Raw genomic sequence first — 122649 nt, 5'->3', positions numbered from 1 at the left:
GACGCTGCCGGACCAGGAGCTGCGATCATCGAGCGAGGCGAAGGTCTGTGCAGGCGAAGCCACACAGATCGGAGATGCCAAGATCCCCCGAGACTCTTCTGGGGGTGTTCGCAACTCCTCGGTGACGGGAGAGGCGGTAGAAACAGAAGTTAGAGAGGTAGGATGTTCAATATCAGGTGCGATCGCGCCATTCTCTTCGGGGAAGCTGTCGCGAGAAGTCCCGGTAGGGAAGGCTCGTCGGTCTCGCTGTCTCCTAAGGCTAGAGCTGAGTCCCATCTGTCTTCCATCGTTGTCAGCATCGTCTTCTTGAGGCAGAGAGTTCCTCAAGCTCGAACTCTTGGCCTGGAACCTTTGAGACCGGTTCCGGGCGTCTCCTCTCGACAAAGGATCCTCTAGCGGCCGACGTCGGCCAGAGTCGAGGACAGCGGTGGAGTCGAAGCTGATGGAAGGGCGGCGCTCTTGAAGAAAGCTGTCAAGCGGAGAGGATGCTTGCACGTCCTCGGGCTTGTGAGGAAAGCTGACGTTTTGCTTGGGATAGTCATCATGACGGGGTACCGAGATGGGAGGTGTCGCTGAGTGCAGACCACTCAAAGCACTGTTGTCTTCATCAGTACCGCAACGGGGCGCGTGATAATCGTGAAAGATGTTTGTACGATCGCCCTCGATACCATCTCGCTCATCCGACGCTCCCCTGCCTCCATCGTCACCCCGCCACCGAGGTCGAGGTGTATGCTGAAAGGATGTCTCAAGCTTCAACCCAGCCAACCCGTTGTTTCTCACAGTCTGAGCCATGCCCTCGGAGAGAGCCGCGTAGTATCCACAATGTGAATTTGCAGACCGCCACGATCTAGATCTAGTGGTGTTTGCGGATGACGGGACACTGGTACATGAAAGGAAGGAGGAGGAGGAAGTAGTGGGCGGGAGAGGCCCGTTTGTATCTTATCGACTCCGTAATACTTATCGGAGGGTCCCGATATGGAGCTAAACCCAAACGGACAGTGAGTCAAGGCAAACTAAAATAGAATCACGGACTAGTGGTGTGTAGAGTGGGCAAGATCGGAAGCACGAAGGAATTAGGCAGACGAAATACTACACAGCAGACACTAGGCAGGTGTGGATGGGAAGAAAGAGAAGAAATCGTCAGACTAGGGGACGAAAATGGCCAACGACGGGCATATCGGGTGATGACGGAACCCGATTTCAGTGGTTCCATTGAAGGGTCGGAGCAGCAGCGGGGGGGAGAGCGGTGGGGGCGGCCTGGGACCTATCGCCGCTGCATGTGAGGTAGCACACGGCGTCGGTCATGACGGAGAGATCGACCGATCACCGCCAGTCAGAGGCCGTGGTGAGTCAACCACCCAGTCATCGTGCTGCCTTTTTACGCCAGCACGCCCCATCACCTGATACATCGACCCTGACCCTATGCCCTGAGCCCTACCGGAAAGGTCTTACCTCAGCCATTCCAGACCGTTTCGGGTTAGTGGCATGGACAGTCAGCTGCAGGTCCAGGCACGGGCCTTGCCCGGCTTTAATTGGTAAGGTGTGGACAAGCGCGCGCAAGGGGCGCTTGTTTGGAGGAACGGCTTGGAGACCTCCTTTTTTCGGGTGTGTCTCAAAAGTCCGGGGAACTCGCTGGGCCTTGGTTCACTGACACGGTTCTGGGCACCAGCTTCTCTTCTTCCAAAACATCGGCGTTTTTGGCTATCTTTTTCCTTGCTTCGCTTTTGCTTTCTTTGAAACGCTCTGGCAGTCTTTCTTTCGTCCGCGTTGCCCGAACCATCCTCGCCTGGGCGGACGTCAAGTACCCACCCCGCCGGTGCTGTTCGTGACGCTTCCTTCGCTCGTTCGCGTCTATACATCCATCGCAGGTTGAATTTCTGCGGACTTCACTCATTTCGCCTCCCCATCCCTTCCACTCCTTACCGTTCCCACCCGGACGTCGGGCAGCGGCGAGTTGCGTTTACCACGTGGTACCAATGCCCGTGGTTCCATGAGTCGTTCCTTCGTGCAGAAAATTGAGCAACGTTCCTTCGATTCATAGTTCTGATAGCTTAAATCGTAGCAATCATGACGAGGCCACGGATTGTGCGGGCTGGTATGTATCATCTCGGCGGATGGTGGCGGAATCCTTATAGCTTTGCTGCCCTGGCTGACCTGAGTTCCAATGTGATAGATACCCTTGACCTCCAAGATCACAACGCTCCTTCGGCCAAAGACCACTCACGGCAGCCTACCAGCTCGACCGGTGTTGCCCCTCACCAGGAGCAAACTCTTCGCCATGTGAACAAAGATTCCAAGTCGGAGCTCATGCACGGCCCTGGTGCCGATGAAGGCCGCCCGGATGCGGAGTACGGCGACGGTATCGATATATACGATGACGACGACGATATCGAGGATGTCGATGAATTGGGCCACGATCAACACAGGGGGGACTTAGGGGGCTCGGAAGAAGGTGACCTTGCGGATGGGGAAAGTGATGATATGATGGATGATGATATGATGGACAAGATCTCCAGCTCACCATCTATCGACGACGGTGCGTCAGCCTCTTCTACCTCCCACTGGGGAGACTCATCCCCATGTGACACAAGCCGTCTGATTCGAAAGCTCTCATTTGCCTCGCGTCGAGCTTGGACCACTGGCTGACCCGGACTAGAAGATATTGATTTCGAATTCGTTTATGCCCTTCATAATTTTGTCGCGACCGTTGACGGACAGGCCAATGCGGCGAAGGGCGATACTATGGTTCTGCTGGACGATAGCAACAGCTACTGGTGGCTTGTTAGGATCGTGAAAGATGGCAGTATTGGTAGGATCTTGGAGGTTCCGTGGAAGTTACACAGCATGGGCTAATTTGGGCAGGATACTTGCCAGCCGAGCACATTGAGACGCCCACGGAGAGGCTGGCCCGATTGAATAAACACAGGAACGTGGATGTAGGTGTTGTCATCCTAATCTATGGTGCCTGCTAACGGAATCAGTTGTCTGCGACTATGCTGGGAGACAATTCTGAAAAATCCAAGAATCCGCTGAAGAAAGCTATGCGCCGCAGAAATGCCAAGACCGTTACTTTCACCAGCCCGACCTATATCGAAGCATCGGATATTGATTTCTCGACCGACGAGGAACTGGATGACGATGCTTCGTTCAATGACGAAGATGTTTCCCGTGGGGACGCAGATAACCTACACGATGGTGAAAATGATGACATTGTCGTCGAGCCTCTGAGACCCAAGTCGAAGGGGGTCGATGAAGACAGCATTCAGGAAGCGCAAGAACCCGACAGCGCCAGTTCCGACAGGCAGCGGTCCAGTCAGGAGATGTTTGAAACTGAAGGTGAGTATACTATCTGGTCGAATTGTGAGGATGCTAACCCTTGTAGTCGACAATATGGTCAGCAGATCCAGAAATGGCACTGTGCGGAATACAGACTCCTTTTTCAAGGATGATACTGTGGAGACTAAAAAGATCTCTCTGACACCGAACCTCCTTCGCGATGAGGTAGGCAGCGGTAGCGGTGTTTCATCCAGCGAGGCGAAAGAAGTAAGCATGTTGAGCGAATCATCACGTTCCTGGGACTAATTAGTTAGCAGGGCCGTGGCAGCATGGAAGCAATCGACAAAGCGCTTAGTGCTATTGACAAGAGCAAGGATGATAAGAAGCGCAAAGACAAAAAGCCCGGCATGCTTAGTGGTCTGTTCAAGAGAAAGGACAAAAAGACCAGGTCGAACGACGACGACACCGATGAAGCGGAAAAGACTTCGGCAGAGCTGTCTCGGACATCTCCCCAACCAAAGACATCGTCGGATTCATTGTCTTCCCCCGAGTCGGCGCGGTCGCCTAAGCCTTTGGTGGTGCAGAGGCAGACCAAGTTGCAGAAGCAACCACCAGTGGTCATGTCTCCAGCTGGACAGAATATACTTCAAGGACCTGCTAATCAGAGTCCGGTTCAGAAAGAGGAGCCAAAGCCAGTCATGAGCCCGAAGCTGGATCAGACCATCCGACAAGTGACTTCTGAAGAGGCAGACGATATCCCGTCGTCTCCTTCCGAAGGGCCTTTTGACGACAGCCAGGAAATTATCTCGTCTGTCCGAGGATTAAGTCCTTCGAAGAAACCGACGCCAGCTCCACTTGAACCTCAAGAAGAACAGTTGACCTCGCCTGTTGAGCCTCCGAATGATTGGCAAGATGTGTCGGAGAACATGTATTCTCAGCGTTCGGTGGCATCTCCACCCCAGCGATTCCAACCAAAGCCACTGAACTACCAGCATCAGCGGCTAGACTCGCCACTTGGTGTGTCTCCGCAGGAAGCCCCCGTATCGCCTCTTACGCCAGGATTAATGGGAGGCCTTCCATCGCCTGGCCGGCATTCCGCCTCATCGGTATCCCCGCCTTTGTCTCCTGTTGGTGGTGCTGGCGACCACAGGAGCCTCGACGCCACCCCGGCGTTGTTCGAGACGGCGTCCGCGGGAACGCCAACGTGGAGCGATGCCAGCTTGCGGTCCTACTTGGATGACGAGAATGACATCCGTGATCTATTTATCATTGTCCATGACAACTCCAACATCCCCCCTGCCGGGCCTGATCACCCGATTACTGGCTGCCTCTTCAAGGAAGAGAGCAAGAGGCTGAGAGAGATGACTAGCCAGCTGGATAGCATGCTGGCTGATTGGGTGGGCCGGAGGACGCGGAATGCGGCGAGCAAATGAGCAGGTCTTAGGTCTCGGGTACTTGGTGTACACTGGACTGGTCACATCTGCACTCCGGCTTGTCGCGGGAATTGAAGGACTGGTCCCTCCATTGGCCGGGGCTAACAATGTGCTGGACGCATGAACTCGGTTGGCCCGTCTGTTTATCCCTCTTTCAATCTGTCTCTCGTTTGGGATCAACCGAGTGCCCGGCTCTGTCAGCGTTATAATTCTGAACTCAACATGGGTCGGGATAGATCAGGTCTTGATAGTGTTTGATTTACTTTGTTCGTTTTGTTGCAAGCTATCTCCTTCTTGCTTGTTGTTCTGCTTTGCTTTGAAGCACACTTTCTACAGTTGCTGGGATACCCCAAACCACCTTGACTACCCCGTACTCTTCCCTCGACTTTTCATGAAGTGATGTTAGATTAAATGTTCGCAATACATTCCTCGATCGATTACTACATCCATACACATTCCTCCAACTAGTCAGCCTACATGATCTAGATCCGCAAGACCGGTACACGCGCCCCTGGCGCCAAGTCCAGGTCATCAGTTGATGTGCCTGCGAGGCTGTCGCGCGGCGAGGTCACCTGCACCAACCCGTCACCAGCTGCAAGGCCGGCTGATCAGCTTACGATCAAACATAGCATGAATAAATGTTCCCCTCACCAGCCCTCACCAGCCGTGCCTATCCATCATCCACCACCACCATCGATCCATCCATTGATCCAAAATGTCCGACCCCTACCCCCGACACCCGTCCTACCCTCCTGCCTCTGCCTCTGCCTCTGCCCCTGGCACCAGCAACGAGGCAACCAGCCCCTACTACTCACCCCCCGACGGAGTCTACCAACATCCTCCCTACGACTACGACCCACAGCAATTCTACAACCAGCATCATGTCCCTCCTAACCAAGACCCCGCCTATAGCTCCCAGTACGACGTGAGCCAGATCCCGCGCTCCTATCCGGCACAATGGGTCCAGCCCGATGCGCCTCTCCAGCAGCCATATGATGCCGATCGTCTGGCTCCGCAGTATGAACCCCCGGTTCGGAGGGGAAGTAATGCGGATTATTAGTCTGAGCCCTCCCTCCCTTTTCTTTAGTTGATCTGGTGGATTGGATAGGATCTAATGCTTCTGTCTGGATAGTAATCAGTCTGCAGTCGACCTGGCCCAGGTCGCAGAACCCACAAACGAACAAGACCCTAATGCTCCCAAAGGAGAAGGCGAAGACGAAGGTGAACGCAGTCTCGGCGGCGCGGTCCTAGGCGGCGCAACGGGGTATTACCTCGGCCATAAGAAAGAGCATGGGTTGTTAGGTGCGGTGGGGGGTGCGCTATTGGGGAACTTTATCGGGGATAAGTTGAAGGATCGAAAAGAAAAAGAGAGTGATGATGAGGTGGAGGTGGAGGATGATGATCGGGAGACAGAGTATAGTTATCATAGTCGGAGGACGAGGACGTCGAGTAGTCATAGTCATGGGCATGGGCATGGGCATCATCATCACCATCATCACCATCATCATGGACATCATCATGAACATGGGCATAGGAGTCGGTCGAGGCATAGTGGGTTTGAGGAGGAGTATTAGGGGTCATAGTTTAAGGTGAGGGGGGGAGATAGAGATGGAGATGGAGATTGGGGTTGGCGATTTCGGGGTATGTTCTTGATGACTTGTGTGATGATTTTCGACATGATGTTATGATACGTGATGATTGTAGATACCCTTTGTTTGCTAGTTAGGTAGTTAGATTAGAATTAAATCATCTCCTCTATGCATACTCTATTCACATGTAAGAATAATACTTATAATACCAACCCATGGCCTAATTCTCAATCCATCTAACCCACCCAGCTCAACACCGAGTATTCATATCAAGTCATCTAATCTCTCCTTAGGCTAATCCAACCTATCACCACCCCCACATCTAATCCCCTCTTATCTTACATCTTAGACTAAAAATCCTCCTGATTCTCCCATCAACCCAGGAACCAATCATACCCCTAGCCTATCCCGGATGTCAAAGGAATCGCGAAAGTCCACTACCGTTACATGACCAATGAAAGAGATGCTTGAAGACGCGTTGGACGCGATGGTGGGGGATAAAAGAAGAGGAATCTGGATGGGGTTGCAGTAAGGGAGTGAGTAAATGGGCAGGGATTGAATAGCTTGGTGTCCCGGAGATATGTCATGGTTGTTGTTCAGAATGGAGTCATACTCCATATTCTCAGAATGACGAATGATGGTGTAACCTGATGTCATTGTGCGAGGGCTTACACAGTACACTTCTCGGGTTGTCTTCTCCCTCTGGCGTAAGCCGATGGGGCTGGGTATAAGAGGCGCATTATAGACTTCACCTAACAGTACTCATTCTTAATACCTGCAGACTATCATACTATGTAGAAAGCTATGACGAAAACTACACTAATAAGCCAATGAAACCTGTTAATTTGCTGATGAAATCAGAACGATCCATTCCTCACGATTGAAAATCCAAAGCACCGATGACGCCAGTTCAGGGTCCTATCACCACAGACATCCGTCCCCCCCTGTACCTGCATGTGTTAGTGTCATCACAGATCCTGGTTACGCGCCTCGATCGTGAGATCTAGAATAGGCGGTGAGATTTTTTCTTTTTGGGCAATTGAGTAAGTGATCGCGTGTGCTTTTATCAGAGAGATGGTGAAATTTTGGCGGTTACCACTTTGATTGTCTTACTGATACTGTGGATGGGTTTAAGTAGTAGTTGTTAGGTGCTTGTAGATTAAGTGCAAACTCATAGAGATAGCGTTCTGGAAATCAGTTGAGATAAGCGTTTAACAAGTTATCAAGGGACAATTGATATTTTTCTACGGAGCGATTATCAGGATTTTCTATGTTCCTATAGTTCTCTGTCTTTATCTTACTGATAAAGATACTGATAACGGTCTACTGACAGTGGAGGTACTTATCGTAGAATGTAGACAGTCCTAAACGGAATAGTCTCCTGATCTCTCAACGAAGCATGACGCAACCAGATAGACAGATACCCCCCGATCACTGACCTAGCTATGGACCATGTACCATCTCCAGGCTCCAGCAAAGGGGCTTGTGAGCCTGGATAGGGTTGCGGCCGAGATGCTCTGTGCTGGCCTAATTTTAACCTTGATCCCTCCCGGAGTGGGTCAGGACTCCGGGGAACCGTGAGTGTCCGTGGGAATCCACGGGCTGACCTGGGTAATGCCGTCTTTGCCTTGCAAAGACTTCGTCCCAACCCATGGATGGAGGGCGATTATGATTCGAAAAAAGTTTAACCAGGGCCAACACGATCATCCGGTATCGTCCGTGCTACCCCAGGCGCACTCAGACGGATCTCGTATCTCGGGGGGTTTGGAGATGAATGCGGCGGGAATGTGAGCAGCCGACCGAAGCGCAGGAAAGGAGATACAGGAGAATCCCGGGGACAGACGGACAGACGGATAGGAGGGTCAGTCTGCCAGAAGGAGAAGAGGGAGACAGTGGAGCAGGGCATCCATTCTGCATGAGACCCAAGCCCGGCTGAAGATCAGCAACGAACATCCCATCTGGAGCCCCGAGGATTATTGATTGGAGTTAGTCAAAGACTTCCGAACGGAGTCCGCTCCATTCCGAGTCCCTTTGCCCCCGTCGCGGTCCAATCAGCTGGGCCCGATAGGGAGTGGATGGGCTATCATCCTCTCTGCCTCCGTCACGCGTGACCCGATCTCGAGGCTGCCAGTGTGACTCCTTCATCCTCCTCCATTCTCTCTCTCTCTCCCCCCTTCCCTTTCATTCATTCATCCATTCATTCTCTCTGCTCTCCCATCCCTCTCCCCTCCCGTCTCTCATCGTGCCATCCAGTAGTCACCCTCCTGCTGGCTCATCCGTCTCAAACAACTATATCCTCTCCGTCCCGCCCTTTGTCTCCTTATCGCCGTGTCTTATCCGGGGTCCCCTTCCCACCGCTACGAGAGTCTCTATACTCCATTCGAGAAAGATTCAAGCTTCACTACATCACAGTCACATAGTGTCCGGCACAGCCAACGAGAATGCCTCCCCCGATTTTACACCATATCCAGGCGGTGCTCCCGCAACACTGCGAACCGACAACACCCTTCCTCGCGGCCGTATCCTCATACCTCCACATCTGTCTCCCCACACCGTTAGCGTTGATCTCCTCCGTGCTGGGCACTCTCAGTATCGTGTCGTGGCTATTCGCTCAGCTTCCACAAATCTACAAGAATTTCCAAATACAGTCGACAGCCGGCTTGTCACTGTTCTTCCTCGTGGAGTGGTGTTTGGGTGATACCAGCAACCTTATCGGTGCCCTGCTGACCCGGCAAGCCGGCTGGCAGGTCATCGTGGCTGGCTATTATGTGTGTGTCGACGTGACTCTTGTCTTCCAGTACTTCTGGTACACACACTACAAGAGGCGGTACGACGGCTACGGCGCCCTCTCTCATACCGACTACGACCATGCACCGGGAAGTGTCTTGGAAGGGGTCTCCTTCTCCGAGAATGACTCGTTCGGCCAGGCCCCACGCTCTACAGAGTTTCCCACTCCGTCGAATCCCAAGGATATGAAGGATATCAAGGAGCCTGCGGTGACGACCTCAAACGGTCAATCACCATCCTACTCCAATGAGAAACTGAGCTCCTCCAAGCGCTCAATTACCCGATCCGGCAGTGGCCCTAGTCTCCCAATGGGTTCCCCACGCACGCTGTTGCTGGCATCTATGCTCTGCGCTGTCGTGGCCAATGCCGCCCCGACAGAGCAGCAAGCAGCCTCAGACTCCTCACAACAGACCCTCGAAATCCTCGGCCGGATCATCTCCTGGATGTCGACATTCCTCTACCTTGGCTCCCGGCCCCCCCAACTCTACAAGAACTACTGCCGGAAGAGCACCTCCGGCCTCTCCCCCTTGCTCTTCATGGCTGCCTTTTGCGGAAACCTCTTCTACTCCGCCTCCCTTCTGACCAACCCCAACGCCTGGTACGACTTCCCTCCCTATGGAGGCGGCGGCTGGGCCGATGCAGGCGGCAACAACCGCATCGAATGGGTGACCCTAGCCACTCCTTTCTTCCTGGGAGCCTTCGGTGTGCTAGCCTTTGACGGTATGATGGGCGTGCAGTTTCTCATGTACGGGTCGCGCGACGACGAGTCCATCATGCAGGTCGAAGACCCCAAAGACGGACGTGGTCGTTGGACTCGCGTCCGGGGCTGGATGAGGGGCTGGATCCCTTCTGTGTCCCCCGAGCGAGGATTCCCCTCCGACGCCACTGTCCCTCCCCAGGAGAACCAATCTCTCCTGCAGAACGAGCGTGAGAGATATGGTACAGTTTGATTTTGTCTCATGCTGTCTTACTATACCCCTTTTCGCTATTTTTGTTTTCTGCATATCGGTACTGCATCCCAAGGCAGGTATCTGCATACAACAGGCGAACATGATCATTCACGACGTTATGGCTATCCAACCTATCTCCTTATCACAGGAATAGACTTTATTGCTTTTGGCTCTCGATATTTCCCTGCTTTCTGCATTATCACTTTATTTCTTGGAGTTCTCCTCATCCGAGGAAGGGTGGGTGACTAGGTACCTAGAATGTCTTCATACCGAAGACTCGGGGCATACATAGCATTGCTTTCAGATCTAATTGGCGCTTTTGGTTGGGTTTTTCTCGGTCTTGCTTGGGTATCTGATACAGTGGACTTTTATTCCATTCTCTAGTCCATACTAGATGAATACATACGGCAACAGATTATGTGAATTGCTTGCTCGAGATGCAGAGCTAGCTCGCTTTATGATCTTCTATTTCTATCATTGTTTTCCTGGCTTAGTATCTATACATTGGCTAGACTGGACTGCATTCAACACCAGTAGATTACAAGATAACCAATAACAACAAAGAAATTGACAGGCCCTCGCCTAATCCTACCAGAATGAACACAGTAAATGCGAAGTAGATTCAATTTTCATGGAAAGAATATTAACAGTCATCTAATTATAATCGCTAAGTGGCGGCGCGCCGCAACCGCAAATCGCCGGGTCCAGTCCGTCCGTCCATTCGTTCCCACCCTCTCATCAGTTTCATTATGTAGGTACAGTTGCATAGCCCCATGTTTAAACAATAAGCGGCTCTCTCTGGTCCCAGCCCTCCAGCACTTGGTGAGGGGAACCGAGTCAGCAGTAATATCTATAGGGTAACAATGAAAGAAGGGGCAAGAAGAAAAAAGGGCGCAGGAAGAGGAAGAATGTGAAGGAGAAAAAGAAATCAAATAAAGACAAACGCACGCAAGTCGTGGCCAATTGGTTGTTGAACAGCTGGGTGATGTGACTGGCGGGCTTAAACAATGTGCATCACAGAAGAAAAGCCACCAAGCATTCACCTGGCATCAGGGGTTCATGATCCTTTCAGGTTTTTCGTTGGGGTACGTGTAAGACAAAGTCAACATAAGCGGGACGACCGGCGGGCCGTCTAATGATACACAGGAAGCGGGTGGAATGCCACGAATCGACCAGCGACGCGGCATGACTGGCATCGGCACAAACGAGTCCAGTTAATGTGCTGAGGAACTCCGAACATATATGCAACAGCATCGTCACGGCGTCATCAGACAGGGCTCAGTGAGGGCAATAAGCGACGGACAATCTAGTACAGAGGTGATTTGACGTCCTGAACGCCTCGTCTGATAACATCCTCGATCTGCCACCTGGGAGGAACGATCTTGGTGTTTCGCTTGCGGCGCCACTCCTTCTCCATCTCCGGAGGGGGGGTTGCATCCTCACTCGTAGGCAAGGCACCACCCGCGATGCCCGTGGAAAACTTGAGCTGCAAGACATTGCCAATTTCATCACAAGCAGTCAGAATACGGTCAAGATCCTCCTTGGTGTGTGAGGCAGAGACGCAGAACCGGGCGCGGGAAGACACCAGCGGCGTAGCAGGGTAACCCACGACGACAACGGAGATCTTCCGTTTCAGCATCTCGTGAGAAAACGCCGGCATCTTCGCAGGGTTGAAGAGGAGAACAGGGATAATCGGCGAATCGTCGTGACCGTACACTATAAAGCCAAGACGCTTCAACCCCAGGCGGAGGTACCGAGAGTTGAAGGCCAAACGCTGCAGTCGCTCTTCGCCCTGGCCCGGAACAAGTTCGCCGTTAATGATCCGCAATGCCGACATAATTTGCGCCAAAACAGCGGGAGCGGGAGCCTCGCCATAGACGACACCGGAGTTGGTAGCTCGAAGTTTATCAATCATTTCCTTGTCTGCGGCGACATAACCACCATTGGCACCGAAGGATTTTGTCAGCGTTCCCATGAGGATGTCGACTTCGTTCGTATCAATTCCAAAGTAGTCACAGACACCACGCCCCCTAGGACCCACAGCACCGACAGAATGGGCTTCATCGATGAACAGGTGGAACTTGTAGCGCCTCTTCAGCATGATCAATCCGGGGAGGTTGCACATGGAGCCCTCCATGGAGTAGAGTCCTTCAACGACAACCAGGATCTTCTTCCAGGGTCGGTGAGTACGGGGCTGGCCTTGGCTGATAGCTTCGCGGAGTTTTGCCTCCAGGTCCCGCATGTCATTGTGCTTAAACATGGCAATAGACGCCCCAGAGAGACGCGCACCGAAACGAATCGAGGCATGGTTCAGTTCATCGGAGATAATCAGACAGCCCTTGTTGACCAAAGCCGGGAAGATGTTTGCGTTGGTACCAAAGCCCATAGAGAAAACCATCGAAGCTTCTTTACCCACAAACTTGGCAACCAAATCTTCCACCTCTACATGGAGATCCTGCGATCCAACCTCGGCGCGAGTACTCGCGGAAGTAATGCCATACTTCCTGATGGTTTCCTCAGAGATGTCTGCGCAAGGACCTTCAGACTGAGCGAACCCAAGGTAATTATACGAACTCAAGTTCAGGGTATCGGTGGTCGTTCCGGTGAGGTAGAAGTGCTTGTTGTGATCATCCGTGGCCCGGTCGATCAATGTGATGTAACGACCAGGGACTCCAGTCACAGGGCGTTCAAAGCAGTCGTTAATACGCAACTTGAGGCGACGCACGTAAAAGTTATCGAAGTCGCTGTTCAGGGCGCCGTATCCATTTTGAGGCTTCAAGTGCCGATAGTTCTCCTCGCGGAAGCGTTTCCCGAAGAAGTCTCGTACATGACCAAAGGCGATCAGGATAAGGTAACTGATATATGTTGTGAGGAGATAATAATACGGCGGTTCGTCCATCACAGGCTCCGGAAATGGGCCGCCGGGGTGTCGACTGGTATACCGGTGGCTATGGTGACCGATGGGGCCAAACTGGGCATGTTGCTTAGCCAGGCGACGAGCCTCTTCGGGCGAAGGCGGCTGAAAGAGTGTGGTCGGCGGTTCGTCCATGTTTGGGTTACCTGCAGTGGCAGTGGAGAGAGAGATCGTAGGAAGCGACAGAGAGGCCGAACTGATCGGTGGGGTGGCAGTGCTAGAGTTCAAAATCCCACTGGCCGATTGGACAGCGGCCTGCGCAGTCTGAGGTTCGGCCTTGGACTTAGGAGAGGTCGAAAAGAACTGGCTTAGGCGGTTAGGTATAACGGCGGGCGCCTTAATGGCAATACCACCCTTGGCGGAGGCGGGTGAGGAAGAGGGCGCGTTGGAGGGGTCGTTGGCGGAAGAACTGGCAGCGCGACGAGGCATCGCAAGGAAACAGCCAGAGAGCAACAAGCAAGATTGTGCAGCACCGAGAGAATGAAGGAACTTCTACCGCGGTTCTCAAACGGTTGAGTACGGCAAGTACCACCTAATAGGCAGCAGGCGGACCGGACTGTAGGAAGCGTGCTCCTTTGATCTGACCTCCTTTATACTTCTCTCCGAACCGACAGGGAGTGACACTCGATCAATGTCACCTGGATGAGGACAGAGCCACAGTCAGTCACCATCACACAAAACCGGGGGGAACGAAAACAGGATGGCTAAGCGACCGACGAATTGCGCGTCGCGGGCAAAGAGAAGAGCCCAAGTGATGAGAAAAAGAAGCGAGGAGGGGTTTAAGGGGAAAGGAGAGAGGCGTTTTGTCGAGAGACTCCGGAGAATCCGGCTTGATCAGTCACGTACCTTCGCACGTGGAGGAACAGTACTAGTAGAGGGCACGGAGCCCTTCGACGGCGGGATCTGTCGGATCCCTAAGCCAAAGGGAATCAATCAGCAGGATTGACCGTTTGGAGAGACAGGGCGTGGCACTGGAGACGGCGAGCAATGGGAGTAGGTCGGTGCTGGACGAGGTCGAAAGGGAAGACGAAGAAGAGGACGACTGGACGGACTGGGCCCTCAACACAAGTTCGAGCAACGGGAAGAAGACAGATTGGGTGAATAATCGGCTTTGTGACACGAATAAAAAAAACCCAAAGAGATTATGAATAATGAGAGTAATGGGAATAAACAAGGTACGAGGCTAGAACCCACTAGCCTTCCGTACTCGTACTGTGTACGCCGTAAGGGTATGGAGTAGGGTTTGGTTGGGGGAGCGAAAAGCGCATTTTTCGCTGGCGAGATTGCAAATGACGATGGGGTTACGGGTGGAAACCAGACCCATCTGGGCGTCACAGGGCGGTATCGTTGCCTGCCCGTGCGCCATCCGAGTACCTGGCCGGCCGGTAATCTGACGGTAACCATACCCGCCGCCCCTGGACCCTTCCAAGTCCCACGATTTCATCCGTTGCGTTGCGCATTTTGAGTTTCCACCGAAAGAAAGGGGCAATGCAAGGTGATGGCCCCCGGGAGGCACCCTGAAACTGCCATCCATTCCTTGTAGTTTGTTTGACAGCTAGCTGTAAATTCACCGCTACTCCCCCAGTGTGTCTGCTACAAATTGGCATGAATCTCGCTGCAGTTGCATACCACAGGATGCAGATTGCACCCTGCAGCCAGAGTCCTTGTTGCTGCCTCAGGCCAGTGGTCGGGTCCGGCTTGGGGTTCCGAACCGACGGCGATGACTCGAAGTACGTGGCGGGGGGCAGTTGAATGACTTGGTCGATTTGATGATTCTCTTCGTCTTATCAGCAAATGGGTTCTGGAAGAGCGCGGAACGATGCCTAAAAGACCTTACACTACAGTATACTCCAGGCTCCAGCCGGTTGTCTGCTCATCGCGGAAATCCCCTTGCGTATTCCGTCCTTCGACTAGATTCCGCCCCGAGGTACGGAGTAGACTCGCTCGCTCATCCTGGTACAACGTAAACGGCCTTGATTGCAATCAATTCCTCCTAGGTCAAGACCAGGGCCCGTCTACAACCAAATCAGGGTCGTGTGGCTAACAGGTCTCGAATATTGGACGAACGACGAGCCACAAAGGCTTGAACTCTATCAGGGCGGAAGGAAGGTCCTCGGCTCAGTTGAATGCGCCATCTATCACTCCGTACTACTTTCTACTGCACCTACAGCTAAACCGACACGGCTGCAACAGTCCTTTTCTTGTGATTGGAGAATCAGAAATCTTTTATGATGACCAGATCCACCAGCGAAGCCAGTTCCAAGGAACTATGGCGACACTCGAGCCCTCACACCACCCAGATATTTGACTTCATTCAAACGTCCAATGCCAAGCATGGTCTGTCTATGACCACTTACAATGACCTCTGGCAGTGGAGTGTGTCCGAACCTGCCAAGTTCTGGGAAGATGTCTGGGATTATACCTCCATTCGAGCTCACAGGCCATATGACCGGGTGAGTAGACTTGTTGCTTGATTCCATTTGCATATGGCTGCCATCGGCGTCTTTCTTCTCTGTGAACGAGATCGCTGACCATTTATAGGTTCTGAGTTCAGACCAGCTTCTTTTCCCCCGACCCAACTTTTTCGAGGGAACTAAGCTCAATTTTGCTGAGAATCTTCTCTATCCAGCCACGTCCCCGGACGAGAACGCAATCGCGATGATAGCTGCTACGGAAGCGGATCGGGAGTTCGTATCATGGAAGGAACTGCGGGATCGAGTTCGTAGATGTGCCAACTCACTGAAAGACTCGGGTCTGCGGGCAGGGGATCGGGTTGCAGGATTCCTAGGCAATCATACCAACACGGTTGTGGCGATGCTGGCAACGACATCAATCGGTGCCTTCTGGACAGGCGTGTCGCCTGATACCGGTGTGCATGCCGTGCTAGAACGTCTCCAGCAAATAGGACCGAAGATCTTGTTCGCCGATAATGCATCCCTATACAATGGAAAGGTACACGGCGCAGATGCTAAATTGCGTCAAATTGTCCCAGGGCTGCCGAACCTGGAGCTTTTGGTCATATTCGACACAATCCGATCTTATGGATTCGACCTTCAAGAAGTGATGCCACATCGTGGAAAGGTTTTTTCTTACAAGTCCTTTCTTTCTACAGCCAACAATCCCTCTGCCGCTCTTGAATTTGCAAGCCTGGGGCCCGAACATCCTGTCTACATATTATATTCCTCTGGCACTACAGGGGCACCAAAGCCGATTGTTCATGGCGCGCTGGGAACGCTGCTGCAGCATAAAAAGGAACATGTGCTTCATTGTGACCTCCGCCCCGGCGACCGCCTGTTCTATTTCACAACAACTACATGGATGATGTGGCACTGGCTCGTCTCCGGGCTTGCCAGCGGCGCTACCATTGTGCTCTACGATGGCTCTCCTTTCCGACCATTTGACCCGGAAGGTGGAAATGGGGAAATGGCAATGCCACGTCTGATCGATGAACTGCAGATAACACACTTTGGAACCTCTGCCAAGTATTTGTCCATCTTGGAACAGGCTTCGCTACATCCTACAAGTCACCCAAATCGGCCAGCAAACCTGAAGACTTTGAAGGCCATCTTTAGCACGGGCTCTCCGTTGGCACCATCTACGTTCGAGTATGTGTACTCGTCCATCAAAGCGGACATTATGCTGGGCTCTATTACCGGTGGAACCGATATTTTGTCGCTCTTCTGCGGCAGCTGTCCAATCCTGCCCGTCTACAAGGGGGAGATTCAGTGCCGCTGTTTGGGAATGGCTGTCTCTGCTTACGACTATGCCGGCAACGACGTTTCGGTTTCCGGCGAACCCGGCGATCTGGTGTGTACCAAGCCTTTTCCTGCGCAGCCCGTTATGTTCTGGCCTCCCGGTGCAGCTGGGGCAGAGAAGTACCGCAAAAGCTACTTTGATGTCTTCGGACCGACAATTTGGCATCATGGTGATTTCGTGCGCCTGGATCCTCATACTGGGGGCGTGGTCATGTTGGGCCGCAGTGACGGTGTCCTGAAGCCAGCTGGGGTTCGGTTCGGCAGCGCAGAGATATACAACATTCTTCTGAAACACTTTGCGGATGAAGTTGAGGATTCCCTGTGCATTGGGCGGCGACGGGATGGGATCGATACGGATGAAACAGTGGTTCTCTTTGTGAAGTTGGCAGGGGGTGCGCCCACAGTCATACCCCCCGGTCTTGCATCTCGTATCCAGGCGACGATTCGCAAAGAACTCAGCCCTCGTCATGTCCCCGGCATTGTGGACGTCTGTCCGGAAATACCAGTGACGTCCAACGGAAAGAAGGTCGAAAATGCTGTGAAGCAGATCCTGTGCGGTCTGAACATCAAGATTGGGGCAAGTGTGGCCAACGCCTCGTGCCTTGACTGGTATCGCGCCTGGGCCACTGCGCACCCATAGTTTCCCAGCATGGCGTTTTTCGATAGGCCGGTCAGTCACGTAAAAGTTCAAGGATTGGAGTTGGGTGCATGGTATATAATGCCGTCCGCTTGTTGCCTGCCAATTGGAAGGATAGAATGCTTATTCGTCGCACGAGAATGCCATGGCAACTTTCTGCTGCATTACTCAACTGGGAATCTAGAACTTATATTACTAACCATCTCAAAGGACTCAAAAAGCCTTTTTGATATTGAACCGTGACTAGGCTCTGGTAGAACCTAGAAAGTGGATCCCCAGTCGTAAATATAAAACCACTTTATCGATCTGGATCAAGAAGGAGACGTTGACCCCCATAGTGCTCAAATCCAAGATATTCTGCCTGCCTGAACTCTGACGTACGCGGAGTGCCTGGGTGATTAGATAAGCGATCTGAATCCAAATCCTTGCGGCGCCGGCGTGACGACGACATCTCCGGAACGCAGCTTTCACGCCGTCCGGGAAGTGAGCAGTCCGAATTTGAGTTCTCTCGGCCATTTGACCACCAATATATTTCAATATGCGCCGCTCTGTTCTGCGGGCCGTTGAGTCCGCAAAGCCTCTCGCTCGCGTGCCTCGCTCAGCATCGAGAAGCTTCGCTACCGTCAATGACGGCTCCAAGGTAAGGAACCCGGTGCATGATCCCCGGGTTGGGGTTTTGTTTGAACTCTTGATTAATATTTTCGTTTGTCTCAACATTATAGGACCCCGCCGAGCTAGAACAAATCACAACTCTGCCAAACGGTATCCGTGTCGCTACTGAATCCCTGCCCGGGCCCTTTTCTGGTGTCGGAGTTTACGTCGATGCCGGTTCTCGCTATGAAGATGAGAGTCTACGGGGTGTGAGCCACATTATGGATCGACTGGCTTTCAAATCAACCAAAAACCGTTCCAGCGATGAAATGCTCGAGGTTTTGGAGAGCCTGGGAGGAAACATCCAGTGTGCTTCTTCCCGTGAGTCCTTGATGTACCAGTCCGCCAGTTTTAACTCGGCTGTCCCGACGACCCTGGGGCTGTTGGCGGAAACTATCCGGGATCCGCTTATCACCGAGGAGGAGGTTCTGCAGCAGTTGGCGACAGCCGAATATGAGATTGGGGAGATCTGGTCCAAGCCGGAGCTCATCTTGCCCGAGCTGGTCCATACGGCGGCTTACAAGGATAACACATTGGGAAACCCTCTGCTTTGCCCTCGAGAGAGACTAGGGGAAATCAACAAAGCCGTTGTTGACAAATACCGCGAGGTCTTATTCAATCCGGAGCGCATGGTTGTTGCCTTTGCCGGTGTGCCGCACAACGTGGCAGTTAAGCTTACAGAGCAGTACTTTGGTGACATGCGGACACACAAGCAGACAGGTGGCCCTGCTCTTTCCGGTGCGGGAATTGAGACTACTCTATCTCACTCGGAGTCGGCCGCTGAGGAAGGCCAGGTGCCAACCATTCCCCAGTTCACGCCCTCGTCAACGGTATCCACCACAGCATCCTCTCCCAAGTCAGGGTTCCTTTCGAAATTACCTTTCTTGAAGAAGCTTTCTACTGGATCGCAGGGTGACTCCGTGTCGCCACTTGACCCATCTTTGGTGCAGTCGTCGAGTTTGGACCTCACCCGGGCCTCCCACTACACTGGTGGTTTCCTGTCTCTTCCCCCGATTCCTCCCCCGGCAAACCCCATGCTGCCTCGACTAAGCCATATCCACCTTGCCTTCGAGGCACTTCCGATCTCGAACCCTGATATCTACGCCTTGGCTACCCTCCAGACCCTGCTCGGAGGTGGCGGTTCCTTCTCGGCAGGCGGTCCCGGTAAGGGCATGTATTCGCGCCTCTACACCAACGTTCTGAACCAGCACGGTTGGGTTGAGAGCTGCATCGCATTCAACCACAGCTACACGGATAGCGGAATCTTCGGAATCTCCGCTTCTTGCAGCCCGACGCGGACGGCCGAGATGTTGGAGGTCATGTGCCGCGAGTTCCAGGCTCTCACTCTCGATACAGGATACCAAGCCCTGCAGCCACAGGAGGTCAACCGTGCGAAGAACCAGCTTCGTTCATCGCTCCTGATGAACCTGGAGTCTCGTATGGTCGAATTGGAGGATCTTGGACGTCAAGTTCAGGTCCACGGCCGCAAGGTTGGTGTGAAGGAGATGTGCGCGCACATTGAGGCTTTGACTGTGGAGGACCTGCGTCGGGTCGCCAGGCAGGTCTTTGGTGGTCTTGTCGAGAACAAGGGACAAGGCACCGGCAAGCCCACCGTTGTGCTGCAGGAAGGCGAGCTAGAAGGCTACAGGCTCCGCCCCTTCCCCTGGGAGGAGATCCAAGAACGGATCGCCAGATGGAAGCTGGGAAGGAGATAATTTGCTAGACGATTGATGCAGATATGATAGGGGTCCTGCAAAGCAGGTATGCCCCGACAGCGTCCGATCGGTGCTGTCCAGCGTTCTATATGTATCGGATAGAGAGGGATGTATCGGGTTCCGTTTTTCTTCACTCCATGTAATTAGAGATAGCCATGTATACACTTATGTACAATATATATCACCCCGAGTTGCGCTATCTCACCAAAGAATAATGAATGACCGTATGAGGGACAGGTTGTCGCGAGGATGCATCGGCTGAAGAGGTCGAAGCTCCTTACCGCATTGAGTTCGTTCGTTTCCGCCCGGGAAAAAAGTTGGAACGGAAGGTCGAATCCGCCGGCCTCCATCAATCTCCGTCCGTCCTCAACACTTTCCATCACCTCGAACTTCGCCCGTGCTCCTCACGAACCACTCCTCCGCCTATCTATCCTTTTATCTCTCTTCACCTCACCACCGTCACAATGGTCAAGCTTACCGAAGTCGAGGATGAGCACTTCTCCCAGGAGAAGCCTCAGCCCAGCAAGCACAACGTCCTTCTTACCTCGGACGACGAGGATGAGGACGACTACACTGACACCGGTTAGTATCTTGACATTCTCAATGAAGAGCAGAGATCCAATGCAGCATCCAATACACGCGAGCAATCGCACCCCTACCTCCATCCTCCGCGCAACAACATCCGCCCGTCTCATCCATCCATACCGGAGTGATCTATCCATCTATCGGCGCAGCCATCCAAGACGCATAAAATCCATCTTCTAACATGCCATTCACACAGAATCTGAAATCTCTGTTGAGTCCGACCTTGAGCTCGACACCGAGACCTTCTACGACCGTCTCTATGCCTTGAAGGACATGGTTCCTCCCTCCACCCGCCGCCAGTTCACCAGCACTGTCGACGCCGTCACCTCCTTTACAAAGTCCAGCGTTCTGTTTAGCGGTAAGGCGCTGTGGATCATCAGCACCAGCGCCTTCCTCCTCGGTGTCCCATGGGCTCTGGCCTACGCCGAAGAGGAGCAGTACATTCAGATGGAGCGCGAGCAGGGTATGATCAAGGGTGCTAACGAGGTATGTAATCAACACGTTCTTATCGTTCTTGATTTCGATCGACCCAAAATTTTGTCGCCTGGCTGGCGCTGGGTTTTGTGTTGCTATGCTGTCGCGTCCGGGGCAGTCGGCGATGACGTGAAAACTCTTTTCCGCTGTTATTCAGTGCCAAGAAAGGACAGACAGACGTCATCAAGATCGTTCATGCGTGTTTTGGTACTTTTGAACGATCTCAGAGCAACGGCTAACCAGATTACTTTGCAACAGATGCTTACGCCCGGCCTCCCGGCTGCTGAAGAGAAGCCTGCTCAACCCTCCCTGTAAATGAATCTCGCCGCCAAAGATGAAGATCGCAACAGGTGGAAATAGATGATACGCCATGGCCTGTCGAACCGCCCTAACACCGTTCTAAAGCCTGTCCGAAGCCGCCTGTTGTTGTTAGACCTACGATTTATTAAGAGTTGCATCGATCTGCCTGTGGCGGAATGTCGATGACAAAATTACCCTGGACGAAATCTGTCGATTTACATCTTTCACAAGCGAGTCGGAGCATACTGATTCAGCAATGCATGATCCCGTATTTGTTGGGTTAAAAGCAATTGTACAAAATCGGGGATACGGAACAATCTGAGGGACCACAGGCAAAACTTCAACCTGCTCACTCACGAATACATCCTATTCTTTTTAATCGTTGATCTGGGCTAGCGCGGCAAAAAGCAAACAAGGGATGGCGTGGTTCCCATCTGGACATGGATTATCTTGCTCACCTGTTACTGTTCGGAGTCTCTGGCTTTACCCTTTTTCTCCTCTCTCAACCTTTGATTCCAGAACTCCTGGTTTGGGCGACGTGTGTATTTCTATACTGGTTTATTTTCCCATTTTCTTTGTTCGTTTCGCTTATGTCTATTTTCACTATTTTGGACTCATGTTTCTAGAGATGAAATGTGAATGATCTTCAGACTGATTGGTTCTGACCTTAAGACTAATGCACGGGCCAACTTGATACCTTTCTGTCATAAGAAAAAATAAAGGGAAAGAGGGATCAAGAGGAACAGTGGAAAGGAGTAGGGTATCATAGCATCACAGAAACATCCCCTTGAATGGCAAGAATCAATATGAACAATAGAAATGGTGTAAAGGCGCTTGCGGTGAAGTAACAAGGCTAAAGCACAGCGGGCTGTTCAAGAATCCGTAGAATATGTGCAACTAACATGTACAAGCAAAGTACTGGAACCACTACCCAAGGGTCTATAACGAAATCAGCGGATGTCCACCTAAACAATCACCTCAACGATCAAACATACCGTGGTTTCTCTGGCAGTCCGTAAGTTGATGTGGAAGTCACGCCAGAGCTTCTTTACTTCGCCGGTTTGGACCATCGAATTGAAGACTCTGACAGCATTCTTGATCTGCCGCTTTTGGCTCCAGTTGTTGCGTCGAACGACTGCCGTATCGGATAAATGGCCCTGGTGTTCGAGGTAGCCTGTGACCCATTCGTTGAGGTGGAATCGCCAGTGGGTTAGTGTGTGGGCTAATGTGGCTTTGTTCTTGCAGTGGCTGGTTCAAGAGAATGAGTTGTCAGTTATACGATGTCTGGAGTTGATGAAAAGGAGCAGAGTTCTTACCGTCCGAGGAAGAAGCGGGTGTTCTCGTCTGGTAGAATATGACCATCTCGATCTCTTTCCTGATCATCGTCGTCCTCGTCACGTTCCTCGTCGCTGTCGTCGGAGGAAAAGGGTTCGAGTGTCTCTAATGAGTAAGCTCGTCCGTACAGTTTGATGTCAAACGAAGCCGGATGTTTTGAACGGTTGCAGGCATCACATGGGTGGTCCTCAATCGTTGGGAATGTCGTGATCTCAATCTGGGGTCGGGCTAAGAGAGCTCTCCGGAAGTTGGCGTTCCAGACCGATGAGACGAGCTGCGATCCCGTACGACCCTTTACTTCGTCTTCAAGTTTGTTGAAGGCCACTTCGTAGACAGGGTCGGAACGAGGAAAAGCTGGGTTGAGCTGATTGTGCACCATCCATTCGACCGCATCTTGGAAATAATCCTTGAGTTGCTTGTAAGCGTGTCTGGAGAACTCTATGGGGATGTCTTCTAGTCCTGTAGGCGCCCCCAGGGTGTCATCGTCGTCTTCTAGCACGAAGTCGTCCTCGTAACGGTCCAGGTCATCGTTGCTTGCGATCGCCGATTCAACATCGCTGTCTTCTAACCGCTCACGCAACCGAGGTTGCGGGTCGGGTGTCCCCTCTTCGCTTTCGGCTTCACCCTCATCCTCACTCTCACTTTCGCTCGACCCTGGTGCTTCAGAGTCATCCTTAGATTGTTCTGTATCCGATCCCGTCTTTCCTGCCCTCCGGCGACGTAGGGCTTCCAGGTGTTGTTGCCTTTGGGCCCGTGCTGAGTTCGCGAGTCGACCTCGAGTTCGGGTATCCTTGACCACTATAGCGAGGCCTGTCAGTGACAAGAACAAATGAGGGCTGTCTGTAATGTCGGCTATGCGATCATACCTGAGTCCTGTAGATCCTCAAGATCCTCCTCTATATCTAGTTCGTCCTGGCCTAGTTTCCGACGCGGAGTTTGGGGAACATCAGAGCTCACATTGCGTCTCCTGCGTTTGATGGGAGAAGAGAGAACCGGCTCTTCTTCCGACCCATCATCGTCAACCACAATAGCAGGCTGGGGAGCCATACCACGTCTCAGCTTTCGCCGAGACATGGGGACAACCTCATCTGCATCGCTCTCTTCAGCAACAGCGGCATTCTGGGGTGTCGGGGAAGGAGAGTCGGAACTAGGAATGTCCTTTCTCTTGCGCTTCAGGGATCCTCTCTGCGGAGTTTTGCGCACACTGCGAACGATCTCTATATCGCTTTCACTGTCCTCGGCCGGTTTTGAACGCTTTTCCGGGGTAGGTTTCGGCGAGGGTTTTTCTGACCATGTCCCACTACGTTAGCATCGTGATTATCATGCGGAGCGTTTGGTAAAACTCACTGTTAGGCTGGGATCGACCTCGCCGGAGGACTGGCATGGAAGGATGCGCATATCGCAAGTTCGCCCGACGATCCGTCTCACCATCTGAGTCTTGCTCACTTTTCGGTGGCGGGGAGCCTACCGGAGCAAAGGCAAGCCGCGTCTGCTTTTTCTTGCCATATGTGCGGGGCATCGGTGGTGGCGTAAGGATCTGCGATGCGTAGACTTAGAAATGTGGTAATGAACAGAATTAAGTATGCTGCTTCCGTATGAGATACAGGCGATAAAATCAAGATGAGTGGCTGCAATAGAGACTGTTATGGTTAATTTGAATATGAGATCTGGTGTCTTCAATGACCGCGACAGAGTCGCGTCGGAGTGTCACGAGAGCACGTGATGGTGACTGCTAGTAATCATCGCCCAAAGAGGTCAATGACGCTCGCATTCAGTGACTGGTAGAAGTCGCATGATATGCATACAGTGAAAGTTGAGGTATACTAAAATTATAACAGAGCTACTATCGAGTGCTGGATTCTCATTCTAGCTGTGTGTTCAATTCCCTTAGAGTCTTCTATATTTTCAGCACTTTTCGCTTTGCAAGTTCCCGAATCATGAAACGAATTGGATTCAGAAAGAGAATTAAAGCATTAATGTCCGAATTCCACTCCGCTCTCCGCAAGTGTGAAGTGTAGGAGCAAGCCTGAGGTTTCTATCATGGAATGTAGGCGAAGAAAAGGATAAGCGGATTCCGTCGAATCAACACAACAGGCTTCTATTCTCTCCTATATAGAGCATTTTACCTACTCTTGCGTGAAGATTTCCCTAATGGGTTGCGGCTTCCTCAATGATTAGGGCCTCCCCAGGGCGTGGCTTCCTCTCCGTTCACTGGAGCCCCGCGCATACTCTCATTCTTTCCAACTTAAAACCTCATCAACAGCATTTTAGCCAGACCTTTCTCGCATCTAATTCCATCCTACTTTGCGGTTCTATATTTCTTCCGATGTATTGTCAACAGCGCCTTGTTGCATTTCTCTATGCGGTGTTAGGGGCTATCTCCAATACTACCCAAGAAAGCCCACCTGAAACCCCATACAACGCAACAAGTGGCCATGCTTATCTAGCTTCGTGCTCCAGTATCTTGACCGATACTTCAGAACACTTGTCGATAAACCCAACCCACGGCCCGGAGGGGCCAGGCTGTGCGGTATCATTGTCTTCTTCCGTGTGCTGGAAAGCAATACCAGGGGCCTACACACAGAGAGAAAACAGGACTAACCATGCTCATGATACTCATACAGCTAAGCCGACTTTCAGACTCAGCTTGACTATTGCAAGTTCTGGAGAAGGGCCAATAGATCTACATCAATGCGAGACTATGATGGAACAGCTCATCTTCGAAAGCCCAAAGTATAGCATTCATAATTCGATTGCCAATGCCCGCTTTTTGGTGCCTCCTCAACTTGAGGAAGCTGCCCTCCAAGTATACCGCATGAGAAGGAGACTGTGGCAAAGGAAGCCACAAAGCGAGAATGATAAAGTTGAAGCTGAGAAGGTCCCGCAAGAAAATCCTCCGACGCAAGGATACCGTGGGATTTTGGAATATATCATCTCGAAAATGGGGCATGGCATGAGTCGACTCAAAAGGAGCGAGCAGAATACGTCCAGCGCTCTGCTTCCTCTGGCCCCGAGTAAGAGACAGCTGCCTGTCCAACGGGACCTGTACAGCCTTGGGCCTACTTGCGAGGATAAAATCTGCGAGGAGAATGATTGGGAGAATATATGTATCCCAGGTGCTATTCCAGCAACTAAGAAGGACCAGTGTCTTATGTGTTACCCGCGAAAGCATATGGCGCTTGTACAGGACTATTGTCAACAGCAAAAGTATAGAGAGCTCGACATATTCTATAAGACATGCGCACTCTTGGGTGCATCGATAATGGGGGCTACACTACTATACCTGCTCCGTGAGATATACAGGCGGCTTCGAATGCGATACCAATTTCTTCAGAGCATGTGTCGTCGCAGCCAACTATCGGGGAGCACTACCACGAAACCCGGGCTTTCATCTTTGATCCCTGGGGTCCCCAAAGCGTGGAGAGAACCACGACATGTATCAAATGGCACTGCTGACAACACTGGAAGCTTTGCAGCTAGCGATACGATTATCCAGCAGAGGTTTAGGAGACTTGGTCCATTCACAAAAGAAACTCGCAAGAGGGTCCAGGACATCTTTGACCTGGAATCATTTGAGGGATATCAGCATGAGCCAGAATTGGGAACTAAGATACCAGTGCTACCGCGAGCTCGTAATGCCAGTCTACGGAAGCATGCCACGGGCTCAAGATCACGCACGAATCTTTACTCCGATGGAAATGGCGGGCCCGGGGGTAATGGGGTGGAGGACACTAGGACTTTCTCAAAGCCTACACCTCAACAGAGTTATTTTGGGTGTGGCTAGTGGACACTTTATCTGATTATGATCCAAATTGTTATCGAGAAATGTATGTGCTAGTCGCTATGACAGTATACAAATACCAGATCAGTCGCAAGATGTGTATTACGCACTGATGGCTGCTCTAGCCCTACGCAGGAGCATGGCGCTTCGGGACGGCCACGCAAGTTCACGCCCAACAGCCAAAGGGCGCTAGTTCTCGTTCAAAAGTACCAGCGGCACTTGCGCTTAGACCAAGTCCATTTCCTTTTGCAGTCCGCGCATCCTGTCAGTCGAGAGGCATTGATTTCAAGCGCGGTGTTTCTCTGGTATGCTATGTCTGCCACGACTGTGGGATACGGGGAGGACAAGAAGGGCCGTGAATCACAAGCGTGCGGATGGAAGGAGAAATGGCATGAATACGAGAGCTGGCTGGAGATCAGTTGGGGGGATTAATTTCAGGGGGATCAGGGCTCTGTCTCGTGACCGAGCCCGTTGCCATCGCCAGGCCAGCCCGCTCCATTTCCCCGTTCCTCCTCTCCACTCCTGCGACTTTCCCAATTCCTCCTCGCCTCCATGTGACAGTTCCAAGATATTAAGCACTAAGCCTATCAATCCCCTCATTTTCTTCCATTGGTGGACCCTCTTCGACGCCCTTCCCAGTCTTCTGGCTGCTGATTCGTGGAAAGCCCCCTCAATCTCTGCCGCGTCTGGCTCAGAAATTCCTCGAATCTCATCCCCGGATTTCTCCACATTACGACCACCCCAACATCCGATGTCTGGGGGAAGCAGCCAGCAGCTCCCCCGTTTGGCCCACCCCCCACATACCCCGCCACCGACAAAATCCTGGAGTCGAATGGTCGAATGTTGTGCCCTACCCACCGCTTGATCCAGGATGCTAGGGCCCCGGAGCCCAGCTCCCCAGGAATGTCTCTGCGTTAGCGTGCATCCGAATCCTGGATCCAGTATTATAGCGCCTTATGGCTTGGTATAGCGCTTGCCACCTGGCTGCTGGCACGCGGCATGGCAGCTTATCTAGCTGCATGCCCGGTGCACCTCCGCCGCCTGGGATATATATACCCAGGGCCGTAGTTCGCAGCCGCTCTTCACCTTTTTTCCCAATACACACTGTCGCCAGCCTTATTGAGCAGTCTTTGTTGGCTAGCCCAAGCAGCTGTCAGGACCGTTGAACATCTAGTAGACATCTCGGTCTGCTCTTGGGGCGCACTCACCTCGCTACGCAGTCTTCACTGCCGCCATGGTGGCCTTCAATCTATTCCGCTCAAAAAGAGCGTACAATTGGTTCGCATACCTCGTCCTTTATTAGCTGACAGTACAGTGTGCTAACGTCTGTTCAGGTTCATCTCCCTCGTCGCAGCAGCATGCATGGTCCTTTATGGCTACGATGCGTCCGTCTATAACTCTGTCCAAGGCTCAGACAACTGGGTTGCCTACTTCAATAACCCTGGGGAGAACATGATTGGTGGTGTCAACACGGCCTACACTGTGGGTGCGATCGTTGGTGGTTTCTTCCTGGGTGGTCCCATTGCCGACTTCCTGGGTCGCAAGATCGGGATGGCAATCGGTTGTGTCCTGGTCATTGCGGCCACCTTCATGCAGTGCTGGGCGCCTCGTGGTGACATTGCATGTTTCCTTGCCGGGCGATGCATCATTGGTATCGGCCAGGGTATTGCACTGAGTAAGTTGGGTCGTCCATTCGCGTGAAAGAAGCCCTCGCTGACTTCATATCGCACAGCTGCGGGTCCCATCTACATTGGTGAATTAGCACCCTCAGAAATCCGCGGAAAGATCATGACCATGTGGCAAATGTTCTACTCTGTTGGTTCGTTCATCTGCTTCTGGGTGAACTACGGATGCACGGAACACTCCAAGCACCTGGGAGAGTGGGACTGGAAATTGGTTGTCGTCTTTCAGCTTCTAGTACCCGTGATCATTCTCGCCATCTTGCCTACTATCCCCGGTTCGCCTAGATGGTAAGTTTTCGCCATGCATCACACACTGCATCAAGTATAATAACAGCGCTAGGTTCATTCAACGCGGCAACAACATTGAAAAGGCCCGGGCGGCTCTCCGCAGAGTCCGAGAAACCGAGGACGAGGTCGAAGACGAGCTGCTCCGGATCCGTGAGGCCATCGAGTACGAGAAGGAAGCCATCTCCGGCAGTTACGCCGCTCTCTGGAAAGACAAGTCCCTCCGCAAGCGCATGGTCTTGGCTCTGATCATCAACGCCGGACAACAAGTCAGCGGACAGGGCACACTAAACACTTACTCCACGAAGATCTACGAGAAGGTGTTCAAGAGCGCCAGTCAGATCGCACTCATCAACGCTCTCAACGCCACCTTCGGTATTCTCTTCACGCTAAACGCCGTCTGGATCATCGACCGATTCGGACGCAAGTTCCTTCTCATCGTCGGTGGCATCGGCATGGGTATCTGCATGATCATCGTTGCAGCCGTCGAGACTGAAACTCCCTCTCCAGGAGGAGCAAAAACCGAACCCGTCGGCATATCAATCGTCTTCCTATTCTTCCTCTTCATTTTCTTCTGTAAGCCCCCCTCCCAACCTTCCCTCACCCAACCCCCACTAACCCAATCTACCTACAGACAAACCCTCCTGGGGCGCCACCATCTGGATCTGGACGTCCGAAGTCTTCTCGATGAACGTCCGCGCCCAAGCCGTCGGCATGGCCTCCCAGACCCAAAACGTCGCCAACGCCATCGTCCAACAATTCTTCCCCACCTTCATCAACAACTGCGGCTTCTACGCCTTCTACATGTTCGCAGGTATCTGCTTCCTCCTCGCTCTGTTCGTGTATTTCTTCATCCCGGAGACGAAGCAGGTCCCGCTCGAGGAGATCGATGCGCTCTTCGGTGGTGCCAACCATGTCACTCAGGGTGAGGATCTGCTGTCTTCGGAGAAGCAGATGCGTGTGTTGCAGGAGGATGCGGGGGTGGAGAAGCCCAGTGCGGTTACGGTTGAGGATGCACGGCGTTAATTAATGAGTTGTCTTTGTTTTGTTATGTAGTTTATATAGCCTATGGATGATGGATGACATGGTGGATTATGTGAATGAGGAATCCAACTTAGGGCTTCTTTCTTCTACTGGTACTAATATTTATGTATTAGCTAACCAAAATCTTTCTCATCACATCTACAACAACCCACACCGGTAGTAGATCGATACATAGATAGATACCATGACACACCCACTAACTCACCGGGTATACACCGTCCTACTAACCACCACACCACCACCACCACCCCCCACCCTCTCCCTCAACAAACACACCCACTCCACAACCGACACCCCCTCCAAAACAAAAACATATTCATACCGCGGCTCAAACGCCCTCTCCCTCTGAATCGGTATTCCCCCCGCCGTCGCACGAACCACATACCTCCCCATCCCCACCTCCGCCTTCTCGTCTTTTTCCTCCGCCAATCCAACAATCACACCATGCGAGAACGACCCCGCATGATAAGGATCCATATCCACGTTCCAGATCAAGATCTGGCCGTTCGTTTTTGACCAGGTCCCTTCTACGAGACGGTAGATGGATCGGGTTTTGGATTTGAGGGATTCGGTGGGGATTTCGTCGTAGACGTATTCCTTTTCGTAGCCGGGGCTGGAGGTGCGGCGGGGGTGGAAGGTTGCGTGGCCGGTGGTGGTGGTGGTGGAGGAGGGGGATGTGGGGTGAGGGGTGGTGGGGAAGATGGAGGTGGTAGAGGAGGAGGACATGGTCGTGGTGGTGATGGTGCGGGTGTATTTCCATGCGCCGTGGAGGGCTCGGAAGATGGTATTGCCCATGCCTAGGTTGTAGTTGCTCGGGCCCGGGATGATGGTGTTTTGGAGGGATTGGAGGGTGGAGGTGCGTTGGCGGTCGACGAGGGTGGAGAGGCGGTCTTCGGGGTTGTGGGTGAGGAAGGGGGAGGGGATGTAGCGGGAGGGGATGACGGGGCTGGGGTTGGGGTTGGAGTCGGGGTCGTTGGTTGATATTGGGGCTCGGGGGATGTTTAGGTCCCGGGCGAGGGATTCCATGAGGCCGATGTAGTCGCCCATGGGGAATTGGCTGCGGTGGGAGCCCTGGTTGTTTGATCGGAGGGAGCGGAGGAAGTCTCGTTCGGTGGATCTTTGGAGGAGTTGTTCGTGGGAGAAGTAGGGGCCGGAGTCTCTGGCCCATGTGCTGGCTAGGCTGCGGGCTTGCATTTCCATCGCGCCCCAGTAGGGTCCGCGGTAGAAGCCGACGAAGCCGAGGTCGGGGATGTCGGCGTGTGAGGTGCCTTTTCCGTCGAGGATGAGGGGGAGGAAGGGGTCTTTGGTGGAGTATTCGAGGGTTGAGAGGACGGAGGGTGAGAGGAAGCTGAGGGCGGAGAAGGGTGTATAGCCGGTGGCTGTTATGATGGCGGTGATGTCGGATATGGTCTGTTGTTCGCTGTTGGGGAGAGTGATGGTGAGTGTTGATGAGCTGTCAATGCTGGAGACTCGGCCTATGGTAACTTTGATGAAGCCAGAGCGGACGTACTCTGCGTAGTCGTCGCCTATGGCTATCCAAGGTGGCTGTGGATCGTCGTTCTCATTGCTATCAATCCCGAAACTGCCAATTTTCGCATAGTCGTCTCCAAGAAGGGAACGGAAATATGCATTCGATTTGCGTATCTGTTGTGTGGAGAGTGGTGTGAGATTATATTCGACTGGGCCAGGAGGACGTCGAGCTAGGTCGTAGAACACGAAGTCCAGGGGCAGAAATTGCGTAATTTGTGAATCTTTGGTATCCTGGAAGCCTGTATGAGGAAGATAGGTAGGCACCGTCCAGAAGGGTCGTGAGCAGATATGGTGTACTTCGAACTCTCTTCCGGATTGAACCACAGGTGGTCTGAAGTCCATCGTGGACAGGTTGAGCGCTACTGTCGAAGCAGCTTCCACACCCGACATACTCCCCCCAATGACCACCACCTTGCCTCCCTTGGACCCCGTCCTCTCCAGCAGCTGTTGCACACCGTTCGTAGTCTGCACTTCGGAGCTATGAACGACCTTATCAGCAACACTCGCCAGACCAGGTATATCCGGGAAGTGTGCTTTGGCGAAGTAACCCGACGTGACGACGAGATAGTCAAACTGTTCCGATTCCACCTCGGAACCCTCACACAGCACCCCATCACCATCAACCCTATAAACCAAATCAGCCCCTACCCCCCAGCAAGTACACACCCACATACCAACCTCTTCGAAACCCACTGCACCGTCCACCTCCCCCCCACCCCATCCACCTCCCTCACCGTCCGCACAACCTCCTTCCCCAACCTCAACACCCCCTTCGGAATATACAACCCCGCATATTTCTCCAAATACATACCCACCTGTCTCGCCTGCGGAAACATCGACAATTCCTCCTCCCCCACCACCGACTCCCACGCCAGATCGGAAAACGCAACCGTGAACCGACTCAGATTCGTCCGGATCCATGGGTTGATCTGTGGCTGGTCTCCTCCGTGACTGCTGATGCCGGCGGGCCAGAGCCCGCCGATGCGGTGGTTCTTTTCGAATACGCTTGGGATGAATGTTCCTTCGGGGAAGCTGTGCAGGAGCGTTTTGGCGGTTACGAGGCCGGAGGGGCCGGCGCCTTGGGGGGATTGTTAGTTAGGGCGGTAGTGGGAGGGGGGTTATTGTTGGAGTTGGGGTACGGACCTATGATTGCGACCTTCTTGGGTGGGACCATTATATATGTATAATAGTTGACTTGGTCCGGTGAAGGTTGATGGAATGGATGGGTGGGGGAATGGTTGTTGATGGGGCGGTTGGCAGAGAGATTATGTTCCCCTCAGCTGCGAGTTCATTACCCCTCATCGCTGTGCCGCTAGGGAACGCCTTGTCACACCAGGTTGGGGCTATGCAGGGGCATCGAAGCAGGCACAACTGCGGTTACTTGCTGCATCGCTGCTTTTGCTGTGTGGTAGTGGCTGGTGTTAAGAATTGGCGGGAATATATCAATATATTTCGGTGCCTGACAACTGACATGGTTCTAAATGTGTTAAGCTACTCAACCTTAACTGTCTGGTATCATGTCAGGCAAGAGTCCGTCAACAAAAGTCATGTAATTAGCTAATCAATCTGAAGCAACAAGTCGATAGAAATCTAGACAGAAAGCCCCTCTAAACCCAGAATGTCCCAGCACCTCGCTAAAAGACCCAGCTAACTACCAATATCCATCCCTCATTACATTATGGATTAATTGTATCGGGATTCGAGTCACCATAGGTGTTGATAAGAAATATCACAAATGCTCTGAATATCAGGCAAACAGGGAAGATTGATCTTGACAATCATGACAAAAGAAATCCATCATCAAAGAGAGGAAGGAAGTAAGTAGGAAGGAGGAAGGAGAGGGAAGGCGATCGGACTGGATGACGATGCAGTCAATATAGAAAGAAAAAAGGCAAAAAAGAACGGCCCGAGCCGCGGATCGAACGCGGGACCTCTCGCAGATATGCTTGGGTTTGTAGGCGAGATGCCTTCCCTAAGCGAGAATCATACCACTAGACCACCCGGGCGTAATTGTTGAAGACCTTATTACTTTCTTGCATCATAAGAAGGGCAAAAGATGGTATTCCCATTTCAGCAACGCCTCGCGTCTGGCGTCGACACCTGCATACTTGGCGGCAGCGTGCAGTGCATGACGTTGATGCCAAGGAAGGGGCCCCACGGCGAGTCAACGACACCAGTCCAGTTCCTATACGCTTGATGATAGGATCCGACCGGCCCGCGCGCTGCGACGTCGACAAAACCCGCCGATCAGCGAGCCTAATTTCCCTTCCAAGCCGTTGCCGAGCGTCTTGGTTCAAAGGTGGTGGGGGGGATGTACGTGGGCGAAGAATGAAAGTCGGTCTCTTCCCAAAAAATATCTCCGCGGGGTGAAGTAAGGATGGTGCGTATCAGTAGGACAGTCGCTCCAACCATGCAGAGATCTGCAACTCTCGGCTGTGTTTGCCCGGATAGCAAGCGTCGGTGAACCGCTGCTCCGTGAGAAGCGCGTCGACATTCCGCTCGGTCAAGGGGATCTTGTAGCGATTCTTTTGCTTGAGAAGTTCCTTTTCCGCACGTGCCGAGGATGATAATTTCTGAAGGGTATTGCGTATGCGTCGGATTCCTCGGCCTGGGAAATGGGGGATGCGGGGTGGTCCGAAGGGCGTGTCGACCTTCCAGGGGTCCTCGGAGGCGATGGATCGGGCGTTCTTCTTGCGCTGTTGGGAACGGAATTTGTTGGACATGGTGAGGTCTCGCCAGGGTCGAGAGGTGATACGGTAGGGGCCATAGAATGAAGGGTGGTGGATGGAAGGGGTGCGGATGGGGGAGATGGCTGTGGTGTGAAGGGAATATATAGTTTGCTATGCTGTGTATCTGCTATCTACCACCGTCCACGAACCACGATATACTTCAAGGAGGCCCACGGGAAAGGGTCACCGGGGCAGACGTGGATAACACGGCAGGGCAGTGCGGGGCCACTAACCAACGCAAACCCACACTAGCCTGAGCCTGTCTGAACGTGAAGGAGGGCTTCGACGACATGGGGGGGGGGGGGGGGGTCTGAAAAATTCCGCAAGCATCACTGCATCGATCTGCATGCCAGTCTGATCGCAAACGAGGCAAGTAGATTTCCCACTGCCGTGGTACAGCCTCCCCTCTACACGCAAGCAGCTGCAGGGAGAAAGAAAGGAAAATCAGAGTTTACAGGACAACGTCATTGGAGACTTGGCTAGTTTCTGTCCGAAGTGCGAACCAGACCCTAAGCTAGTGGATCGACCTCCCACTTGTAGATCTTATCCCACATCGTCTTTGAAGTTTGAACCCAATCCGTCGTTTACAGAGCCAAGGCTTAGGGTAGCTTCATTCTGCCTTGGCAATCGATGCCGTGCGAGCATTGTGTGTTAGGCGCAAAAGCAATATCGGCCCAGACGATGCCAAACTCTAGTAGCCACCTTTCTATCCAGTCTCATAAGCTGCACCTTAACACTATGCACACCCTCCGCTGTCATTGAATGCTTATCTTGTTGCCTTCAATTGGGACGGGGATTGCCTGTTCGCACTTGAACCAACCCCTACCCTGCATCTGGGATCCTGAAGGATTCATGCATGTCTGGGGCTTGGCAGAAAAGTATGGGTGAACTACCATCCAGGTGGAGGTACCACCTAGTGAGACACGGAGGAGTCTTCTGCCACGAGAAAATTTGAACAATCTGAGGCGAGCAGATAGAACTGGTCACTGGGACACCACGGGTGAAAAGTGATGCGGGCCTTCAAGACTAGAACGACACCAACCAACTCCAGCCAAGGACAAAAGCAACAGCCCTTACCTCCCGATCACTCCCTCCCACAAGTGATCCGCTATATCCCAATCGCTCACAGGATCCCCAAGTATGTATGGAAGGGCTCAAGAATCTCGACCAAGTGCGGGGTAAGGGACCAACAGCCGCATCTAGACAACTCCTCCTCCCACAACCCTCCACCTTGGAGAAAGCCGAGAACCGCAGGTTCGCCGATCCCTGTTGGATATCGGAAGCCCGGCAAGTTTTCTGACTGGCTCGTGGCTTCTCATCTCGGAGGCCGCACGGAGTCAAGTGATTGTTGCTGACATGAGGGGCGCGGACGGGCTGTCACCGTCTTCCAGAACCTGGGATCGTCGCGCTTGGGTTGGTCGTACGGCTCGTCTACCGTGGGAATCGTCCGGCTGAAAAGGTACGACCTGGTTGCTTGGCCGCGCTTGGCTTGACTACTGTCGTGACCATGGATTTGGTGGTGGTTGTCGTAAGCAGAGGACTATTCTTGGGAAGTTTATTAAACCTTATTAGAACACCGTCATCAAATTCAAATGGGAGGGGTGGTTGGCAACAAGGGATAGCCTCTCGCTGCTACCTCATATAAGCACCATCGCCCTCTCCGTCGGGATCAGATGATTTGGGCGGAGGTGTCATTTGCTTGCTCTCGTTGGGACGGGGAGAAGTCTTAGGTATCCCGGAAAGGGAGGTAACGACAATCTTTGTGAGACGATCACCTTCTAGTCTCAATTAATATGGCAGGTTTGTCATCGTGACAGTTGAGAATTCTTTCAGAATATGTTGCTCGAAAACCTGACATGTTTAAAGGCAGGACCTCATCACGAGAGCCATATTTGAACATAACATTATTTGCATTGGACCAGCCTGCATACCTAGGACAAACACCTCGAAAACAAAGCAAGAACGCCGGCCCAACCGTTCGTTACCCATCCATGTGAAAGTTACCCTGCACGCCAATTCATACCGATGACTCGCTATTGGACATCATGAAAACTTGAGAGATAAGGGAAAGCCAACCCGACAATGAAAACGGAGAGGTCCACTAGGAGATAAGCAGATCCTTGACACTCATCCCGATCTTCCTTTGTGGGTCCTGGGGGTGGGGTTTTCCAAGCTCCCGCAACCGGGAAAGGGAATCGGCGGGCACGTCATGAGCCGAGCCTACGGATCCCCGGCAGTCTCGATTCAGCATCAGCAGGGCAGCGGACGCTTCATGATCAACGTCAGCCGAAGACGCGATGGAGTACCGGGGTTGGATCACTGGGGAGGCGCTGGAGGAAGACACAGCCCATGTGCACTGCCCCGAATGGGTTGGATTTTGAGATGGGTGGGTTGGGCCCAGTGCAGGGCTCGGCGTGATTGATGATGCAAAGTCGGTTACTGTCCCGGTAGGCCCACGACTTCGAGGAGAAAAGAGGGGGGAAATTGCGTCCGTTGTGGCATCAGTCGGAGGCAGTTCTGGGGACACAGAGGGCGAGGATGAAAGACCCGATTCTTCTGCCAGAGCTTCAGGTGATGTTGGCGAAGGAGGAGCCGGCGGCATTCTTGGAGAGACCTGTGTATGTCGATTGCCGGCAGTTTTGAGATCAGATATACACTGCTCTAGATAGTTGACGTAGTCAATGCTTGCCTGGAGCATGAGATACGATTAGCAAGTCATTCATGGCTAAGAGGGTCCCGAAGAAAAGGTCGACTAACCTGTAAGATCGCGAGTTTGTGCATGTCTTGTCCTTTGCAAGCCGGGATCATGTCCTTCAGGGTAGCGAATTCCTCATTCATCTTCGACCTCCGCCGCCGTTCAATCAAGCTATGAGCCGTCTTCCTGGCAATCTTTCGGCCAGCTGCACTAGTTGCGCTGGGTTGCTTCTTTTTGGAGTTGGCCGAGGCGGCATTGTTGGACGGAGTCTTGTTGTCCTTCGCGGAGGCTTTGTTGGCCGTTGCGGTCGGCTTGGGTGGGGCTTGAGTTTTGGGTTTCATCTGGATGATTTTGCGAGTGCGTGTGGGGGGTGGTGGGAGATCAAAGTCCTCGAGGGGTCTCTTGACACCGGTTTGACGAGGGGAGTTTGCCATGATGCCCAGTGCAAGATCCGGTGATGCTGGAGATGCTGGGAAGCAAGCGGACGATCGCCTGCTAGCACTTTCCATCTTAGACGGACTGATAGCAGCCGGAGGCAATGTGAATGAGTCGGAGGCATCCACCGATGCATTGTCTTTGATGATGAACTCCCCCGACATGGCAGGGGTCGGCGGCAGGCGTGTGCGTGACATGATCTATTCGGGAGTGAAACAACGTTTTGATGTCAACCTAGATTATTTTCCCATCCGACGGGCTAATGGAAATGCGTTGGCCAAGATAAAAGTAAAACCGGACCAATGGTCGAGCAATATTGGCTGACAACCCGTTGAGCGTCGTACAGTCGGTGCGGTAGAAGAGGTAGGAGATGAGAGGGATTGGATCGGTGGAGAGGGGGAGCTGAAGAAAGACCGCGGACGGCAAGGACAGCAACAGCTATTATGTTGAAGAAGAAAAGAGAAAAAAGCAATATGATCAGACGAGAGAAGAAGCACTGCAGTGTCCCGAAGGATGGTACCTAGGCCGGTAGTTTATATGAGAGAGGGGGAAGGATGGTACGGAGTAGAAGGAGGCAATTGTCCACGGGGGTACTAAAGTAGGCCGAGGGGGAGGGATTGCGATAAGAACAGGTACCTAGACTACGGTGTACATGGCTGCTCCTAAATTCTAATCGGGATGATCGACGGGGGGGGGCGTGGATGAATTCTGGATTTCGGGAAGCTTGCTGTCTGTACGGAGTAGTCTGGGCAGCAGGACTGGGGATGATGCTACACTATACCGTGGACGGGCCGGGGACTGGCCAGCGGCGGGCTGGCCAGTCCCTTCCCTAAGCGGCGGGCGATTCCAGTGTCGCGTGCTTGGGGAAGCCCACGCGGTAGCTTGCAGGCCCGTCATTGGCCGAACGGCACTACCGGGAGGGGGCACGAGACCGGTTGCCTGGGGCCAAATCGCCGACGCTTTTGGGGCTCGTGCTTCGGTCGAGTGTTCTTATGGGTTGTACGAGCTCCCGGCTCACGTCCCTTACTTTCGAGTCCGCTCTCCCAGCACCTCCTAAATCCTAATACCCACGACAACCGCTACAACATGCCTAGGACGACGGATGGTGTCCTCATCACGAACTCGGAAAAACCCACAACCCTCGGGTCCCGGAGTGACACCTACCAAATACGTCTTGACCTCCAAAGATGGGGTTCAGATCCTCTACTCCTTTGAGCCGGACTGCCACCTAGATAAAATTGCGGAATGGACCACGCCCATCCAAATAGGACGCTAATTGGTGCTGTTTAACAACGCAGAGGCTTGTCTTGCCACCAGAACGACCCCCGGATCCTTTTCGCGATTGATATGAGTCGGCGTGACGGCCAGATTCTTCGGTCTCATAACTACCCGAAGTATCCTCACGTCCTTCACCTGCCTCGTGCTCCTAAGCAGACGATGCGACAGGCCGGGTGAGGGAAATATCAGGACCGAATCGTGAATCCCCCTGAGCATTGCTGTCTTCAGGGATCGAAGACGTAAAACAGAGTGGATCCGTCTAATATCCCAGGCCGTCAGACTGAGTAGTCGCGTCGGACCTCCAGTGGTCATGATCTCACCCCGGCCTATTCTTGAAAGCTGGCGACGTTCTCGTCCAGACGTGGCATCGGAGCACGTGCATGGCCTCTTCCCAACCAGTGGACCCTCTGGCCACGGGTCGCATGTGCAAGTCCCTTCTTGGGTACTCCCTCCATACCCGAGCAGGCAGGTCTCTTCTGCTGCCCGGGTACTCCGTACTCTCCGCATCATTCTCGTCACCCTTTGCGGAGCCAGGCGTCCGAGGCACGCCCCTCGCCAATCGTTGACTTTTCGATTATGTACCGGCGTCAGCTCTACGGCCATTGCCGTTATTTTGCATCATTCTATCGGCCTGCTGGGAGTCTTCGTAGCGGGGCAAAGCCACCACACGCAATTACCTGCCCCGCAATGCACTTATGGTCTGTGCCCGGAGTGTCGCTCGTCACGACAGGTTGTTCCTTCGGGCTATTTGACTGGGAACCGCTAATGGTACTGGGCATGGTGATCTTGGCTGGAATCCTGGACCCAGCGTATGTAACTCTGCCCTTCGCGTTGCTTATCAATACCCCACCCGTTGCTCTCCTGCAGCTTTGAATCCAAGAGTGATGAATTCGAAGAGGCTTCGTAAGGTTAGATGACTACCTTGTCTCGCAGCAATGACAACAATCCACCACACGATTATTTCTCTCGGCTAGACGCTGGTACATGTGGACATCCCCTAAAGCACTTGTTCAATCATAGGCGCAGGTGAGTCGGAATCCGTCTATCTAGTAAATTTCCTTCGCTCATCTTCAAACAACTATTCTGAGAGAGTTGAATGTTACATGTAGAATTCATTCCCGCGTTACTTACACCATCAGCATCTGTCTATTTGGGTTCGACCCCAAGGCCTATATACTGTATCGCTCAGTCAAGACATGCTTGCGACTGCGCTTTGCTACTCTTCTAAAGCACCTCACGTGAACAACTTCTGGAGGAGCACCTCGCCAAAGGTGTCTTCCCCTGGGGAGCTATCCATTCTCCAGACGCGGTTCCCAGCCGACCGACTCAACCATAAGCCATGATCGTTTGCGCTTTCCACATCGGCGTCAATACGGTGTCGGTTTCGTCGGTCGATAACGCACAGACCCCGCGTCCATTGGCCAGTAGTTTCAATCCGAATGTCCTCTGGCGACGTCGCTGAAGGTTGCCAGCCGTCATGGTCAGCGGTCATAGCATACCAGACACACACAGGGTCGTGCAGACTAAGTTCCGCAGCGTCACCCACGTGTCCTGGATGCAGTCTTTCTAGGGTGCGGAATGTGTGAGCCATGAAAGCAGAAACCCATTCAGCTAGTGGCGATCCGGCCTCTAGGAGCGGTGTAATTGTTTTCCGGAACTGGCCCTGCGTCACATTGTGTCTCAAGGTAATGTCCAGGGGAAAGATACGAAGAGTGAGCTGTTTGCTAAGCTTCGGGGGATAGTCTGGCAGACTCGTCCCCGGCGGCAGTGTACTCCTGGGAGAAGGAGACGTCAGGGCATAAACTCGGGCAGCAGCGACTGCGTCTGCGTATGCATTGAACTCTGCAGCTGGAGTGACCTAGTGATTGTCAGCATGCTATGACTCTACCAGGACCTGGGTGATATAGGGCCCGAAGCTCACATTTCCAGGTTGGTTAATTGCCCCTCCCATTACTACAACCTCTTTAACCCGGAGGAAGGTCTCTGGGTCGGCAGAAGATGCCAGTGCAAGGTTAGTGAGAGGGCCAACTGCCACGAGCGTGACAGTATCAGGATCATTCTCCCTTAGGACACGGAGAATCTCTTCGTACGCGGGACGCTTCGAAGGAATGAATGAGCGATGGGCTGGATCACCCGTTGGGACGGGCTCAACCACGTTGGGATCGGACGAAGGGTCAAAGAGATGCTCCCAAGTCTCTTTTGGAGTTAGGTGGGGATGCTGGAAGTTCGGACGTTAGCGGTCTTGTAAGTCTTGTAGTTTGAAGGCTGATGCGCTTCACGTACACTGGCATGGATGCCTCCCAGACCGTCCGTGCCATCTACAAAGGGTCAGTATGATGCGTTGATCAAGGCGAGGCTATGATTCTGGAAACCCACGAAAGTAATCTGCCAGCATCTTTTGGTCCTCCAAGGGATCCTCTGCTCCTACGGCGACAACCGGGGGAGAAGCGCGGAGAGTGCCAAATCCTTCCGGCCGGCCCTGCTCTCGACGCCATTGCATCTCCCGCTCAAGGATGTGGAACATGGACACGACATTTCGCAGGCAGCTATCCGAGTCAGAAGGGGCCGTTCGTCGAGCAATGGAAACCGGCGACTCACCTCTTAACCTCGATATTGCCGAAGGTGAGGGAGATCAGTAGAATCTCAACATCTTCGGGCTTGGCAGACAGTGCCAGAAGAATGGCAAGGATGTCATCAATGCCCTATTTAGGTATCAGCGTAGGTCCTAGCAAACCGTTCGCAGGCAATGCGAAGCTGGGAGGGAATGGCTGAATAGGGAATTCATCATACGGGATCGGTATCAATGATAATCTTTCTAGGGGCCATTTCCGATGCTTTTTATGTGTGGTTTGAGCTTGAGGTTACCCGAGGAATGTTCTATGTTGAGTGGTACAAAAGTGAGTCGGCCCTTACAGAGAAATCTGCGATGATGCGGATTGCGGGCGATGGAGGGGAAGTGGGATGTCTTGGCTGGCGTTATCATGGGTTCTCCACTATCTCTATGCCCGGGCAGAATCACCGACGGATATGGCATTAGTCATGGTGGCCTATCGTGAGACTTGAGAGCTGTAGATACTTCCTATCTACATAGTACTGGATATTGAACATCATGTCTCAGGGCCAGCGCATTCCCCATGTTTAAAATACATCGTTTGATGAGCATGGATCGGAATCCCCAACAATTTCCAGAGAGAGCGTTGTGGCGGACTCAATATGTCGGCAAGGCTTCACATCGAATAAACTCCTCCATATTTGGGGTGTACTTCGGTATTATTATAATAAGACCTACAGCGTCTAGCAGTGTCAAGCCCTGTAAGCTCTCCTGAGCGAGCGCCTTGGGGCGTAAATCCTGGAATTGACCCCGAGGAGTCTGTCATTGATCCGAGACCGTTTGCTTCCCCTCCTTTCCTGTCAGCAGGTACAATCTTTGTATCACAATGTAAGAGCAAAGCCCGAGGATGACAGCCTATCAACTCCCATTCAATCGGATGGCTTTGTTTGGGTTACATTTCTGTTGGGCCTCGTGGTTACTCTGCAAGGGGTCTGGACCGGCCATCTTTATGTCATGCATTGTATGCTTCTCCTGCTCTGATAGGGTGGCAAGCCTTCCGACCAGATGAAAACCGGGAGAGGAGAGTATTCTTTCCCAGATCTTGGATCAAGATGAGAGTGTATACTCCGTACGGGGTTCTAAAATGCCTGCTGGTGGACACGGAGGGGCCTGAGCGATCTCGAGACGTGGCCTGTTCGGGAGCAGGTAATACCCCCCCGTAATTTACTGCGTGGTAAGCGCGTTACTGTGCCTGTCATGGTGTAACTGCCGATTCTCCGGGAGTCTTGCATTTCTAGTACTATTCTAGCGATTGCCTGCTACGTGGTGGACTATTTACAAACCTATCAGCTACTACTGCTGGGCTAGTAGCAGGGGTCCTGGAATCTTCATTCGAGGACGGAATCTTCCGTCGACTCGTCTAGACGCCCATCGACAGGGGCGACATGACATTGCAGCGTGGGATGGTCGAACCAGCGTCAAGGTGTGGAAGATCTTTCCCCGCGCAATCTCCCTGTTGGATGGTGTCCTCCACACCATTTAATATTAATGACCCCCCTATGGTGACTTTAATCACCGTTAGACCATCAATCAGAACCTCTGCTGTCAACGAGCGTTGGCTGGGGCTGTTTGGTATTGTAGGTCATGGAGGTCAGTACAACTAATCCCGAATACAGTCAGGTACGAGCAAATGGTACCAAGTAGTAGTAGATCTTAAAATGCGCCACAAGCATGTCGGCCCCTGACCCGATTTGAATCGCGAAACGACCATCATGGTAAAGATGCACTCTTTCTGAGGCTGTCTGCGGATTGAACCGATCCAGAATGACCGATTGACTGCCATCGTGATGTTTATCTCCAGTGGAGCGCTCTGTTCATGAGCCCGGCCGCCAATATTACCGATACAGTACCACCACCACCACTGTCAGTGTCTCCTCCTCCGGGCGTAATTTATTATTCACGGACGGACACTAAGAAGGTAGTTCATGACAACCCCTTCATCTCTCCAGACCGTGTCCTCTTCCACTTCCACTTCCGCCCTCCTCCTTTCTCTTTTCCCCCAACCCTCTTCTTTCTCCCCTTCGTCCTCTTTCCTCCCTTGTCCTTTTTGCCACCCATTGTCACCAACCCCCAAGCTTTTGGTTGACGGGTGCCTCGATGTCCACTCGGTGATTCTAGGTATCCGTTTTCCTTACCTCATCCCGATCCTCGCTACCAGTACCTTTATTTACCGCAAAGCGCAGTCGGAACCTTGAACCACTCTCCGACTCTGAGGTCATAAGCAACACACTCAATCCTCTGAGAGCTGTCAGCTGGACTTCCGAAAATCTGTTCCCTTTGCCTTCTGCCTTCGCCCCGATCAGCGTTGCAGCTTCAGCGGTTCAGCAATCGAGGCCCACGAGGCAATCTGGCCTTTCTGCGCGACTGGCCTGCCCTCTCCCCTTGTCCTCCAACCACCTTGCCATCGGTCACGGATTGATGAATAGAGGTTGAAAAGGATCTGCGAAAGCTTACCCTATACTTAATCCTTCTTCGTTTCTGGACTGCTTCATTGGATCTCATCCTTTTTTTCTCTTTCCCGCCGAGTGTCGAACGCGCGCCTGGCTATTTGACAGCTTCCAGACAGACGTTCAATCATTGATTGAGGTCGTCTCTTATATTTTATTACGATTTCTGCTACGCCTGTAAAGTTTTATCTGAATGTACGTCGTTGGCTCCCCATCTCTCCCCTCGGCAGCTTGTGGCTTGCGGACTGACAATGATAACGTGATATAGCCTTAACGATGATGAACCCCTACATCAGTTGGGCTCTCCTGCTCGTTGTGGCAGGTGGCCTTGGCTGGTACTACAATGGCCCGAACCCTAAGCACAAGACCCCCATAAAGCCCGTGGTGGAAAAGACGGAAAGTGCGCCGGCCGCAAAGAAGCCCAAGCGCAAGGCTAAGAAGTCTCCGGAACCTTCGCCTGCCCCTAGCAAGCCGGTGGAGGAGAAGCCCGCAGCTCAGCCCACTGTTTCGAACGCCGATGAGGTGGATGAGGAGATCGACAAGAAGGAGATGGCGAAGCGTTTCGCCGCCGTGAAGAACGGAACTCCGGTGCAGTCTAATGGCAGCGGCAGCGGCAGCAAGAACCAGAAGAAGAAGAAGACCAAGGCAGCTCAAGTTGAGAACGGCGAGCGCTCCGCCTCTCGTGTTTCTACGCGCACTTCGTCTACTACTGGAGCAGATGCCGATGATGACCTCTCCCCCGCTGGTTCCCCCTTGGTGAACGCCACTACCCCCTCCGCTGGATATGTTTCGGATATGTTGGAAGAGCCTGCTCCGGGTGCTTCGGTTCTCCGTGTCACCGGTGCCGTGTCGTCGGACGCCACCAAGAAGCAGAAGCCCCAGTCGTTCAAGCAGGTCGAGACGAAGAAGCAGCGCCAACAGCGGTTGAAGAACGAGGCCCGCAAGCAGCAGGTCCAGGAAGCAGAGGAACAAAGACGTAAATTGCTTGAGAAGCAGCTCCACATGGCCCGCGAAGCCGAACGTCGTGAGGCTGCCAACTCGAAGCCGGCTCCTCAGACCAACGCCTGGCAGACCAAGGCTGCTCCCGCAGCCACCAACGGTACCCCCAAGGCGGCCCCGAGCCCGAAGGTCGAATTGTTGGACACCTTCGAGTCGGATGCGCCCGTGACTAAGGCCGCCTCGAAGAAGGAATGGGACCAAGGTCTTCCTTCTGAGGAGGAACAGATGCGCATCCTTGGCGCGGACAACGTGGACCAGTGGACCACCGTCTCCAGCAAGAAGACCAAGAAGAAGGGAGGCAAGACGGACGAGAGTGAAGTCAGCGCTCCGGAAAGCCAGCCCGCTCCTGTTGCCGCTGCCCCTGCTCCCGTTGAGCCCAAGGTGAAGGTGACGCCCACTTACCTTCCTGATGTCCTTCGCTCGAACGTGAAGGGGCACCCTCTTGACTCTGACTGGGCTGCTTAAGTCTCCCCTTAGGTCACCCGAAAGAAGCTAGATCAGGGAAGCATGCCTGTCTGGTTCATTCAGGACCCTCGTATATCCTGAATTGTATTTATTATTCATGGCTTTGGCGTTTGGGGAACTCCTTTATACCAAAAACGTACCATGTATCTGGCGAGTTGTTCTGCTCTCACCGCGAGGTTCAGCGGGGACAGAAACGCAACGAGTGACAGAAGGAACAACGAAAACCCCCCTGCAAAAAGACGTCATGTATTATTTTATCGCTATGCTCGGTTGCTGCTTTTCCCTCTTGGTTCACCCTTATTTTCGCTCTTCTATCTTTCTTCTCTGCTGCTGTGTTTCCTATCGATAATTGGCTCCGGGGGCTTCCCCTATTCCGGCCAGACCCTGTATTCGACCCCGGCGCTGCTCTCTGCGGTTCTCTAATTTGGGGACTGACAGAGGGTAAGTTTGGGGCGCTTTTAAATTGGCCATTTTGCCAACTTTTCTGATGTGTCATTACCTAGTCTACTACCCATTTACCTACCTAGTCTTTACTACTCGAGCGGCATGGCGACCGCATTGGCGAAAATAGCATGGATGGTTGCGGATGCGGTGGACGAGCGTGGATTGGAGCATGCCATGGGGGCCACCTGGCATCTTATGTCTTATTTAAACTGTCTTCGCTTCTCGATGCTGTTGGAATTTGACTCCATAAGTTAGGTAGCTACAATGATTTCCCCTTTTCGCCAGGATCGCCCGGATTTCTTTTTTTAGCATGGGTGCACCCTTTCCTGCCAGTCTGGTTGTTGCAAACCCCCATTTGTAGGGTTCCTGTTTCACAATGATCGGGTTTCAGACGCCGGATCTTGCGCCGACCGACTTAAATTTTGGGCCCTGCTGGGATGTGGGGGCGGCAATGTCCCTGACTCCCTGTCCGTCCGGACTCCGGAGTAGGCATGGCAGTCGGTCGGTCGGTGGTGTACACCGTCCACGCCGGGGGTGAATGCATCGAGACGACCCCCAGAAGAAGGCGGACGCGGGGTCCTGAAGAATGAGGAGGGATCCCCGGAGCCGGGGTCGATCGGTTTAGCTTGCTGGATTGCAGAAACGGGCGCTGGAAGAGGGCAAAGTGGAGGACTAAGGGGAGATCATGGCGTCACGGGCCCAGGGTCACTCCCGGCCTGGGCACTGCCACCATGCCTGATCCGGCCTAGCGTCGAGTTCCGGTCATCGTGGCCTGAACGGCAGTCACGGGCCTTCTCGACACCGCGGAGGTGCTGCAACTATTCATCGTCTTCCTCCCTCCTCTGCAGCGCTGCTCTTTTTCTTCCTTCTCCCCGGGTCCTTTTTATCTCCATTGTCTGGCACTCTGCCTGCTCTTCTCCCCCTCTTGTCCTTTCTCCCCCCTCTTCCTCTCGCCAACACCTCCCTGCTCCTGCGAGTGTGCTCTCGACCCTTCGTCCCTTGTTTGTTGTCCCTGATTTCGCCCAATTGCGGAGGGTTCAATTCGTGCCTCTCCCCCTCTCCTTGTCGATTCGCGTCTCTCGACTTCAACAACTTTTTTTTCTCGCCATGGCGCAAATCCGTGGCACTGCCGGCTACAACTTCGGCCACCAGAACCCCTTTGGGGGTCCTGGTAGAGTAGAGGCAACGGGCGATCCCAGTCCTCTGGATGCTGTCCGGGAACAGACCAGCAAAATTGAGGATTGGCTGGACACGATGGCGGACCCTGTGAAGCCGTATGTCAACCCCAGGCCCTGCTGACCCCAATGATCCGTGTCCAGCCTACGAGCTGGCAAGGCGGAATCCACGTTTCGCATGCGGAAAGGGCTCATCGCTGACACCGTGGCTTCTTTGCTGTTCAGGTATCTACCAGCCATTGGTCGCTTCCTGATCGTGGTCACCTTCATTGAGGACAGTCTACGCATGATCACCCAATGGAACGACCAACTCCTGTACCTCCGTGACTACCGCAAGAGTAAGCATGAATTTGGCCCCGTCCCTCCTATACCCGGCCACACCCGCCGTGGGGTCCGACTGCCGATCGGCTCTAACCTGGGCTTTGTCGCATTGCAGTTCCATGGGGTGTCACGCATACGTTCCTGATCATCAACATGCTCGCCATGTCGCTTTGCTCGTTTTTGGTCATTGCCCGCAGACACACGGAGTACGCAGTTGCCGGTCTCCTGGCCGTCGTCATCGTTCAAGGCCTCGGATACGGACTTATCTTCGACCTCAACTTCTTCCTCCGCAACCTGAGTGTCATCGGTGGCTTGCTTATGGTTCTCTCCGACTCGTGGGTGCGCAAGAAGTTCGTCCCCGCCGGCTTGCCTCAGCTTGATGAGAAGGATCGCAAGATGTACGTCCAGTTCGCTGGTCGTGTGCTGCTGATCTTCCTTTTCATCGGATTCGTCTTCTCGGGCCAGTGGAGCCTCTGGCGTATCATTGTCAGTCTGTTCGGCTTCGTCGCGTGCATCATGGTCATTGTTGGATTCAAGGCCAAGTGGAGTGCGATCATTCTGGTGGTTTTGCTGAGCGTGTTCAACGTTCTGGTCAACAACTTCTGGACGGTAGGTTCTGCCCGTGCGCGAGTTCTCGGGCTCATTCAAAGACTGACGTCTCCAGCTTCACCCTCACCACCCCCACAAGGACTTCGCCAAGTACGACTTCTTCCAGATTCTGTCCATTGTGTAAGCAGCCCTTTTTTAACCTTGATGGATGCCAGGAAACACCAGCTAATTACAATGTGCTCTCTACAGCGGAGGACTTTTGCTCCTGATCAACATGGGCCCCGGCCAACTGAGCGTGGATGAGAAGAAGAAGGTCTACTAAGAACAACGCGTAACCATGGAATGCTGGGCATGATGTGATATCCCGGGCCATAGGGACCCCATATATGAACCTGCTTTCTATTTTCTCCTCTTCACTTGCTTTTGGACAGACATCTACGTCGCATACCACTACGTTACACTACGAACATATCATATTATATCATGCCATGACCATGATTTTCACCATCCTCACCCGAAAATGTGACTCCATCCTTGCTGTTCTTGACTTCCCCCCGCTCATGAGTGAGTAGCTCATTTTCACCCGGGGAGTGCTTTTTGCATGATGTATATCAAGGAATGAGCATATTCAGATTATATTTGGGATTAAGCAGCAAAAAGGCGCACCCTGGGAAAACTTAGTTCTACTCCATCCAATTCCTCCACCCAAATATAATCTCTCCATTTGTTTCACTCTATCTATCAATCTTTTTTTTTTTTTTTTTTTTTTTTTTTTCATTTATCTCGGGTCGCTTCTGGTAGCTAGCTAGCTAATTGGGACAGGTAAATCAGTCAGTCTGCCCCATGTCCATCTATCTATCTATCTAGCGATGTATTCCATTGAAGAAACTTGCACTGGAGATTTGAGATTTACCTATCTATTGCCTAAATGGGTATTTTGTTTTGCGGGCCGGTATGTGTGCACGTGACCCCAGTATGTATGTATGTATGTATGTATGTACGTACTATATGGTTATAGGCTCATTGTCATTGTCAAGGTCTATATGTAGAAGGTAGCAGTAGAATGAAATGCAGGTATGTATTATTAGAACAAAGTAGTATACATGAAGGGTAAGGTGAGAGACAATGAGCGAGGACGAGAGCGATAGTGAGAGAGCAAAGCAATGCAAGTAGGATGATGATCAGCGGCGAAGCGGGTAAACAGGAAAAGAAAAAGCAAACATGATAGGAAACGAAGAACTAGGGATAGTACTCTGCGCTGAGGAATTGGGAAGATCAACGGGCAATGATAACAATAATGCGGACGCAGCGAGTCAAAGATAGTGAGTCAGTTGGGATGATAACAGTCTCGTGGTCCGATGGGGTTGTGTCTGTTGGCCCAGCCATGCATACACAGTATGTGCGTTGATCGAACGGAATTCCCATGCTGTTCGGTATGATGCATCGAGGATATTTGCCATGGAATGGGTCAAGGGCATCAAAACGGAACGCTTTTTGCTGCTGCCAACGCCGAAACACAAACATGCCGACAAAACAATTCCAACCAAGAGGGGTATTCTGCTACCCAAGGAGCAAAAAATAAAGCAAAACAGGCTTCCATGATAAGCAATGCGCAATAAAAAAAAGGGGAAGGGAGGGGGATATGCTAAACGTCCAGAGAGAGGGCCCGGATTATAGACAGTGGGCGAGCGGATTTACGGTCATATATCCATACTCCAACGCCAGGGTCGGAGACGTTCAAGCTGACCTAATCCGATATCGTCAGGCGAGTCATTGATTTCCAAGTGCAACAATTGAACCTTGTTGTTGTCACGTTGCAAGGTAGATAGGGCTTGTGAGATCGTTGGAGGGAAATGTTTACCGCTATCATGGGTTGCTTTGGAGACAGGCCGTGACGTCGGTGTCCCAGGCGAATGCAATGAGTTTCGCGGAGACTCCACCTCGGTATCACCAGGCGACGACAGGGTGGAACATGAATCGGAGCGCGAGCGTAGAGATGGGGATATTACGAAGTTGGCCTCATCGCGTCCGTATCTCAAGCGGGGGGATGGTGGCGGAGAAAACTCGTCGTCACCTTCCGAGTCCACGTCTGCGGATCTCGGGTCATACCAGCCGTCGGGGGCCATGCGAGGCGGAGAAGGTCTAACCACTTTCTTTTCGGGCGTTTGGGTTTCTAGCGGAGGTAGCTGTGGGGTAGGCTCGACGGGTTTCTTGACATTTCTGTCACCGTCGGCACGCTGTGCGCTGCTGTCATTGCTGCGGACAGTGTCCCCAACGCGTTCCTTGCCGGCCATCACCCGAGCACTGGGTGGGGGTTGTAGCATCCATCGCGTCTCAGCGCGGCTCTTGGGCCCACTCACGATTGGGGGATGAAGATCGTTGACGGGGGGCACTCGAGCGATATAGTACTTGCTAGTGGAGCCAGCATCTTCCTTGCCGCCACCTGACAGTCCGACGGAGGAACCCTTGACCTCCACATCCTGGCCCCATAATGGTTCGTCCTCGCGCTGATATCGCATGCGGTTCCACCGATCGCCCAACGGATGCTTCAAACTGCTTTTATCCTTCTTGTGTGACGAGCCACCCGTGCGGCTCACATCCTGCGTCGAGTCCGCGGAGACGCCCGTATTCCATGAATCGGTTCGACGATGTGCCGCCCGATGACCACCTCTTCTGGCGGGGGGTCCCGGACCTAGAGCAATTTCCTCCGCCCATCCTGGATTGGTACTGAACGCCGTGGGTTGTGCTAGCGGTCTTGGTTGGTCCGTGACAATAGCATCTATCTTATCCTTTTGGCGCTGTGATCGAACGGCTTCCTTTTTGCGCTTGTGGAGATCGAGGGAGTTGGCACAGGGAGTGCAGGTGGCATAGTAGAATACAGCGGACTGGGCGCCACGGTAGAGCCACATTCTGGCCTGGCCACCAGAATTGAACGGAGGAGGCTGGGGAGAGAAAGGGAGAGGGAGAGCGGGCGGAAGAGAGAGGGAGGAGGGGAGGGAGAGGGAAGGATAGACACCACCGGCTAGGCAACGATGCCAACGGAAGAGATGTATATCCTAGCGCTCAGAACGACCAATTGGCCCGGGGGTATAGACACGTCGAGCCGGAAGTGTGTCGGGACGGTCGCAACAACATGAAGGGCGCTCGTATTCGGGGGAGAGCAGTTGATAGCGGAGGGACAAGGCGCAGGCAGAAGTGGCGGTCGCCCAGCGACCGAGATTGGCGTCAAAAATCGGCGGTGCAGAGAGAGGCGGTCTGCAGGAGGTGAAGGTGAGGCCGAATAATGAGGGCGAGAAGGAAAGAGGAGGGAGGGGGGAGGGGGAGGAGGGGAGGAGGGAAGAGATAATAGGAAGAGGAGAAAGGAAGTGAGACTGGGGAGAGAGAGGGTGAGTCCTCGGCGTGAGTGTCAGGATCGGAGAGGAGAGGAGAAAGCGAGAGGGAGCGAGTCAGGGGAAACCAAAACCGAACGGCCAGTTGGGCCGCACTTGGCAAGGGCGGGGCGGGCGGCAGAGAAAACGGGGCGGCTGTCACATTTAGATTTCTGGTGGTTGGAGCCTGGTCGTAGGAGCAGTAAAAGGATGAAGTCGGAAGAGGCATGCAATGAGGGTGGTTCATGGGCTGGAGCCGTGGGTGACTGGGCTTGGGTTGCAGCAACAACCCTCGCGATGCAGGGCGCGTTGGGGTGATGAGATGGAACAGTGGCAGTGGTTGCAGTGGTGGTGGCTCACGAGGGGGACCAACGAACTACTCCTACTTAGTACTTAGTTAGTCCCGAATCAACGAATGAACCGCCGACCCCTGGAACCCATCGAGCCCGGAAACGGCCAGTGTTCGATCCTCCCCCGGAGACTCCCTAAACTTTGAACTCTGAAAGTACGTATCATGTACATGGGCTGCCACATTCCATTAGTCACTCTGGGCATCACTGCCTCTCTTTCATGCACGGGGCGTCGTGTTGTACACTGGCAAAGTATAAGAATAGCACAATGGACAGCAATTGCAGTATTGCAGACGTCTTTCAGATCAGATCCTGTGATGACTAATGCAACATCCCCCCAGGCTCGGTCTCTCTTTCACTCTCTCCTTCTCCTTCCCCCCTTGCGGTCCCTGGCCAGTGTCCAGGCTAATCATCACCTTGCATCTTAAACGCCGTCCTGAACATCCCGCGTCTCATCACGTCAGGGTTTCAATCTGATACCCAATAAAAGGGCCGCCCAATGGAAACGCCGTGCAGGAAATACGCTTTCCTTTTCCCCCCACATCTTCAGCCATCCAATGCATTGTCATTCCCGATTTCTTTTCCTTGATTTCCCCCGACTCCCAAGCAAGACTCCTGTCGAGCCAATACTAAATTGGGCCCGAGATTAAGAAAGACAGATGAGCGCTCAGTCAGCCCATGCGCGTCCCACCTGTAGCTCAGCTCAGCTCATGAGAGGATCCCCGCCCGACGCACCGATCATGTCCATGGATCACCACATAACGACCAATCCCTTCCTGTAAATTTGTCGCGCGCATATGTTCGCATAATAACCCCTGGCCCGGCACGCGCCATCCCCTATCCGACGAACGACACCACGAGAAAGAGACGGGTCCCTCCGACCCGTATACGCACACGCACACGCACACGCACTAGCCCCATGTCACGCTGAACTCGTCCACACCCATCGTACCAACGCTCGTCTTTTCTTGCTGCGAGAATTCCTTGTATTGTAGACTGTTATCAAACAGCTCCCGTCTCATGCGTTCTTCGTGCCTTTGACCACCTCTCCCCGGACCTTCGTCCAGTCAATGTCGTTGTCGATGCCTTCGTCGACCTCGCCGCAGAGTACGACATTGTCACCTCGGATCAGGTACAGGCCATGTTCGATTTGGGAGCTCGGTTCCGGGTCGTCGGGGGTCCGGATGATCCGCTCGATCGTGTCCAGAAGAACCAGATTCGTCAGCTGATCGGTGGACAGTAATGTCCCAAGAAGTGTCCGTCCGTCAACTGTCAGGATGCATACTTTCTCTGCGTATCAAAAAAGCAACTGTCAGCCCTCATCTGAAGGGTCGTAATAAAGCCAGAGAAAGAAAGACAAGACAAGCCATTGCGTCGATAAAGGTCATTGGAACGGAAATACTCACTGTTGATATACGAGTGAAGAGACATGATGCAATGGAGGGAAAATTAAAGATTAGGGTTTGAAATAGTAAACCAGCACTTGAGCTCGGCGATGTATGCGGAGAAAGCAGAAGCGTAGACTTCGTCTATTCGAATTGGGGCCGTGAAAGAAAGATCACAAGGATAGTCAGCGTTCCTAAAAGGGCCGAATGCCAATTGTCCACCAGGTTCAGGCTAGTAGTCCGACGTGCAGCAAATACTTCGACGCTGCGTTTTGCTCCTCAAATTGGGGTGAACGGCCGAGTAACCCTGCTTTCCGTAGGCTGACTTGAAGACTGATGTGACTGCCGCGGGGAGAAAGCGCCAGGCGAATAAAAGGGTGATTGTGGAGGAGGAAGCAGCGCAGAGGTCTGGCTGAGATGTTGACTTCGGCTTGCTTCTCCGGACTCTCGCAGCTTCGATGCGGCGGCCGCGCATCACGTGATGGAGCTGTCCCGTGCTGCCTTGACGATCGATCAGATAAGCCTCGTGGTTACACTGCGATTGTGATGCCCGTCTTTCCCTTCTACAAAATCTGTAATCCACGATGGTAGTTACGTAACGACTCTCTTCGTTCCTAGCTCCCACTGGTACTAACGATATGCGAGTTGCTAAGCAAGTTTACAAGCTTGAAGAATGCGCTAATTCCACGCGAATCACGACGACACCTCATCCAGCCAATGCGCTTAGGTCCAATGGCACACTGCTACCTCGTCCAGCCCGGTACCGTTTGGTACCTCCCACAAATGGCCGTGGCTTGGGCAACAAGCCTTCGCTCTGGAATTTGAACCGATGATCGTCCACCCGAACTAGGCCGTGTCCACCTGAATTCCAAGGGCTCGATCCCGGTGACGGCCCGCCGTTGCTGAGGGTATAAGCGCTCGGATCCAGTGTAGAACGATCTGGTTGATGACCGATGGGTGACTCATAGGATGAAGGTCGAGGAGGTGCTATTGCAGAGGGCTGAGGGGTTGGCCGCGATGGTGGCTCACTTGGAGGGGCGACGGGAGGAGCACTGGGAGGAGGAGGTGGGGGAGGCGCTGAGGGGGCCGAGGCAGGTGGAGGAGGTGGTGGCGGTGACGGATGACCATGTCCAAAAGCGTTTCGAGCAGCTTGAACTGCGATGGACGCAGCCGCCGTGCCGTTCGGCGGTTGTGGAGCAGAGCCACCAGGAGGTGGGGGAGGGGGTGGAGGGGTAGATCGTGCCGGCGCCGGAGGAGGGCGGGGAGCAGAGACTGCTGGAGGGGGCGGCGGGGCTGCAGCTGGAATTGCTGAAGGGGGAGGAGGTGGGGGCGCAGGGGCAGAAGGCTTCCTGGTAGATAGGGGCGGCGCCGGAGGTCTTGCGGAGCCCGGCAGCGGTGGCGGCGCGCGTGGAGGAGCGTCAGGGGCTGATCTGCTTGACGCATTCGAGACTGTCGATGAGGGCCTTGACGCCGGCCTTGGAGGGGGTTTCCGGAGATTAGCGACCAGCGGGTTCACTGGAGGAGCAGGCGGCGATTCTGTCGCGGGCGGGCGAGGGGGAGGTCGGGCACCTGGCGGCTTCGGAGCGGACACAGCAGGGGGCGGGGGAGCGCTCCGCGATCCCTCCGAATCCGATAGATACGGCGAGGACCGAGTAGCCCCAGTGTCAACGCCTCCCCGACTGCGCAACTTGGGCATGCCTCCCGCAAAGAGGCCTCCCAGTTGAGGCGCCGCCGGGGCGCCCGCCGCAGCATCAGCTCCTGCACCAGTATCGCTATTGCTTCGTAGCCTGTTCGCCGCTTGTGCCGGAGGTGGTGGTGCCAACCCGGCCGGAGGCTTCGCCATGCCGGGAACAGGCGGAGCGCCTGGAACTGCGGGACCAGAAGACTTTGCTCCTCCACCTGAAAGCACGGGTGCTGATCTATCGTTGGTCACGGTCTTCTTCAATCTTGCGCCTTTGTGGATGTCGGAGAGCAGTGCGCCCTGCACGAGACATTAGCAGATGAGCGAACCCCAGCCTGGTTGGCGGGACTTACTCGACCCTTGACCTCTGCATTTGAGGGTCTGCTGGGCATACCCCCTGGAGGGGGAGGAGGCGGGGGAGGACCCCCCATCCCTCCGGGCGGCGGCGGCGGCGGCGGCGGAGGGGGAGGCATGGCTGTAGACGATGAGGTATAACACTTGCAATCGGGAAGGATGGATGAGTGAGTGAACGATCACGGAGGGATCAATCTTTTGGGGTTGAATGGACCATTTGAGGTCTGATGCAACCGGGGAGCGGGTGGCGTAGAAGAAAGCAGCTGCCTACGGGGCGTTGCTGATGATGGAGGAGGAGGAGCAGGAGAGTCGAGGGACGTCAGGTCGATAGACGGACGTACCTGGAGCCAGACCCGCTCTGTGGCGGCGGCAGTACCACCCTCTCCGCCTTGCCTTTGCGCAACTCTCGGCCCTTCTCTCGTCCGTTGGCTTTGCATTGTTCTCCCCACAACCACAATCATGCTCCCCACCAGAGGCATTGCCTTGAGAGGCCAGAAGGGCTCCCGGCCACAAGCCCTGGCTTGTCAGCTCTGCCAACGACCCGCATCGCCCGCCCCTATCCCTCAATCAGTGGCTGCGCGGTCCTACGCAAGCAGCCCATTGACTCGGAATGCGCGCGGCCAATTGCGACCACAGAAGGGCCTGAGAAGCCCCTGGACTGCGATCACATACAATCCTACCCCTAGACGGTTCGAATCAACCAAGTCCAACCATCTCACATCGGTGGACTTTGACGAGGCGGTGGCCCAGATTGCCCACGAATGTGCGGAGCTTCGGAAAACGGATTCTGTGCCTCCCACCGACAAAGTTGTGAAGCTGCTGGAACGATGCCAGAAAATTGCAGAAGCTATAGTCCTGCCGGAGCAGGACACCGGCAAGGTGAAATCATCGTCAAAACAGCAGCCCGATGAGATCTCATCCCTCCTGGATTTAGAGGAGGGGAAGACTACACGGAAACAACAGCAATCCACCTCTCTGCCCCGAAAGACCCCCGAACAGATCATCGACCGCCTCTGCAAAGCCGTTCACGAACTCCTGACGGACGAAAAGGTCTTCATCTCCCCCGAAGCGTTGACCTGCTACACCAAGATCCATGCCTTGCTCAAGCGCCCCGACCACTTCCCGGAGATCTTCCACCTGTATGCGAATAAGCCGGTTCCGGAGGAGAACAGCTCTCCTGTCAAATACCACAAGGCGAACCCCCGGAGCATTAACAGCGCCGTGCCGGTGGAACTTGCGGATATGGCTCTCGAGGTTGCGATCGATCAGCGGAACCTGTCACTGGTGTTGGCCATCATCGATACCACCTTCTGCACTCCGGCATTCCGTCGCGCGAAGCTCTTCAAAAAGGCTGCTGTCCCGCTGGGTGGATTGGCGGCGGCCCCTGCGGCCTGCTACACTATTGCGTCCTGGGCCGCGACGCTGCAGAACACGATGGACCCCAGCACCGCGACGGGTATCGCTTTCGCCGCGACTCTGGCATACGTCGGAGGCATCTCATCGGTTGGAATTCTCGCTATCACGACGGCCAATGACCAGATGGAGCGTGTGGTCTGGCAGCCGGGTGTGCCGCTTCGGCACCGTTGGCTGCGTGAGGAGGAGCGGGCGGCATTTGACAAGGTTTCGCTGGCGTGGGGATTCAAGGATATCTACATGCGAGGCGAAGAGGAAGGCGAGGAGTGGGATACTCTGCGGGAATTTATCGGTATGAGGGGGATGATTCTAGACAAGACGGATTTGATGGAGGGGATGCAATAGCATGCATGCCTTTCATGTATTTACTGTACCATGGACACATCACAACGACCATCTACAACACACTACACTGCACACTACACACTACAACCACCCTACAACAACTCTACAATAAATATCCGATATAGCACCAGATAAGAACCAAACCATCAAGGGTAACATTTCTCAAGTACCTAAACCGAGACCTACATAACCCCCGACAAACATTTAGCCCTTAAAAAAAAAACCCCCCCAACGAAGCGCTTAGTACAGACGCTTAGGAGGAGACATGGTAGCCTTAAGGACAAGGCTACCAACGTTCTGCCAGCCCTTCTTGAGCAGAGAGACGAGGTAGTTGATGGCGAGCATGACGTTAGCGACGAGCTCATCCTCAGTCATGCCAACGTTGCCGACGGCAACACCGAGGCAGAGAACCTTCTTCAGCTGGAACTTGATGGTCGACTTGACCTCGTTGACCTTGTTGGCCATGTCCTCGGCGTGGGAGACGGGGGTGGGGAATTTACCGGCTATACCATATCATTAGCACCGTTGCCATATCGCTTCACACTCGGAGGGGAAAAGTAAAAGAAGGGGGCTTACCCTTGGAAAGACCAGGACCCAAGAGACGAGGAATCTGCTTGATGAGGGTATCGGAAGCCAAGAAAGCATCGTACTTGCGAGCAAGCTTCTTGATGAGCTTCTTGTTCTTGTTCAGCTTCTTCAAGTCATCGGCCGACATGGCATCAATGCCGTGGTGCTTGGCACGGTCGAGATCGTGCTGGTCACCGAGAACACTATACATCACCTGTCAGTATTCCGCTTCGTTTCGAGTTGTGTCATTTCGCCTCGTCGGTCTGTTGCGGGGAGTCGTACCAGATGCTCATGTTAGGACGGGGAACAGTAGGCAGCTTGATGGTACCGGAGAAACGCTTGTCACGCTGGGGGTCGTAGTTCTTCAGACCGATCTGGAGCTCGACGGTCTCGAGGAAGTTACGCTTCTTCTCATTCTGAGAGTAGTTGAGCAGCTGCTCGATGTTCTGGCGCACTCCGGCTATTCTTCTTATCAGCCACTCTATCCATAACTGGGCGATGCCGAGCTGAGGGTGGTAACATACCGACTGTGATCTTCGACATCTTGCTGACAGTCTTCCAAAAGAATACTTCTTATGGTGTGGCTCTGCGCTGAATCGTTCAAGATCAAGAGAAAAGTGAGGCCGCCTTGGGCGCCCGGGAGAAAATCCGTTCTCCGCTTGTGTGGGACGCTAGCGGTGTTGGGTTTAGCGCTGCCCTAATGGTGCTGAGTCAGGGTACATAATTATGTAAGCCAGTCCTACATGGATAACCACTGGTTGTACTTCGTGGATTTCGCCAGTTTCATTGCAAGTATGTTCGGTTTTTGGGGCAAGTCTTAGTAGATCAAAAATGGCGTGATTATGAAGAAGACTGAGATACTTGTTTCAACTCTTCCGTTCCTGGCGCGCTCTATCCGGCTACCATTTTCATAGTATACCTTAGTACAATGCATTCTTTGTTTGCATGACCTTTCTGGGTCTGTTAGATTATGGGTACACTTATATTCATTGATCGGTTATATCCATTGTTATCTGTTGCATTCCTTCGTGTATATGATCATAGACGATCCAGGAAGCTCTAGACTTAACTAAGCTGCCAATTCTTGTATCCCAGATCGCAGCTATGTATCATAAAGACCAGGATTATTCAGGTCAAGATTATCCCAATCCCAGATCTGACTGAACTCACCCATATCCATGCTAAGGATGTCATCCAGTCCCGTGAGTCCGTCGATTGTTCCTGAAGGATCAAGCCCTGCCGGCAGGGCCATATCCATTCCGCCTCCAAGAATGTCTGAAGACGTGAAATTGACATCATACGCATCGACATTGACAATTGTCGCCGATTCAGCATGCACAGAAGGAGGCGTTTGAGGCCCTTCCAGTGATCCTTCCGGGGTTCTAGAGGACAGCAAAGCCTTCTCTTCCGGAGAGAGAGGCATGCGGCCGGTAAGCCTCGCGAGAACCGAATAACAGGTGGCACCGGCTTTAGTGGTTTGGGATATCTGCTCCAGCGCATCGAGCCCTATGCCAATCGTTTCAAGAGCTTTGTCCCGGTGTGCAAGATTCCGGGCGCGGTCGTGGATGATTGCGGAGCAGAGAAATGCAGCCGTGTCGAATATTAGGAAGGGCGCAAAATGGAACTTTCCACTGGCCGGGAGCATGTGCGCTAGCAGTGCCCGGGCTGAATCCATCACTTTCGTGGCGCAGTCCACCGCCGCTGGTTGGAGGCTCTTCTCCAGGCTAGGCTTGCTTGGGTCGGCGTCGATGGTTAAACATTGCTTCAATGGCATAAACATGACCATGTAGCTTACGGCATAGAGTTGATGCCGCTGTAAAGGCACATAGCGGTGGGAATGGTCCCAACGGGTATCCGGGTTCGTACGTCTATATGCCGGGGGGAACATTTCAAACCATCTCTCAATTTCTTGCTGGATAGCAATGGCCTGATTGGGCGATAAGATACCACTCATCACGCCAGGGATTTTCGAGATTGCCAGCCCTAATTGGCTCTGAAGGGCTATATGTGTTACGGGCGATGGCATGTCGGTCCCTGCGTCGGCAGTCTCCAGCCGTACGTTGGGTAACTCGAAAGAGCAATAATTGCTGTTGATGATGAAAGGCCGTGATAGTAGTAGCGACATTTGCCAATCCCAAGTGTACAGGAGACACCAAATTCGCCGTCTCATCTCCCGTTCAAATTCGGACACCTTCGCCTTGGCGGGACTTCGGTGCATGCCTACCGCCGATTAACAACTAATTATACACATGTAGAGGGACTACCAACCTAACTCCTGAGCTTCGTGGATTGCAGCACTCAAGGCATGCCACGACTCGATAAATAATGCCTCGGTCTTGTACCATACCGCATTGATGAACAACTGTTGGACTTGCGTTAAGCCACCCTTGCCGGGGCTCATTGTACTGCTGAGTTGATTGGCAGTCCGATGATACTGCTCGGCTAGATCGTGAGAGTTTTCGCCCAATTCACTCTCGAGTCTCTGCATCGCCTCCACATCCAAGTAAAGGGTGGCGCATGCACAAACCTGCAGCAGCAGGGCCGTGAACTCTGGAGCTAGCGATTGGCCACTGGCTTTTCCTGACCACCACGCAGCGTAATCGTGCAAGAAAGTCGGCGGGTAAAGACAGTAGTACTGCTCGTTCATCTCACTCAGAAAATGTTGCACCAGCATATCTGTAAGATTAGCAGCGTATCCACATCTGGAATTCACACTTACCTGTATACGGTTTGGGAGGAAGAGTGCGGATTGCTTTTTCCAGTTCTGATGGTATAGTTCCCTGGGGATTTGGTGATATTACAGCAGATTGCTGGACCAATCAGCGATCAGTGTAACTGGCCAGAACTTGAGTCTCACGTATTGGTCAGGCCCTTCCTTGAGCAGGTTGTCGGGGAGGTATCCCAGCATCCGGAAATCCTCCCCACTGGCAACGCCGCCAGCATTCTGAAAGTCGGGTACTGCGTCTGCATTATTCGTAGGGGTATGAGTCCTGATGGAGTTAGCAAGTGGTCGAACCCGGCATTACTGCAGCCGACCTTTCATTACTGGCAGGCTTAGCCTTGAGCACCTTCTTGGGCGTGAATTTACAGAGATGAGCGATTCGCCTTGATTGGCAATGATTGCAGGGCCATTCCCGGCTACACTGATCTCATGGTTAGATTGGTTGGATCCACTCGTCGGGATGCTTGCCTTTTGCTTCCGCCGCTGGCACTCGGTGCAAGCTGTAGCCAAACGGACTGTTTTCCCGGACCCTTGATTCTCCATGATGCCAAGCCGGAGAACTTGTGACCGGCTACAGTGTCGAGGTTAGAGTCCCGAAAGTCGCACCACTGGGGACCATACCAAAGAAGCCAGAGTATGACCGCCATCTGGAATGCGTGAACCACCGACCCCACCGATCAGGTGACTGATTAGTCAGGCTCCTGCTTTTTCTTAACTTCCAATACCAAGTCAACGAGGATTCACCCATGGGACTTTCTATTATGCTTGATTCTGTTGGCTCGTGCGATGTCAGCTATGCTGGTCAGAGTGGGTGCATCTCCGGACCTTGGGACCTGTTTCTGAGTCTGCATCACCTCTACCAATAGCTAGCTTCTCTACTTCGTGATACCTCCCGTCACTATCTAGCAAATCCCCACACTATATAGTGAATACACTGCTCTTGTTGTTCCTTCACGACGTAGCATTAAGAACCTGGCAATATTCGTCTTTGGACAATCATACTACTCTTGGTCGTCATATGAATACTTCCTTCACATAGATTTCTCGGGACCGAATACTATCATCCCGCTCAGCATGACCACCCCTAATCTCAACGTCCTGTCCATTTGCCCTGACGGCTTCAAGTTCCGTTTCTGCGAAAAGGCTCGCTTAGCCTCATGGTAGAGCACAACCATTGACCATATCGTTGTTTCCGTCCGAGCAATGGCGGTCCTTATTTCCGCCGCCCCGTGACATGAGTGTGCGAAAGGCACGATCGAAGACGGATCGGAGGTAAATATTACTGGAAACGATGTGTTGCTCCATCCTCGCTCGCCATTCAGATATGGGACTTCGGCAAAGTCAAGGTGTAGAAGGACATCGAGACGGATGGCGGCAATATCGTCGTCCTGACATTGTTCAAACTTTTATTTAGCAGATGTAACATAACGAGAAAGAGAATGAATGCACTACCAACTCACCATGCTGAAGATTGCGAGCAGACCTAGCCGATTTGCCAGCGGAAGCTGAAGGCGCAGCACCGGGCGAAGGGGTGAGAGATTCATATGCAAGGTCAGCGTTGATAGGAGGGATGAGGCATCACCTTTTGTATGGCAGCTATCATCCGCCATCGCAGGGATGGAGAAGCTCGTTGGATCGTTCTGCAAGACCAGCGAGCAGCTGCTGACATACCTTCTGAACTGCCCCACGCAAACAGACCAACACCCAACACAGCCGCCTACTGCCAAAGTCCGTTTACGCGCTGACCATAGACCCATGATTCAAGCAAATCGCGGTGGAACTGGAGGCAAGACATCAAGATAACCGGGATAAGCCTCACGATCTGTACCCGGATACCAATCATGTCCGGTGAAACAGCAACGGAACACAAGATCGGGGGATTATGACTGGATCCATTGCGTAACATGCAGAAACGACAAGGTTCCTCGGAAGATATTCAGGCTCAGCCATCTGCATTATCCAAGCTGCATGACATCATGAAACAGTATTATTCCAACAGTCCGATTCTAGGGGGCTCAATTAAAAGGCTTTCATGGTCTCGCTGCTCTCAAGAGCAAGCCTTTGTTAGTACCCTAATGTATCCCCGTCCCGATCTGATCATAAAATGGCCTCCGTCGCACGCATCGATGTTATTAAGCGGCTACAGCATGAAACAATCACGATCAAAGGGCTTCGCTCAGCCTTTGCAGGGTGGCCGTTCGGTATTAATCAGCACCTGGATCAAGTACGAGCGGATGTTGAATATACCCTGAGAAGGTAGACATGGCAGATATTCTGACAAGAGGCTTCATCCTAACTCGGACGTAGTCGTTTTAAGAATCACCCCAAGCTACAGAAGCTACTCCGAGGAGACTATGGGCTTTTGGGAGCGACATGGTGGCCGTGCGTGAATTACAACGAACTCCTTCTTGCCACCTATCTTCCCTTATGGGTAAGCCGACCCTGCATTAGACACTCGACACAATCGCGACTAACGTGCTAAAGCTCTTCATGTGGGATGACGGTACATTCTTGCTTCCACGCACTGTGTTCTAACTGGAAACGCATAGAGCTGGACTCGGACGTTGGAGAGCTTACCCACAATTTCAACGCAGGGCAACTCTATCGAGCAGAAACCCTAGAATTTGTAAAGACCCATCTTGGCCTCGGTGACCAGGTGGTTACTACAAGTAGCAATGGTGTGATTCAGAGTTTCGACCACATTGGAGCTGCCTTGCGCTCATCGTGTATTGGTATGTGCTTGCCGCAGTCTAATTTGACACCTACTAAGTGCTACAAATCAGACCAGCGGAGGACACTTCTCAAAGAGATCCAGTTCTTCATGGATACATCAGAAGTAGAGCAATCGCTCCGCCTGAGAACCGGCCTTGTGACTCTGGATGAATTCTCACGATACCGTCCGGGAACGAGCGCGGTGCGAGTGGTTCTCGCGATCAATCAGTCTAGTACCCTCTAATAGTATTTCAGAGTAAGCTAATAGTCCCTAGATACTGCTATGGCATTGACCTTCCTGCGTATGTTACCGAGGATCCAGACTACGATGCGCTCTGGCACCTGACCAATGTCAACATATGCAGGTAATTTTTCATGGTAGCCAGTTGACTTTGAGCTCACTCAATATAGCGTGAATGACCTTTTGTCTGTCAAAAAAGAGCTTGTTCGTCTTCCACACCGGTCATGACCTATACTATGATGTTCACTGTAATTGAACAGGCTCATGGATCTGCCGAGAGTCTTATACCAATCCTCTATGCTGAGCTTGGATCCGCCCAGAAAGCAGCAGAGCAGATCATGCGAATCATCACACTGTCCATTGCTGAGTTTGACCAGACGGCAGAGAGGCTTGTTGCCCGACATGGGGGAAACTCTGCAAAGTTAGCCAAGGAGCTTGAAACGTTCATAATCGGCTGCCGATATGACTGCACTGGAAATTTGGCATGGAGGTACGTGCATCTGTGATCCTCGGTCACGGCATCCGCTAAGTCCGATTCATTCTTGTAGCTTGTCAACGGGACGGTATGAGGTACATCAGGAACTCGACGACAAGCTTACCATCGCACTTGGCGGGTGGGATCAAGGCATCTTGCAGCTTGGATTCGAACGACACAGCTAGTACGGGTCATCCGCATGGTCCAGTTGGATTGCTTGATCATGCTACAGAGACCAGCATGAAACAAGCCATGAACATGAGGTTCTCGGGAGAGATCGTGCGATGGTATAGGTGAGTTGCTGCACTATATCTCAATGTACCTTGAGTATATGTTCTCTCGGCAAACCCAACCCTTCCAACTTTGACAATACAGCCAAACAATGCAAATAATGGTCCCGTTGCTGCTCTCCACCATATGTAGCCAGCTCCACAGCGCTGTGTTCCGTAATACTGCTCGTACGATGAGGTGGTCTCGATTTGAGGCTAGGCCAGTGATGAAGTGAGATTGAGGTAGCGATATCATCACGCAATATAACATAAGACTGAGATAAGGAATGGCTGATAATATCGGGAGGCCGTAATCCGAGTCCAACTACAGTAGTCCTGCCTAGTCCCTGCATGTGCAGGATAGGGAATGTTGGGAAGAATCTAGCGACATCACCGAGAGGACTGATCAGTCTGCTATACCACGATCAACTGAACATCCATATCTAACACTTAGTCACAATGATTATATTCACATCACATCATATCCAGTACAGCACTCATTCTAACATTAGAAACATCATATCTATCACAATCTATACACATGACAGTCTTATATAAGGTAGGTATCTACAACCTCCCCTGCACCAACCCCACCTCCCTCTCCTCCACCACCTCCTTGACCACAAAATCCACCGGCGGATACGCCTCAACAAACTGCAACCTCCTCACCAACTCCTTCCACGACTCCAACCCTCTCCTCGCATGCTCAACAACAACCCCCCTCCCCTCCTCCGCCAGGGTCCTCGAAAACAGCTCCAAACTCACCCACCCCTCAAACCCGGTATCAAAGAACGCCCTCGCGGTCTCCTCAATGGGCAAATAACCCCCCCTCTCCTCCTCAAACGCAAACAACCTCGCATTCCTCGACCAATTCATCCGCACCGGCTGGCCCGGCACATGAAACTCATGCTCCTCATCCAACGGCCTCTCCAACCTCTCCCCATCCACGACCTGCACATAAAACACCTTCTTCACATCCACCGTCTCCCTCAACTTCCTCAACGACTCCCTCAACGCCTCCTCCGCCCCCACCACCATCCCATCCGCCCTCCCCGGATCCGCATACACCCGTCCCGCCAAATTAAACGTATCCAAACAGATCCCAAAATTTGTCCGATCCACCTTACACACAATCTCATACGCCTCATCCCATAAACTCACCCGCGTCCCCCACGCCAACGCCTCATACACGAACCGAAACGGGGGGGACTCCTTGGCTCCCAGATCCGCGAGCCGTTGCAAGTCCCCCACAATCACATCCCGATCCCCGGTGGTTTCATTCTCGGGGGCAAAATTCGACGGCACCTGGATCATATCCGTGCCGAGGATCCGAGCGAGTGTGAACCATTTAGGGAGTTTCTCGGTGAGGAGGAACTCGGTTTGTGTGCGGTCGGTGAGGCCCTCGAAGAACGAGAACGGTTGGAGACAGATGATGGTGAGATGGAGGGAGGCGCAGAGTTGGGCGATGGCGTGCGCGGCGCTGATGTGGTTGCCTGAGAAGTGGCTCCGGGCGTAGTGGTCGAGGTCGTCAAAGAAGAGCTCGATGCCGGTGTAGCCGTATTGCGCGGCGACGCGGAGCTTGTAGGGGAGGGAGTGGATGCCGGGACGGCCCAGGGACATGGAGGCGATGCCGAGACGGTTGGGCATGATGTTTTTTCTTGGTATTTCTGGTCTTGCTTTGAGGTTGGGAAGTGGTGGCGGTGGTGTGGTGATATATAACGAAGCAAGCAAAAGCAAACAACAACCGATCGATCGATCGAAGTCTATCTCGTACTTTTCTATCTCGACAATCGAATCGAAAGTATATTCCCAATAAAGGATAGAGATAGCGAATCAACCCGTATCTAGCCGATCGTACCCAAATACTTCTTCGGTGAGATCAATCAAACCGAAGGATCAATCAATATCACAAGTCAAGCAATCCGGATCACTTCCGCAAAAGCAATTATCTGATCAAACAATGTACTTTCTTTGCTTCTGGGAGGGAATTGCCACTACTTGAATGGTATTTACTAGTTAGGGTTGTCGTAATTTCCTTGTCGGGGGAAAATGGATGGGTGGATCGGGGATGGGGAAAATGGATGATGGGGCGTCGCGGGAAAGCGCTTTTCCAGTTAATTTTATCCGGTGCTTGTCTTTACTCCGTAGTTTAGTCTGGGAGTGTGGTGCTCCGTATTGTGGAGGAGGGACGGGAGAGGAGTGGCGGGTAGAAGAATACTGCCGGTGGGTGTGGGTCGGTGGTGCCATTTCCCCTTCGCCTCCCTTCCTTTTCACGGATAAGAGTGAGCAAAGGTTTAAGTTATTTATCCTTTATCCCCCGTCTGCATTCTACAGTGTCTGTCTGCCCTGAATTCTGGGTGTGGCGGTCTTTTGACTTTTTACCAACTTTACTTTATTCTGGGCATGCTATGCCAAGTCTACAATGGGATAGAGGTAAGTCAATATTCAAACATTCAACACCACTTCATTCATTCATCATTAACACTTAGCAGACTACATCACTGCTGCAGGCGCAGGCAGAAGAGGCATCATGCAGTCTCCACCTGCTCAACATTTCCCTTCGAATAACCACTCTCCTCCAAATCGTGGCGGAAGCGTTCCTCGTCCTCGTGAATCTGGGCCAACACCGTCGCGTGGGCGCGCCACACAGGCTTGGTCTCGAACAACGGGTCCATGTTTTCCAACGGAATGCCCTTGGTTTCCGGGATGAGGAAGTATACGAACGGGATGGACAGCAGCATCAGAGTGGCGAAGAAAAAGTATACCCCATAGTCCATGGCGGCGAACATCTGCGGCGTGAAGCGCGAGATCAAGAAGTTCCACAGCCAGTTGGATCCGGCGGCGCAGGCTTGTGCCAGGGATCGCACGTTGGGGTCGAACATTTCCTGCGTCGGTTAGCTATTTGCAGAGAGAGAGAGTGTGTGTGTGTGTGAGGGGAGGGAGGGCTTACGGCATTGATGACCCAGGGCGTGCCGTTCCAGGAGGGCGTGTAAAACGCCGTCCACAGATAAAAGAAGAAGATGGCGGCCACACCACCCCCGTTGAGACGATCACTGGTGTTGTGCGTGGGATCGACCACCTTGATGTACGACCCCACAATCCACATGCAGACGGACCCTCCAGCGGCTCCGATCAGCAGCAACAGACGTCGACCCACACGGTCGATCAGGTAAAGCAGCCAGATGATGGTGACGACCGTCTTGACCACGCCGAAGATGCCGGTCGTCAGCAGACTGGCGCTGTTACCCTTGAGTCCGATGCTCTTGAACACCGTCGGACTGTAGTAATTGATGGCGTTGATGCCGGATCCGTTCTGCCAGAAGAACAACATACTGCCCAGGAACAGCCGATATAAGATCTTCTTGTTGGTCCAGGCCTCCTTGAACGGTCTCCAGAAGCCGAGCCCGATGGTGGACCGCTGATGCTCCAGCGTCTGATCAATGGCCCCGATCTCCTCGATCATATAAATATGATCCTGCGGGATCTGACGAATCCAGCAGAGATTCCGAATGGCCTCTTCCCGCTGACCACGCATGAACAGCCACCGGGGGGACTCCTTGACCAAGAGGATACCAATCATCAGTAACCCGGCGGGGATCAACTGCACCGCAAAGGGGATGATCCACTGTTTGTGACTGGGAGCCATCGTCTGCTCGACACCATACTACTCCTGTTTAGCAATCGTAGCATACCCCATAGGCAGTAGTAGGTATACTCACATTAATCCAAAACCCCACCAGCCCCCCAATCTGCCACCCCAACTCATAAACCCCCACCAACCGCCCTCGAATCGCCGGGGGCGCCAACTCCGAAATATAAATGGGCGTAAAATTCGACCCAGCCCCAACCCCCAACCCAGCCAACACTCTCCCCGCATAAATCAGCCCCAACCCACGCTCCCCATTCGCCCCCAACATCAACCCCGACCCGAGCATAAACACCACCGCCGAGAGCATCAGCCCCCACTTCCTCCCCCAAAAGTGCCCAATCGGGTACGCGAAGAACGCCCCGAAGAACGCCCCCGCCTGGTAGCACGAGACGATATTCGCACTCACGAGATCCTGGGTGGCTGTGGACATGGCATCCCAGTGGAACTCGGCCTTGAAGGAGTCCAGCGAGATGGTGGTGCCGATGAAGGCGCTGTCATAGCCGATCATGCATGATGTGCAGGAGGCCACGGCGGCCAGGAGGTAGATGCGCCAGTTGTAGACTTCTTTGGGGGTGGGTCGGTCTTCGACCATGGAGAGGATGGACATGGTGGCGTGTATCTTTTCTGTAGATACTATAGAAAGGAGGAATGAGAGGGGACTACTGGATGGGAAACGAGAAAGGGAAACTAGTGATAGACGGCCGGTAGGTGCTTTATATACCTTATTCCCCGGACATCACTCCAATCCCGGGGGTGGAGTCCGGAGGCAAATAAACAGGTGATGGAGATCCTTTACCCCAGATTCTTTACTCCGTGCTACGAGACTTATCGAATACCCAGAGTGGGAAAACGAATGGCGGCAAATGATATTTGCGATGCAGCACAGGATCAAGCACTGACACTCACTCTACCATAGATAGAGGGATAGAGACATGATTGGAACGACTGAATAAAACTCCTGGGGAGAAGACGAGCCATGGACGGCCTCGTGTCGCGCACGGACCTCCCTTGGAAAATTCTCCACGGTGCTGGATTGGGGCACGGAGACGACATTTGCGGGGAATTGACCGGTGCTGGGTGATGGGTTGGAGCGTGCCAATAAAGTCAATTTGGTTGGTTGGGTGGTTGGCTCCGGGATCGGAGGATGGATTCCAGTAGGACGGGGAGGACGGGTCATTAAGCCAATGAGTGTGGGTGTGGGAGGATTCCCCACGGGGAAGAATACACCATACTAAGAAGTATACTAGCCTGCTAAGTAAAGTCGGTCTAGATGATTGAGACGAGAAAATCCCATTGTGGGGAGTCGGCTGGATGGCACAGCCATTCAGATAGCCCGGACAAATAGGTACAACATACTCCGTAGTACGGAGGACTGACTGCAGCAGCATGACAGCACCCAAACATTCACAATACACTATCACCAATCTACCCATAAAGAAAATAATCCAAATTACACACTCCCTACATCTAATCACACTTATATGAACAGACTACAGACATAGAGGATAGTAGCTCAATCGGCTCGCCGGCAAAGCGCTCACCCCCGGCCAAGTGCTTAGCCTGCCGTGGAGGGGCCCGCCCGCCACTCAACCCAGGCAATACTCTCCTCCGACCAACCCATGCATCCATGGTATGTAGATGGATATGGATTGGAATGGATAAGGGAACAAGGTGAGGTAGGTAAAGGTATCTCCGTAAATCTATGACATACTATACATATGCACGCGAGTAGCCAGATTCTTGATTTTCTAGTTCTTCTATTTTATTTGACTTGACTTGACCCCCACCAACTGTGCCATATTTACACTACACAACCACCACCACCACCACCACACACACACACACATACACAATGACAGACATCATCCCGAAATCCATCCTCCTCCTCAACGGCCCCAACCTCAACCTCCTCGGTCTCCGCGAACCCCACATCTACGGCAGCACGACCCTCCCCGACATCGAATCCTCATGCCAAACCCTCGCCAGCACATTGAACTGCACCTTGGAGGCTTACCAATCCAACCACGAAGGCGCTCTGATCGACCGCATCCACGCCGCGCGGGGCAACGTCGACGCGATCATCATTAACCCCGGGGCATACACGCACACGAGCGTCGCGATTCGGGATGCGTTGTTGAGCGTCGCGATTCCGTTTATTGAGTTGCATGTGAGTAATGTGCATGCAAGGGAGGAGTGGAGGCATAAGAGTTATTTTAGTGATAAGGCGAGTGGGATTATTGTCGGACTGGGGGTGCAGGGGTATCAGGTGGCGGTGGAGTATGTGGCCAGACATTGGGCCCCGTTGGAAAAGAAGGGGAGGTTGTGATTCTAGGGGAGGGTAGGATGGGTGGTTGTATATAATTGTTGCTATGCTAGAGATCAATCTCACTGGATCGTCTCGCTGTATATGCACCATATGTACAGTCGTCAATCATGGTCGGCCTGCGGCCAATGCGTCACGGCATCCGTATGAATCGCACCACGTGAAGTATCATCTCTTTCCATTCGAGCTCTCGGCCTGCGACTCCCGTCGCACTACCTCTGCGCACGGCACCTGCTGCTGCGTCTGCGCCAGGAGGAATGGCTCCACCTGGCTCGAGTACGAGTACAGCTCCGGCACTCCGGCGTCGGGCACAAACCCCAGGTTCTGCATGAACTCTGGCTGGTTGTCCGTCCTGACGCTGTCAGTAGTGATCACCATAGAATGATGGTATTCGACTCACTTTTCGGTCCCATCCAATGACGCCAGTTCGTCAAACAACGCGTCCAGGTCCGGCGCGATCCGCGGCCGCCGTGGCGGTCCGTATCCATCAATGTCAACGAACGACCCAAGGTTCAGGCTCGGGTCAGTGTATGTGGGAGTGTACTGCGGTCCTGTCGGGTGAAAAGGGGAGGTCAGGTCCGGCATGATCGGCGTGCCGTTCATCGGTTTGGAGATCGAGGAGCGGGGTTGGTGGGAAAGAGGATTGTGGGAAACAGAGTCTTTGAGTTGAGCGGGAGGATGTGATGTCTCCCCAGGATTAATGTTCAACGATGGGGCAGGTGTGGGAATAGATAAAGCGACATTCTCGTCGACAGTGGGCGTCCTCATCCATGTATTCGAGAAGAAGGCGTCTGGGGTAGCGATGGCCCGACTTTCCTCCAACATGCTCACCCGTCGTGTCGAGTCACCCGGAGCGTGAGAAAAAGCATTGAGAGAACCCGTGTCTCGATTAGAGAGACTTCTCGGTCTGGCAGGCGCTGGTGCCATCGATGTTAAATCCAGCGTCTTCTCTGGCGAAATATTCCCTGTAGGCTTGTCTTTCATATTCCATACCGTCGCCAGATGCGCGGAAAAAGATTGCAGTTTACTCTTCAGGCCTGGGTCCAGTTCAAAGGGAAGAGGGGCCTGTCGCTCTTCAGACATGCCAACCGTGAGAATCATCCCAAAGGTTGGACACGTCGCGGACAGACTGTAGTTCTCCATGTACGTCTGGAGCAGCTGGAGCAATCGTTTCGAACTCTCCGTGGCACGTTTCTTTAGCGGCATCTCGGGCAAGTTCCGGTCGCTCCGTTGCAAGGCAAACTGCAGGCTCAGATTCGCAGCAACACTCTCATACATCATTTCGAGCCCAAATATATGCGGAGAGGCCACTTTCATCGGCGTGCTCTGCAAATCAACCCGGTAGCTTTTCGGAAGCGCCGACACCCAGAGTTGGAGCTGTCGCTCCAGCGCCTCCAAAGGCGCGACCGGGCTCGTCGTCTGCTTGAGGCAGCACAGGTCGTTCAAGATGCACATCAACGAGGTGAGTCGGTTGAACGTGCTCAACGCGTGGAGAGGCCCGCGGTGCAAAGCCCGCGACGGCTCGACCGGGCGCAGACCCGTCTGATCCTCCCATGGATGCCACTCCTCCAGTCCATCTTCGTTGATCGGCCCAATCTTGACCAGGTCGGCCTTGCGTAGCGAAGGAACCTGCCCCGTCTGCATGGCCACCAAGGTCTCCAGAATGAAGCAGCCTAAGAAGACATGCTTGGACCGTGGCGAACTCTTTCCCTCGTTCCCCTTTGCCACCGTCGGTTGGTGTAAACCCAACATCTGAGCAATGCGAACGGCCTGTCCAACCAATACCCACGCAGCCGACCAGTCCTGCTGGCCGAGCTTCACCAGGGACAGGATCAGCAAGGCCTGCACGTGGCCGAGCTCGTGTCCCTCTTCGCCAGGAATGAGACTCCGGGCGGTGGCATACAGCTGGGCCGGATTGACCCGATCGGAAAAGTCGGTCAGCTGACGCGTGGCGGAGATGGAGGCTTCTTGGATGGAGGCCAGCGTCAGGACCGCCCACAGCGCCGCTTGATCCCCGGACCCAGGAGATCCGGCGGCAATTGGGGCGTCATCTTCACTATGGCGAAAGGCAGTTCGTAGGATATCGTGCTTCTCAAGAATAGGAAACCAACATTGGGTATAGGAAAAGTAAATGTCGAGCAAAGGCCATGCATTCGAGGGAAGAAGCGTGGCAGGTTCAACGGGCGGGCGCTGCCCCCGACCAAGCGAGAGGCTTGTGTCTTCCACCGTTTGTGTCGCACAGTCTCGCGTGATGCGCACTCCCCCGTTCCTGACGGTCGATGCGGCGGTCGGGGTTTTGATCGGAGATACCACCGCCAGCGAACCCTCACGCCCATCTCCGAGCACTTCAGGCAGATTCCACTCGAGCACATCCGCCGACAGTACTGCCTCGGCATCCTGCGGGGAATCACTCTCCCCCAACCGATTGCCGGGCTCCTCTTCGGGTTGTTCGAGAAAGGTCAAGAGTCTCTCAATCTCTCGCAGGACGATGCTGTTTTTCCACGACGACAGCAATGTATCTGATCCCTCCGCTTCCTTGCCCATCGTAGCCAGATGACTGGGGATATTGGCGGCCTTGAGCAAGGCCCGCACCACCTCCTCACTGCCTTGAATCTTGTTGAAGACTAACCCCCATAGTAACTCGAGCGTGCGAATGTAACCGGTCGGGAGGCCGCGCTTTTTCGGATTGGCCTTGTAGGTGCAGGGCCGCGAAAGCGAGGCGCAGGTCGAACATACCGGCTGGATGCCATCGCACTTGTCCTTCTTGGAGCGACAACTATCGCAGGCGCGGGAGACTCGTTGGCGTTTGGGATTGGAAGCAAAGTCGTCTGCTGCAGGACTCTGCTTGCTACTTTCTTCGACATCGGTCAGTCGCCGCTTGGACTTGCTGCCGGGCCCGGAGGCTTGGCGCGTGTCGCTGTTCATGATCGTCTATCCAACGGTCCACTAAATAATCCCGGACGCATGTTCATCTTCAGAATGCGCGGCCAAGAGATGAATCCTTTGCCGGCGGCAGGTAGTACCTCATAAATTGGCCCTGGGAGCCGCCCCACCGCAGGAAAGATTAGGCGAGACCAGTTAGCGTCGATGCGAAAACCTGCAAAAACACCAATGGTAGCGGTCAGCGACAGACAAACCAGGATGATTGCTGATAGACGAGGGGGTGAGACCGGAGGAGAGATGGAAGAGATCGAAAGCGGAGAAAGGAAAATTGGCGGACATGACGGCTGGAGGAAAGTTGGGGAAAAGCCGGCCCTAACTGCTTACCCGCGGGTGAGAGCGTCAGCGCCGCCCATGGATGGAGGATCGAGATTGGGGCTACGGGCGCTGCGGTGGAAAGTGTAAACGAGGGGAGGCCCATTAGAACCCGCGGATTGGAAACGCTAAAGATTCCCGGTGGGCAAGATGGAGTAAGGCGCCGGGATCCAGTTTGTGTAGTGCGTACGGTGTAGTGTATAAGTGTGTAATAATGGGTTGTGGAATGTGGATGTGGAGGGGAAATTGGGGGGACACTGCATGCCCCCCCGGGGTGAAGCTGAAAGCTGGAGAGGTACGCGGAGGGCTCCAGACCCTGGTAACATCCCTACCAGCTGGGAGCTGAGAGGCTCCGACCGCATGGCCTCCAGCCGCACACCCACCCCGAAATTGTGGTTAGTCGTGCCTGTGTGCCTCATTGCCTCTGGGGACGCAGGCAACTCCCCGCGGGGTAACCAGGCAGACCAGGAAGTTACTAGGAAGTTAGGAACCGTGCCAACCAACTTCGGCCTCCGGAGTCCATTCCGGGTCTTCCGCCCGCCCTGGTAATTACGGCAAAAATACGCCCAGCGACGGCAGAGCCTTTGTCCGCATCCCACTTGTCCCTTGGCTTCGTACTGGCTCGGCAGTCGCTTCTTCCCCGCGGTTCGTTCGCACTTCGCTCTCCACAATCCACCCTCGTCAACTCCTGCAGCCACCAGGTTCGTTCTCTTGGTCTTCTTGGTCTTCTTGGTCCCTCTCCCTGTCTCCTAGTCCCGTCCCCAGTGGGTGCTGAGCATCCGTCCTCATTGCGCCGCTTACACGAGTAGTTGACTGCCTCCCCGCAAAATCATTCTGTTATCGTCCGTCAGACCAATGCTTACCATTGAATGCGCCCGGTCGGTCCTGCAGGAACTAATCTTCGGAACTCGCGTCCTAAGCCATGCGTGGGTCTGACAATCACCCTGTCCTCAGTATTTTGCATCCTTGCGTATAACCACCCGACATGTCCATCCTCGTGAAGCCTCCCAAACGCAAGCTGGACGAGCTGGAAGGCCCCGTCGAGCAGAGCAGCAGACGCCTGTCACACAGCCCGCTTACGTCGAATGCCTCCCACGCAGTAGATCCTACCTACCCTGACAATGCCCCGCGTCCACGAGTCAACTCCGCTCCCCAGACGGAACATGCGGAGAATTCGCATTGGTTTTCCTTGCGCGAGCTGAACTCCAATCGTCAGTCCCCGGCCTCCTTTGATGGACCGTTTCAGGCCCAGAGAAAGTTCTCACCAAATGCATCCATTGTCTTGACCGGGATTCGGGGCACGGGAAAGTCCAGTCTGGCGGTCATCCTGGCGGCCACCTCGGGGAGGAGGCTGATCGATGCCGACCGGTATTTCCAGCAGGTGACCGGTCGTTCACGCGCGTCCTACAAGAAGGAGTTTGATCTCGTCGAGTATCGTCAGCAGGAAGCCAGGGTGATGGAGTCCATGCTTACGGATAACCAAGAGGGCTGTGTCATTGCATGCGGACCGGGCTCCATGGAGCGCAGTGGGCAGACGTTGCTGAGGGAGTACGCGAAGACCCATCCTGTCATCTACATCCTCCGTGACCCGGAGAGCATACAATCTTATCTGAAGGCGTGGAACACGGACAAGGTCCGTCGCTTCCTTGAGCTCTCAGGGCCAATCTACCGCGCCTGTTCCAATCTTGAATTCTTCAATGTCTCCGAAAAGGGCATCACCGACCATCCAGTCCCCAAAGACGGTCACGACTCGCAACTGGAATCCGAGCTAGACCAACGAGTCCAAGCAATTACTCCTTTCCTAACCCTCAAACAGTTACAGCGCGACTTTCTCTGTTTCATCGCGTTCGCCACGGGCGATACGACGGACCTCAGCCGCCATAATTCATCTTTCCCGCTGTCGATGCAGCCAGTGGAGTCCCGCACCTTTACCTACGCCGTCACCGTACCGCTTTCCTCCATGTTGGAACAAGACCTGGACATCGAGGAGCTCGAGTCGACCGCCGATGCTTTTGAGTTGAAGCTGGATGTGGCAGAGCCACCTTCCTCTCACCTCGGCCTCGACTCGAGCTTTGCCGACAGAATCAGTCAGGCCGTGGCAAACATCCGACGGCACACAGTTGTTCCTCTAATATACCATGTGGAGAGTACTGTATCCCGTTACGGTCTCGGCGCAGAGCAAAAGGATCCGTCGCGACGTGCCGATACAGAGTATCTCAAATTGGTCCAACACGGTCTACGATTAGCTCCGGAGTTTGTGACAGTGGACTTGTCTTACGAGGATAATGTACTATCACAAATCATAGCCTCCAAAGGGGCAAGCAAGGTGATCGGACATTTCGCCGCTATCCAGGCCCCAGCGCGAGGGTGGGATGACACCCACTACATGGAGCTCTACGAGCGAGCCAAACGGTTAGGGTGTGACATGGTTCGGCTGACCCAGCCAGCGATGACGATCGACGACAACTTTGCCGTGCAACGCTTCCGCGACTATATCAAGTCGCTTCCTGCCCCGCAGCTGCCGCTGATTGCATACAATTCGGGTCTCTTGGGCCGATTGTCATGCTGCTTCAATCCGATCCTGACGCCTATAACCCACCCGTCGCTGGTTCCCGAGATGCAGTCCAAAGGATTGCCGTGTATTACCTTGCGCGAGGCGCAGGAAGCGCTTTATTCCTCTTTTACGTTGGATCCCCTACAGTTCTTCGTCTTTGGTGCCAACATCACCTACAGTTTGTCCCCCGCCATGCATAACGCGGCGTATGCGCGATGTGGGATGCCACACCAGTATAAATTACACCAGTCGTCATCTTTGCGCGGTCTGAATGAATTGGTGGAGAACCCGCACTTTGGCGGAACAAGTGTCAGCTTGCCCTTCAAAACCGAAGCCATCCCCCTTCTACACTCCATGTCCCCCCATGCTCGAGCCATTGGCGCCGTAAACACGCTCATCCCAATCCGGCGGCTGGAAGACAAAGCCCTCGACTCTAATAATTCCTCGTTGTACATGGAGAAAAGCAGGGCTGGGCCGATCAAGGCCTTGCACGGCGACAACACCGATTGGATTGGAATCGGGAATTGTTTCCGAAGGGGACTGTCCCCAGCGAATGCCATCCGGCCGTCCTCCACCGGGCTGGTGATTGGCGCGGGTGGAATGGCGCGCGCTGCCATCTACTCCATGATCCACCTGGGGGTGCAGAATATCTTCATCTTCAACCGGACGTTGGCCAGCGCCGAGAAGCTGGCCTACCATTACAATCGACAGAACCTGCCGTCTGGCCGCGTCGGATCAGCGGCGCGACCTCAGGTGCACGTGATCCGTTCTCTGCAAGAGAGCTGGCCGGCCAACTATAAGCAGCCGACCGTCATTTGCTCGTGTATCCCCACCCACAGCATCGGGGGGCAGCCGGCTCCCAACTTTGAGATGCCCGTCCAGTGGCTGGAAAGCCCCACCGGTGGCGTCGTTGTGGAGGTACGTACTAAGTGAACTTTAGCAGAATCCCGCTAATTGATGACAGCTGGCCTATAAAACACTCAACACGCCGCTAATGAAGCAAATACGAGGTCTCTCCCATCGTGGTTGGGTCGCTCTGGACGGCCTGGATGTTCTTCCGGAGCAAGGGTTTGCCCAATTTGAGTTGTTTACCGGCCGTCGTGCGCCGCGGCGGCTCATGCGGATGGTGGTCCTGAAGGAATACGAGGGCGAGGAGGGCCAATACGATGACCGGGTCATCCAAAGTCGGATTGAAAACCTGGAAGGGCAGCCTACTTGATGCCTACCTGAAGTGCCAATTGGCAGGATGCGCTGTGCATGGCATCAGCGCCGTTTTCGGCATGAGGCGGCCACCTAGTCCGTGTCTCCGCGGGATTGACGGTGGCATGTGGATTAATAACGCCCTGGTTTCGGTGGTCTCCAGGCCCATCGGACGAGTGCCTGGGTACCGGCAAGACGAAGCACATCTCTGCAGTGCACCACCGGGTCCTACGACTACAGCCAGCAAGTACATGGCATAATGTCTGACGAACATGTAGAGGGCATAGCCCCATTAACACGATAATCAAATTAAACCCAACCGTCTGAGACGTTTAAAAATAGCCAACACAAAGTCCTATTAGCACAGCCGCAGGGCTGGACAAATCCAGCCATTGAACCTAAACACAGCCATTAACCCAGTCCAACCCATCATCAACTAGAGATACACCTCAACTCCCCCAGCAAAACCCTAGTGACCGAAATCAAACACCTCAAAGTTTCCACACGCCAGTCGCGAGTTATCCGACGCATGCACCACCACCGACAGATTGCCAAAGAACGCCACATCGTCCTCGTTATTCGACAAGAACCAATCCGTATACGTCACGGAGAACGTCTCATCTTCAGGCGCCCACACGGGTCCATGCTTGCCACTCAGATCGCCCACCTGACAGGTCTCGGGCGCCTTAATGTCGCAGGGAATGGTATCGCCTCGTTTGTAGGGGTCGAGGTGCGCGCCCGTACTGTAGCAGTTGCCGTCATCGGGGACGGGCTTTTCGTGGATGTGGTAGGCTATTTTTGGGGGTATTGGGTTAGTGGTGGGGTTTAGGTTTGGTGGAAAGTTAAATTGGAAGTATGACAGATAATAGAAAGGGACAGAGGGATGGGACGTACCCAGGGGTTGACCATCATCAGGGATTCCCCAGAATTCAACAACCAGGTTGATACCGACTTTGCTGGGACCGGAGTAGGTGGTGACGTGCCCGCCCACGGTGGTGTTATCCTTGGGTTGGAGCTCGGCGCGGTAGAGATGGCCGTGGTTGTTGGTGGTGACGGGGGCATTGGTGTTGGTTTGGGCGGAGACAGAAGAAAGACACCAGGTCATGGAGGCGGTGATAGCGAGGAGGGTCTTGGACCACATGGTGATGTTGATAGATAGATAGTCTGGTCAAGTCTGGATAAGAGAATGGGTTAGTGTGGATGTGGGTAGATTGAGCGAGGAAGTCCAATGTATATGAATGAACGAATGTGTGATGGTGGGAAGGGAATGAGTGCTACCTGAACAAAGAAAGAACGATGACTGATATGATTGAATGTCAACAATGAATCCAGCCAGCCTTGTTCTCCCCCTGGATTGAAGCCTTTATAAAGCCCCCCATGCAGGGCGTAAGGAGTGAAACAATGATCCCTTTCAGGCGGGCAGTGATGGTTACATTCCTTGGAACGCCCGGATTCGTGGGTTCCGGATGGGGGAAGGTCGCAGCCGGTGGAATGCGTTCGGGGCTGTCATAGAGACGCTTTCGGGGGAGGGATGGGCTATGACACAGTCTGGATGTGTTGGTTGTGCCAACCTGCCAAGGGCGTCATTCTCAAAGGGTGTGACTGGACTGAAGTTGGTGGAAGTTGGTGATCGGCGGAGGAAAGTCTATCGGGGTCTGGGCGGAGGATAAAAGAGGCTGTCACATTGTACATACATTACTGTGTAGTATGTAATTTGGTCACATTACTCCGGACCTGGAGGGATGGTCTCTCGTCTTTCATTTTCCCTTCTCCCTCTTTCTCGTCCCTCGTCTTCATCACCAGCTGGAATGACATTCTTTATACCCTCCGTCACCGGTTGGATTGGCCAAGCGACTAGTTCAATCTGGTCTGCTGCACCTGTCAGCCACATTGGTTAAATTCCTCATTTGGGTAAAATAGGCGCTGCACGATGATCGTCAGGTCTGGACTTTCCCCGCCATCGACCAGGATCAGCAGCCACCCAGGGGCCCACGATGGCGATAACAGCTGTTGATGGACGCTTGATAGCTCCGAATCCAGAAAGCATTCTCGGAAATCTGCCGAAACCCCCGCAACTCATCCTCGACTCGAGGATGGATCTGACCCATCATCCCCGGACTTCCTTGCGGTCCTCTGCAGCCTGCATCGGAGCATGTCCATAGCTTGTTCCTTCGGTCATCTTTCCGTCTCTTCCGCTGCCCCTCGGCCAGCTGTTGTTCCTAATGCTATGGGTCCCCGGGGGCAGCTCGGGTATTTATACAACGACCGGCTTGTTATCAATCTGCTCTGGTCTCGACTAGTACCCTATCTCACTGATTTTTATCGAGACATATTATTGTGACATTGACTTTCTCGCCATGTCTCTTGCTCAGAATCACTATGTGATACAGCTTCCTAAGACCCCTGCTCCTGTCGGTCAGCTAGAGCCACGCGCTATCGCTCAACGATGGATCACCGATCTGGAGTCCCTCCTCAGCGCGGGAAATTTCTCCCAGCTCCCAGCTCTCTTCCACGAGGATTCCTGGTGGAGAGATATGCTCGCATTAGTCTGGGACCTGCGCACGATTCAAGGCCGTGAGAAGATCCAGGAGTTCCTGGCCGCACACCAGCCCGGCGCAGGTATTTCCGCTCTGCGTCTGCAGAATGAGGGCAAGTACCAGCCGAATCTGGAATCCCCCGCGGAGGGACTGAATTGGATCAACTCCATGTTCTTCTTCGAGACCCGGATCGGACGCGGCACGGGGATTCTTCATCTGACGCAGAACGATGCGGGCGAGTGGAAAGCGTACTCGATGTATACCACTTTGCAGGAATTGAAGAGCTTTGAGGAGCCATTGGGGGCTCGGAGAGCTGATGGGACTATTGAGTCGATGCCCGGTGGTCTCAGCCAGGGCAATTGGATTGAACGACGCCAGCGATTGATCGAGTTCAAGGAAGAGGAGCCGACTGCTCTTGTCGTTGGTGCTGGTATGTCTACCCCTCCAAGTGTAGCTCCCACGACTAACATGAAACAGGCCAGGCAGGTCTCAACATGGCTGCTCGACTCCAATCCCTCGGGGTGTCACATCTCATCGTCGACCGGAACGAACGAATCGGTGACAACTGGAGGAAGCGATACAGGGTAAGCTCCATCTCCATGTGATCTCCATATCTAACTGAATAGACCCTCGTGACCCACGACCCCGCAGAGTTCACCCATATGGCCTATCTCCCCTTTCCCAAGAACTGGCCGCAATACACCCCGAAGGATAAGCTAGGAGACTGGTTCGAGGCCTACGCCAGTATCATGGAACTGAACGTCTGGCTCCAAACCTCCGTCAAATCTGCCGAGTACGATGATGCCACAAAACAGTGGACTGTGACTGTGGTCCGCGGCGACGGGAGCGAACGTATCCTTCATCCCCGCCATCTGATCTGGTGCACTGGTCACTCCGGCGAGCCCTTGGTCCCCAGCTTCCAAGGCCAGTCAAACTTCAAAGGCACAATCTACCACGGTAGCCAACACGATGATGCATCTCGCCAGGACGCCGCAGGCAAAAAGGTCGTGGTAGTCGGCACCGGCAACAGCGGCCACGACATTGCGCAGAACTTCTACGAGAACGGTGCACAGGTGACGATGCTCCAGCGGCGTGGGACATATGTTATTACCGTCGAGAAGGGAGTCATCATGATGCATGAGGGTCAACACGACGAAAACGGGTTCGTATTCCACCCTAGTCCCATCTAACACGTACTAACCAGTCACTTCCAGGCCCCCCACCGAAGAAGCCGACCTAATGCACGAATGCCTCCCTTATCCCGTCCAATTCGCCCTCTCCGTACACTTCACCAAGCGCGTAGCCCTCGCCGAACAAGACATCCTCAGCGGCCTAGAACGCGCCGGCTTCGCACTAGACTTTGGCATCGACGGTGCTGGCATCGCCCGCGCATACATGACCCGCGGTGGCGGATACTACATCGATGTCGGCTGCAGTCCGCTAATCGCCTCTGGCAAGATCAAAGTCAAGCAAAGTCCAGAGGGAATCTCGCATTTCACCGAATCCGGCCTCGTTCTTAAAGACGGTTCGACTCTCCCGGCCGACATCGTCGTTCTAGCAACGGGGTACGATAACATGCGCACAACAGTGCGGAAAGTGCTAGGCGATCGTGTCGCGGATCGCTGTCAAGATGTTTGGGATCTTGATGAGGAGGGCGAGATTAATGCCGTATGTTCCTCTCCCACTCCTTCTCTTCCTTGCTCTATCCACCATCCACACATCACCACTAACAAACTCCCCCATATCTAGATGTGGCGACCCAGCGGTCACCCCGGCTTCTGGTACATGGGGGGGAACCTCGCCCTATGTCGTATCTATTCCAAGTTCTTGGCTCTACAGATCAAAGCCATTGAGGCTGGGTTGGTGGATGCGGACCAGACACAGGCGCAGCCGAAATTGTGAGTTGGTATATACTTTCACAGGTATAAGTATCTTTTTGTGGGCGTACGAGCAATAGTGGGGTTGGATGATGATGATCGTACAGGGCAAGGCGGTGATACATGCTACATGGTAGGTAGATAAATAGTTAGATTCAGTATTAGTATTAGCGTTAGCATTAGGATTGGCGATTAGCATAGATCATTATGGTGAATATGATTGATTGAATGGTACTTACGGCATTGTATTTACACCCTGTCAGAGGGGTAATTCTTTCTGAATTCATACATCCTCAATGCGGTAGGTAAAGCGAAGTCAAATAACCATAAGCGTAGGACCGTCTCATTTATGCATAAATGCATATACAGATAACATACAAATACATCATACATATACATTAATCATCTCATTGGTCTCTTTTCCCCAACGCCGTTCGCCACGTAATCATAGTCATAATCAATCATCCCAGTATGTGAGTATGTATAGTACCCGTAATTCTGAATCATCCATTATTCATTATGCAGGCATCCATCAGGAGGGAAGGGAGGGGAAAAATCAGTCTCGTGCTTGTTCGCCATCATCGATGATCATTTCCACGTCCTTAATCGGATGCAATAACATCGGAGGCAAACACATCCGGCCTTCACCGGCGAGCTCAGCCTGTTCGCCACCGTCGTTGTCGACCTTGTAGCCTAGCCAGCGTCTCCACAGGTTGGGCGCGAATCCGGCCGAGTAGAACCACGTGGTGCCGCGGAAGTTGTGTTCCCTGTCCCCGAAGACGGAAGTGCGTGCGCCGCCGGAAGCGCCGTTGCGGCCCGCGTTGAACACCGATTCGAGGTACTGGGTCGGCCAGCGACGGTCGATGTACATGGAATGAGGTACGTAGACGGCTTTGAATCCGTGCTGGAGGGCGGTCGAGGCGGGCCACATCTCCGAGAACATGGTGTGGCGGTGGAGGGTGGTTTCCTTGTGCATGGTGTGTAGGAGCTTGTGGGACAGGCGGGATGCGGTGATGATGGAGGCTCGACGCGGAGGGAGCCCGGTTTCGCGGTCGTATCCGGTGACGTCGTCCCGCAGCGGCCAGGTTGTGCCTTCGGGGTCGAAGAGCGGGTTGAAGACGATCAGGTCTGCTTCTTCGCCCACGCCCCACTTGTACCGATCCTTTTCCATGGTGGTCGGGGGGATGCCTTCGCCGTCTACCTCGAGGATATCTGGCTCGTTAGGTCGCTCCGGACCCCAGATGGGCTTGTCACCTTGCTGCTGTAGAGCCTTCACCTCGCCGGGGGTGCGGTCTTGGCCGGGCCGGGATGCACTCCACAGGTTGTTCGGGCTGTTGGTGCCGATTTCGGTCTGCACTCGAACCATCTGGCGGAAATCCTCCCAGGTGCCGTGGACGGAGGGAACATAGAACCGAGCATTTCGCTCCCATAGACCCTTCCGCGGCTGTTCCCGTGCCCAACTGATGACCTTGTCAAACAGGTGATACCAGTGGCCCGTATACCGGGCATCCATCTCCCAGTTCCAGTAGTAGTCGTATCCGGGATGCTGATGCGCAAAATATTGCATTGGCATGTAGGTGCTGCGATATACGCCGTGCACGGACAGCCCGCGGGCCCACGTCTCCTCCAAGCCGGCATACATGAGATTCATCTGCCTCTCCGACCAGAGTGTGGCCATGCCACGGAACTCTTCCGGCAAAGCCTCATTCAGCACGCGCTCATACACTTCGTCATCGGCCCAAATCTGCAGGGTTTCGTCTCTGACGTGGACCAGGAAATGGATGGTGTATTCGCCGCCAGAGAGCAATGCAAGCTCCGCAATGAGGGAACGTAGGTACAGAATGTCATCAGGGGTGTAGTGGAGATCGTGCCACGTACGAATCACGAACGCCGTCCGGGGTAGATATTCCTTTGCAGAGTCCGGCTGCGGCTTGCCCTGGGGCTTCTCATCCGTAGTTTCCGGTGCACCCACAGACATAGAGAGGAAGCGGCTGGGTCTCGGCGCAGGAAGATCCCTGAAGCGATGGCTGTTCGAGGCCAAGCATCGATTCTGTGCAGCGGCCCAGTCGACGTGACGAAAGTCGACTGGCGGATAGTCATCCCAGACACGTTCTGCTCCTTCACGGTCGCCCTCGAGGCCAGCGCCGATACCACCCTTTCGCACACTATAGCCGAGACCATAAGGCCCCAAGCGTCCAAACCGGTCAAAGCAGACGTCATCTCGAATTCCGATCATCTCATTAGAGCCCATGATAGCCTCAGGGAAGCCACGGGGTACGCCGGGATAGTGATGCACCAATGGAACCCGCAAAGTCTCATCCTTGTCGAGGAAGCACTCGCGTTTCTCGCCGTACTTTTCGACATATTCTGCAGATGCGTACTCGGGATACGGATTGAACACCGAGCTCGAGAATGGTAGCGCTTGATCCCGAGCTTGAACATCATTGCCCTTCGCATCCTCGTTGTCAACACCGATAGCGTCCGGATTGTCGTTGGGATACTCTGGCACCACCTCACTGCGCGACACCAAGGATCGGATACCACCATGATACCGGTTCAAGAATGGAAAATTCTCCCATGGTGCCGGCCTTGGGGCGGGTTTCGGTAACTGCACATTGACTCGAGTGACTGTCGAAAGAAAGGTAAAGCGGAAGAGGGTACAGATGAAGAGAATCAAGAACGACAGCAGCGCAAAGCAGAGCCATCTCATGATCCGATTGGGAATGCGATAGCCCACCCTGCTGCGGGGGCGCACGGGCGCTCTGTTCAACATGGGGCGATAGGAAGCCACCGAAGAGGAGCTCGCGGAGTCATCGTCACTGTCCGCGTCGTACGAGCTGTGGCTATGATGGCGGTAATGGCGTCGGGGCCGCGATGGCTGCTTCTCAACGTCTATCACGATGTCGCGGTCATCCGTGGAATATGGCGACGATGCATCTGACGAGGCCGAATACCTCTTGAGACGGGCGGGCATGGCGGATCTAGACCAGCGTGGTCCGAGGTATGCGAATCGATCAATGGGACGGCATCCGAAAGGGAAGAATGCGAACGGACGTCCTGACTCGGATCAGTACATCATGGAGGGCAGTGAATGTACGACACATACCCAAAGGCCTTGTTCGTCCCCAGTCTGGGCCGAACGATGGGCGTGCGACACTGGTATAGTAGGAACAACACAAACAACCAGTACCAGGGACGGAACCGGAGTGACCACGGATCAATACCAGTGGATCCAGAACCAGACACGGGCGATGAGGGGGAAGGGATCCGATTCAATATCAACAAAACAAGGCACGACTGACAGGCAGGCGCACAGCGAGCTGTGTTGATAGATCGGCCGAAGGCGTTGCCCAAGGGACCGTCAACCGATGCACTAGGCCCGCCGGGCCCGGCTTGGCGGGAAGCACTGAGCCTCGAGTGCGATGCACTTGATGCAATGAGCAGGATAACCTTTACAGAGCTGTCAATCGGTAGAAATAACCATGAAATTTGAACCGGTAAAGTCAAAATCAAAGTCCAAGTTGGCCGGCGGAGAATTGGTTGGCCCAATCTGGCAGAGGGCCTCGTGCCGTCCCAATGCGGTAAGTCGCTGTCCAGATCGCGCTTGCCCATCTTAGAAGTTAGTCGCCTGAGGTATCAGTTGCTTCATGGCAAGCACTCAACGATCTACCAGGACTCTGGACCAGCCAGCATAATGCCTAACCTCACAGGAAATCCTAATCCCATGTCTGGTCATCAGCATCCACAATGTGTATTGCCTCCATTCCAAGTAAACCACCTGACCGGGACATCCCACGCCATCAGCCCAAGTATCTCAGCCGTCAGCCGGTACGTACCACCCCATTCAACCATCACCAAACGCAGCAACACTCACCATTCCAATTGACTTTATAAAACCAACAATCTGCCCCGATGCCTCGCACCCACATCACAAGACTCTTCAACGCCTCACTCGAGTCTCGACAACTCACAGCTGACCCTACCCACGGGCCCACAATTACCCCAGCTTCTCTCCGCACGCTCTAACCCAACATTCCACGACCAGCCAGCCAGCCACCAAGCACGACTCAACACACATCACGCGGCAATCGCAATGGCTCAGAAAACAAACTTCAATAAATATCCCACCGCCTCAAAGTGAGGAAAAGTCATCCGCTGACTGGATCGGCATACCGTGGCTGACGGAATTTATGCTCCGAAAAACTAAAGGTGCCTTAGTTCCCGAGGCGAGCTGCGCGACGCTACGCTACAAGTGATGGTCGTCATACATCACAGTGACGACGACCAACCGACTCAAGTCATTCGCGCGCGTTCCAAGCCTGGAACAATGGCGGTCCCATCGTCCCAGATTCCACCGGCTCGGGGCGGAAATGGTCTTGAATTTGCCGTCAAAAAGCAGAGCTCCAGCTTTCTTTGTCGCTGGCAGAGTACTTGCGGTGTGATGCATCGGTGATGATTGGCCCACCTGGCGATGCACCCTGCACTGAAGCAGAACTTCTGGGACGGATTGCTGGCCCGGCCATTCAATATCAACTGGGGCAATATTGATATCGTGGCACTCGGTCTGCAGACCATCAGACCATTGATGTGTGTCTGGTTGCAGATGACTAACGGCATATATAGGTATGCAAGCTCCCAACTTGAGTCAGTTGTCCATGGCCTCTCTATCTCAAGTTACTCAATCCAAGTAAATCCTCACCACCACTACACCGAATAATGGAAGCAAACATGGTCCGTCCTTTCTCCCTCCACTCCTTCCTCTACATCCAACTAACCTCCCCAGGATCCCCCAACAACCCAACTCATCCCCCTAACCACCATCGTCCTCCTCCTCCCCATCGTCCTCCTCCCTACCATCTTCCTCTTCCACCAAATCCGCAAAGACTACCACGCCTTTCTGGCCCTCGGCCCCGGCGGCACCCCCTCCACCCCCACCGGCTACCTCCGCATCTGCCTGTTCCGCCTCGTCACCATCCGCGACCCCTTCCACCCCCCGTCTCTCCCTCCCTCCCTCCTCCCCCAACAAGGTCTCCTCGCCGCGATTCCCTACCGTTCGGGCCCGCGCCCCACCGTCGTCGGCATCGCCCCGCAACGCCAAATGACCCAAAAAGGCACCCAAGCCATGTACGAGACCCTCTCGACCGAGATCCAACGACTGGTCTCCCAACACCCGGAGACCTTATACGAAGGGACGTCGTGTTTTGAAAAACACAGCACGGGGGTGTTTTGTACCGGTCCTGCCGCCCCCAATCCCACCACCACCAGCAATACCAATACCAATATAACCCCAAACCGCGACATCTCATCCACCATCCTCACCCACAACCACCAATGGCGTCACCGCCGCACCTGCAACGGGGAAGTCTGCCACGCACACCCAAGCGACGGGAGTCTGCATCTGACGCTGCATCCAGCGGACGTGAAGCTGGTGATTGAGCGGGGGTGGGGCCAACGACACCCGTTGACGCGCGAGAGTTGGTGGTGGTGTTATTTGCGCACCGTGCCGACAGGGTTCGTCATGTTGTATGCGCCGCGGAATCGGGACGAGTTGGAAACTGTCTTGGAGATTATTCGGGCCGCGGCGTGGTGGGTGAGCGGGGAGGAGTTGCCCCGGGGGGAGAGGAAGAGGGAGGGAACTGGTGCGGTGTATCGGGGGGGTGTGCGGATGGCTTGTGAGGGGGTGGCGAGGTAGTCAATGAGGTGGTCGTACAGTTGGAAAGGTGGTGTCCTCGCGGACATCGGAAGGGTAGATAGGCATGGTGCTGGTATAGACTGATAAGATGGTTATATTTATAAAGACGTTATCAACTCACAGAGCGGCCACTACATGCACAGTCTACATTCTCGGGCCAACACGCGGTCACATACATCTGGCCCGCTGGATCATCCATCGAATCTTCGCGGCCAGGAAACAAAAAAAAGTCGAGAAAAACAATCGTTAAATCGGCGCCAGGTGAAGAGCCAGATGAAAAAAGTAAAAGCTAATAGCATAGAGGAATGAAGAGCCGTTAGAGAACATACAAGAACCACCAAGTAGCATATCCCTTCCCTACACGAGGTGACTTTGCCGGCCCCGGTTCCCCTTCCAGCATCCGCAACTCCCAGTCAAACTTGCAGGTATTCTTCCACTCATTACATCAGTCTAGTCGCGGTTCGTTTTCCGCAGCGTCTCGGCGAGCCACTCCAGACCCTCGTACAGACCATCACCGGTCGTGGCGCAGGTGGATTGGATGTACTACAAAGCATGCAGCGTTAGCGTCCGACCACTCGACACCTTAGGCATCCACGTGGAGGGGTCCAACTTACCCAGGGGCGGCGGGTGAGGCTCTGCAGACCAAGCTGCTGGGTGATCTCGGCAGGGCTCATGGCGTTCTGAAAAGAGGAGACGTCAATATATCATCCCGGCGAGGGGGTTCCGGGGAAACCTGAAGCATACCGGCAAATCTTGCTTGTTGGCGAAGACCAGGAGGAGGGCATCACGGAGTTCGTCCTCGTTCAACATGCGCTGCAACTCCTCGCGGGCCTCGACGATACGGTCACGGTCATTGCTGTCGACAACGAAAATGATACCCTGAGTGTTCTGGAAGTAGTGTCTCCAGAGAGGACGGATCTTGTCCTGACCACCGACGTCCCACACGGTGAACTGAATGTTCTTGTATTCGACGGTCTCGACGTTGAAACCTGGACAACCCGATACCAATATTAGTTCCATCGACCTTCCATGCGCCATGTCTCAAGCCTCGAGCCAACAGACCGACGACCCTGCACCGGGGAAGGAGAAAGACTGACCAATCGTGGGGATGGTGGTGACGATTTCACCGAGCTTCAGCTTGTACAGGATGGTGGTTTTACCGGCAGCGTCGAGACCGACCATCAGAATACGCATCTCCTTACGGCCCCATAGCCGGTCGAACAACTTGGAGAAAGTGAGACCCATGATGGCGGTGGCGAGAGTTCAAGGTCTAGGGATGAATGCGATGTTAGATTCGATCTGACCGATCAGGAGGGCAAGGCCACAGCACGGTCGGAGGGGCGGTCGAGCGATGGGCCACGGACCTGTGACGTCTGGCTGAGGGGGTGGTATAAAAAGGCAAGAGGGGAGTGGTGTGACGGATGGAATGGAGTGGACGACGAGGGGCGAAGGTAATCAGGTTAAGGTAGTCACGCCGGGGAAACACGGCGGGCAGGACAAATCAGGGGGGAGGGGAGAGCGGTGGGCGAGGGTGGATGGCCAGAGAAGGGAGCAGAAGGTGCAAGGGCCAGGGAATGAGGACCAGCGATCGGGTGACAAGGCCAGAGGAACCAGACGGGGGGGAGAGGGTAGCGACTTACCAGGTGCGATGAAGCTGGAGAGGGAGGGAGAGGGAGGAGGAGTGGTGAGTGGAAGGCGTGGATACCGAGAGTGACCAGCGGGCGAGCAGAGCAGATCAGGTCAGGTCAGCCTCCGTACGGTTTTGTCGAGGTGTGGGATTTTTGGGTGCCAAACGGCCAGGTCGAGAAATTCAGCCGCCGGCGTAGCTTCCGTCACTAACGAAACCAGCTGGCAAAATTACCAACGATGTAATGATGCTGCGGCTACAATCGAGATACTGACTACACGCTACAGAGGCTCAATCAAGGGCAGGGCCTATTCAAAAAGAAGGGTACAGATCGTGAGAAGTCTAAACCAGTAGAGTTCACCCGCCAGTGCCATCCAAGTAACGGGCGCAATCAATGGCCCGGTCAACTCGGTCAAGAGTCTCCCCCCGAAGAGGACACGGTGTTTCCCGTCCATCGACCGTTGATACCATCTTACGGGCGACTCCCTTCCTGCAATCCCTGCTGCCTCCAGATCGGCTTACCCACGACCAGCCGGACCGCTTTTACGCCATCGCTGCCTATCCTCATGTCGCCAACATGGCCCCAAATGCTGCTAACCGTTCAGCTTCCCCCGGCACTCTGCCTGCCAGCCTCCTTTGCCCCTTGCCCCTCTGGGCCAAAGGTCCAGACACCCGGATCGATTCCCACCCGTGACCCTGATCCCTGATAGGTTCCCGACACGGCTTTCTGGATTTCCCCGTGCCAGTGGATCGCCTTCGGTGGCACTACTATGGGGTGCAGTCGAGGGTAGATTGCTTCGTGCTCATGTCTGGGTCCAGATGGCTTGAAACAAGCCTTGTCAGGACATTCGCCATATGCGACGTTATCATATCTTGATCCTTTGTGCTGGACAGGTCACTTGAACGAGAATTTAAAGTAGGCCGTTGCGTTAGACACTCGGGTTCGTTCAGCCTTCGGAACCCACAGGGGCCACTTCAACTAGTAACTACGCGTCATGCTATTATTCATCCGTGGTCCCCGATAAGCCAGCGATCCTACTTGTAGCCACGAGCACCGCCCCGTCTCCTGAGATACCATTGCAGGTACAACATCGGCGTTGATATCTCAGACCAAGGGATCAACGTTTGCGCCAGAAGGACTCGTGCATTGGGTGGGCCGGGAACACAAATTCAAGCGGGTGTGGCAGAATCTTAGATCTTTAGATGGACCCTGTTTGGATGGGGCAATGCACCCGACAGATCATATCAGTCTGCCTATTATTCTTTATTCGAAACATCCACTGCAAAATGGAGTAGCAGTAGACCGATCATGTGACTGATCTCTCAAGATCTAATGTTAAAACGCATTCGTGGCATTGGTCAGTGATAAGCAGATTGGTGATCAATCTGGCTCACGAGTCCTGAGATTCATGGTCGTCTATTGTACATTCTATACATGTTGTATCATTCGCATCACATGGTGCGGCGGATCTCCAGCATCAAGATCGATGAATTGTGCCGCCCGGTGCCTCGTTTTTATGGTGGGAGACCCTGTCTCTTGACATCCGGAAGAAGCTGCGGGACAAGGATTGATAGATTGTCTTGCCCTCCACGGTGTCGCTGGCGTAACCGAAGACCCAGAGTAAGACTGCGGACAGAAACATGATCACCCCAAAGCTGACCCAGTATTGATTGATCGTATATTCACCCTTGACATTCCGGAGTTCTGTTGAGAAATAGCCGGTCATTAGACTGACTGGTAAAAATAGAATCGTCACTTTTGCCAGGAGGATTGTGATCCTCGTTAATTTCTCAACAGCCTGAGAATCCTTAAGGGCAATCAGGTTGAAGTTCTATCAATGCGTTAGCATTTCCTCCCACGCGAGGATTGAAACCCTACCAAAAAAGTGAGGTTTTCCTTTTCTGTCAGACAGCTGTCAATTTCAGACAGACAGTATAGCTTGATTCGATCGAGCAATCTTTCGAATCGAGCCACGGCAGGCGGGCTTAGTTGGACGCCTACACTGGCATCTGGGATGGTCGAGAAACTGAAACTACTTCGCGTGGTCGAGTGGCGGGAATCCCCATCGTTTTCTCCAAAGCTTTGCCCAATGGCCAGTTGTGGGCGGTTTGAACGGGCTTCATCGCGAAGCATGCGCTGTCTCTGCAATATACGCATCATGATGAGCTCGTAGCTCTGATAGAGACGCTTCAAAACTGCCAACTGCCTTCCTAGCCGATGCAAGTCGTGAATTAGATCGACCACCGGTTTTGATAGCATATCTTGTCTCTGTATCCGGTGTCAGGTCATTCTAGCCACGACATTAATACGGAATATCTCAATAGAAGCACTTACCAGTCTGTTAAGAGATACTCCATACTTGTGTTCGCGTTGCGCAACAAGCGCATACGAGGAAACCCAGTCGTCGAATATATAATAGAAAAGCAGACTTGGGCCGTCATCTTGCTTGATGCTCACCTGATCTGGCCCACCTTCAAAGAACGGCCGTACTCTGATGGTGACCAATGAGTCGCTTTCGGACGAAGCAAAGTGCTGCTTAGAAACACCTGCGAAGATGAGCTGCATGTTCCGGCGGACAACACTGAGCACAGATTGTAGCTCTTTCTCCGATGGCCCAGAGAGACCAGGAAACGGGTTCTCTTGCATGCAAATTACAGTCCCTTGGCTCGTAAGTACAAAGCGAACATTCATCAAAGGCATACTTACCGTCGTCACACAGGATCAACCAGGACCATAGTCGTTTCCCTGCTGGCAATTCCCTCCCATTATCCATCTCGAATTGAGGTACCACAAAGAGCGAGTTGTATCCGACGCAAGTGTCTATCAGCGTTAGAATATCGCAAAGATCAAACTTCATTGAATGGGAATACATTTCGGACCATAGTCCACCGAGCAAAAGTGCCATATCTGGTCGATCACATTGGCGAACGTTAGACCTCTGAACGAAGCAGCAGCACGGATTTCTTCCGGATCTGCTAGGTCTCGCAGGGCGTTTCCCTCCACATCATCCGGACGAGAACGACGCAGGCGATCGGAGTTTCTTGGGCGGAAGTTGTTCCTTGGAGGCTCGGTAGGCACGGTGGCCTTCAACGGTCGTTCCACTGGGTCAGTACACATCATTCCCTGCAGACGTTCCGAGACACCATAGTGACTGGTGATGGTCTATCTGTTTCAGCAAACGTATCAACAATCTTCCAATCGAACGAACCTTGATCAACTCCTTTTGTTGCTCGGGAGCCCAGATGTTGCTACTCAAAGTTAATCGTAAGCCGAGAAACCCGAACAAGGTAACTTACATCCACCGAGTGCCAAAACATCTTGGTTTCTGGTATTGTCAGCTGTACTGCCAATAAGCATTCGATCTCTAGACATACTGGCTTGCGCAGCAGCAGCGCAAAATCCTCCTGGTCCAAGTTCACCGCGCACCATGCATCGTCATTGCCAAAGTCCAGCACAAAGTTGCGGGTCTGGGAATCTTTCAAGAGCGCCAAGTAGGTCTTCAGGTTGCTTGCCTCATCGATATCGCGAAATGCATCCTGGAGATGTGGTCTGGTTTTGAAGCTCGAGTAGTATTCTTGAGGGGTTTGGAAGCTGTGCGATCGTACGAGCTCAGACATAGCTCGTATAAGAGAGAGTTGAGATCGTCTCTAAGGTAAACGTACAAAGCGGGATGGAATGACCCGGGTACTCAATGCAATGGTAGAAGGAAAAGCAAGGGGAGGGAATGAGGGAGGCCTGGGCGCCTCTAAATAGAGGGCGCATAGGTCGACGCAGCATGTTGTCGCCGGTCAGCCTTGTGCTGGTGCATGCGAATGACCCGAATCATTCGTGCGCTGAGACGGCCTCAGCTGGAGCGGGGGGTGGATACAGGAGGAGGACTAGACCTGATGGGCGGGTATTAGTGCATTGCAGGTGACTCGCCCGTGACACGAGGGGTCAGCGATCCATCACAAGCCCCTCCATTCGCCGCCCATCATGCCCACCAGTCCAGATGTACACACGGCAGGGTACGCCGTAGGCAGGGATTTAGCGCCCGGGTCACCAGCACCAATTATAGGTACTGGTTGCCTGCATAGTCCATTGCTTCGCCGTCACAATTTCCCGGATGGTGATGCAGGCCCTTGGGAGGGTTTAGGCGCTGCAACTGACCCGGCCTGCATCCGAGTTGCACGAACAAAGGTGCAACTCTATTTGTAGGATTTGTATGGCTGGATTGCTTGGTGTTGCAGGGATAAATAGACTACTCACTGGCCTGCATGTCTCAGCCACATCGAGTGGCTGCGCCTTGCAGCGATAGCCTGGATCATATGTGGGAGCCTGAAGAGACAACTGCCTGTGTAGGGGACTTTCGCAGGCAATCTTCTCACCAATGCCAACGAATGCATTCTTAGTGATCGATCTCGATGGATGGCGTGCGGAAATTCTGTATGAAATGCCTACAGACTCGGATGGCTTTGGATCATGTTTTGTTCCAAGGCGTGAAGATAAGCCTTTACTGAACAGGAAGAAGTAGCATAAGCAAAGTCGCGGAGTCGGAGGTCGGAGCACAGCCTTTCGTTCAATCCTCAACGTACGCCAGGCTGTAGCGGTCATACTGGAACCGCCTTTGTCTTTACTCTGGCTTTCCCCTATAGGTTTGACTGTTTTCCTGTTCGCTAGCCTGAACGTGCCGTAGAACAGGGAGTGCAGACCTTGTATTTCACAGCACTCGTGTTCTTTCGGTGCTTCGTACACCTCCAGCTGCACCTAAACTCAGCCACCAGGTTAAGTGTCTAGTTCTAAGAGTAACTTTACAAGCGACCCACTGCCATGGCCCCGACCTCAGGTAGGTGCAGGCATATCAACAGGACGGAGATATCTTACTAACATTCCACTTTAGATCCCTGAATGAATGATGGAACGTACCCATATTCTGATGCTGGAAAGTACAACGTCTGCTTTGAGAATGTTGGGGAGCAATGCAATAATCCGCGAGAAGGACTTGCGAGAAGCTAAGACGAGGGATCATATTACCCTCCATGCCACCCTGAGTACAGTGTATGGTTTTTAGAAGGATGCCGCCTTGGTTAGGAAGATGCTGAGGCGGGCCAAGTTATTGCTACAACACGGTAGCTTACTATAACCCACAGGCCATGGCAGGGCAATCGCCTGGTATGCTAGCTGATCATGAGCTGCCGATATATCTTTACGACCCCCAAGACAGCATTTGACTAAGGAATCAGTTCTTGGGGCTGCAGCTGCTCCTCGTGCAAATAAAGCCCCAGACGTTCTCGAGTCTGCACCAGACCCTGAAATTCATTACAGGTCAACAACGAGCTCGTCTTACCATACCGCACGGCTTGTCAATATGGACCAGCAGGCGGGCGACCTTGAAAGGGAGCGAATCCTATTGATAAGTCTTAACATAAAGCCCTACCATGATACAAGGGGTGAATTACAAGGATAATCACCTCGGATGACAACACCTCTCTTTAGCCTATTTATCTTCTACTACTGTAGTATCTTTGAAGTGTATGCGTTGTCCAGGGGCACGAACTACGTTATAGGAAATCTTTGTATTTAAGATTCGGATAAGAGAGCGCAAGCCATTAAGATCTTTGTAAGATAATAAGTTGCGAGTTGGACTACCTATTTATTCCTGCGATGGTTGTATGAGATGCAACGTGGTGGTGCATGTATATACCGTCACTCCTTCCAGATATGCCAAGTTGGTTGGGTTTGGAGCTGTCACTGGAAGCCCAGTGGCTTCTTTTTCTACCAGAAGTAGTTAGCACGAGGTCCAAGCAGCTCATCAAACTAAATTGCATCGTACCCCAGGCATATTGCTAGCGTGTATCTACTCTTTATTTATCTCCAATGTTAGGCTATCCCTCACCTTTCCTCCACTAGATAGGCTAGACACCATCACCCACCCAACATGCGTTCCGCATGGGTGGTTCTCACCGGGCCCGTCTGCTCCTGCTTCCAACTATACCTAGCCTTATTCTTCATCATCATCATCGCAATCCTCCGGCGTCGTCAGCCAGCGATCCCCCAAGCAGCCATCACTCCTCCTCCCCCAACCCCAGACCCAGTATCCGAGAAGTCCCCCCCCCCCCCCCCCCAACGCCAGCGATCCCCCAAGCAGCCATCACTCCTCCTCCCCCAACCCCAGACCCAGTATCCGAGAAGTCCCCCCCCCCCAGCCCAGAACAAGACGACCTCGCCATAGACTACGACATACCCCGCCTCCCCTACAACGAAGACACCGTCATCTCCCTCATCAGCGACATCTACCGCATCTACCTCCAACTCAACTACATCGCCCCCTCGGAATTCATCTGGGCCCCCCCAGAAGGCCACCCCATCAACCAGACTCTGTGCGAGGAACTCCGTCTCGACCCGCGGTGATCTCGTTAATGAAACGACTTCCCTACCCCCTGACCCCGAACCTAGCGGATGATATCCCCTTTATGCCTTTTTCCACGGCCTTTGTATATATCCACGATGATCAAACCCGGGCTGGTCGCGATCCGGATCGCTGGATGTTCGACGAGCCGAGAGTGGATTTTCTTCTACCGCATGAGATTGCGCTCTGTTGTGGGACTGATGAGGGGATTCATCTGATTCTGGATACGAAGGAGAGTATGTACCTTATATACTAGAGCTCTTCACTAGTGGAGAACTTGGATTGATTTGATATGAACCAGACACCATTCGCGCATGGGACTTCAACGACCCACCTCCCCAAGACGAAAACGGCGACGACGACTACCGGAAACTATATCCCCATCATGCACCGACGTATCTCGCGTCGTAATTTCCATCAACTAAAATCCCTTGGAGTTATTCCAGCTGGGTATAGACTTCGCCGGTATCTATGGGATAAGTACTATCCGGAGGTAGTATTCATACACCTATGATTTATCTTCTGTGGATAAGATTCTAATCCTGGTGTCTAGTACCCGAGGATCAAGAAGATCCTCCAAGAACAATACGGCTGGCCGTATGATTTTCGGGAGGCGGAGTGGAAGGCTGCTTCGAAGGAGACTTTTGAGGAGGTCGTCCGGTTGGGATAGATCGCGGACAGGTTTATGTTCTTGGTTATAGTTCCAGTTCCGTATACAGAGGATTACTGTACATTGTCCCACTTTCAGAGGAAACTGGTAGATGAATTGCTATGCACATCACAGATATCTTCAATGTACTATATCGTTAGGCTATCCAGTCCTGTATATGTGGTACTGATCTCTTCAGTAAGTTTATCTTTCACAATATAATACTATCCCCACGGGCCACGCTAGTAGTCATCAAGATAGGGAGCGTTTTAAAAGCTAAATGATCTCAATTGAACAGTCATAACTGATCCCATGTTCTTTGTTGTTACACAATGATTGAGGTAATACATCTTTACGTCTTTATAATCTCTTTGGATAAGTGTGCTACTTCTTATCTTGTTTGCGGTTAATGTATGGGACTGGATTGAATGAACATAAGGTTCTCCTAGAGGAGAAGATCGAAAACATATGAACAACCCTGGTAATTTATTCAGTGAGGTGCGATTGACTACTCGGTTATTGGCTTAGTAACGACAAATGTTGATTACATTATCTACCAATCAATAACTAACGGTAACTATAGACATGAATAAAGCCAGTGCTGGATAGCCATCTATCCCAACCGAGTTTCTGTAAGCAAACCCACCAACTGGATCGAAGACAAATGAAATCAAAAGTAAGCAGAATATGTCATCCTGTATCCTTGTACCCATCCCATCCTCTACTTCATAGCTCCCCTGGTTGTCTACCACGCCACACTCATCAACAAAAGATCTTGTTGAACCCTGACTGATGGTCAGACTTCAACTATGCTGTCGCTGGAACGTTCATCGCTTGCTATGTCAACAAATCCAAGAGATATACATTTTGGTGGCGGTAGTGGGAGCATAACGGGCAATGTGAGATGCAGGTAAGCTAAGCTTCCTGAGCCCATCGTCGCTCCCGGAGAGGCATCTCTTCGTTGGCTTGTGCCCGTGACCCGTCCAGCTCCCGACGCCAGGCGTAGTATTCTCCAAGACGGACTTCGGCGTAGGATGCGTAGTCGAAGTCGATTTGTGAGATTTGGGCTTGGATGAGTGACCAGACGCCCCTATTTGAATTAGCTGTTGATCTTCTAGGGAAGGGAATGAAATACCAGTATAATCCGGGAATACCGCGGAATCGGTCGACGTCCTCGCAGAGACGGTCCACGATTTCTGCATGGGAAGATTCGGGGATGCCCTTGTGGTGGCTGTAGCTCCGGACGTATTCGCTCAAGAATTCACGCCGCACAGAACGGGTGGGCAACATGTTGTAGTCGCAGTCGTAGCCACCCCATTCGGCGAAGTGGTTGACAATGTCAAAGGCAGCAGGCGAGGGAGTGGCATACTCGTAGTCAATAAAGTTGACAGTGGCCTCGTCCGAGTCGGCGCTTTCGGGTAACACAATGACGTTGGCGCAGAGAAGATCGCAGTGAGAAAAGACCAGCTGGTATAGGTTAATTGGTGTCTTGTACGAAAGGGACCAACACTACGTACTCCGCCTTCACCCAGGCCTTTTCCATCATCTAGTTCGCTAACGACCTGCTCAAGCTCCTTTTGCAGACCGAGTCTCCGTTTGCGCTGCTCCTCCGTGGTCGTGGGGAGCGCCAGGATCCATCGCTGGAGGACGCTCCACATACTCGGGCCCGGCTGCTTGGGCGTGATCACCGAGATGTCCTCCTGCTTCAGCATTCGGCAGTCGGCCGTGTCCATGTTTACTTGTTGCATAAGGGGCACATCCTCGACGGGTTCGGTGGGAGCGGCCGCTCCTTTAATGGGCAGCACTGCATGCCACTGCGCAAGTCTCCGGGCCACGCCGCGCCAGACAAACGGCGTTACCAGGTCCTCGTGGCTAGCTGGCCGGCCGCGGATGAAGCGGTACAGGAGACCGTTGTTGAAGCGGGCCAAAAGAGGAGGGGCTAAGCCATGGCTGGCAAGGAGAGCATGGGAGCTCGTTTCTCCTATAGAGATATCTACTCAGCATGTGTCGCAATGGGCAGAGGAGGGGTATCGTAAACCCCGGGTGGCATACTTTCGCGGTCTATGAGGATCTCTGTGTGGTTACCGTACGCTCTCATCAGTACAGCCTCATGGTCTATCTGCTCCTCGGTTAAACCGGGCTTGCGATTGACGATTTTAAGAAGCTGGAACCATGTTAGCCCCATAGATTGGGGTGCCTGCCTCTTGCAGCGGGCACCGGCGAAGGAAGGTGACAAAGGAACACACAGTATTGGTGATACCATCCGTGAATCGCACAAATTCGATCTTGTTGTCGCGTCCCTCCCAGTGTGGGTTGAGTGTCAGAATGAGCCTCAGAGCGGAGGCATGAGAGTCGGCATGGTTGTAGGATAGGGGGATGTAGCGGAAGGGCTTGAGGTTTTCAGAGTGCATCGTGACGGTTGTGGTTGCAAACAAAGGGGGAGAAGGAAAGGAAGGAAAAAAGCGGTGGTCGATCAGTATGCGACAGTCGACCAGGGTCTAGTCGTTCTAGAACTTTTCCACGTAAAGGTCAGCCACACATAATGGTCACGGTTGTTATTGGCATGATAAGGCATGGGCGCATGCCTATAGAGCAAGGGTACCCACGTACCTACCAATAGACCGGACTAGAGATTTGACTTCTTCTGCCTGGTCCGTGAGCCGTCTGGCAAGGGGGCTGACGAGTACAAATTGCCGGCACTTGAGACTCTCAACTACGAAGTGCAGGAAGAATGACGAAGATGGCTAGGAGAGAGAGAGGAGGAGGAGGAGGAGGAGGAGGAGGAGGAGGAGGAGAAGATGTCGCCGCTGGTCTCGTGCCTGCAATCTGATTGGAAGCGGCGGCGGGACCTGAACGCCCCTCTCTTTCCGCCTTTTGACGATTCACCGCAGCCAACCAATGTTTAACACTGTCTCGCCATCGGTGGGATGACGCCAGACCTTCCGCCAAATGAGGCATGCGCACTCGTGAGAGCGATTCCGATAATTCCTGTTCTACATACATAGTACAACCGGACTCAAAGTGATACCAGTCCTTGGAAGTCGCTCAGGTGTATCAGGGGCGCCAGGGGTACTCGTACTAGAGCTGTCATTACCGGCTACGGTCATACCATTCTGACCGTGTATCGATCGGTATGGTACGGGTCGCATGAGGTATACATCTCTCCCTCAGGCTATAGGTTTCTTTGTGTGTGTGTCCATACGACATTATTATTAACATGAGTGGGGTACTACGTACAAAAGGAATCAACATATCGCGAAACGCATTCAAGCTGGTGACCGTGCTGCCATCGCCAGCTATTTGCTCAAGTCCTGGAGAATATCTGCAACTCGCGCAAATGCAAGCTCATCCATCGTCTCCTGCCACAGAGTCTGAGCAATCTTCTCACCTTCTGGCGTATACACAAGAGGCGCCATCCTGAGGCAGTTAGTGACTTCTTAGTATCTTCGGAGGTACTTACGGCGCCAGTTTCCCGTCTTCGATATACTGTCCATGGGACTCCGCGCCATGCTTCACCGCTGCATCCGTGAGTGCGCGGGCTCCGACCGCAGGCTTCCGGGCGAGGATGAACTGAAAGATACTAAAGATGTAACCCGCGAAAGTGCCATTGAAGTCTCGGGCAAGGCCAGATTTGCATAAGCCCGGGTTGGGTGCGTTGATAACAACGACCGACGGTGGTACGCGCTTTGCGAGTTCGCTCAGAAACAGTTGGCTGAGCAGCTTGGCTGTAGGATAGCGATCTTGCCCGTCGAAATACTCGCTCTTATCAAAGGCCGACAGGAGGGGGTTGAAGTTTCGTTCCTTGAACTTCGCCCAGGCCGGTGTATCCGATGACACAACGGTCAGACGACCGGGGTGTTCGGGGGAATTCTTCTCTTTAAGGACGGGGATCAACAGGATGGCGAGAAGGGCATTGGAAAGGTGATTGACCTGGACCGTCTCCTCGTGGCCTGTACTTTTGTTGAGCTCGAAATTCCTCTTCAAGACACCTGCGTTGCTGATAACAATATCCAGGCGGTCGAGAGACCTGGTGCGCTCCGCAAAGGCCAGAATGGAGTCATAGCGCGAGAGGTCTAGCTTCCATACCTCGATGACGACCGTCTCGCTGCGTCTCGCTGCAAGCAGCTCTTTCCTGGCTTCCTCGCCTTTCGACTCACTGCGCACAGCAATAATGAGTCTGCTCAGACCTAGGTCCAGGAGCTGCTTGTTGCACTCGAAGCCAAGACCGGTGTTGGACCCGGTGACGATGGCGGTTTTGCCCGAGAGATCAACGTCGGTCCGTGAGACAACCGGCGGTTCCCCAAACAGCTGGCGCTTGAAGAAGGCGCCCTGAGTGGCGCGACCCTTAATGGTGGCCGAGTCAAATATCATTGCGCTGTCAGGTGAAATGTGAAGAATGGATGATCGAGAACGGAGGGATGTCCTGGGGCAGCGTCCTTTTATACCTCATGCTTTCTCCCGTGCCTGTCATCATTGACACGTTTTTCGTGTTAGAATCCTTTGCACTACGCCGATCGATAGCCTGGAACTTGTAGAGCTAGGCTGGTTCCCGGTGATAGTTAGTGACTAGGCCCGAGGACGGAATTAAGAAGCATAAATCCCAGCAATGACATGAAGTGTATCTATCGGACCCTTACTCAGGCCGTTAGTAGCTCAGACACTAAGACCGACAAGGAAAAATTGTCAGCCATGCAGCACGGAGCGAACTGTAGCCAATCAAACTTCCAGGAACATAAGCCTGTGATATAGCCCATATAGTTAGTGCAGCCGACTTGAGACCAGTGATGATTGGAATATCTGAGTGTTGATCAGGCACCAGTCGTCGCAATTCAGGTTGCAGGATACCTTACAGTGTACCCCGTGCTCCGAAATTAACAATAACCACATGATTGACTATAACGGTGTCAGCATATACCGCATAATTAACCCAAGTTGACCCACTCAGAAACCAATACTCCGTATACTCCATCCTAATAACCATCAATACCCGTCCCACACCAAACCAAACATACCCCATACCAACCCATACACCACCCACCCTTATCTACCCGATAATAAGATACGTAACCATCAGCCCCACCCTCAACAGAACCAATTCACATGTGATTCCCACCATCACACCTCCCACCACGTGAAAGCATAGACCCTAACCCTAACACCTCCCACCTCGTCAACCCCCCTAGCCGCCCACCCCCCAGCCATCCCCCCTACATAAACCCCCCCTCCTCCCACCTCGCCCCTTTTCCTTTTTTTTCTTTTCTCCATCATCAGTAGCGGTTTACTTTTACCTTATTGTTAAAATGTAAATCTTACCGGGGCTCCGTCACCGTACGGCTCGCTGAGGGTTATCTTGTGTGGGATTTTTTCTCTATGGGTTTCCTTCCGTTCCCAGCCTTGGAGAACATGACCTAGCTTGCTAGGTCACCGTCTTCTTTTTGTTACATGCTATGGCTACGCTAGGGAGTTTTTTCTTACCGGATAAAATCCCCATGCGCGGAGTCGTGGAGGAGGCGATACATTCCTTTTTCAAAATTAGTATATATCTGCTTTGTCTATTCTTTGGGATGGGCGGGTAGTTATAGATTTAAACCTAGCTAGCTAGATGCTGGTGCCGTAAGCTTATTGTGTGTCTTGTCTGCTGTGCGATGTGGATGAGGTGTATGGTTTTTGCTTGGCTGGCTTGCTGGCAGGCTGGCTTTTGCTGATTTGTAGCTTGGTGTTGTTGGGATATCTACCCGTCGCCATGCCTATCTGCTGATAAGCGCCCTCGCTGCTGCTGGTGCTGCGCTGGCGCGGTTGCTGCGCTGCGGATAAGATAAGAAAGCTACTGTACTGCAAGTCATTATCATGCTATACTCAACCACAATTTTATAGTATAGTCTATCACACCCGTCCAGCGTTACCAATCTGGATTCTCTCTCCAGACCACTTATCATCGCTACGCAACACCGGCCAGCTCGTTCCATCCGCCTTGACCAGCGTCAACTCCAATTTTGTCCCCAACACACGGAACTGCGACTTTTCGGGATCAATCGGCGCAAACAGCTGATAGGTATCCTTGTACCGCTTGTTATCCGTCGTAGGGAGGTCCAGCTCGATCGATGTAGCTGTGAACGTCACCTTGGCGGTCTCCTTGTTAATCTTTTTGAGGTAAAGCGACACGTTCACGGAGGAGGAGGTCTGGTAGAAATCGTTCCTAGATACCATCATCAATCAGTATATACCCATCTGTAGTTGGGAGGAGACACCCACCGAACCGACTCCACCTTCTCCTCGCCCGCCGGCTTTCCCTTTCCAACAAATAGATGCTTGGTCTTCTCTGTGCAGCCCTGGATCTTCAGGAACTCGTCAAACTCCAGCACCCGCTTCTTGCAGCACGACCAGCCCTTGCTGCCCTCGTGGAAGATGGGCTGTCCCGGGTGATGCACGCACTTCTCCTCCTCGCGCGGGATGGTTGCATCGTAGCCCGTGTTGCAGCCCCGGCGACGACAGGTCGCGTTCGCGGCGATCACGAGATCCGGGTCATCGGAGTCGGGTTCTTCGGGGACGGGGGTGGGCGCATTCGAGGGAGGGGGAATGGCCGGGGAGATGGCTGTGCGGGGGACGGGGCTCTCGACTGAGGGCGCGGGTGCAGGCGCAGCAGGTTCTTCTGCGGCGGGTTGGGGTTTCGGTTCAACGGGGGTATCGTCGACGGTGGAGTGTTTGCCCGTCGTGCAAGGTGGGATGGCGAGGAATTCGTCGAAAGTGAGGACGCGGGGCTTGCAACATTTCCAGCCTATGGGGTGGGTTAGTGGTGGGCGGGATGCAGTCGTAAGGAAGGTCAAGACGGAAGGGAGGGAATGAGTGGTCCATCGACCCCAAGGTCCTTGGGTTTACCTTTTTGTCCCTCGTGGAACACCGGCGGGCCAGGATGGTAGACACAGGGCTCCTCGGCGTCGGTGAATTCCTTCCCGCAGCCCTTGTGGACACACTTGGAGGCCATTTTGATCGATTAGGCAGTGAATGGAAGCGAACAGAGGAGACCGTGGGTATGACGGTTCTCCAGAAGATGCTGTCTTGACTCAGTCGCGGGGGAAGTCAATGGTCGATTCGTCGCATCGAAGGTCGAAGAACCGCCGTGAGGTCGACCCAAACGGGTTAGTCGGGAAGCTCGAAGGTTCCATTCCGCTTCTCTCTACATCCTCCGTCCTCTCCGTCATTGCTCACCAACTGGAACCAGAAAGCTGCAATACACTATGTTTCCCACCGCCATTCGTCTCTCCGCGGTCCGCGTCACCCTCTTTACCCGCGCAAACTGCGGTCTCTGCGATACCGCCAAACACACCGTTACCCAGCTGCACAAGCGCCGTCCTTTTGACTACTCCGAGCTGGATATCCAGCTCCCCAGCAACAAGTCCTGGAAGGATGTCTACGATTTTGATGTGCCCGTTCTACATGTGCAATCGGTCCAGGCAGACGCGTCGTTGTCTGACCCAAAGAAGCTGTTCCATCGGTGGACGGAGCAGGAGATGGAGACTCTGATCGACCAGGTGGAGAAGCAGTAGCCATGCCACAACCAACATACTGTATATATTCATACCAACATTGGGTGTCCACATAACAGATAATAACCTAGTACATGAGAACGCGACATCTGTCGGTGCCTTGACCGTCTGCAAGGCATTCGACAGGAACGTGGCAGGCAGCGGAGATCTATCAAGATCAGCCTGGACTAAACACAATCTGAAAATGGAAGAGAAAGAGCCAAGAGATACCGTCTGGATTCCGAGGCCTACACACTTCGCGGCCTGTCCACTCACACAGAAATCCCCGCCTTTTACCATTACTTAAAGCCGCCTTATGAATGCGCTTAATCGCGGCATTCAAACCATTGTGAAAGGGTCCTAGGACCGGACTGCCGTTGTTGATTCCTAAATTCCAGGGTCCGATGAGAAGGACATCAATGCCAGTGACCTTGGCAATCTCCTCTACCTCTACAACGTCAGCTGTCTTTACCAACCCATCAAGACATGAATTCTACGGTGCCTTCTTGGTCTCAATCTGCCCAGTGGTAAGCAGCGCATCGTTCGCCTGCTGCAGATAGACCACCCTGGTGACATGTCTCATTGACCCCATGGCAGAGAGACTTTCAAAACCCCTCTTGGAGTACATTGTAGTTAGGCCACTGTCGAGTATGGGGGCTGTTCTGTACGCAGTATGTTGAGTGGTATCGGGCAATTGGATAATGGTGTAGATAAGTAATGAGAGAGAGAGAGAGAGGCTGTGGTAAGGATCACCGGTGGGTTGATTGGTTGCGGGGAGAGGGACATCGCACGGGCCGAGTGAAAGGGCGTCCGATTGACTCCGACGCGGAGTACCCCAGCATTAGCGTAAGGGGCACCTTTAACCTCAGATGCTTAATTGCGGTAGAGTATCCGTATATTGTGGTTCGGTTCCATGTTCACATCATATGTCAGTCTTCTCAATACAGCATCGCTGCCAAATCATCACAGCTTGCAGGTACTGTTGCTGGTGCATATGGTTCATCTGATCCAGTGTATCTCTGTATGAACATGCATCCTTTCAACAGGCTCTGAACCTGATAGAACCCTATCTGATGGGCTAGGCTTCTTTCAGAATTGGAATCGCATGTAGAATGGATGTTGGACAATATAGCATAAAGGTTGCCATTGCCAGCAGGAAAAAGGTTCCGACGCTGGGCACGGACCATAGTTAAAGGAAGACCCCAGCAGTTAAAGGAGAACTAATAGAGAGGATCTGCCGTCACTCATGGCGCAGTCACCTGGTCTGTTTCGTTGTGACCTTTGCCTTCCCTGCTGTATCTACCTCATCACTACCAGAGTCTTCCACATGAGTATGTCTTCAAGGATTGTGTCTCGACATACAAAGTGACATCCCTACACAAGAAATGAGATTCCTGGGAATACGTCCTGCCGTATGGGAATTGCCATTATCTAAGAGGATCCTACTCCGCGTATGTCGGCATCATCCTACGAAGATAGCAAGTACAGCCCACCGTCGCCTGTATAAAAGGCATTGAGCCTAGAGCTAGCTAATCATTTGTTCTACAGGCTTATCCCATTGAGTTTCTTAATCCTTACTTCTGAAAATCCACATACCCACAAATCGTTCCAATGCAGGCTTCAAGCCCCAAGATGGAAATCATCCGATCGTTCAAAACCATAAAATGGGCCAATTGCAAGATCCAATTCGACTACGTCTGCTACGTTGTCAAGCAAGACGGCAGCCATTACACCGGGAAATGGCGCGATGTTGACAGCCGTCCTCAAGCCGTATCCGACCTCTCCGATGTCCAGGAACTGCACAAAACCCTCCGAGAGGACCAGTACTATCACCAGGTCAAAATCTGCGAGTTTCTTCAGGATTTGCCTCACCCCAACGTCGGTGTTTACCATGGATGCTATGAACGAGGTGGCTATATCACGAGCATTACTTCCGGACGGTATATGATGACGTTTGCGCTGCGGGTGAACCCCAGGAGCTTGAGTAAGGAGGATTTCCGGGCGAGTGAGCGGGAAAAGGTGGATGAAATCATGACGAATGGCCTGAGCGGTGTTTTGGCGGGCATTCGTCATCTCCATGAAAATGGACTGGCGCATAATAATATCAACCCGCGGGCGATCATGCTGGCTGGGGATTCAAGTCTTGTAATTGTTGATTTCAGATGCAGTGGCAGACTTGGAGAGCCGCTACCCAACTGCGAGAGGGCGCCTCATTGGCATGACCCGAAGGTTGAGGTTTCCAGGAAGGAAAATGATCTTGATGCTTATGAAGAGTTGAGGACCTGGCTGGTAGGATCTGCGGAGGATCAGTTTCGGTTTGAATAGGGGTGGTGTTGATGAGATGCTTATGAAGTGTTGAGGACCTGGCTGGTAGGATCTGAGGAGGATCAGTTTCGGTTTGAATAGGGGAGGGTGTTGACGGTGATGTGAAGTCCAATTGTCTCTATCAATTCAACTTGATAGTGGATCTTGTTTCCAGGTGGATTCTTGCTTGCCGGCCTAGTTACCCGGCCAAGCATTGGATTATGCCTTGTCTGTACGGAGTATGTTGGTCTACAGCTTCAAGCGGATATCCGTGTAATAACTAGCCAGATAGCTCAATCATCTACAGGCTTAAAGTCTATCCACATCTTAAATCCACCTGAGGTGGGATTAGCTTAGTCCCAGCGCAAAGATGGACTGCGCCCCGCCTGATCCCGTTGCTCAGTAAGATTGTCTCCAGTTGAGATGTAGTCAGACTCAGGCGTATGGGATCAGCAGTGTGGAGACTCCATTCAGACCATCTTATTGGCATGTTCGGTTACTAGTGCCAACATCAGCACGCTATGGCCCGATAAGTCTAAGTAGGTGGGTGCTTTAGTATCAATCAACTCAAGTATATAACCCAACTGCTTCACATCATCAAGGTCAGTCCTCACATCTACCAAATCATCAGTCAATCAGCTCACTCACTCACTCCAACATGAGCTGGTCTCAAGTCTCCCCCACGCGGTGGGAACGCCCTCTCACCGGCTTCGAAGAATACCTCGTCCACTTCGCAAACATCTCCACCACCGTTTCCACCACCAACCAACAATACACCACCTACTCCAAAGTATCCGTGGACATCAACCTCCCCAACATCACAACCGCCCTCCAACACGCCTGGAAACAAATGCGGTTCGAAGAGCCCGACATGGCCGCCACCATTGAAGGCACCACCAAAATCTACGAGATCCCCAATGAGCAAACCCTCCACGAATGGCTCGATTCTACCTTCATCGTCACCGACCTCACCGACGCAGATGCTCTCCAACGCAACGGCACTTACATCACACAATCCAAACTCTACTACCTCCCCCACACCTCGGAACTCGTCCTTCGCGCTCAGCATTACACCATCGACGGCGTGGGCGTTCTCATCTGGTGGGATAAGTTCTTCCGCGCTTTACTCAACCCCAACCCTGACATCGTCTTTGGAGACGAACACCATTGTTTATCCGTTCCCCTCCCCGAAGCCCTAGGGAACAATGACCCCCCAACCGAAGCCGAAACCAAAAAAGCCACCGCACAAGTCCTACAATACGTCGCCGGACTGCCCAGCATCGGAATGGTATCCAAGGCGGGACAAGTCCCACCAGGAAAATCCCAACACATCGAGTATCGATTCTCACCCGATCTCACGGCGGCGATTATCCACGGGTGCAAGAGAACAGGCATATCGGTAACTTCAGCCGTGCACGCCGCGTACGGCATGGTGCTGATGCAGCACGCGGACCCGAACTCCAACACCTCACAATACACAACCGTCCAGTCATTCAATCTCCGGGATTACCTCCCCGAGCGGTATCGCACAGTCGCAGCGGCGAATTATCCCACTACGGTGCCGTTTTCGATTACTCTGCCGGTGGGGTTTGATCAATTTGCGCGGGCGTTGAATCAGAGTTATCGGTACGGGATCAAGGAGAATTGCGACGCTCTGAATATTGTGGGAGCGTATAATAAGGTGTTGATTGGGATGCTTAAGAGCCCGGAGGCTCAGGATATGCCTGGTCCGACGGATGCGTATGTGAGTAGTTTGGGGATTGTGGAGAGGTATCTTCGGCGGTCGTATGGGGGGGTTGTGAGGGTGAAGGATTATGAATTTGCTGTTGATGTGGTGTTGGGGTTGAATGCGTTGCATGTGTTTTCGTTTCGGGATGAGTTGCGACTGGTGTATAGTTTTAATGATGGGTTTGAGGAGCCGGGGATGATTCGGGAGTATTTGGAGGGGGTGGAGAGGGTTTTGAGGGAGGTGCTGGGTGAGTGATTACATGGTACACATCATACAGGTTTTCTGTATATACAGTTTTGAATGATTTACAGTATCTTCATAACGATTTGGAATATTTTCAACTATTACACATCAGCAGACTCTCATACCTACATATATCTTAGCTCTACCTCCCTGATCCCTTAACCATACCTTATCCAATCCTTTCCATACAACCAATCATGCAATACATCTTTAAGTCAACCTACCACCCAGGATACATTCCCAGCATTAATGATCCTCCCAATCATCATCACAAACCCACCATTTCATCTCCAACAACCCCTTCTGAATCAATCCCAACTATCCCAACTCCTTCATAATTATAATCATGTTCTTTTGATTTGATTCAACCCTCTTCGCTTCCAACGTCTCTTCTTCCTCACTCGTCAGAGTCCCAGCAGCCCGGAGAATAACATGGCCGGACTTTCCAGCAAAAAGGCGCTCAAGGCTCCAAGAATTGGTAAGAGAAGACTCGTGAGACAGGAGAAAAGCGCGCAGGCCCTGTATCTCTCGAAGAAACCCCTAGGAGAGACCGATAATCTAGCGTTTTTTTAGATGACTGAACAGAAGAGACAACAAATTCCACCCAGATACGCAAGCCGGTGCACCAGTGGCATGCGGGGCCTGTCGAAATTCAATGGTTGCCTTTCGACCATGGTAGAGGTAGAGGTTTACAAAGTTCCAGGCAAAGTACCTGGACCCGTCGTCGTTCATCAAGTCGGCCATTTGTGTAGAGCCCTGGCACTCGTCGCGCCAGTCACTTCCCTCCTGATATTTCAAGATTGGAGATACTATCTCTACTCCAACTAATAAAAGTAAGTAGATTGGTTAGGGAACAAAATAAGGTACGTGGCTTGACATACACTGCTTGCCATTGTCCGTCTTTATAGACACATCGTCTGTCAATGACCACTCACTGTTGGCGTTTGCCCCGTCATAGACCCCATCGATGCCATGATGGAGGCGGATGGCAGATGGAAGGCGTGCATTGCATTGAGTAACCAGGTTTTCCACAGACGTGTCTAAGTCCTTGAAGTCCGCCTTTTTTTCTGATCGGAGAGCAGGGCTTTAAGTTCAATTCCAATTTGGAACGCGGCAGCCATTTGATAGCTAGAGTGACGACAGAAAGGCTGATCAGAGAGGAGGTAGATTGTCCAGAAGAGCACAGAAAAAACAGGGAGATGCGGTGTTGAAGACGAGCTCCTTGGGAGTAGAGTGAGAGAGAGGGGAAAGGAAGAGGGAATGAGAAGGATCAAGTGTTAAGTGTTGCTTCTGCTCATTCACTGCATCCCCTGCACTCCCTCTCCAACGGCTTTCTTCATATTCACAGGCCCCGATTACCTGCTCAACTCTAGAAAACGCTTCCCCTTCCCCATCAAAATTCCTCCCCACTAAACACCTCCTCCTGTACACACTCCTCCAAGTCAACATCCCCTCCCTGCAACTCTTCAAGTCCTCCATTCCACATAAAAACGACCCCCACAACGGTTCTTTCAACACCACCGACATCGTCAAGAATATCTCAGACGGTATTTCTCCATCTCGTAGGCCACCAGTCGATCATGGTGTTCCTCCAACTCAATCTCACACGCTGTGCCATACACAGCCTGAAGCCCTGGCCCTTCAAGAAGGACAGGATACTGTCACCAGAGCTTCATATGGTAGCCCAATAGTCTAGCTGGGCGTATCTTAGGAGCCTCGGGGACGTGTAGGACTTTTGCAAGTGTGGATGAGTCCGTCAGAGCGTCATAGAAGAAATAGTATTGCTTGTCAAAGGTGATAGGGAGATAGGAGGGTTCGGAGGAAGTTGGCGTTGGCTGGTGATGCTTCGGCTTGTCTTTAGAAGCAATCGCCATAAGGAATTTGCGAGCCATGGGGGATGGGCGGGGGAGGGGGTTGGGTGGCATTATGGTAATGAGGGCTTGAGAAGGGATGGAATAGAGATGGGTTTCAGATTGAGGGCGAGGAAGATATTTGGGAGGACGATAGCTAGTCACTTGTTGAAGAAAAGGGAAGGAAGTGCGTCATGGTGAATGAAGAGGCGGCCTTCTATAGATGGATGGATGGATGGCACGTGGTTGGCAGCAGGGAGCAATGGAATCTGGTTCCGGCCTTTTCACTCACTGTTGTCATCGTCCTGTGTCAATATAGCCCCCATGCTATCCATTCATCTGCCATAAAGGTGACATTCCTCTATCAAGTATCATTCAGGTCAGGCTTTTTAGACGCTATTCCCAGCAACATAGCCAGACGGACCACTTGGCTGGCGTTAATCTCAAAATCACAGGTCCAAGGGCCCCTGAGCGAGCAGTCGACCCATTCCTTATGCTTTGTTTTGAAAGGGCGCAGTCGGCTAAAGCATCCCCGTCACACAAGCCACTTGTTCCATTCATCAACAACAGCAGCCCGACTTTCCTGATTCTCAAAACATAATCCAACGACAACAGCATAAGATGTATGACAGTCATCAGGCCACCGATGCACTTCGAGATATACCAGGACATTATTGACTGTTATAGGCCTGGGTATCTGTATCACTTTTCTTCATGTTGAGTCTAATTTCGCTGATAAACACAAGGTATATAGCATCAGGCAACCTCATCCACCAAATCCACTGGCAAACTCTCAATCCAGCCCAGATATGCCCGTTGTATCACCGACGCGGTACTGTGTCTGCGCGCGCGACCCCGAACCGGCGTGTCCATGGTCCGATCAACCAGCCGGCTTCGCGTCTCCTCATCCAGGCCCGCGACTGCATCGCCCCCTGCATCCCGCTTCAAAGCACTGGACAGATTCTCGAGTGTGCTGCGACACAAGCGCATCAACTTGCCCAATTGGCCATTTCCCCGGAATCCGTTGTATGGATTGAACAGCAGTAGGAGCCGCGTCCGGCAATCTTTCAGCCGGGAGCGTGTGATTACATTGTTGCCCTTCAGGAACGGACAGAGTCGGGCGGCAAGGATCACGGACCCACAGGCATAGAGATAGTCGACGTTCTCCCAGTACGGAGAACCAGACATGAGCCTGACATCGTCAGGCCCGCCGTCGAGCAAGTTGTCCGTGTTCTTCCATATTAGTTCGACTAGCTCCACCGCAATGAGGGCGCATTTGGTGGATATCTCACGAACGATAGAATTCACCATCGGAGAGTCCACGGATGAAGTCTCACTTCCGGTCATGTGGGGATGGCCGCCTGGTCGGCAGCTGCATTTGGCCGATAGGGCGACTCCCAGGGCTAGGACGGGTCGGTACAACCGGAGACGCACATACAGATATCGAGCACGGAGGATATTGCGTTGCCGGCGGACAATGGGATCGTCGGTCAGTGTCTCCTGATCCATGCGCAGAAACGATGGGAGCGAGGTCTGCCAGTCGTACAACAAAGCATCGGTCTTGAGGAGCGGCGCGAAATCCAGCGCCAGCAGTTTCTTCGCGGCGCAGCTGTCGTGCCGTACTCTTGCATCGGCCTCCCATGTGACAATGTCCTCCACATGGCCGTACAGTCTGGCGCATGCAAGCAGGAACTCGATGATGGAGGGCCGCTCTTCGCTGGAGCTGGGAGTTCCGCCTGAGACGGCGTCGATGTAGTCCGTATCGAGGTGGGTGGGGAGGAGGACCTGCAGGGGGTTGGTCACCTGCGGGGATAGCCCAATTTGCAACGCCAGCATACGTTCCAGGATAATGGCGCTGTGCCAAAGCCTCCGACCGAGTTCATGCTTCTGTCTCTCCCGTCCGTCCCGTCCACTGGTCTTGGACTGCAGTCCCAAGCCTTGCATGATGCGTATCGTGTACCCAATCAGCGCCCAGGCCTGCCGGGGATTCCCCGTCCCATTGAGATACTGACATTGGAGAAAGAGGCATTGGACGCGCATCCAGGGCGTTCCCTGCCAGTCGGGACTACCCGTCAGCCTCTGGGCATGGTCAAACAGCGACTGCAGATACGCATCATCCACCTGGCGGTACCTGAGACCGGAAAGACACAGGACCATCATGAGGATGGCGTGGAAGCCACTTGACCCAGCTCTAAGATCTTGCATGTCGCCGACTTTTTCGCGGGCGGACTGGAATTCAGCCAGGTCGAAGATGGGCCAGTTCACGTATTCACGGGACAGATACGTGACGATCAGATTATCCATTAAATCCGAGGGTAGCTGAGTCGGGGACTCGGCGACGCTCGAGCTGCGAGCTCTGACTGGGTGACTGTTGGCGAGTTTGGGATCCTGCAGTGAGAACATGCCATCGTCGACAGGTTCCTCCTTCAACCGACCGGTTCGCGCATCCACGGTATGCTGTAACCGGCTCAACCGCGCGATGTGAGTGTTGATGCTAGTCCCGGCTGAGGGGGGTGCAGGATGGTGGCTCTGACGCGACGAGACAGAGTATACATCGACCGAGTCTTCCCTACGAGGCTGCTGGGAAGGGATACCGTCCTTATGACGCTGCTGGGAAGTGGGGATTCCATCCCGACGATGTTGAGAAGAGGGAATTTCATGCTGGCGATGTCGCTGAGAAGATGGCATCACAACCCGACGTTGCTGAGAAGAGGGGATTTCAACTTGACGATGTTGAGAAGAGGGGATCTCATCTTGACCATTCTGCTGAGAAGATGGCACCTCATTGCGACGACGCTTCTTTTTTGGCCGCGCAGAAGGAGTATGGTGAGGATCCCGTGGTTGCGGGCGCTGGATCGAAGACGGAGGGGGAACGACCACCTGCATACTATCCGCCGGGGGCGACGTTCTCACCTTCTTATGAGAGCTGGGAACGTCAGAGAGATGCCAAAACCAACCAGAGACATGTATCAACATACACCTTAGGAGGCATGTCCTCGGGACGATAAGAGCATTGCCCGTGCAGTTTTCGCTTTATGCATCCTCCGCAGACTGGCTGGTGTTAGCTCACGTCGCATACGAGGATACCTAGAACAGACCAGGTACGGCCCTGTCGCAGCCGCGCCTCTTTAGGCGGCAGACGCAACAGGGAGTAGAGGGAATAGTCATGCCGCAAGCCAGTAAGCAGCGTTCAATCAGATGTTGGTTCTGAGGGATCATTGTTAGTGAGGCTGTCCTGGCGGGATGGGTGGGTGCCTGTCAGTGGGGACATGCCTTGGGGTAAACAGCCAGGTATATACTATACACCTTTGATTCGATCGTGTATATAGAACAGTATATGAAAATATCGTCAAATTTACTCCTCGATGCCGAAAATAGCGAGATAATATGGAGTAACGATCCCATAACAGCTCACCCAGCCAGGGAGCACCAGCGGACAAGGGAAAACCAAATGGCTGGGATTCCGGCAGCGGGCGCGGCAACTGGCGCTTCCGCTCCGTTCCCGTACCCCGTTCTTTCAGTTCCTACTATGATACTACTACTTATACTCCGCAATCTCAATCAACCTTCATTCATTCATTCCCCCATTTAAGTATACTCCATACTCCATACTTCCCCATTACCCAACAACTCAACCCCCCACAAATACTAGAAGTAACTATCCATCACACCCATGACTCCCCTCCTGCGGCGGATCCTGACACCCACTCTCACACAACTTGGCATGTCCAATCTGGCCTGGATTCGTACAATGGAAGAGAATATTCCCCAGGTCTTCGGTCTCGTAGCCTGTGCCTTGCAGGGCGGCGGTTAGGTCATCTTGCGAGAAGCCTGCATCATACCTTCTATTAACAATCTACCACTTTATGAAAGGCATAAGGGAAGGGGGTGGGGGGGGGGATGGGGCTCACCCTTCGAGTCGAGGAGGACGTCCGAGCAGTAGTCGAAACTTGGGGTGCAGGTTTTGTCGGCTAGGGTGGTGATGGTTAGGGTTAGGAGGGTGGTTAGGATGGTGGTTGGTTTCATGGTAGGTGGTGGTGGTGGTGGTGATGGTGATGATGATGATGGTTGTAGAAGGGGTCTGGGGGCGGACTGGGGAGGGGGTAGAGGGATGGGATGGGATGGGATGGGGGTTTATATATGGGTGGATGGCATTCTTGGGATGGGTTGCGGGGCGGGAATGTGCTGCGTCGTGTGGTATGTAGCCTACTGTCAGTATGGACTATGAGGTACTAGGTGGATGACTGCTTCACAGTAAAAACATTATTATCTATATGGCATATGGCATATGGCATATGGCAGCCGCCTGCCAGGTAACAGAGCCAGGTAACACAGCCCTATATCCATCCGTCATAAGGCATGAACAATCGGTCCTTGGACCCGCAACTGATGTACATGAACCAAATACACGCGCATTGCGTCAATTTCTGCACAGAATCAAAGCCAGCCCGTTTGCACGGGAATCGAGGACCCTCGGGAGCGCAATCTCAAATCGCATGCTGCCCGACCAGACTATAACGTTCAATTTCAGATCTGCGGATCAGCTTAGAACCACATGACACCCACCACCAGACCGATCACAATGGCCATGCAGCTCCCCCGGCGCATTTGCTCCGATTCCTGTTGGAGTCCAGCGACCTTGGACTGTCCGGCAGCCATCGCGGTGCTGTTCGGTGTCGATGTAGCGATTGGCGCAGAATGGTTTGCGTGGATGTCGCTGCCTTTCACCATCGCTTTTGGCATAGCCATTGGCTCTCGGGGCTGAACCGCACCGGACGAGCTGTTGCTCGAGAGGCCGGAGTGTGGCGGAGCACCAAGCCCCTGCCAAGCAGTCATGTTCTCGAAATATTCGCTCCCGGCGCGGCAGACCTGCTGCCACGACGCTCGGGATACATTCAGCAACCACCGAGACAGCTCGACCACGCTGCTGGTAGTCGGTATCGTCTCACTATACGAGACCAAAAGTCCGTTGTCGGATGGTATAGGGATAACGGAGGAATTGATACGCGACGTAAGCAGCGTAGGTACTTTTTCGGAGTCGCCTTCGTCCGGTAAAGAGGGAAGCAATCCAGGATCAGGCTGCCTGACCACCATTGCTTTGAACGCGCGCACCCCTCGAGTAAAAGCGGACGATTCTCGGGCCGCATAGGCTAGAGGATCGGTATCAAAGACGGCCGCAGCCTCAAAGGCACTCCGAGCCGGCGCATCCACCGCGCAACGTCGTGGGCGAGCTTTGCGATCATAATATGGCTCGGAGTACCCATCTAGCAGCCACGGCTTCCACTGTCCCCCAGTAACCCGAAATCGTGATCGAACATCGGTCCAGCTATCTTTGACCCGGGAAACCTCTGTAAAACCACTATCGTTAGCGTCTGACTCAGCTAAACACCTTGAAGGGAAAAGGGGCCATACGTCGAACCTCACTGCGATAGCCAATATACCCCAAATGCAAATTGGACAAGTCCCATTCCTTGGCCAGCGACGGCACCAAAGTAAACAGCGAAAAGATCAGGAGCGCAAGAAACGGAATGGCTCCGGGTTTCTGAATCCCCGACCGCATCATCCACGGCGAGCGACCTGTCGGCCGGACTCGTTCCAATCCTCGAAGCAACAATATTCTAACAACCAAAGAGGGTCCCGCGTGTATGAGAGGCTTCCGAAACAAACAGCTTCATTGCCAGACAGACCAGGGACAAAAAAATCGAAACGGTGGTAATCAAGGTTCGGAGGGTTTATGCATGTATGGAGATGCGTCGCAGCCTCGTAAGGGTCCTTTGGCAAACGAGTTGCGCGCGCAGCCTTGGGCCTTGTTCTGTTGCTTTTTTCAGGGTCTTGCGCTGGATCTGCGTCTTCGCTTCTAGGCGATGATGTCGATCAGGCGGTCGGACGGTCGGGAAGCAGGCGCGTCTTGCGATCGAACCCCGGCAACGAGGACGGACAACACAGGATGGTGGGGAAGACGTGGAGGACGAGGAGGGGCTTGATTTGGCACGGGTCAGCAGGAATGGGAGATGAACTTTCTCCAATGCGCCCGGATGCTGCAGGAGGAGATCACCGCCGAATGACGTAAAAGACACCCCCAAGAGTCGCAACGCTTGCGATGAAGCGCTGGTTGCCAAGTCAATCGGGTTCTGTATGGTAAGAAACGGGAGATGGGACCCGTAGAGTTTAGATAGTCTGGTCGGGGACGCCCCTGAGATGGCAATTTCAATTAAAGCCTGCAGGCACCCGTCAATCTTAATCGCCAGGAAGATAACGAACGACTCCTCGTATGTCGAACTCAGGAGAAATCGAGCTCTGGAACTGTTGCCTGAGCCGGCCCGTTCATGCATCGGCGGTAATTTTCTCGTCCGGCCCGGTATCAGGGTACGCGGTATTTTACCGGTGGGGGGTTGCCTCAGGCGACAATGCGGTGGCCTCCACCGGGCATCAACAAGAGATCCATTGCCCAGTGGCCATTGGCAGAGACATACAATTGTAGACTGCAGTACCCTCCGGTGGGGTTCATGACATCAGCCAGTTACATCTCTATCTACATCGTAGTATCTACACGTCGCCTCATCGCTCATACTATCCACATGCCCAATTGCCAAGTCTATCGCCTCAACACCGATACAGGATAATACAGAAGTCGACTAAAGTACAGACACCGTCAGAAGAATATACAGTCGTAAAGGTAGATCTCAAATGGGGTTCATCATGGTAGGATCAGGAACAGCCGGAGCCACTTCCCCGCCCGTCGGCCAGGCCGTGCGTGTGGGCGAGGTGTTTGGAGGCACTCGTGGGGCGGGCTTCTTCAGCGTCGTTCGAGAGGACGGTGTCTGACTGCCTTCACTGCGCCCGTCCAGGGTACTACCTCCCGCAGTGCTCGTTTTCCTACCCCGCTTCACCATCTTGCCCAAGATCCCCACGATCTCGGCTGCATCTTCAAAGCTCTCGTCGTCCATACCCTCTTGCGCGTTGTATACATCGGCAATGGCTTGCTTGGCCAATCGTCGACAGGCGTTGGCATCGTGCAGGCAATCGTAGAGGTAGGCGGCAAATTCGAGCTTGATGGAGAGACGAAGTGGATGAGATCCCGGGAGAAACCGCTCAGCCAAGGCAGCAGCATGGTTGAAACATGCGGTAGCCGTGGGTGTGTAATCGAGAGCAGGGAGAAGAAAAGCAGAGATCGATTTGGGGGGTTGAACCGGGGCAAAGCCCGGGGGCGCCTGCGTAACCTTGGCTCGTGGCGCATCATCCGAACTGGGCTTCCCGGATACCGTTATCACATCAGGCTTTGCTTGGAATGAGAATCTCGAACTGGAATCCTTGGGGGACTCCGCTTCGGTAATGCCATTTGACACGGGTGTGCTGCTCGGGAGACTAACAATGCCCGGCGAGTGGACAGCAGGCTGGTTATGGAACAGAACGAATATGTGGTAGAAAGAGGCTCGCAGTTTGTAGGCGAGAATCTTCAGTTCCATATATTCCTCAACCATCGGAAGAACAACCTCTTCCAAAATCAGGAGGCCCTCACGGGAAAGCCATATAATATGATAATAAAGATGAAGGGATTTGGTTTCTCGGGTGGGATCCAGGCGTCGCAGCCGTCGTGCACGGAGAAGTTTCTTGGATAGCATAACCGACAGCCCAAGAATCTTGTAGAGCATTGCGGACAGAAACGGATGCTCGAGGCTCGTGATGGCCGCAAAGTTGCCCAAGGCCTTCTGGTCTACCTCGGAGGAAGCCATCCACAATGCGATCGAGCCAGCTTCTACCGAAGGGCAATTGCCAGTCAAGTTAGCCACATCCAGGTGTAACCCAACAACCTCGGACGGGAGGATAATTTCGTGCAGCATTGGGTCATAGATTGTAAGATCACCCAGCGGCCACCGCTAGCCCACCGCGCCCACATAAACAGATGCAACAAAGTGAAACATGCAAAGCGCCAAGGATCTGGAGTCTTACCTCGGACGCGCGCGCAAACGATGTATAGTACAGATCAGCTGTCGCAAACGCCAAAGCTTCCCATGCTCGTGTTTGGCGCCTAAAGCTAATATGTCTGGGTTTTAGGTTGCTCCAATGCAAACACTCAGTTGCACTGGCAAAGTTATTTGCGTGCGCTCGTTTCGAGTCGATTCGTCGTGTTTGTGGTCTTCAATGCCGCGTTTGAGATAGCTGATTAGTTGTGCACCCTCGGAGATTCCCAGCGTTTGAAGCACGAAGCCGCCAACCGAAAAGATGTTACATATGTCAGCAATTAATACTCCTTGGGACACCGTTGGGAAGCAATGCAGCGGGTGTAGAGTAGATTGTTCTAGAAAGCAAAAGTTGAACCAAACCGGAAGCCGCCCAGGGAGTCCTAGTTACCTGGTACTCGTCCTGTCAATCGCCCTGCACGCAAGATTTCAGGTAGAGCGCAACAGGATAAAGGTGGAAATTATAAATGCAAGGCACGGAAAAGGGAGCATTCGTTACAACAAGTGGCAAGGAGCTGATAGTTCTGAGGTAGGAGCCAGTCTTGATGCATCGTGTGCAAGTAGGTGCAGTAAGGCGTTAGCCTTGCTTCTTGCCAGCGACGGCACTGCCCACGAGATTGGGGCCAAAAGCAGAAGCAATCGTGAGATTACCCCATGTATGAAGCCTGCTCGTGTGTCAAGCAACCAAATATTGGCAGCTTAGGAGGCAAGTCCGCCAATTGAGGGGATTCTCCGGTCGCTGCGGTGCGAGAATGGGGGAATACGGCCGATAATGAAGGATTGTGCGGAGCAATGATGCAAGGGCAGGTTATCTGCCCGGATGAGATTTCCCTGGCCACAGCCAAGTGGATGAAGCCACGGCAGTACGGAATGATGATGCCGGGCTAGTCGAGGCGAGTGATCTGAACCGCGGCAATCTCCACTATACATATAAGGCGGATGGATCCCCGCTTCTGTAGTGGACGTAGTAGGTAGTCTGTAGATACGATAGAAGCGGTCGGAGTTATATTCTTCTTGTCCCATCCAATTGTGCTTGTCCTCGCCATGACGGAGAAGAGGTCGGGCACCAATCGCAGCAATGATTAGGAACGCCATGGTGTGGATGACTACCATCACCCAAACGAAAAAATAATTACGAAGGGCAAGGTGGCATGTTGGCTGGTCCCGTCCAGATGCGAGCCATTGGGCGGAGGGACAGCGCATCAGTTAGTTTGATACGTGTCAGAGCCCAACTGCTGATTTTCCCTGCCTTGCAGCTTCTGATCCAGCCGAAAGGATGAGATAGGCATAGCACGGTGGATCGCCTGTCGCCAGCCTCTCCTTCGGCAGCAAAAGTAACACATGGGCTCCGAGAAGTGTTGCAGCTGGCCAACCCATGGCTAACTCTAGCTCCGTAGCTCTGTGCCTGAGCGAGCCGCCCCTGAGACGGGTCGACCGACTAGACTGCAAGTGGGAAGCTCGGCGCCCGCGCGCTTCTCAACACGGGGATGGCGGTAGAAACGGATGACAGCTGGCGGGCGCTGCCAGGCTTGCCAGCGTGGCATCGGAAGCATCGGTGCGTCTTCCATCATTCCATGGGGCTGTGAAGGGCCATGGCATTTAGATTATACCCGCAGATGTCAAGTGATGATATCAGTGGCCCCGTCATACGCATCGACAGGAGGAAGTGGTCGAGGGAGAAGAGAAAGATGACAACCGACCTCATCTTCATTCCTCCAAGGCTCCAACCGTCGCGGCAGTTCCCCACCGCCTTCTCCATACTACACAGAAGGTACCAGACGAATGGAAGCAATCTATATCCAAGGTCATACTAAATATTGACCACTAGCAAAGGCCAAAATTAGAATAATATATACACAGCAACAGATGAGTAACCAGCAAGGAAACATCGTGACCATAACATCGTATATCTCCTGTCCACCTCGCGGCAGGCAGGAACATCATTCTATATCGTCAAGTTCGTCACTGTCCAAAGTCCCAACAAAAGCTCTTTCCAGGAATGCCCTCCACACCCGGTTCTTCGGCTTCTTGTTCTTCTTCTTTTTTTCAATTTCCAAATCTTCTCCACTGTTGTCGACGGACTCGGCATCCGTGTCAAATTCGTCCGCGGTCGCATCCTGCGCCCATAGATCGTCTTTACCCAACCGGTTCTTAGCAATTCGCTTCGCTAATTTGAAGAAACTGCGCACGGTAAGATCGTCCATCTTGTAGAGCTTGTCGTGTCGGGTGTCGTATTCGACCTCAAACGTGAAGACATCGCGGTGCTTCATCTCGTGCGCATCCCCTTGGTCGAGATCGTCTGCCAACACTTCCTGATGTTTAGCCATCTGGCTGTTGATCTTGGTCAAATTGGCATAGTACTGGGTATAACCGAGCCAGGTTAACGCCTGGTTTGAATAAGCCGGCCCCGGAGGAGTAGTCGACGATGGAGGTACAGGGACCTTGGCCTGTGGCTTTTTCTTCTTTCTGTCCTTCTTGTCCTTCTTATCCCCCTTCTTGTCCTTGTTCTTCTTGTCCTTATCCTTCTTCCCCTTGTCTTTCTTCTCAGCGGACAGCTCATCATCGACAGCTTCCGGGATATCCATATCCAAGCCCTTATGGATCGAAGCATCGGCCCAAGTCATCGTGTCTTCCAAGCCGGTGATGTTATACTCAACCACCCGCAGGGTAGGAAAGAAATTCGGCACCACACTAGGCGACACCAACGAAACACTGTACCTCTCGGCATAAGGACCACCGATCTTCTTCAAGAAGCGCTTCTTTTTCTTCGGTTTTGAGCTCTTTGCACCTTCCGTGGTGACATCACCATCGAGCCATTCGTCCGCAATGAAGGTGTCTTTCGGCATACCATCCGGCGGAGACGGCAGGCTGGACCAGTCGTCCCGGAGACTGAAAAGATAGTCATAACGGGATTGAATGGAAATTTCACCCGAGTCGTCATACAGATCAGACAGCACAGCTGCACGGGCGTCGGCAATCTTCACCTTGTGACTGTCCTGGAACATGAAGTGGTCGATATTCATATGCCCATATGCACTACCGACCACGACGTCCCGGAACCGGTTCACGAACAACGTGTACTTTTGCCAGCAGGTTTCATCCCAGCTGCGCTTGGTCCCGGATCTAGCGGGAGGGACATGACCTATCAGAATGGCTTTCATGTGACGAGTCCGCAGCAACTTTAGTTGAACATGCAACCACTCCATATGCTCATAGCCTGGCTCGGATTTCGCGTTGCACCCATCGACGGCAGAATTGGAATCGAAAAAGTACAGAGTGTTCAAGCTGATGACGGCCAGCTGATCGGGAATCACCTCCGAGACAAACCAGCCACCTTCCACAAAACTATGGCGTTGATGCTCGGGTATAAATTTGTGCCACACCTCTCTATATTGCTTCGTCCACCGATTCGGCCCGGTCTTGAAGATATTATGTGGCATGATATCGTTGTTCCCAAGCGTTGGTACAATCGGGATGGAGAGACCATGGGTTGCGCCCTTTCCCTTGAAGACCTCGGCAAATTTATCCGCCATGAATTGATTCAAGTCGATGATCTCTTCGGCCGTGCGAGGGTTCCTCTCATCGTTGTCATGTCGCGCAGAGTCGCCAGTCCAGATGACGAAGTCAATGTTGTTCTTGAGGTTATCCTCGATCCAGCGAAAGGTCTCGTTGATAAGGGCAAATGGCGAGTCGCATTCGGTTTCTTCGGCTCCAAAGTATCCCGCCGAGCCATCACCTCTATGGCACCTTTTCTCGTCAGAAGTTCCGGGTTGGTAGTACGAATCTGGGTGGAAATCTTGGTAGGATCAGCATCACCGTTCTCCTCGCGGCCCTGATGTCGCGCAGATCAAGAAAGCACGTACCTGTTATGTGCAGAAAGCGCCCCGAGAGCCCCCGGGAGGACTCGGCACCCGCGGTGGGTGGCTCAAATTCGGCCCCATTCTGGAACCCATCACCCAGCGGCTGTTGTTCCAAGACCGGAAAGGCGGACACATAGGTTCCTAGGAGCGGAAGCACCGAAAGTAGTCGAATCGGAACCATTGGGAAAGTTGTGAGCAGGCGGCGAAACCCCGACGATGCGGGAAATCAGAATGAACCTTGACCAGTCGAGTCAGACATAAGTAGACATTGAGCACGCGACCTCGATGAAGAAAAAAAAGCGAAACGAAGCTAACGACAACACCAAAAGGTAGCGAAACCGGGGCTAATTACATGAGATGGAGATTTTGGTCGCCTGGATCGTCGTCGACGTCACAGCTCAAGGCCAGATCGGGACAAGCGCGAGGAAGCGGGTGGGACCCACTTTGTTGTTGCGGTTGACAATTTGACCACCACGAAAAGGCCAGCACGGAACTGGGTGGTCTGGCTGGCATTTAAATGTCGGCCTGGCAAGAGACACGCAACCGCTTGGGACATCTGACTCTGGGATTTCAGTCGGAATTGTTCCAGCAGATCAGGTGTGTACATACCAGACTCTCCAACGGTACCGGAAGGAGCAGCGAGGCGGCAGTGCGGTGGCAGTCAAGGTCCCCCCTAATGTAAGGTACCTACAGCCTGTACCGTCGCCTGGCCAGCCCACGTGCCTGCAATCGACAAGCAGATTGTAGGACGCCCTTAGTCATCGCTTGTCTTGCTGGACCCTCTCCGGATGCTTTCTCCCACCGTCTCAGTCACTTCACCCCCAAGGTCGACGCGCGCTGGCCGCATAGCTGACCGAGCCAAGGCTGTCGTCGTTGTGATAGGCTCTCCAGCCCCGAGCGACTGGAGGGTGGATGGCACTATTCCCTGTCCTCCATTGTCGGGTGGTTTATTAGGTGATCGGAAATCGTAACGTTAACAGCCAGCCTGTACACGAGTCAGTAGACATTCGGACATGGATGGGGAAGATGCGGTTACAGTCGGTGGCAGCTGACGATGAGGGATATCTGCCCACACGAGAGACCAAGCAAAGGGAAGGATGGAGTAAAAGGCACGAATATAAAAATAGAAGAAGGTCAACCGATACCAGCCATGTTGATCCTACCCCGCCATCGCAGCATCTGACTCGGACTAGCTCAGTGCTTCGATGCCGCACTCAATACGGAGTCGAGGGGTATTGCATTCCGGACAGCTAAGAAATAAAAGTACCCGAAGGACTTAACCCACGGCGAGATGATTGACCTCGCCTGTCACCATCGGGGACATGCCATAGGTTGGCCGGTGCTTGTGGAACAGGGGCCCTGACCCCTCACCGAGCAGCGGGGCTTATACCGAGCCTTATCATCCGGCTCACTTCGGAGCTGTCTGACAGCTGATTTCTCCCCATCAACACAGCTCTTGACTACACTCAGCAGCTCTAGCTCATCAAAGCAACCATGTCCGGATTTCCTACTCTCCAGCCCGCCTTTACCTTTAAGGTCCGTATCGCTATCCTCCACCCAACATGACATGACTAACCGTCTCACGGTGAAGGTCACGATCGATGCCCCTCTCGGTGTCGGTAAGTCCATCGTAAACCTTCCTATGGAGTAGACTGAAGATCACAACGCTAATTTCATCTAGGCAGTGCCTCTCGGCAGAATAATCTGCAGGTCGTCGTAAGCACACTCGGATCCTCCCGTTCACAAGATCATCAGTAACATTCCAGCATGACCACAGCCCATGACCGGTGGCACGGTCAAAAGCGAGCCTGGATTCTCCCCTGCCCTGGATGCGGAATTCGTGGGTATCGGCAATGACTACATCCATGCGGATGCTGATGGCAAGCACTTGCGGCTGGATGCTCATGGCGTTATCAAGTAGGGATCTTGTGTCTGGATCGCTGTGCATTTTAATGACTGAATATAGGCCCAAGGATGGAGAGGATGTACGTGAATGGATTAAGATCTGTCAAAGACAGTGACTAACATGGAATAGCTCATCTACCTGAATTACACTGGTATTTGCACGTTGATGCCCGAAGTCATTGCCGTCTTTGCTGGAGAGTCTCCGAACGGCTCGACTCCATTCAACACTGCCTGTGAGTCGGTCCTTTGTGAACCACAAGATACATTTAGCTAATGGTCATGAACTAGTTACCCACATTACCTTCGAGGTTAGTATACCAGTGTCTGTAAACGACCAACAACTAACAACAACAGACCGGCAGCGAGCGCTACAAGGAACTGGAGCACCGCGTGTTTGTCGCCCAGGGCCGCTTCAACGTCGAAAAGGGCAAGCCCACCGTCGTAGAGTACCACGTCAGCCAGGTCGTCCAGGGCTAACCTACTACCTACCTACTTTGCTCGATACTAGGTAATAAGCCCGTAGCAGCAACAACAATGACAAGACCCCGCTTGACAATCAAATTCATCTCCCATACGGAGTACAGTAACATCATATCCATACATCCATCATAACTCATAATAACAACCCCATCCCACCTCACCCCAAATAAACGACCCCTCAATCAATCGATACATACCACTACTCCGTAGTAGTAATGATAAACATCACCCCCTCCCCCCCAACAACGGCCTCCTCTCCCCATCCCCCACCATCCCATCCCCCTCCTCC

General features: G+C 53.1%; 52 protein-coding genes and 1 non-coding gene across 53 annotated transcripts in view; 22 read left to right on the top strand and 31 right to left on the bottom strand.

The window, feature by feature from the left end:
* BO80DRAFT_198404 (serine/threonine-protein kinase) overlaps positions 1 to 1048 on the bottom strand; it is a 2308-nt gene extending 1260 nt beyond the window's left edge. The window contains exon 1 of the mRNA XM_025714179.1: positions 1 to 1048. This exon is cut by the window's left edge and continues 1260 nt beyond it. Within this exon, the coding sequence (XP_025571462.1) occupies positions 1 to 792 (792 nt within the window). The 5' untranslated portion in view covers positions 793 to 1048.
* Positions 1049 to 1831: 783 nt separating this feature from the next.
* Positions 1832 to 4851, top strand: BO80DRAFT_198406 (SH3 domain protein). Its single transcript, XM_025714180.1, has 8 exons — positions 1832 to 2005; positions 2063 to 2095; positions 2174 to 2536; positions 2657 to 2809; positions 2863 to 2936; positions 2982 to 3336; positions 3383 to 3543; positions 3594 to 4851. Exons 2-8 carry the CDS (start codon positions 2068 to 2070, stop codon positions 4707 to 4709), a joined length of 2250 nt encoding a protein of 749 aa, XP_025571461.1. The 5' UTR covers positions 1832 to 2005; positions 2063 to 2067; the 3' UTR covers positions 4710 to 4851.
* Positions 4852 to 5297: 446 nt separating this feature from the next.
* Positions 5298 to 6469, top strand: BO80DRAFT_390341 (uncharacterized protein). Its single transcript, XM_025717145.1, has 3 exons — positions 5298 to 5768; positions 5842 to 6091; positions 6125 to 6469. Exons 1-3 carry the CDS (start codon positions 5425 to 5427, stop codon positions 6281 to 6283), a joined length of 753 nt encoding a protein of 250 aa, XP_025571460.1. The 5' UTR covers positions 5298 to 5424; the 3' UTR covers positions 6284 to 6469.
* Positions 6470 to 8278: 1809 nt separating this feature from the next.
* BO80DRAFT_198385 (PQ-loop repeat-containing protein) lies at positions 8279 to 10340 on the top strand. The gene has a single exon (XM_025714178.1). The coding sequence runs from the start codon at positions 8740 to 8742 to the stop codon at positions 10033 to 10035; it is 1296 nt and encodes a 431-aa protein (XP_025571459.1). The 5' UTR covers positions 8279 to 8739; the 3' UTR covers positions 10036 to 10340.
* An 843-nt stretch (positions 10341 to 11183) lies between these two features.
* On the bottom strand, positions 11184 to 13797 carry lcb2 (putative serine palmitoyltransferase 2). Its single transcript, XM_025714177.1, has 2 exons — positions 13796 to 13797; positions 11184 to 13587 (listed from the first exon to the last, which is right to left on the bottom strand). Exon 2 carries the CDS (start codon positions 13376 to 13378, stop codon positions 11342 to 11344), a length of 2037 nt encoding a protein of 678 aa, XP_025571458.1. The 5' UTR covers positions 13379 to 13587; positions 13796 to 13797; the 3' UTR covers positions 11184 to 11341.
* Positions 13798 to 14390, bottom strand: BO80DRAFT_198357 (uncharacterized protein). Its single transcript, XM_025714176.1, has one exon. It carries the CDS (start codon positions 14351 to 14353, stop codon positions 14009 to 14011), a length of 345 nt encoding a protein of 114 aa, XP_025571457.1. The 5' UTR covers positions 14354 to 14390; the 3' UTR covers positions 13798 to 14008.
* A 790-nt stretch (positions 14391 to 15180) lies between these two features.
* Positions 15181 to 17344, top strand: BO80DRAFT_364774 (acetoacetate--CoA ligase family protein; the record flags this gene model as incomplete). The annotated part of the gene is made up of 2 exons (XM_025716168.1): positions 15181 to 15402; positions 15491 to 17344. 2 exons carry the CDS (start codon positions 15181 to 15183, stop codon positions 17342 to 17344), a joined length of 2076 nt encoding a protein of 691 aa, XP_025571456.1.
* A 458-nt stretch (positions 17345 to 17802) lies between these two features.
* On the top strand, positions 17803 to 19912 carry BO80DRAFT_428465 (mitochondrial-processing protease subunit alpha). The gene is made up of 2 exons (XM_025720258.1): positions 17803 to 17981; positions 18064 to 19912. The coding sequence occupies exons 1-2, from the start codon at positions 17880 to 17882 to the stop codon at positions 19705 to 19707; spliced, it is 1746 nt and encodes a 581-aa protein (XP_025571455.1). The 5' UTR covers positions 17803 to 17879; the 3' UTR covers positions 19708 to 19912.
* Positions 19913 to 20171: 259 nt separating this feature from the next.
* BO80DRAFT_364773 (mitochondrial import receptor subunit TOM22) lies at positions 20172 to 21081 on the top strand (the record flags this gene model as incomplete). The annotated part of the gene is made up of 3 exons (XM_025716167.1): positions 20172 to 20289; positions 20489 to 20778; positions 21025 to 21081. The coding sequence occupies 3 exons, from the start codon at positions 20172 to 20174 to the stop codon at positions 21079 to 21081; spliced, it is 465 nt and encodes a 154-aa protein (XP_025571454.1).
* A 912-nt stretch (positions 21082 to 21993) lies between these two features.
* On the bottom strand, positions 21994 to 23920 carry BO80DRAFT_448646 (uncharacterized protein; the record flags this gene model as incomplete). The annotated part of the gene is made up of 5 exons (XM_025721691.1): positions 21994 to 22005; positions 22062 to 22314; positions 22383 to 23199; positions 23268 to 23687; positions 23749 to 23920. 5 exons carry the CDS (start codon positions 23918 to 23920, stop codon positions 21994 to 21996), a joined length of 1674 nt encoding a protein of 557 aa, XP_025571453.1.
* An 807-nt stretch (positions 23921 to 24727) lies between these two features.
* BO80DRAFT_482604 (uncharacterized protein) lies at positions 24728 to 26185 on the top strand (the record flags this gene model as incomplete). Its single annotated transcript, XM_025723413.1, has 1 exon — positions 24728 to 26185. The coding sequence occupies one exon, from the start codon at positions 24728 to 24730 to the stop codon at positions 26183 to 26185; it is 1458 nt and encodes a 485-aa protein (XP_025571452.1).
* Positions 26186 to 27416: 1231 nt separating this feature from the next.
* BO80DRAFT_448644 (putative MFS sugar transporter) lies at positions 27417 to 29175 on the top strand (the record flags this gene model as incomplete). The annotated part of the gene is made up of 5 exons (XM_025721690.1): positions 27417 to 27460; positions 27517 to 27857; positions 27915 to 28152; positions 28205 to 28725; positions 28784 to 29175. 5 exons carry the CDS (start codon positions 27417 to 27419, stop codon positions 29173 to 29175), a joined length of 1536 nt encoding a protein of 511 aa, XP_025571451.1.
* A 219-nt stretch (positions 29176 to 29394) lies between these two features.
* On the bottom strand, positions 29395 to 31967 carry BO80DRAFT_468030 (uncharacterized protein; the record flags this gene model as incomplete). Its single annotated transcript, XM_025722900.1, has 3 exons — positions 31867 to 31967; positions 31402 to 31801; positions 29395 to 31348 (listed from the first exon to the last, which is right to left on the bottom strand). Exons 1-3 carry the CDS (start codon positions 31895 to 31897, stop codon positions 29395 to 29397), a joined length of 2385 nt encoding a protein of 794 aa, XP_025571450.1. The 5' UTR covers positions 31898 to 31967.
* A 659-nt stretch (positions 31968 to 32626) lies between these two features.
* BO80DRAFT_t261 lies at positions 32627 to 32729 on the bottom strand. Its single transcript has one exon. It is a non-coding gene; the product is annotated as a tRNA-Pro (tRNA).
* A 299-nt stretch (positions 32730 to 33028) lies between these two features.
* Positions 33029 to 33557, bottom strand: BO80DRAFT_468029 (uncharacterized protein). The gene has a single exon (XM_025722899.1). It carries the CDS (start codon positions 33444 to 33446, stop codon positions 33111 to 33113), a length of 336 nt encoding a protein of 111 aa, XP_025571449.1. The 5' UTR covers positions 33447 to 33557; the 3' UTR covers positions 33029 to 33110.
* A 1996-nt stretch (positions 33558 to 35553) lies between these two features.
* On the bottom strand, positions 35554 to 36779 carry BO80DRAFT_364691 (basic helix-loop-helix domain-containing protein; the record flags this gene model as incomplete). Its single annotated transcript, XM_025716163.1, has 2 exons — positions 35554 to 36141; positions 36210 to 36779. The coding sequence occupies 2 exons, from the start codon at positions 36777 to 36779 to the stop codon at positions 35554 to 35556; spliced, it is 1158 nt and encodes a 385-aa protein (XP_025571448.1).
* Positions 36780 to 37826: 1047 nt separating this feature from the next.
* On the top strand, positions 37827 to 38789 carry BO80DRAFT_198235 (uncharacterized protein). Its single transcript, XM_025714175.1, has 2 exons — positions 37827 to 38669; positions 38774 to 38789. The coding sequence occupies exon 1, from the start codon at positions 38171 to 38173 to the stop codon at positions 38624 to 38626; it is 456 nt and encodes a 151-aa protein (XP_025571447.1). The 5' UTR covers positions 37827 to 38170; the 3' UTR covers positions 38627 to 38669; positions 38774 to 38789.
* A 195-nt stretch (positions 38790 to 38984) lies between these two features.
* BO80DRAFT_428459 (putative nucleoside hydrolase) lies at positions 38985 to 40795 on the bottom strand. Its single transcript, XM_025720257.1, has 6 exons — positions 40651 to 40795; positions 40459 to 40562; positions 40237 to 40406; positions 40144 to 40178; positions 39782 to 40078; positions 38985 to 39718 (listed from the first exon to the last, which is right to left on the bottom strand). The coding sequence occupies exons 1-6, from the start codon at positions 40684 to 40686 to the stop codon at positions 39095 to 39097; spliced, it is 1266 nt and encodes a 421-aa protein (XP_025571446.1). The 5' UTR covers positions 40687 to 40795; the 3' UTR covers positions 38985 to 39094.
* A 2044-nt stretch (positions 40796 to 42839) lies between these two features.
* BO80DRAFT_198168 (uncharacterized protein) lies at positions 42840 to 44471 on the top strand. Its single transcript, XM_025714174.1, has 2 exons — positions 42840 to 43113; positions 43187 to 44471. Exon 2 carries the CDS (start codon positions 43195 to 43197, stop codon positions 44380 to 44382), a length of 1188 nt encoding a protein of 395 aa, XP_025571445.1. The 5' UTR covers positions 42840 to 43113; positions 43187 to 43194; the 3' UTR covers positions 44383 to 44471.
* Positions 44472 to 45646: 1175 nt separating this feature from the next.
* On the top strand, positions 45647 to 47593 carry BO80DRAFT_428456 (protein ERV29). The gene is made up of 5 exons (XM_025720256.1): positions 45647 to 46100; positions 46227 to 46339; positions 46438 to 46931; positions 46987 to 47051; positions 47121 to 47593. Exons 1-5 carry the CDS (start codon positions 45934 to 45936, stop codon positions 47191 to 47193), a joined length of 912 nt encoding a protein of 303 aa, XP_025571444.1. The 5' UTR covers positions 45647 to 45933; the 3' UTR covers positions 47194 to 47593.
* Positions 47594 to 48460: 867 nt separating this feature from the next.
* Positions 48461 to 49938, bottom strand: BO80DRAFT_198134 (uncharacterized protein). Its single transcript, XM_025714173.1, has one exon. The coding sequence runs from the start codon at positions 49778 to 49780 to the stop codon at positions 48572 to 48574; it is 1209 nt and encodes a 402-aa protein (XP_025571443.1). The 5' UTR covers positions 49781 to 49938; the 3' UTR covers positions 48461 to 48571.
* A 1374-nt stretch (positions 49939 to 51312) lies between these two features.
* Positions 51313 to 52113, bottom strand: BO80DRAFT_198034 (U6 snRNA-associated Sm-like protein LSm8). Its single transcript, XM_025714170.1, has 2 exons — positions 51996 to 52113; positions 51313 to 51879 (listed from the first exon to the last, which is right to left on the bottom strand). Exons 1-2 carry the CDS (start codon positions 52018 to 52020, stop codon positions 51608 to 51610), a joined length of 297 nt encoding a protein of 98 aa, XP_025571442.1. The 5' UTR covers positions 52021 to 52113; the 3' UTR covers positions 51313 to 51607.
* Positions 52114 to 52565, bottom strand: BO80DRAFT_198118 (uncharacterized protein). Its single transcript, XM_025714172.1, has one exon. It carries the CDS (start codon positions 52447 to 52449, stop codon positions 52207 to 52209), a length of 243 nt encoding a protein of 80 aa, XP_025571441.1. The 5' UTR covers positions 52450 to 52565; the 3' UTR covers positions 52114 to 52206.
* Positions 52566 to 52680: 115 nt separating this feature from the next.
* On the bottom strand, positions 52681 to 54128 carry BO80DRAFT_438012 (putative proline-rich, actin-associated protein Vrp1; the record flags this gene model as incomplete). The annotated part of the gene is made up of 2 exons (XM_025721023.1): positions 52681 to 53955; positions 54009 to 54128. The coding sequence occupies 2 exons, from the start codon at positions 54126 to 54128 to the stop codon at positions 52681 to 52683; spliced, it is 1395 nt and encodes a 464-aa protein (XP_025571440.1).
* A 220-nt stretch (positions 54129 to 54348) lies between these two features.
* BO80DRAFT_198031 (uncharacterized protein) lies at positions 54349 to 55872 on the top strand. Its single transcript, XM_025714169.1, has one exon. It carries the CDS (start codon positions 54469 to 54471, stop codon positions 55765 to 55767), a length of 1299 nt encoding a protein of 432 aa, XP_025571439.1. The 5' UTR covers positions 54349 to 54468; the 3' UTR covers positions 55768 to 55872.
* Positions 55873 to 55890: 18 nt separating this feature from the next.
* Positions 55891 to 56884, bottom strand: BO80DRAFT_390298 (60S ribosomal protein uL1). The gene is made up of 4 exons (XM_025717144.1): positions 56859 to 56884; positions 56617 to 56794; positions 56344 to 56537; positions 55891 to 56270 (listed from the first exon to the last, which is right to left on the bottom strand). The coding sequence occupies exons 1-4, from the start codon at positions 56875 to 56877 to the stop codon at positions 56008 to 56010; spliced, it is 654 nt and encodes a 217-aa protein (XP_025571438.1). The 5' UTR covers positions 56878 to 56884; the 3' UTR covers positions 55891 to 56007.
* Positions 56885 to 57326: 442 nt separating this feature from the next.
* Positions 57327 to 59667, bottom strand: BO80DRAFT_428451 (uncharacterized protein). The gene is made up of 6 exons (XM_025720255.1): positions 59525 to 59667; positions 59371 to 59477; positions 59192 to 59324; positions 59054 to 59144; positions 58603 to 59010; positions 57327 to 58554 (listed from the first exon to the last, which is right to left on the bottom strand). Exons 1-6 carry the CDS (start codon positions 59597 to 59599, stop codon positions 57437 to 57439), a joined length of 1932 nt encoding a protein of 643 aa, XP_025571437.1. The 5' UTR covers positions 59600 to 59667; the 3' UTR covers positions 57327 to 57436.
* Positions 59668 to 61160: 1493 nt separating this feature from the next.
* On the top strand, positions 61161 to 62515 carry BO80DRAFT_448631 (terpene synthase family protein; the record flags this gene model as incomplete). The annotated part of the gene is made up of 8 exons (XM_025721689.1): positions 61161 to 61312; positions 61364 to 61487; positions 61541 to 61559; positions 61606 to 61788; positions 61840 to 61996; positions 62044 to 62133; positions 62180 to 62213; positions 62270 to 62515. 8 exons carry the CDS (start codon positions 61161 to 61163, stop codon positions 62513 to 62515), a joined length of 1005 nt encoding a protein of 334 aa, XP_025571436.1.
* An 805-nt stretch (positions 62516 to 63320) lies between these two features.
* On the bottom strand, positions 63321 to 64875 carry BO80DRAFT_504937 (sugar phosphate isomerase/epimerase family protein; the record flags this gene model as incomplete). Its single annotated transcript, XM_025724455.1, has 1 exon — positions 63321 to 64875. Exon 1 carries the CDS (start codon positions 64398 to 64400, stop codon positions 63321 to 63323), a length of 1080 nt encoding a protein of 359 aa, XP_025571435.1. The 5' UTR covers positions 64401 to 64875.
* Positions 64876 to 65243: 368 nt separating this feature from the next.
* BO80DRAFT_415288 (sugar porter family MFS transporter) lies at positions 65244 to 67062 on the bottom strand. Its single transcript, XM_025718139.1, has 3 exons — positions 66473 to 67062; positions 65704 to 66417; positions 65244 to 65638 (listed from the first exon to the last, which is right to left on the bottom strand). Exons 1-3 carry the CDS (start codon positions 67007 to 67009, stop codon positions 65282 to 65284), a joined length of 1608 nt encoding a protein of 535 aa, XP_025571434.1. The 5' UTR covers positions 67010 to 67062; the 3' UTR covers positions 65244 to 65281.
* A 1053-nt stretch (positions 67063 to 68115) lies between these two features.
* On the top strand, positions 68116 to 68924 carry BO80DRAFT_197972 (type II 3-dehydroquinate dehydratase). Its single transcript, XM_025714168.1, has one exon. The coding sequence runs from the start codon at positions 68255 to 68257 to the stop codon at positions 68726 to 68728; it is 474 nt and encodes a 157-aa protein (XP_025571433.1). The 5' UTR covers positions 68116 to 68254; the 3' UTR covers positions 68729 to 68924.
* BO80DRAFT_364706 (putative C6 transcription factor QutA) lies at positions 68894 to 71650 on the bottom strand (the record flags this gene model as incomplete). Its single annotated transcript, XM_025716164.1, has 2 exons — positions 68894 to 69077; positions 69126 to 71650. The coding sequence occupies 2 exons, from the start codon at positions 71648 to 71650 to the stop codon at positions 68894 to 68896; spliced, it is 2709 nt and encodes a 902-aa protein (XP_025571432.1).
* A 1015-nt stretch (positions 71651 to 72665) lies between these two features.
* On the top strand, positions 72666 to 75753 carry BO80DRAFT_496491 (putative quinate pathway repressor protein QutR; the record flags this gene model as incomplete). The annotated part of the gene is made up of 3 exons (XM_025724027.1): positions 72666 to 72681; positions 72872 to 75452; positions 75499 to 75753. The coding sequence occupies exons 2-3, from the start codon at positions 72966 to 72968 to the stop codon at positions 75751 to 75753; spliced, it is 2742 nt and encodes a 913-aa protein (XP_025571431.1). The 5' UTR covers positions 72666 to 72681; positions 72872 to 72965.
* A 450-nt stretch (positions 75754 to 76203) lies between these two features.
* BO80DRAFT_458396 (putative cytosolic Cu/Zn superoxide dismutase) lies at positions 76204 to 76875 on the bottom strand (the record flags this gene model as incomplete). The annotated part of the gene is made up of 2 exons (XM_025722275.1): positions 76204 to 76526; positions 76629 to 76875. The coding sequence occupies 2 exons, from the start codon at positions 76873 to 76875 to the stop codon at positions 76204 to 76206; spliced, it is 570 nt and encodes a 189-aa protein (XP_025571430.1).
* A 1078-nt stretch (positions 76876 to 77953) lies between these two features.
* Positions 77954 to 80382, top strand: BO80DRAFT_197876 (putative flavin-binding monooxygenase). The gene is made up of 5 exons (XM_025714167.1): positions 77954 to 78701; positions 78749 to 78855; positions 78898 to 79433; positions 79486 to 79939; positions 80021 to 80382. The coding sequence occupies exons 1-5, from the start codon at positions 78092 to 78094 to the stop codon at positions 80171 to 80173; spliced, it is 1860 nt and encodes a 619-aa protein (XP_025571429.1). The 5' UTR covers positions 77954 to 78091; the 3' UTR covers positions 80174 to 80382.
* A 322-nt stretch (positions 80383 to 80704) lies between these two features.
* Positions 80705 to 83122, bottom strand: BO80DRAFT_364652 (DUF3405 domain-containing protein; the record flags this gene model as incomplete). Its single annotated transcript, XM_025716160.1, has 1 exon — positions 80705 to 83122. One exon carries the CDS (start codon positions 83120 to 83122, stop codon positions 80705 to 80707), a length of 2418 nt encoding a protein of 805 aa, XP_025571428.1.
* Positions 83123 to 84876: 1754 nt separating this feature from the next.
* Positions 84877 to 85840, top strand: BO80DRAFT_438000 (uncharacterized protein; the record flags this gene model as incomplete). The annotated part of the gene is made up of 2 exons (XM_025721022.1): positions 84877 to 84879; positions 84932 to 85840. The coding sequence occupies 2 exons, from the start codon at positions 84877 to 84879 to the stop codon at positions 85838 to 85840; spliced, it is 912 nt and encodes a 303-aa protein (XP_025571427.1).
* Positions 85841 to 86268: 428 nt separating this feature from the next.
* On the bottom strand, positions 86269 to 87327 carry arfA (putative ADP-ribosylation factor). Its single transcript, XM_025720254.1, has 4 exons — positions 86938 to 87327; positions 86585 to 86829; positions 86455 to 86520; positions 86269 to 86383 (listed from the first exon to the last, which is right to left on the bottom strand). Exons 1-4 carry the CDS (start codon positions 87083 to 87085, stop codon positions 86291 to 86293), a joined length of 552 nt encoding a protein of 183 aa, XP_025571426.1. The 5' UTR covers positions 87086 to 87327; the 3' UTR covers positions 86269 to 86290.
* Positions 87328 to 88553: 1226 nt separating this feature from the next.
* BO80DRAFT_197395 (uncharacterized protein) lies at positions 88554 to 91342 on the bottom strand. The gene is made up of 8 exons (XM_025714165.1): positions 90843 to 91342; positions 90765 to 90793; positions 90677 to 90716; positions 90339 to 90630; positions 90175 to 90288; positions 89803 to 90128; positions 89347 to 89736; positions 88554 to 89299 (listed from the first exon to the last, which is right to left on the bottom strand). Exons 1-8 carry the CDS (start codon positions 91083 to 91085, stop codon positions 88946 to 88948), a joined length of 1788 nt encoding a protein of 595 aa, XP_025571425.1. The 5' UTR covers positions 91086 to 91342; the 3' UTR covers positions 88554 to 88945.
* Positions 91343 to 91422: 80 nt separating this feature from the next.
* Positions 91423 to 92320, bottom strand: BO80DRAFT_197558 (uncharacterized protein). The gene has a single exon (XM_025714166.1). The coding sequence runs from the start codon at positions 92059 to 92061 to the stop codon at positions 91600 to 91602; it is 462 nt and encodes a 153-aa protein (XP_025571424.1). The 5' UTR covers positions 92062 to 92320; the 3' UTR covers positions 91423 to 91599.
* Positions 92321 to 93385: 1065 nt separating this feature from the next.
* Positions 93386 to 94267, top strand: BO80DRAFT_448619 (uncharacterized protein; the record flags this gene model as incomplete). The annotated part of the gene is made up of 4 exons (XM_025721688.1): positions 93386 to 93485; positions 93680 to 93841; positions 93904 to 94092; positions 94158 to 94267. 4 exons carry the CDS (start codon positions 93386 to 93388, stop codon positions 94265 to 94267), a joined length of 561 nt encoding a protein of 186 aa, XP_025571423.1.
* Positions 94268 to 95028: 761 nt separating this feature from the next.
* Positions 95029 to 97250, bottom strand: BO80DRAFT_428440 (putative ethanolamine kinase). The gene is made up of 6 exons (XM_025720253.1): positions 97116 to 97250; positions 96752 to 97018; positions 96558 to 96669; positions 96023 to 96486; positions 95641 to 95972; positions 95029 to 95595 (listed from the first exon to the last, which is right to left on the bottom strand). Exons 2-6 carry the CDS (start codon positions 96914 to 96916, stop codon positions 95421 to 95423), a joined length of 1248 nt encoding a protein of 415 aa, XP_025571422.1. The 5' UTR covers positions 96917 to 97018; positions 97116 to 97250; the 3' UTR covers positions 95029 to 95420.
* Positions 97251 to 97774: 524 nt separating this feature from the next.
* Positions 97775 to 99094, bottom strand: BO80DRAFT_428438 (retinol dehydrogenase 12). The gene has a single exon (XM_025720252.1). The coding sequence runs from the start codon at positions 98874 to 98876 to the stop codon at positions 97962 to 97964; it is 915 nt and encodes a 304-aa protein (XP_025571421.1). The 5' UTR covers positions 98877 to 99094; the 3' UTR covers positions 97775 to 97961.
* Positions 99095 to 100116: 1022 nt separating this feature from the next.
* Positions 100117 to 101592, bottom strand: BO80DRAFT_428436 (cysteine and histidine-rich domain-containing protein). The gene is made up of 3 exons (XM_025720251.1): positions 101382 to 101592; positions 100758 to 101280; positions 100117 to 100701 (listed from the first exon to the last, which is right to left on the bottom strand). The coding sequence occupies exons 1-3, from the start codon at positions 101485 to 101487 to the stop codon at positions 100389 to 100391; spliced, it is 942 nt and encodes a 313-aa protein (XP_025571420.1). The 5' UTR covers positions 101488 to 101592; the 3' UTR covers positions 100117 to 100388.
* A 148-nt stretch (positions 101593 to 101740) lies between these two features.
* Positions 101741 to 102049, top strand: BO80DRAFT_364788 (uncharacterized protein; the record flags this gene model as incomplete). Its single annotated transcript, XM_025716169.1, has 1 exon — positions 101741 to 102049. The coding sequence occupies one exon, from the start codon at positions 101741 to 101743 to the stop codon at positions 102047 to 102049; it is 309 nt and encodes a 102-aa protein (XP_025571419.1).
* A 1611-nt stretch (positions 102050 to 103660) lies between these two features.
* On the top strand, positions 103661 to 104353 carry BO80DRAFT_458387 (uncharacterized protein; the record flags this gene model as incomplete). The annotated part of the gene is made up of 1 exon (XM_025722274.1): positions 103661 to 104353. The coding sequence occupies one exon, from the start codon at positions 103661 to 103663 to the stop codon at positions 104351 to 104353; it is 693 nt and encodes a 230-aa protein (XP_025571418.1).
* Positions 104354 to 104969: 616 nt separating this feature from the next.
* BO80DRAFT_504925 (uncharacterized protein) lies at positions 104970 to 106361 on the top strand (the record flags this gene model as incomplete). Its single annotated transcript, XM_025724454.1, has 2 exons — positions 104970 to 106308; positions 106339 to 106361. The coding sequence occupies exons 1-2, from the start codon at positions 104991 to 104993 to the stop codon at positions 106359 to 106361; spliced, it is 1341 nt and encodes a 446-aa protein (XP_025571417.1). The 5' UTR covers positions 104970 to 104990.
* A 2464-nt stretch (positions 106362 to 108825) lies between these two features.
* BO80DRAFT_197262 (transcription factor domain-containing protein) lies at positions 108826 to 112029 on the bottom strand. The gene is made up of 4 exons (XM_025714163.1): positions 111428 to 112029; positions 111253 to 111361; positions 111133 to 111205; positions 108826 to 111080 (listed from the first exon to the last, which is right to left on the bottom strand). The coding sequence occupies exons 1-4, from the start codon at positions 111557 to 111559 to the stop codon at positions 108911 to 108913; spliced, it is 2484 nt and encodes an 827-aa protein (XP_025571416.1). The 5' UTR covers positions 111560 to 112029; the 3' UTR covers positions 108826 to 108910.
* BO80DRAFT_364645 (uncharacterized protein) lies at positions 111813 to 112180 on the bottom strand (the record flags this gene model as incomplete). The annotated part of the gene is made up of 2 exons (XM_025716159.1): positions 111813 to 111985; positions 112066 to 112180. 2 exons carry the CDS (start codon positions 112178 to 112180, stop codon positions 111813 to 111815), a joined length of 288 nt encoding a protein of 95 aa, XP_025571415.1.
* Positions 112181 to 112685: 505 nt separating this feature from the next.
* Positions 112686 to 113801, bottom strand: BO80DRAFT_197240 (uncharacterized protein). The gene is made up of 2 exons (XM_025714162.1): positions 113567 to 113801; positions 112686 to 113502 (listed from the first exon to the last, which is right to left on the bottom strand). The coding sequence occupies exons 1-2, from the start codon at positions 113715 to 113717 to the stop codon at positions 112700 to 112702; spliced, it is 954 nt and encodes a 317-aa protein (XP_025571414.1). The 5' UTR covers positions 113718 to 113801; the 3' UTR covers positions 112686 to 112699.
* An 810-nt stretch (positions 113802 to 114611) lies between these two features.
* On the bottom strand, positions 114612 to 116405 carry erg27. The gene has a single exon (XM_025714159.1). The coding sequence runs from the start codon at positions 115993 to 115995 to the stop codon at positions 114838 to 114840; it is 1158 nt and encodes a 385-aa protein (XP_025571413.1). The 5' UTR covers positions 115996 to 116405; the 3' UTR covers positions 114612 to 114837.
* Positions 116406 to 117992: 1587 nt separating this feature from the next.
* Positions 117993 to 120261, bottom strand: BO80DRAFT_197197 (endopolyphosphatase). The gene is made up of 2 exons (XM_025714161.1): positions 119979 to 120261; positions 117993 to 119911 (listed from the first exon to the last, which is right to left on the bottom strand). The coding sequence occupies exons 1-2, from the start codon at positions 120154 to 120156 to the stop codon at positions 118056 to 118058; spliced, it is 2034 nt and encodes a 677-aa protein (XP_025571412.1). The 5' UTR covers positions 120157 to 120261; the 3' UTR covers positions 117993 to 118055.
* An 882-nt stretch (positions 120262 to 121143) lies between these two features.
* On the top strand, positions 121144 to 122500 carry BO80DRAFT_390233 (DUF3237 domain-containing protein). Its single transcript, XM_025717143.1, has 8 exons — positions 121144 to 121511; positions 121567 to 121594; positions 121657 to 121691; positions 121753 to 121892; positions 121942 to 121960; positions 122011 to 122113; positions 122169 to 122188; positions 122235 to 122500. Exons 1-8 carry the CDS (start codon positions 121470 to 121472, stop codon positions 122355 to 122357), a joined length of 510 nt encoding a protein of 169 aa, XP_025571411.1. The 5' UTR covers positions 121144 to 121469; the 3' UTR covers positions 122358 to 122500.
* The last annotated feature ends 149 nt before the right edge of the window (positions 122501 to 122649 follow it).

This window comes from Aspergillus ibericus (assembly GCF_003184845.1).
Source record: "Aspergillus ibericus CBS 121593 unplaced genomic scaffold BO80scaffold_48, whole genome shotgun sequence".
NCBI lineage: Eukaryota > Fungi > Ascomycota > Eurotiomycetes > Eurotiales > Aspergillaceae > Aspergillus > Aspergillus ibericus.
The sequence above is the reverse complement of the archived record's forward strand: the minus strand, read 5'-3'. Positions and strand labels throughout refer to the sequence as shown.

What these genes read in the sequence shown, in the direction of transcription:
- BO80DRAFT_390341 (XM_025717145.1), top strand. Translation starts at nt 5,425, where the DNA reads ATGTCCGACCCCTACCCCCGACACCCGTCCTACCCTCCTGCCTCTGCC. An exon ending in GGAAGTAATGCGGATTATTA is followed by an intron (nt 5,769 to 5,841) that starts GTCTGAGCCCTC and finishes CTGTCTGGATAG; the next exon opens with TAATCAGTCTGCAGTCGACC. An exon ending in AAAAAGAGAGTGATGATGAG is followed by an intron (nt 6,092 to 6,124) that starts GTGGAGGTGGAG and finishes CGGGAGACAGAG; the next exon opens with TATAGTTATCATAGTCGGAG.
- BO80DRAFT_428456 (XM_025720256.1), top strand. Translation starts at nt 45,934, where the DNA reads ATGGCGCAAATCCGTGGCACTGCCGGCTACAACTTCGGCCACCAGAAC. An exon ending in CCTCCGTGACTACCGCAAGA is followed by an intron (nt 46,340 to 46,437) that starts GTAAGCATGAAT and finishes GTCGCATTGCAG; the next exon opens with TTCCATGGGGTGTCACGCAT. An exon ending in TTCCAGATTCTGTCCATTGT is followed by an intron (nt 47,052 to 47,120) that starts GTAAGCAGCCCT and finishes TGCTCTCTACAG; the next exon opens with CGGAGGACTTTTGCTCCTGA.
- BO80DRAFT_415288 (XM_025718139.1), bottom strand. Translation starts at nt 67,009, where the DNA reads ATGTCCATCCTCTCCATGGTCGAAGACCGACCCACCCCCAAAGAAGTC. An exon ending in TGGTGGGGTTTTGGATTAAT is followed by an intron (nt 66,418 to 66,472) that starts GTGAGTATACCT and finishes AAACAGGAGTAG; the next exon opens with TATGGTGTCGAGCAGACGAT. An exon ending in CGCCCTGGGTCATCAATGCC is followed by an intron (nt 65,639 to 65,703) that starts GTAAGCCCTCCC and finishes TAACCGACGCAG; the next exon opens with GAAATGTTCGACCCCAACGT.
- BO80DRAFT_428459 (XM_025720257.1), bottom strand. Translation starts at nt 40,686, where the DNA reads ATGGCCCCTAGAAAGATTATCATTGATACCGATCCC. An exon ending in TTATCATTGATACCGATCCC is followed by an intron (nt 40,563 to 40,650) that starts GTATGATGAATT and finishes ATACCTAAATAG; the next exon opens with GGCATTGATGACATCCTTGC. An exon ending in GGCAATATCGAGGTTAAGAG is followed by an intron (nt 40,407 to 40,458) that starts GTGAGTCGCCGG and finishes TGACTCGGATAG; the next exon opens with CTGCCTGCGAAATGTCGTGT.
- erg27 (XM_025714159.1), bottom strand. Translation starts at nt 115,995, where the DNA reads ATGCTGCACGAAATTATCCTCCCGTCCGAGGTTGTTGGGTTACACCTG.
- BO80DRAFT_197558 (XM_025714166.1), bottom strand. Translation starts at nt 92,061, where the DNA reads ATGACCGCTACAGCCTGGCGTACGTTGAGGATTGAACGAAAGGCTGTG.
- BO80DRAFT_197240 (XM_025714162.1), bottom strand. Translation starts at nt 113,717, where the DNA reads ATGATGCGGTCGGGGATTCAGAAACCCGGAGCCATTCCGTTTCTTGCG. An exon ending in CTATCGCAGTGAGGTTCGAC is followed by an intron (nt 113,503 to 113,566) that starts GTATGGCCCCTT and finishes GTGGTTTTACAG; the next exon opens with AGGTTTCCCGGGTCAAAGAT.
- BO80DRAFT_428440 (XM_025720253.1), bottom strand. Translation starts at nt 96,916, where the DNA reads ATGCACTCTGAAAACCTCAAGCCCTTCCGCTACATCCCCCTATCCTAC. An exon ending in AAGGCCTGGGTGAAGGCGGA is followed by an intron (nt 95,973 to 96,022) that starts GTACGTAGTGTT and finishes AACCTATACCAG; the next exon opens with CTGGTCTTTTCTCACTGCGA. An exon ending in GGTATTCCCGGATTATACTG is followed by an intron (nt 95,596 to 95,640) that starts GTATTTCATTCC and finishes TAATTCAAATAG; the next exon opens with GGGCGTCTGGTCACTCATCC.
- BO80DRAFT_428465 (XM_025720258.1), top strand. Translation starts at nt 17,880, where the DNA reads ATGCGCCGCTCTGTTCTGCGGGCCGTTGAGTCCGCAAAGCCTCTCGCT. An exon ending in CCGTCAATGACGGCTCCAAG is followed by an intron (nt 17,982 to 18,063) that starts GTAAGGAACCCG and finishes TCAACATTATAG; the next exon opens with GACCCCGCCGAGCTAGAACA.
- BO80DRAFT_390233 (XM_025717143.1), top strand. Translation starts at nt 121,470, where the DNA reads ATGTCCGGATTTCCTACTCTCCAGCCCGCCTTTACCTTTAAG. An exon ending in AGAATAATCTGCAGGTCGTC is followed by an intron (nt 121,692 to 121,752) that starts GTAAGCACACTC and finishes GCATGACCACAG; the next exon opens with CCCATGACCGGTGGCACGGT. An exon ending in TTACCCACATTACCTTCGAG is followed by an intron (nt 122,189 to 122,234) that starts GTTAGTATACCA and finishes TAACAACAACAG; the next exon opens with ACCGGCAGCGAGCGCTACAA.
- BO80DRAFT_198235 (XM_025714175.1), top strand. Translation starts at nt 38,171, where the DNA reads ATGATCTCACCCCGGCCTATTCTTGAAAGCTGGCGACGTTCTCGTCCA.
- BO80DRAFT_198168 (XM_025714174.1), top strand. Translation starts at nt 43,195, where the DNA reads ATGATGAACCCCTACATCAGTTGGGCTCTCCTGCTCGTTGTGGCAGGT.
- BO80DRAFT_198357 (XM_025714176.1), bottom strand. Translation starts at nt 14,353, where the DNA reads ATGGTTACCGTCAGATTACCGGCCGGCCAGGTACTCGGATGGCGCACG.
- BO80DRAFT_390298 (XM_025717144.1), bottom strand. An exon ending in CGTCCTAACATGAGCATCTG is followed by an intron (nt 56,538 to 56,616) that starts GTACGACTCCCC and finishes GGTGATGTATAG; the next exon opens with TGTTCTCGGTGACCAGCACG. An exon ending in GGGTCCTGGTCTTTCCAAGG is followed by an intron (nt 56,271 to 56,343) that starts GTAAGCCCCCTT and finishes GATATGGTATAG; the next exon opens with CCGGTAAATTCCCCACCCCC.
- BO80DRAFT_197197 (XM_025714161.1), bottom strand. Translation starts at nt 120,156, where the DNA reads ATGGTTCCGATTCGACTACTTTCGGTGCTTCCGCTCCTAGGAACCTAT. An exon ending in GCGCTTTCTGCACATAACAG is followed by an intron (nt 119,912 to 119,978) that starts GTACGTGCTTTC and finishes GATCCTACCAAG; the next exon opens with ATTTCCACCCAGATTCGTAC.
- lcb2 (XM_025714177.1), bottom strand. Translation starts at nt 13,378, where the DNA reads ATGCCTCGTCGCGCTGCCAGTTCTTCCGCCAACGACCCCTCCAACGCG.
- BO80DRAFT_198385 (XM_025714178.1), top strand. Translation starts at nt 8,740, where the DNA reads ATGCCTCCCCCGATTTTACACCATATCCAGGCGGTGCTCCCGCAACAC.
- arfA (XM_025720254.1), bottom strand. Translation starts at nt 87,085, where the DNA reads ATGGGTCTCACTTTCTCCAAGTTGTTCGACCGGCTATGGGGCCGTAAG. An exon ending in CACCACCATCCCCACGATTG is followed by an intron (nt 86,830 to 86,937) that starts GTCAGTCTTTCT and finishes CGGGTTGTCCAG; the next exon opens with GTTTCAACGTCGAGACCGTC. An exon ending in GCCTCACCCGCCGCCCCTGG is followed by an intron (nt 86,384 to 86,454) that starts GTAAGTTGGACC and finishes CATGCTTTGTAG; the next exon opens with TACATCCAATCCACCTGCGC.
- BO80DRAFT_428451 (XM_025720255.1), bottom strand. Translation starts at nt 59,599, where the DNA reads ATGGAGAATCAAGGGTCCGGGAAAACAGTCCGTTTGGCTACAGCTTGC. An exon ending in GCCAGCGGCGGAAGCAAAAG is followed by an intron (nt 59,478 to 59,524) that starts GCAAGCATCCCG and finishes CCATGAGATCAG; the next exon opens with TGTAGCCGGGAATGGCCCTG. An exon ending in TCCTCCCAAACCGTATACAG is followed by an intron (nt 59,011 to 59,053) that starts GTAAGTGTGAAT and finishes CTAATCTTACAG; the next exon opens with ATATGCTGGTGCAACATTTT.
- BO80DRAFT_197395 (XM_025714165.1), bottom strand. Translation starts at nt 91,085, where the DNA reads ATGTCTGAGCTCGTACGATCGCACAGCTTCCAAACCCCTCAAGAATAC. An exon ending in TGTTTTGGCACTCGGTGGAT is followed by an intron (nt 90,717 to 90,764) that starts GTAAGTTACCTT and finishes AACTTTGAGTAG; the next exon opens with CAACATCTGGGCTCCCGAGC. An exon ending in GGTGGACTATGGTCCGAAAT is followed by an intron (nt 90,289 to 90,338) that starts GTATTCCCATTC and finishes TAACGCTGATAG; the next exon opens with ACACTTGCGTCGGATACAAC.
- BO80DRAFT_197876 (XM_025714167.1), top strand. Translation starts at nt 78,092, where the DNA reads ATGTCTCTTGCTCAGAATCACTATGTGATACAGCTTCCTAAGACCCCT. An exon ending in TGCTCTTGTCGTTGGTGCTG is followed by an intron (nt 78,702 to 78,748) that starts GTATGTCTACCC and finishes AACATGAAACAG; the next exon opens with GCCAGGCAGGTCTCAACATG. An exon ending in GGTCAACACGACGAAAACGG is followed by an intron (nt 79,434 to 79,485) that starts GTTCGTATTCCA and finishes AGTCACTTCCAG; the next exon opens with GCCCCCCACCGAAGAAGCCG.
- BO80DRAFT_468029 (XM_025722899.1), bottom strand. Translation starts at nt 33,446, where the DNA reads ATGTCCAACAAATTCCGTTCCCAACAGCGCAAGAAGAACGCCCGATCC.
- BO80DRAFT_198406 (XM_025714180.1), top strand. Translation starts at nt 2,068, where the DNA reads ATGACGAGGCCACGGATTGTGCGGGCTG. An exon ending in GCCACGGATTGTGCGGGCTG is followed by an intron (nt 2,096 to 2,173) that starts GTATGTATCATC and finishes CCAATGTGATAG; the next exon opens with ATACCCTTGACCTCCAAGAT. An exon ending in CGTGAAAGATGGCAGTATTG is followed by an intron (nt 2,810 to 2,862) that starts GTAGGATCTTGG and finishes TAATTTGGGCAG; the next exon opens with GATACTTGCCAGCCGAGCAC.
- BO80DRAFT_198134 (XM_025714173.1), bottom strand. Translation starts at nt 49,780, where the DNA reads ATGTGGCTCTACCGTGGCGCCCAGTCCGCTGTATTCTACTATGCCACC.
- BO80DRAFT_428438 (XM_025720252.1), bottom strand. Translation starts at nt 98,876, where the DNA reads ATGATATTTGACTCGGCCACCATTAAGGGTCGCGCCACTCAGGGCGCC.
- BO80DRAFT_198118 (XM_025714172.1), bottom strand. Translation starts at nt 52,449, where the DNA reads ATGCGCGGCCGCCGCATCGAAGCTGCGAGAGTCCGGAGAAGCAAGCCG.
- BO80DRAFT_197262 (XM_025714163.1), bottom strand. Translation starts at nt 111,559, where the DNA reads ATGGGATCGTTACTCCATATTATCTCGCTATTTTCGGCATCGAGGAGT. An exon ending in ACCTGGCTGTTTACCCCAAG is followed by an intron (nt 111,362 to 111,427) that starts GCATGTCCCCAC and finishes ATGATCCCTCAG; the next exon opens with AACCAACATCTGATTGAACG. An exon ending in CTGCGACAGGGCCGTACCTG is followed by an intron (nt 111,206 to 111,252) that starts GTCTGTTCTAGG and finishes AACACCAGCCAG; the next exon opens with TCTGCGGAGGATGCATAAAG.
- BO80DRAFT_198031 (XM_025714169.1), top strand. Translation starts at nt 54,469, where the DNA reads ATGCTCCCCACCAGAGGCATTGCCTTGAGAGGCCAGAAGGGCTCCCGG.
- BO80DRAFT_428436 (XM_025720251.1), bottom strand. Translation starts at nt 101,487, where the DNA reads ATGGCCTCCAAGTGTGTCCACAAGGGCTGCGGGAAGGAATTCACCGAC. An exon ending in GTTCCACGAGGGACAAAAAG is followed by an intron (nt 101,281 to 101,381) that starts GTAAACCCAAGG and finishes CCCACCCCATAG; the next exon opens with GCTGGAAATGTTGCAAGCCC. An exon ending in GAGAAGGTGGAGTCGGTTCG is followed by an intron (nt 100,702 to 100,757) that starts GTGGGTGTCTCC and finishes GATGGTATCTAG; the next exon opens with GAACGATTTCTACCAGACCT.
- BO80DRAFT_198034 (XM_025714170.1), bottom strand. Translation starts at nt 52,020, where the DNA reads ATGTCTCTTCACTCGTATATCAACA. An exon ending in TCTTCACTCGTATATCAACA is followed by an intron (nt 51,880 to 51,995) that starts GTGAGTATTTCC and finishes TTTGATACGCAG; the next exon opens with AGAAAGTATGCATCCTGACA.
- BO80DRAFT_197972 (XM_025714168.1), top strand. Translation starts at nt 68,255, where the DNA reads ATGACAGACATCATCCCGAAATCCATCCTCCTCCTCAACGGCCCCAAC.